Source organism: Lagenorhynchus albirostris, chromosome 18, assembly GCF_949774975.1.
Source record: "Lagenorhynchus albirostris chromosome 18, mLagAlb1.1, whole genome shotgun sequence".
In the NCBI taxonomy this organism is placed as follows: Eukaryota; Metazoa; Chordata; class Mammalia; order Artiodactyla; family Delphinidae; genus Lagenorhynchus; species Lagenorhynchus albirostris.
In genome coordinates, this window is record NC_083112.1 from 51,543,203 (window position 1) to 51,687,381 (window position 144,179).

Genomic DNA, 144,179 nt, shown 5'->3' on the forward strand with positions numbered 1-144,179 from the left:
TCTATGAGGCCACCATCACCCTGATACCAAAACCAAAGATACTACAAAAAAAGAAAATTACAGACTAATATCATTGATGAATATAGATGCGAAAATCCTCAACAAAATACTAGCAAACAGAATCCAACAACACATTAAAAGGATCATACACCATGATCAAGTGAGATTTATCCCAGGGATGCAAGGATTCTTCAATATATGCAAATCAATCAATGTGATACACCATATTAACAAATCGAAGAATAAAAACCATATGATCATCTCAATAGATGCAGAAAAAGCTTTTGACAAAATTCCACAACCATTTATGATAAAAACTCTCCAGAAAGTGGACATAGAAGGAAAGTACGTCAACATAATAAAGGCCATATACGACAAACCCACAGCAAACATCATTCCCAATGATGAAAAACTGAAAGCATTTCCTCTAAGATCAGGAACAAGACAAGGATGTCCACTCTCACCACTATTATTCAACATAGTTTTGGAAGTCTTAGCCAAGGCAATCAGAGAAGAAAAAGAAGTAAAAGGAATACAAATTGGAAAAGAAGTAAAACTGTCACTGTTTGCAGATGACATGATACTATACATAGAGAATCCTAAAAATGTCACCAGAAAACCACTAGAGCTAATCAATGAATTTGGTAAAGTTGCAGGATACAAATTAATGCACAGAAATCTCTTGCATTCCTATACACTAACGATGAAAAATCTGAAAGAGAAATTAAGGAAACACTCCCATTTACCACTGCAACAAAAAGAATAAAATACCTAGGAATAAACCTACCTAGGGAGACAAAAGACCTGTATGCAGAAAACTATAAGACACTGATGAAAGAAATTAAAGATGATACTAACAGATAGAGAGATATACCATGTTCTTGGATTGGAAGAATCAATATTGTGAAAATGACTATACTACGCAAAGCAATCTACAGATTCAGTGCAATCCCTATCAAATTACCAATGGCATTTTTCATGGAACTAGAACAAAAAATATGAAAATTTGTATGGAGACACAAAAGACCCCAAATAGCCAAAGCAGTCTTGAGGGAAAAAAACGGAGTGGGAGGAATCAGACTCCCTGACTTCAGACTATACTACAAAGCTACAGTAATAAAGACAATGTGGTACTAGCACAAAAACAGAAACATAGATCAATGGAACAAGATTGAAAGCCCAGAGATAAACCCACACACCTATGGTCAACTAATCTATGACAAAGGAGTGAAGGGTATACAATGGAGAAAAGACATCTCTTCAATAAGTGGCACTGGGAAAACTGGACAGCTACATGTAAAAGAATAAAATTAGAATACTCCCTAACACCATCGACAAAAATAAACTCAAAATGGATTAGAGACCTAAATGTAAGACTGGGCACTATAAAACTCTTAGAGAAAACATAGGAAGAGCACTCTTTGACATAAATCACAGCAAGATCTTTTTTGATCCACCTCCTAGAGTAATGGAAATAAAAACAAAAATCAACAAATGGGACCTAATGAAACTTACAAGCTTTTGCACAGCAAAGGAAACCATAAACAAGACGAAAAGACAATCCTTAGAATGGGAGAAAATATTTGCAAACGAATCAACGGACAAAGGATTAATATCCAAAATATATAAACATTTCATGCAGCTCAACATTAAAGAAACAAACAACCCAATCAAATATGGGGAAAAGACCTAAATACACATTTCTCCAAAGAAGACATACAGATGGCCAAGAAGCACATGAAAAGCTGCTCAACATCACTAATTATTAGAGAAATGCAAATCAAAACTACAATGAGGTATCACCTCACACCAGTTAGAATGGGCATCATCAGAAAATCTACAAACAACAAATGCTGGAGATGGTGTGGAGAAAAGGGAACCCTCTTGCACTGTTGGGGGAAATGTAAATTGATACAGCCACTATGGAGAACAGTACGGAGGTTCCTTAAAAAACTAAACATAGAATTACCATATAACCCAGCAATACCACTACTGGGCATATGCCCAGAGAAGACCATAATTCAAAAAGACACATGCATCCCAATGTTCATTGCTGCGCTATTTACAATAGCCAGGTTATGGAAGCAACCTAAATGCCCATCGACAGACGAATGGATAAAGAAGATGTGGTACATATATACAATGGAATATTACTCAGCCATAAAGAGGAATGAAATTGGGTCATTTGTAGAGACATGGATGGATCTAGAGACTGTCACACAGAGTGAAGTAAGTCAGAAAGAGAAAAACAAATATCGTATATTAATGCATATATGTGGAACCTAGAAAAATGGTACAGATGAACTGGTTTGCAGGGCAGAAATTGAGACACAGATGTAGAGAACAAATGTATGGACACCAAGGGGGGAAAGCAGTTGGGAGTGGGGGTGGTGGTGTGATGAATTGGGAAATTGGGATTGACATGTATACACTGTTGTGTATAAAATGGATAACTAATAAGAACTGCTGTATCAAAAAATAAATAAAATTCAAAAAAAAAGAAATGCCACATTCTAAAAATTTTTAAGTTCTTGAAATCATCAAAAATTGACTTTGAACTAAAGTACCAATTTTTTGGTTACAAAAAGTCTTGACATCAATTATCACAAGCTTTTAATTAATGTCTCAAACAAAGAATAACCATCAGCATATTAATTGACATTTTAAAAATATTAGTATAGTATCAATTTTAACATTTATTTTAATTGAAGCCACTGACTTCCATTGTATTAATTACCATCTGTCATAAAATAATGTTTTACCGAATGATTTTCACACATTTGTGTTTTTCAAAGTATTATCACTGTCAATATTTTCAACACAGCTATATTTGTATATAATATACAATTTGTGTGTATAATGTATGTGTGTGTATATATATGTATATATATGTAAATAAGTACTTTATGCAATAAAGTATCATTTAGTTAATAAAGCATTGGTCATCACAATATAAAGTTACAACAAAAATAAAGAAAAGAAGAGTTCTTAAGACAAAAGGAAAACAATACCACAAGGATCTGTAGATCTACACAAAGGAGTGAAGAGCAATGGAAATGGGAACTACATAGTTAAACATACATCCAGTCTTTCTTATTATTTAAATCTCTTTAAAAGATAATTGACAGATTAGACAAGATAATGACAATGTTGTATGGGCTTTACATCATACGTGAAAAGCACAGAGGTCAGTAAGGAAAAAACTGACAATACTATTGCATGTTTCTTATATGTTCAGTGGCATAATATTACTTACAGATAAACTGGAGACTAAAAAATGTATAGTCTAAAGAAACACTAAAACAACAAAAATCAAGAGAAGATAAAATCAAATCATTTAAAATGTTTAATCTAAAAGAAGGTAGAAAAAGAGAAAAGAGAACAAAGAACAGATTGGGACAAATAGAAAACACTTAGCAGGAAGAAAGATTTGAACCTAATCATACTGATAGTCACTAAGTAAATGCAGAGATACATCATGATCATGAGTCCGTAACTGAATATGGTTAATGTTAATTCTCCCTAAACTGATCTCTACATTTAATACAATCCAAATAGAATTCCTAACAGGCTATTTTATAGAAATTGACAAAATTATTTAAAAATTAATATGGAAATGCAAAGAATCTAGAAGAGCCTAGATAATTTTGAAAAAGAAGGACTAACACTACCTGATTTCAAGAGTTATAAATCTACTCAAATCAGGACAGCATTGTATCAAGATAGAAAAACAGACCAATAGAACATGATATAGAATCCAGAAACAGACCCACACATATATGGGAAATGGATTCTGATGAAGGTGCCAAGGCAACTCAGGGGAGAAAGAACAATCCCTTTAACAAGTGGCGTTATAACAGTTGGACATTCATGTGCAAATAAGAAAGAAAAGCAGAAAGGAAGGGAGGGAGGGACAGAGGGAGGAATGAAGGAAGGAAGGAGGGAAGAAAAGAAAGAACTTTAATCCATATCTCACACCATATACAAAACTTAACTAAAAATGAGTCATGAACTAAACATAAAGCATAAAACTATACAGATGATAGGTAAACACATGTAAAGCTCAACTTTAATCATTAAATAAATGCAACTTAAAACCACAATGACATACCACTACACAATCTAGAAGAATGACTAAAATCTAAAGAGATTGACCATACCAAGTATTTGCAAGGATGTGGAGGAACTGGAACGCAACTATATTGGAAAACATTTTGGCAGCCTCTTAAAATGGTAAACAGTTAGATATTGAAATCATTAAGAATGATGACAATTGTATAGGATAGAGTGACAGACATCTGCTTAAAGCACACACAAACACACACACACACACACACACACACACACACACACACGAAACTTTTAAGGACTAACATGAAGAGCCCTGGGATTTGTAGATATGTTTAACAAAAGCACAGTGACTAATCTAATATGATGACAAGAGCTTCAAAAACGAGGCTTTTTCAGGAAGTAAGGAAGGGCAAGCATCTGGAAGTGCCAATGAGGAGCAAGACATGCACTTAATCATCTCCAGATCCAAAGACAAGAAGACTGTGGAGAAAAAAGCTCTGCTGGAGAGGGCTTCCAGGGAAGAGTATCTTTGGAGACAGCCAGGGCTCCCTCAGAGCTGGAAGGTCAAGGGAAACATAGGGAAGAGAGACAGAACATATAGAGAATTTTGATGGTGACAGACTGTGAGTTCCAAGAAACGCTGACAGAATTGTTTATGAAGAGACGTTGTTTATCTGAGGACTATGAATAGATTTTATTTTGTAAACTGTGTATGAAGGCAGACATTTATGTGTAGACTGTGCCTGTGGTTACGTTCCCATTCAATGAAGACATTTTCTAGAACACTTACCTAAAACATTAAAAGACTGCTTTGGCTATTCGGGGTCTTTTGTGTCTCCATACAAATTTTAAGATTTTTTGTTCTAGTTCTGTAAAAAATGCCATTGGTAATTTGACAGGGATTGCATGGAATCTGTAGATTGCTTTGGGTAGTCTAGTCATTTCCACAATATTGATTCTTCCAAAACTTTTTATTTTTTATTTTATTAAAGTATAGTTGATTTACAATGCTGTGTCACGTTCTGGTGTACAGCAAGATGATTCAAATATATATGTATATATGAATATATTTCTTTTTCAGATTCTTACAGACATAGAAAACAAACTTACGGTTACCAAACAAAGGGGCATTGGGATAAACTAGGAGTTTAGGATTAGCAGATACACATTGCTGAAAAAGAAATAATAATCATCATCGTGGTAGGAGGGAGACGCTCAGGACAGAAAACCCAATGGGAGAGGAGAGGGGCTCAGGCCAAGAGAGCTGAAAGAGGAGATGCTCTCAACACAGTGCCCAGCAAAATGAAAGGAGAATGTGCCAAGAGACCAGGATGAGGAGGCACTAATGCAGATGGCATTACTACCCGGCTGGGAGGCAGGGTACAGCAGAAGACAAGACTTCCTAAGGTCAGTCTAGGGGGAGAAGCAGGACTCAGGCCAGTCTGCCTGGGGTGGAAAACGGTGGCAGCGAAGTGCGGTTCTTACCTGTGTGGCAGCTCAGGAGGATCCGGCCTGGTGTGGGGTCGGGGCTGTGAAGAGCAGCGCCTGGCCGGGATGCTGGCCTCCAGACAGAAGCCTGAGAATGGTGTCTGCTGCTGGGCCGAGACTCTGGAGTAAATGGCAGCAAAAGTTCAGACCGCTGAGTCCTGGAAGCACTAGGAAGCAGATGGCACGTTGGAGCATTCTGGGTCTGGGCAGCCTCTTCCTGGTGGGGCTACTTCTTAGCACGTTTCCCCCCTGAACCACGGTCTGAGTTCGTCCGCTGACCGGGCCAGTGCATCTTGTGAGTCCCGTGGCGGCCTTGCTCCCGGGTGCACGGCATCGATTTTGGCCCTTCTGGGCCACCATCCTCTGAGGTCTGAGCGGGAACCCCGGCTGCCTACGAGGTCAGAGCCTCTTCACCTGCACACCGTTTACAGAGGGCAGGTCAGTGTCCCCAGGGATGATGAAAATGGAGGCTGCAGTGGAGGAAGCTTTCATGCTGCCGAGAAGCTCAGTGGTGCCGGGTCACTGGAGACGGGCGGAATCTGGGCAACAGGACCAGGGGTGCCAGTCCTGCCGGTATCCATAGCAGCAGGGGTAACCTCGTTCTTAGGCCCACCGGCCGCCTCACTCTGCAAGAATTCAGACTGCTGCTGCTTCTCTCCTCCTCCCAGCCTGACTAGGTGGCCATGACGCCAGGTTCTCAGAAACAAGACACTTCGCTGCTAACTTCGGCTCAGGTGGAGCCCGTGTTAGCGGAGCGAGGAAGCTGGGCGGACTCTGGTCGAATCTTCGCTTCTGATTGGTGAGCCGGATGTCGCAAGACTCTTCTGTCTTCCTAGAGCGGTCCAACCCAGATCCTTCTGGCCGCAAACGGGGGAGTGTGCACCACCGCTTTAGAATCTGCCCGGGACTGGTCGGTAATATGAATATCCTCAATCTTTAAACATAGCCCCAAAAGTGTGTGACTGTGTGTAGGAGGGTTGAGCTCTTTCGAGTGACCCCAAATCAGCATGTCAGCATCATTCTGGTGGCTCCAACTCAAGAAATCACTTAAAAGAAATACCGCACTGGTCAGAAAAAGATAATCCCCTAGCTAGGTCGTCCTCATGGAATCCGGTCAGAACACCGGGTCTACGGATGACCCCACAGGAGACAGCCCTGGGACTCCTCCTGGCATCTGGATCACCCCCTGCCGAAGTGGTATCAGTTTAAGAGTTGAAGCTTGGCCTTCTGAAAGGTGAGAAATGGGATGAGGGCCACGCTGTTATTGAAATGTTCGGCACTGCCGCCTCTGTAGTTCCCAGGCACAAGTGGGAGTTTTAAAAATTTAGCTCAAGATGTTGAATATGGTTCTCCGTGCTACACAGTAGGACTTTTTTGTATGTGTGTGTGTGTGTGTGTGTGTGTGTGTGTGTGTGTGTGTGTACATGGAAGAGTGTACCTGGGGTTTTGGAAGTTTGGAAGACTGCTTCGGCCCACCTGGCCCACTGAGGCACAGGCAAGGATTGCCTGGGATTAAGAGTGGTACTGCCCTTAAATATACAACATTTGTATAGATTACATAGTAATCTAGTAATGAGTGTATGCTAATTTATTTGACCTTGTTTCATTCTTGGCCACAGATGTCTAGTTTCTGTTAATATAAATATGTTCTGATGCACAGACTTTAAGTTTAATATTTAGACATTTATTTTAGTTATTATTACAAAAAGGTTGCATGTTTAGTACCCAAAACAGAAAAGCAAATGTAAGAAAACTTGCACCTGAATTTCCACACACCCGTAGGTAACTACTGGAAATGTTTAAATATATGTTGGCAGAATGGCCATTCACATAAAAAACAAAAAAAACCCAGATACACACACACACACACACACACACACACACACACACATGTATATATAAACAAAAAAGGCCTACTATGTAGCATGGGCAACCATATTCAACATCTTGAGCTAAATTTTTAAAGCTGGGTTTGCCATGTAGAAAAGGCAGAGTGAGGAGAGGGTATTCCAAAAGAAGGGAGTGCTATGTCCCAAATTAGTACAGAGTGATGAGGTACAATAATTGTAGTTCAGTATGGCTGGAATATGTAAATAATAGGGGGGAGCAATGGACATGAGGCTCAAAAAGAAGATAGCAATCAATCATGAGGGGCTCTGCCTGCTGTGAGATTTGCTCATCTCTTGGGGACGGATGAACTTTGAAGGATTTTTTTTAAGCAGGGAAGGGGCAAGACTAGATTCATATTTTCGAAGATCATTTTGGCAATCATCATCATGGAGTTACTGACTGCTTGCTTTAAATACATTATTATGGTTAATCCTGAAAATCACAGTGTGAATGAAATATTATTATTTTCCACATTTCACAAATAAATGATTAGGGAACTTGTCTAAGGTTACTCATCTATTAAGTGAAAAAGCAGGGATTCAAACCAGGGCAGTTTGAACTAAGCTCCCTCACTTCTAACCACTACATTTCATTGCTTCAGAGTAAATTCTAGTGAAGTGTGGGTGATCAGGGATGGTCAAAGAGATTATTGAAATAAAATAGGTAAGAACGTGGTTGATAAGAAACAAATCAATTCAAGAATTATTTAAGAGTAGAGTTTCGTAGTACCTGATTTTGAATTGGGTCCGCCAGCATTTGAAATGTGTGGGAAGTATGTTGAGAAATATTTTATATTTTTAAGTAAAAAGTATTATTATTGTGTTATGATATAACTTTTATGCAAATCTTCTTGCTCATTCTCTGGGGCTACATTGTGATAACTCAGCTTCTTTGCTGTGTGGTTAGCTTAAGTATTACTGTACAATCAGTGCAGATCACTATGGCCAACTGTGTTATTTTGAATTTATATGAGCTTCTCTAATATGAGGCAATGTATAGACACACTATATCATTAAAATTTTTCTTTTCATAAATATTCATGGTTTTGTTCAGCTTTTATCTTTCTCATAAAATGTGTGTTCCTTTTGGGAAAGAAATATTTGGTGGCTTTAATAGGCTGGCTACCCTAAATCAAGTAGTTTGTTCAGCACTTCTTGTGATCATTAGCAACACCTGCAATAGTTTGTTGTTTTGAAAGTTACATTTGCATTGTAGAAGTACTTTTTCTAGTTTTTTATAGTCAGTAGATGTAATTTTAAGTTTATGTATGAAACACTAAATACCAAGAGTGTTTAAATATCTGGTGATCTGGTTTCCTTCTGATAATTCACTACAGCATGCCTTAAATAATTACATCTAGCTCTGGATAGCTTCCCCTCTAACTCAGTGAAAAAGGCAATGTCACATGACCAACCTAGACATTCCAGCCTACCTGTTACCCATTGTCTGACCAGTCTTAGCTTCTACCTCGTACCCTTACTCCTTTCTCTTGGTTACAATGACTGCCTTGCTTTTCCTCAAACAAGCCAAAAACGCCGGGCCTTTGCAATTGCTATTCTCACTATCTGGGATGCTCTATCCTACAGTATGCATGTGGCTGGCTCCCTTACTCCCTTCAAGCCTTTGCTTAAAATCTCTCCTGATGAGAAAGGCCTCCCACACCACCCTACATTTAGTACTTCTTTCAAAATTCTCCTTCTTACCCTGTTTCATTTAGGTTCATTGCACTTATCCTCACCAGATATATTGTATTGATACATATGCAAATGATACACAGTGCAAATCCAGATGCCAGACTCGTGGGTGGTATAGTCTCTGCCCTGATTTCTAGGCCCTGCTTACTTGCTCTTGTTTCTCTAGTGATACAGTTTTATACAAACTCTAACCATCATCGGTTCACATAGATGGTGAGCACCCCTGTTCTGAGCTTCAGCTCACGGCAGGGAGAACTCACTGAAGCTCCAAGTTTTAGGCTGTGCGTTCTGACATAGTCTCATCTTGTATGTGGCACTTTTAATTTTTATTACCAGAGCCAAAACTGTCAGCAGTCTTTACGTGTTTCCAGTTTTGGAACCAGCAAATTCCACCTACTGCTTTGTATTTCTTTTCCATTTATGATCAGGAAATTGTACATCTTGTCTTTGAGAGTAGTTTTAACTTTCCAGTTTCTTTTACTTTGTTTCAATTAAAATTCATATGGGAAATGGGTATGAATTTGTGAACTTAATTAACACTGCTCATTTTTTGATAAGTTGGAAATGGCAGAGATATTTAATTAAACTTTTTTATTCTGAATATCACAGCTGCTCTTATTTAGGCAAGTGGTTCTGTGGCACTTGGATAGGCAATGAAATAGAGTTTAGTATAATTCCTCCACAAAATAAAAATAGGACAGCCTAGTTACTTTTTGAAATACATAGTGTATTGTATATACCCTGTTCAATGCAAATATTTGTCTACTGAGGTTAATGGCATTCTATTTCATTTTATTTATTGGAGACCTGGGCTGAATATTTCATTCCCTCCCAAAGACTAGATGTTCTCAATGTAACATTCAGGGAGCAGGACCAAATATGCTTTGAGTATGCTTTGGAACCTTGTTATAAAAGATTAATGATCTTTCATTCAACAGGTTTTTTTTTGGTTTTCCTTCAAATGTTCACGTGACCGATAGCTTATCCATGTGCATTGTACGTTACAAATGAACTTGTCAGAAAAGGAATTATAGATGTCCGGGAACCAGAGATAACTTAACCTCAGGACCCATTTCCCATGCCCCACCCCTGGATAATGTGCAGAGTGTTCTTTCGTTAGGAAGAAAAGGTTTTCATTATTGTCAGACAATGATTATTGTCGTAACTTAGTCCCAGGATTATAGAGATTTTTACATATTTTAAGGTTTACTCTGCTTTTTTGCTGGGAGTAATACCATTGCAATAAATGCAATGTGAGTGGTTGTCCTTAAGCTCCTAATGTGAGAATAGCATGTTTGAGGACATGTTTGTAATGGAAAACTAAAGATCATGGATTGGATTGCTCTCCAAAGGGGGATGAAAAGTAGAATGGTTGCAAACACCCTCCACCCAGAGCAACTTTATTTTAGAACATTTCCTGTTTCTCTGAAGTTGACGGTTACCATTTTACATAGCATGTAAGCCATCTTTAAACAAAAATTCAAATTGTTAAACAGCTCTCATTATTGTACAGAATTTTTAGCAACAAAACCATGGGAAAAAAGTATTTCATGGGTATAAAATAGAGGCAAGATTGACCAAAATTGAGATTGAGTTAAATTAGGAGATTTTCTCTTATTCAATAAGCCCAATTTAGATGCTCATAAAAGAAGACGATGAGGACAGTCCAAACATGCTCATAGCTCCCCACATACACTGGTAATCAGGGGAGAGTTGTCAGACCGGGAGACAGAGGAGTCAGGAAAAGGGAACCTGGGATTCCAGACCTCCTAAACACAGTGGCTGCTCCACAGTTTCTGAAAAGAAGGGCTTAAAGCTGTTTTTGTATAACACTTTTTTCATTCAATATAGAAAAGCATCAGTTATCCATATCAAAGATTGTGGGGAGGGAGGCTGTTGGAGATTACAGGTCCCTCACTTTCTTCCCCCATCTAATGCCACCAAGTGCTACTAGCTGTAAACACAACCGAGCCTGAAAAAAAAGAGTCTGTATACTTTGTGTCCCATAAGCTGTCCTTCAGTCTCACTCACTGAGTGATAAGAAAATGCAAAAAGCCTGTATTGACAAGTTAAACGTTTCAGCCAGTCTATGAAACAAGACAAGAGAAAGATGTCCGAACTTGGGGCATCTGAAATATGATCTTGGGAAGATTAAAATAGTAGGTCAGGGGCTTCCCTGGTGGCGTAGTTGTTGAGAGTCTGCCTGCCGATGCAGGGGACACGGGTTCGTGCCCCGGTCCGGGAAGATCCCACATGCCACGGAGCGGCTGGGCCCGTGAGCCATGGCCACTGAGCCTGCGCGTCCGGAGCCTCTGCTCCGCAATGGGAGAGGCCACAACAGTGAGAGGCCCGCGTACTGCAAAAAAAACAACAAAAAAAACAGTAGATCAAGCCACAGGCTGTGTGGGTCACCACCAGTGCAAATGAGCAGATGTAGGGTGTCCTAGTCCTAAATTGCTATAATAGGTAAGGTTGACGTAAAAATCAATAAGCCAGTTTTATAAGTATTCAGATGCACCAAACACAACCAAAAATGTGAGAGAAATATCTAATAGACTTTCTTTGGAGGTGAGAATGGGATTATATTGTTTAAATTGGGACCAGATGAAAATCAAAGTGTTCTCCTGCCTAAATGGGAAAGGTTTCAAAATAAATTTGGTAACTCAAAAATAAAGATTTTTACATTAGACATGAGATAACTCTGAGATAACCAATGAACTAACTTTCTAATAAATATAGATTTAAAAAAATTATCAGTATTCTTGACTGCTTGCATGAAATTTTTGTTTGTCTTAAATAATTTTGAAATGGTTCTTTATTCGTAAACTTGATGCAAGTTTACAAAATTTACTGTAGATGGCCAAATAAATCTGCAATGAAAAATAAGGTCCCCCAAAAAACTCAGAAAACAAAGCATGGGGGGGCTTGGGGTGGGGGTGTGATGAATTGGGAGATTGGGATTGACATGTATACACTAATATGTATAAAATAGATAACTAATAAGAACCTGCTGTACAAAAAATAAAATAAAGTAAAATTCAAAACATAAAAATTAGAATTACCATCTGATCCAGCAAAATTCCGCTTCTGGTTATATACCCAAAACAGTTGAAAGCAAGGTCTAAAAGAGATACATGTTCCCTCATATCCATAGTGAAATGGGAGGGAAGGGGGCAGGGCACAACCTAAAAAAAAAACAAAACCAAAAAAACCCAAAGCATGCCAAATGTGCAGCTACAAAAAGTATCCACAAAAAGCTCACAGTTGCCTGTCATTCATAAATAATTTTGAAAATAAATACTTTTTTTAAAAAAGTCTTTTATTAAAAAAGTTATTTATTTATTTGGTTGTACCAGGTCTTAGTTGCAGCACATGGGCTCCTTAGTTGCAGCAGGTAGGCTCCTTAGTTGTGGCTCCAGGACTTCTTAGTTGTGGCATGTGGGCTCCTTAGTTGTGGCATGCGAACTCTTAGTTGCGGCATGCATGTGGGATCTAGTTCCCTGACCAGAGTTTGAACCAGGGCCCCCTGCATTGGGAGCGTGGAGTCTCATCCACTGCACCACAGGGAAGTCCCAAGAATATATATAAAATAACTAGTAGATTTAGACTCTGTTAATTGGAAATTTGATGGGCTTATTTTAATGGCCAAGGATGCTGGATTTGTCAAAGAACAGTACTGAAATCTTTTAAATAAGTATCTTTCACTAAATATAATTGTCCGTGTTTAATTATCACTCTTTTCTCCTTTTTGAGAGTCTGCTATGATCAAGGCACTGTATGTATATAAGGGAGCATAGGCTCTGTAGACAGACCTGTTGTGTGACCTTCAGCAAGTTATTTAACCTCTCCGTGCTTCATTTTCTTATATATAAAATGAAGATAATAGTACTTATTTCAAGGACTGGTAAATATTAAAAGTTTTAATATGCTTAAAATATACATAAGGTGCCTGGCACATATATATAAGTGTTAAATAAATAAGAGCTACAAAGATAATTGCATTTTGGGCTTCCCTGGTGGCGCAGTGGTTGAGGGTCCGCCTGCTGATGCAGGGGACGCGGGTTCGTGCCCCGGTCCGGGAAGATCCCACATGCTGCGGAGCAGCTGGGCCCGTGAGCCGTGGCCGCTGGGCCTGCGTGTCCGGAGCCTGTGCTCCGCAGCGGGAGAGGCCACAGCAGTGAGAGGCCTGCGTACCGCAAAAAAAAAAAAAAAAAAGATAATTGCATTTTACCTTCACATTTTTTTTAAGTTTTTTTATGAATATTTTCGTGTATACTATTAATTACAATATTCCTGTAAAATGACCATTGTTAACCTTATTTTTTGAATATGAGACAACAAAAGAGGTTGTTCAAAACCAATGAGCCAATAAGAACCAAATATAGAAGCAGAGTTCAGGCCCCCTGGTTCCTGCTCCAGGATGCAACTCCCTGTCCCTTGAAAACTGAGTTTTAATTAAGTCTAAGTCACACACACACACACACACAAAATGTGAGAGGGAACTTTGGATAAGCAAGGAAAATAATCTCACTAAGAATGAACTTCAAAGAAGATAAGTCGTTATTTAAACACGGCCAAAGAAGTGGACAGAGCACAAGGAGGAAGCAGTTAATCCAAAGGAGTCCACCAGCTTGTTTCATTTTATTTCTTAGTATATTGAGCACAATGTCTATCTGTGGCTAAGGAAGAGACCCAAGCCCTGAGTCTGTGCTAAGGGGATCCTGAGTCTGTGCTAAGGGAATCTTGAAAGTCTTCCCCAGGGTGGTCAGTACTTCGCTGCGAGGCAAATGGAGCCACAGACCCCGATACCCGCTGGGTGAAGGCAAGGCAGTGACTGTTCATAATTAAATCATTTGTAACCCTTTATCTTGTTTTGGTTCTTAGAAACAAATCAAGGACACCACAAACAGAATGTAAATTGGCCTTTGTAGTCTTGCCCTCTGGTATAATTAGCAGATGTCTGGTCATAAGGCAGACCAGTGCAGGAAAAATCTATTTACGTAATGAAATATGCTATTTCCACATTCTCTAGAAAGTGCTTCTTCAAGTTCCTGTGTTCCTCTTGTTAAGATGACTTGGAAAGGGGGTGTTTTACCATGTTGATTCCAGCATAGAATCCCCGGACCTGGAGTCTTCAAATTATAAAGGAACATTTAAAAAATATCAACAAATGAAATGGAAATGTAATATGTGTTGTGAGCTTTCCTAAAGGAGTCTTTCCTTAGCTCTACAATCATGAAAACACTGACAGCATGGATAAAAAAATGCAACTTTGATATTCAATAAGTATAGCATCTTTTGTTAGAACAAATGTTTGAAACTTGAGGTATATGGGGAAGAGAGAGAGAGAGACTTTCAGTTGAAAATGTTGGGAATCTTTCCCTAGTAGACAACAAAGGCAGGCCATTTTCAGATGGAAGAGAAAAAGAGATGAAGGTATGAAGGTTCAGAGACTCATAAAGGAGAGAAACATCGGGAGTATAAACTCTGTAGCACTGTCACAAAGACTTATCAAGGTCTGGAAAGCAACGTTTCAGTGCAACTTGGAATTAGAAGAGAGAGATGCTAAATTTTGTTTGGCTACCCAAGTCTTCTCTCATTTCATATGCCAAAGTACACTTCATTGAAAAAGGTGGAAAAGATTTCTAGAAGGTATTTTATAGGATCTCTTTACAATAAAAAAGGTTCAGAAGTAGGATGCATAGCCACCTGTAAGCTGGCAATCTGCCAATTAATGTAAAGTTTACAATCAAATTTAGCTAGACATAAAGTAGTAACATTTAAAGGGCAATATTTTAAAGCTAAGAATATAAAACCAATAATTAAAAAAAATAGCATTTATGCTGAGATTATCACAGCCCTGGTGGTACTGCTGAAATATTAAGAGTAAGACTTGTGTCCATGATCAGTGTTGTTTAGAGTATGATTAAATAAAAAACTCCAGGCAGATTTCTTTTAAAGCTTAGATAAGATGGATAATTTTATAAAAAAATACTTCCGACTCAAATTGACCCCAGTAGCGAGAAAACCTAAAAAGACCAGTTGCCACAGAATAAAAGGGAAAGTAGTTAAAAAGCAAGTGACCTTGATGGCTTCATGCAAGACTTGCTTCATCCTCAAAAGTACACTTTAAAAATCATATAATCTCAATGTGCCTTAATTATTTGATTGCAGGGAAAAAGAGGTAAAACTTTTAAGTTTATCTAAAAATTAGTAAAAGATTTTTTTCCCAAAACTTGACAGATTTCACCAAAAGGAGAAAACTGCAGACCAAGCCCACCTATTACTATCTGAGTAAAAATCTTAGATCAATTACTAGCAAATAAAATTCAACAATGCATTAAAAACGTAAACATTCTTACCAAGTAAGATTTATTCTAAGAATTGAAGAGTGGTTAAATATTAGAAAATCCATTAATAAAATCTAACACATTAACAGAGTTATGATTTTTAAAAAATCTTATGGGCATTTCTGTTCTTCATAGATGCAAGAAAGGCATTGGACAAAATTCAACACCTATCATGTTTAAAAACAAAAGCACTCAATAAAGTTAGAATTGATGAATAAATCCTTAATATGGCCATGTATATTATAAGCCTCTGTTGAGCTGGACTGAGTTATATATGCTTCTCAGTACTACATAAACATTTTAAAAATTGAGGGAAAGTATTACATGGATTTAAAAAATGAAAAATAGTATTAAAGAAAAAAATTTGTTTCAATATTAAAAAATAGAGCAACAAATCCATAAGATCTTTTAAAGCAGAAGTACACTGGGGACTAGGTAGAACCTGGGAAGGGAGACAAACCCCAAGAGAATCTGAAGTGACATCAGTAGGGCCTGGGGGCCTTCACCAGAGCTCCTCCTAAAAAGTGAGTCCATATGAGTGAAAGGGAGCAAGGGGTGCCCTGTGCCACTTGAACTTCCAACAACAGTGTTTCTTTTGTTTTTTTTATTCGCCTCCAGTTTTCGATAGTTTGGATGTCTCTAGAGTGATATTGATAATTTTTGATATACCGTTTTTCACAAGAATCAGTTTAAGGAGTGTAATGTAAAGAGAAATCCATACATTATTAATCTTAATACCCTGTCAGTAAGATCCAGGTTTGCTTCCTTCTACCTCACTTAAATATTTTTTTCCCTATTCCTTTGCTGTGATTTACACATTACTCCGAAACTTTTGTCTTCCTGGAATTCTTTTAAAAATTATCACATCTTGTCAATAATTTGTAAATATGACAATTCAATTTACTTTGTAATGAGAAACTGTAAAAGTATTTTGAGAATTTGAAAGTGATATATAAGGAAAATGTTTTATAAGTATATTTCAGTTTCACATATAACAGAAGGTTAAGGATAGCAAAGATGTTGGTAATTTTGCATCAGAATGTATGCTGTTTGTCATGATTGTGTAAACACCTCTAATCCATTACTTCATTTTTCTAGCCTCTTTTGGACAGACATACAGAGAAAGGAGGATTAACATTCCTCTGAATACAAAAACTTGGGATATTCTTTCCCTTTACTTGAGGGAAAAATGCAAACTGCATAGGAAAAGAATCAGTGGTCTGTAACACAGACATCTCATCAGGTTGACAGTTTGAGTCAACCACAGGGGCAACGCCACTGGATGGTGCATTTCCTGAGAGTGGGTACCATGTCTGTTTTAGGCACTGCCGTGTCCCTAAGGCCTAGCAGTGTGGCTGGCACATGTTGGATTAGTGATGTTGGATGAATGAATGAATGATTGTTAATGATTTGGCTAAGTTGACAACCTTTTCCTCTTAAATATTCTCCCCATGCCACACTGAAAGTCACATGATATAACCTTCTTTGCAGAGGAATGGCTTTCCTCAGTCAATGCTAAATAAGTAATAGGGACTGACTATAAAATAACTCCTATTCAAGTTAGAATGAATGTCACCAAGGTTATTTGACTTAGCCATATCAAAGTTAGGAGTCAGACAAGAGTTTTCCATTTTGAGGAGGCAAATCAATGAGGAGTTAAAGTGTCTAGTTAACAAACTCAAAATTTGTAATCGAAAACTGAGCATCACCTGAAAATTGTAAGCTTTTTAAACAAACGCAGGACATGGAGGTAAATGTTTCTAATTAGATTCACTTATCTAAAATCTTTCGCTTTCCTTAGTAGCTTGACGCTCACAGCATAAGGTCAATGTGAGATTAGTGATAAAATACACAGGACTGTAGAGTTCATAACACAGCCTGCTTGGGAGGATGTTATGTGCATGGCCCACAGGCAGGACTGTTTATTTCAGCCCGTGACAAACATGACAAATGACATGCCACTCTGACATCATTGCTACTGGTCACTAGAAATGCTGGCTGACCATCAGCCCAGAACCCAATTCCCACAGGTCCACTGCCAAACAATTTGAATAAATCCAGGCAAGTTTACAATTTTTGCTTTGGCTGAAAAGTATTTCTTTCCCTTGGCTGTCTAAATAACTTCAGAGTATTTGAGGGTGGACTGTTACCTCCCATGCCTACAAAGTACTGTTAGTCTTTTTAAAGACATCTGTATTGAAATATAATTCACGTATCATACAGTCCACCCATGGCTTTTAATATTTTCAGAGGTGTGCAACCATGACCACAATCAACTTGAGAATATTTGCATCACCCTAAGAAAAAATCCCACACTCCTGATTGATCACCTCCCCATCTTCCTACCCCAGCTCTCAGCAAGCACTAATGATTCCCCTCCCCGGCTCTGAGGCTTGTTTTTGTTGTTATTTGCTTGTTTATTTGTTTAGTGACACGCTAAACTGTTTTAGTGAAGTTTGTCTCTCCTGAAGTGTGAAACCCTGGGTGTCTGAGAGGGCACAGCCACACAGTTATCTGAGATGACAGCGTTTTTAGCAGGGTTCTGTTTGAGCGTCTCCTTTCCTGATCATTCGGCCTCATGTGGTATCACACCCCCCTGTTAGGCACCACTAATTACCAGCTGATTACTCGGATAGTTTTTGACAATGCCCTCAGGCATAAATAGCTCTGTAGTCTGATCCGATTAAATTCAGACAAGAGTATATTTTTGAGAATAGTCTTTATCTTTTGTACTCAGTAGGGTACTTCTTAGTTATCTCTGTTTCTCTCTGGTGAACTAGCTGGCCTGTAGTTAAGCTTTTTACTCCTAATTAAGAGGAGCTATTGTTTTCAAGAACACCCTTAGGCTTGAACCTCACCAAACTCTATTTCTAATAATGACTTTATCATTTCCTTTGGATAAAGCTTCAGAGGTCTCTTATAAACTGCTTCTCAACCTGGGCAAAATCTCTCACTGCTATTCCAGGGCAAGCTGCAGCAGTTAGCCTCTCGTCCTCTGGTCCTTTGACCTGACTCTCCTGGTGTGGAACTTCTGCTCTATGATTATGTTGATGTCAGGGTGATTAGGACCCCAGTATTCTTGCCAGCCATGGCTGGAGAAGACCTTCCAGGTTCTAAGTGAGGGCTGGGTGAACCTCTCAGTAACTCTCAGCCAACCTCCAGTAATACCTGGAATTTATCCTCTTCAACTTGGAGTTGGAGGAAATGAGAAATTCTGGTGATGAAACCAAAGGGGGCCCTGTGGGGTGCCCAGGCACAGAGGCCTTTTTTTTTCTAAGCTCATCAACACAAACAGAGCTTTATTTAATTACAAGTGATGTAACCTATGTACACGTTAGTTTCCCTTCCAAGTTTAACTGCTAAAATTACCCTTACAGAGATTAAATTGTAAATTGTATTTCATTAGTAATTTGCCTGTCAATTGACACATTCTCTATGGAGCTTTAAAATGATGTTTTGAGAGTTTATTTACAATCATTGAAAGCAACAGTTCTGTCAAACAGGTAATTACAGCTCTTTAAACTCACAACATACATATATTTAAACATTTAAATAGAAGTCCATTTTCTTCAAAAGTAATTTTCTACTGCTTTTTATAAAAATATGAAAAGACAACATCTGTACTTTAAAAACCTATATTTAACCGAAATCAAGATTTTTCTATAAATGATACCTCTTTCCAAAAAGCTTAAAAGATATCACAAAATAATGTGATGTTAAACCAGATAATTTCGCCATGGCCTACTACTTTAAAGAAATACTGTGCAGTATTTCTTTTTAAACTTTCATGCTGGATTTCAACTGTGTATGTGCTATGTAAACATACCAGATTAATCCAATTCACTCATATTTATGCAGTAGACTGTCATATACGACCAGTTACCATATAAACTATCATACCACAATTGCAAAATGGTAAAAGGCAATCTTTATGAAAACTTAAGACTACTTTAGTAAAAGGCAACCAACGTCACTCTAATTTTCTATAAAAATTACCTCTCTTCCTCCTACCTTTTTTTCCCCTTTGAATGGTACCTTTTATAGCATATCAACACACAATGGTATTTATATCACTTTTACTTGAGTTAGCTTTTTAAATGACTTTTCTCATACACTGAATTTATCAAAAGGCACCAAGATTAGAGTCCTATGTAGTTTCATAATTTTGTTCCTTTTTAAGTTCCTCTAGAATAATTTTTGTCATAAAAGGGTAACTTTAAGAACCAGAAGAAAATGAATGATACAACACAGTAACTTGAAACTTGTACCATCCAAAAGGTATACATTTATAAATAGATTCCTTGAACTTTTCATTTAGGACAAGAAGTCAGAACAACTTTCTGAATATAAACATAAAAATAGAGCACATTTATTAACAGTAGGAAAGCTCTGTTTATAGAGGTATTTAATCTTACATGATAACATACAGCAAAAGCATTAGAAATTCACTGACAGATAGATATTCTGAGGCACTCTCCTGAAAACATGTCTGGTACATAGCACACACACAACAAAGTATGGCATTTATTTCCCAGGGAGAAGAGATAGGTTTCATCACAGAAAGATTTACTAGATTTCAGCTTTGATTAATTTTAGAGATATATTTTAAAGATGAAAAACAAGATTCACCCCTAAAATAAAAGTCTTTATATATATAATCCATTATTAATACTCTTTATGCTCTTACAATGTAAAACATTTAGAAGCTTTTGAACTCTAAAAATTTTGATCAGTTAACCTATTTGGTCTTAACACACTCTAACTTCCCTTCTGAGAATGACATTGATGTTTTTAGTCCATCAGTCCAATATGGATGGAACAATTCTATTTCTTTTTCCTCTTCTTTGGTGGTTTGGTTCATCCTCAGAGCTACTCTCTGTGCTGCTGCTGCTATTACTAGAAGAGCTGGAATCTCTTCTGCATCAGAGGACGAGGGAGAGCTTGTGGAGGAGGCTAAAGATGATGAACTGGAGGAGCTTTCATCAGAGTCACTGTCCTCTGAGGAGGATGAGGTAGACGGCTCTTCACTCCCTGATGAAGAATCACTGGCTGAACTGTCACTGCTATTGCTACTGGAACTGGTTACACTCTTAGACCTTTTTTTCTTGATCTTTCTTTCTACAGTAGTTTCTCCAACGCTTTCTTGTAATAATAATCTGTTTCCTTTTTCTTTTAAAGCTTTCTTTAGTTCTGCTCTTCTTGAAGGCCTATGTAGGTACTTTCTTTTTCCTGTACATTCATAAGTCCAATGCCCAAATTCCAGGCATTTCTGACATCTTACATGTTTTACAGATGGAGAAAAACCATTATTAAAAGATTTTTTGTGGATAGATAATGAAATTAAGGAGAAAATTAGTATAAATAACAATTCTTAGTGTATTAACTCTAAAACCTTTTGGTACATTTAAAGCTATTTTAAATATTCCAAGCTGTATCACTCCCTGTGTAAGAAGATAACCTTTTATTTCTGTAGCTTTAGTATCAAAGTTGGAAGAAAACTATGGCTATCTATTGTTCTCATCTCCTTCATAGTCCAAAGTATAAAATTGTGGAAGGGGTTAGAATATTATTAGGATCTTAAAGAGACTTTAAAATATAACTTTCACTAGCTTTTCATGTAGAATAATGATATTAACTAATTTCACCTCTCAGTGTTGTAAAGATTAAGTTAAATACAAGTTCATACATGAAAGGTCAAAAAATCTGGTACCTTGTCTACAGCAGACATTCAATAAATGTTAACTTTCCGTTGCTTTCTTTTTTTTTTCTTTTTTTTTTTTTTGTGCGGTACACCGGCCTCTCACTGTTGTGGCCTTTCCCGTTGCGGAGCGCAGGCTCAGTGGCCATGGCTCACGGGCCCAGCCGCTCCGCGGCATGTGGGATCTTCCCGGACTGGGGCACGAACCCGTGTCCCCTGCATCGGCAGGCGGACTCTCAACCACTGCGCCACCAGGGAAGCCCTCCATTGCTTTCTTTAGAGCCTCAGAAATGTGAACCGAGATTCATTATTTCTCTCATTCTGAGATTATTCTAAAGCCAGGTAATTGAGGTCATGACTGAAGGCAACCTCTCTACCATTTTACAGTGAATTAAGCTGAAGTTTGTGTTGCTCTGATGATGACAGGAGAAGATTTATGTCTGTTCCTTTCTCTCAATTCCCAGCACTTCATTTTCTCTTCGATCCAAATGCAAAATTTCACAATAATTCTGTTTTAAATTCCAAGTTGCCTGATGGTCCCACCCATCACATATAGATGTAAATTTACAGTGGCAGATCGGTTATATAAATATTCTTAAAAGCCCTTGTTGTTAGGAGACTCACATATTCATTCATCCATTCAGTTGTTTATTCAACAACTCAAATTATGTGTTAGGTGATGAATCTAATATCTCTAAGACACAGAGCCTACCCTATAAAACTCATAGTCTGTTAGGGGAGCTAGGCATTATGGCATGTGCTATGTAAGGGATTTTTACTAGGCAATTTGGGAGGAAGAGGAGGCGTGAGTTACGTAAGAAGTAAAGAAATGATCCTCCCTGCCTTATTTTAAGGATCAGTCCTTAAATATTCAATATATATTTAAGAAAAACATAAAATATATTAGTGGGAATGGAATTGGAAGATATGTGTATATGTGAGACTTTTTTTTTTTTTTTTTTTTTGCAGTACACGGGCCTCTCACTGTTGCAACCTCTCCTGTTGCGGAGCACAGGCTCCAGACGCGCAGCCTCAGCGGCCGTGGCTCACGGGCCCAGCCACTCCGTGGCATGTGGGATCCTCCCAGACCGGGGCACGAACCCGTGTCCCCTGCATCAGCAGGCGGACTCTCAACCACTGCGCCACCAGGGAAGACCTATGTGAAACTTTTTGAAGCATCTGGACAGATCATATGTTTAAACCTGTAGAAGCCAGGTTACTGTTCAGTTAAGTCAATAATCTTGAATTTGGAGACTCAGCCTTTCATATGTAAAAGTGAAACTATACCTGAAATTTAAGGAGAAAAAGTCAGTGACAGGTTGAGGGCCGTGAAAAACTGAATTGAGAGAGCCTTTTTCTTAGAGTGGAAAAGGGACATCATCTACTTCAAAGTTATTTCCACATAGTTATACTCATTCTCTTTCCTCATTTATTTCCAGATGAGAGGTAGAGGAATAAAGCATATCATGAGAACTATCCAGGGTGGGACAAAACAATATGGCCAACATCTTGACCATGTGGATCTCAGGAAAAACTCTTGTCACCCATCAGCACCCTGCTTGGGAACACGCATAAGTTAGGACTGCCTTGAGGAAGACTGTTAAACCCTACAATGAGTATCAGGCCCACAGAACTGAGATAGTCTAGAAGCTTTAGTCAGATTTTTGCCTAGAGCAATACTATTGACTTTGAAATTAATCTTTATAATCTTCGCCTGTTACATATGAGGAAATTAAGACTGGGAAAGCTGAAGCGTCTTGTCCAAGATCATACCATTACATGAGAGAGAGGTAAGAACTACAACCCTGCTTTTAAAGTTAGACATCATATCCCCAATACCAGGCTGTCTCACAACTGGGAAATGCAGTCTTCACTTCTACAGAATTTTCTAGTGTTATCATATATCAGATCCCTCCCCCCCTTAATTTTACCCAATTGATTTGACACTACAAGTCCCTATACTCACAATTTTGCATACCAGGAAAATTAAAACTATTGTCTGCACTTGAACTGGTGGGAGCCAAAGAAGGAGAGAAAAAGTAGCCTCTCTTCTAAGTCTTGCATGGTCATAACATTGGAGTCACTTTAGTGGACAAATAGTGATAGAAATCCAATTCAGCATACATTGACCGAATGTTCATTAGGTTCATGTCTACACACTGTAGATACTGAAGGAGAGAAAAAATACAATATGGGAATTTCAACATGTTGTCACCCACCTGGTCTTGGTTCACTATCAAATTCGTGGAAATGGAACTCTGTGGACAGAGATGGAAGGTAGACCCTTTCAAGAAGAGATTTTTCTAAATATAATTCACCTGTATTTTGTTTATTAATATTTTCCCAGTTCCTAGCACAGTGGCTAAATGAAACAGCTCTTAATAATATTTGATGGATAAATGAGTAAATAATGCAAAATCTTTGTTTCACATTTTGCATCATATTGTATTGGTATCCTGTAATGTGTTCCCAAAAGCGTCATCCCAATCAACCTCAAGATTGACTACCAGAATTCAAACTTTACAAAGATTTGCTTGACTTGCTGGTTTCATTTAATCATTCATTCAACATACTCCAAATGCTAGGAGCACAAAGATGACTTGGACATAGGCAAAAATATGGAGGCAATTAAGACATAATAGTTAAATACCTTCCCTGGTGGCGCAGTGGTTGACAGTCTGCCTGCCGATGCAGGGGACACGGGTTCGTGCCCCGGTCCGGGAAGATCCCACGTGCCGCGGAGCAGCTGGGCCTGTGAGCCATGGCCGCTGAGCCTGCGCGTGCGGAGCCTGTGCTCTGCAACGGGAGAGGCCACAACAGTGAGAGGCCCGCGTACCGCAAAAAAAAAAAAAAAAAAAAAGATATATTATTAGAAATATATATCAAAATTGGTAGCATAGAGATTGAACCTAATGAATTTGCCTAATTGAGATCGGAAGGGAGGCTCCTTGGTCACATCTTTACTGAGGTGATAATGGAATAATAAACTGGAGTTTGCAGGGCAGGGGGCAATGGGCAAGAGAGACTAATACTACACTCAGGGAGAAAATGGTGCTATTCACTTATGAACATTTATAGAGAAAGAAAATTATCCAATCGCTAGTGACCACAGAGCTAATTCATGGTAAAAGAGGAATATATTAATAACGATTACTGTTGATGACTTTTAACTTTACGAACATTGGCAACTTCTGGTTTTTAATGACTACATGGTAGTGTTTTTTAAATTTCCTTTGAAGGCAAACATTTTAAATGAGAAGAACCTCCTGAGGGCTGAGAATATGCCTGGTTCTAGAGTTAATATCCAGAGACAAGTTTATAGTTTGTTTCTACTCTTAAGCTTTCGATGATTTCCTAGATATTTATTTTATTTTTAAATGATTTAAAAATGAACAACAACAAAAATCCTGTGAGAGACTGAATATACAAACAGAAAATGGCCAGGCCACACGGAAAATAGAGCTCTGATCTACAACCTTTACAGCAACCCGCCCAGGAAACCTAACCACAACTTCTGTAGCATTTGGTCCCAAACAGCCAGGACTTGCTCAATAAAGGCCAGCTTCCTTAATTTTTGTCACTTCTTCCATCTCAAGGTCAACCAGAAAAAGCCAAATATGCTCCCCAAACTAATCGCATAGGATGCCCCACTTCTAGTTAGCCCACCTCCAGCTTCCCCATTTCAAAAACTTGCAGAGTAGGGGCTTCCCTGGTGGCGCAGTGGTTGAGAGTCCGCCTGCCGATGCAGGGGACACGGGTTCGTGCCCCGGTCCGGTAAGATCCCACGTGCCGCGGAGCGGCTGGGCCAGTGAGCCATGGTCCTTGAGCCTGCGCCGTTGAGCCTGCGCGTCCGGAGCCTGCGCTCCGCAGCGGGAGAGACCACAACAGTGAGAGGCCCGCGTACCGCAAAAAAAAAAACCAAAAAACTTTCAGAGTACACCTGAAGCCTTCCTTGTTTTATCAAAAACCTTTCCCTCTCCCCTGCCTGCCTCCCTCTGAATCTCTGCCAAGCGCTAGGGACGGCGGCTGACTCTGTCCCTACAGCAACCTCCAAATGAACAGCCTCAGCATATTCTGTTTGGGTGGTCTTTATTTCCACATCTGAATGATGCAACAGTCTTATTGCGTCTACCTGTTCCACCTACATTCGTCCTGTTTAAGTTATAACAAAATGTGTAGTTTCGGTAAAAAGAGGGAGGGTCTTATTTGAAACAATATGTTGTGTTTAGAATCTGGCTGGACTGGCAGAGGTCAGAGGGGCTGGTGCCCTGAATGTCTGGCCACTTCCTAGGAGATTTGGGAGGCCCAGAGTCCCTTGTGTAAATTTCCTCTGCCCTAAGCTTCTCTCTAATGAACTAAAGGGAACACCCATCCTCAGATAAGGCAAGTAAATAGTCCATTGTTTGCTGTAAATTTAAGAGTATCTTTAGAGATTTTATAGGTTACTCTTATCTCCTTAATATTTCTGAGATGGATCCTAGGCTTCAAGGCTGGGAAAAATAAACACTAGGCATTGTGCTTCTAAAAGGGTAGAGGAGGAAAAGTTAGGAGCAGGGCAAGCTTTACTGGGAGGTAAGATGTCTCCAGGCTTAAGTATAGGCCAGAATGCTTTTAATGACAGTGGGAATTTCCCCATACTTCCAGCCTTACTTAGTACTACTTAATACAGCTGTCGCTTGGTATGGGGTGGGGGACATTAGTTCCAGTATCCCCACACACACCCTCCCCCAGAACCAAAATCCGTGGATGCTCAAATCCCTTATATGAAATGGTGTTGTATTTGCATATAACCTATATACATCTTCCCACATACTTTAATTTTTACTTAAATTTAATTTTTTTTATAAGGGCAGAAAACAGAAAAGGAATGCTCCTTTTCATTAAAACAACAACAACAAAACTAAAAATCAACCCCCAAAGCAAATGTTCTAAGAGCTTTCTAGGTGGCAGGCATTATGAAATTTCTCCCATACGCTTTAAATCACCTCTAGATTACTTATAATAACTAATACAATGTAAATGCTATGTAAATAGTTATAAATGCAATGGAAATGCTATGTAAATAGTTGTCAGTGTGTGGAAGATTCAAATTTTGCTTTTGGAACTTTCTGGAATTTTTTTTGAATTTTTTATATCTTCAGTTGGTTCAATCCATGTATGCAGAACCAGTGTACTGCTTTTGGTGTAAGTAAACTGAAAGGGAGGAATCAATTCTAAGTGGAAGCTACTGTATAATTACTAAAGGAATCCAAGGTATAAAGGTTCTAACAGATAGCAAGCTTCAATGTAAATGCAACCGGATATTGATTATATTAGGAACATTTGAAACTTTTACAATGCCTTCCAACTTCTTATAGGGCCAGATAACATTAGGGCAGTTCATATTGGAAGTGTTTCCTCAGGAAACCAGGGCAGATAGAGTGTGAAGAGGCAGCCTAAGAGGCTGGTGGCACCTGAGGGGTCCTTGTACACATATTCCCTTTACTCACTAACTGGGTGTAAACTTTGTAATGCTTTTTTTAATTTTCAGGGAGCGTTTCTTATTAAACTCTGTAATTACTCTATTTTTTGTTGTTGCTGTTGTTTTATTGGGCGCCTTTGTCTTCAAATTTAGCCCTAGTAAAGACTTTCTTTGTCACTACCAAGTATGACAAAATTTGAATATATTTATTAAAAAAAATAATACTTTAACATTGGACCAAAGTCTTTTAGAATGTTAATACAGCCTCAGAGCTTTAGTTCTTAATTATACTGTCAATTAAATTCAAAACAAGCTCCGCTAGGGCCTACTGTGGATGCCATGCTCTATGAGATGAGGGGCTATGTCAACCAATATGTACACAAATAATTACAAAGTTGTGCAGAGTGATAAATGACATCAGAGATGTAGGAACCAACTGTTGTGGCAATCCAAAGGATGACAATATTACTGTAATAGGGAAGAACAAGTCTGACTCCATACTGGATCTGCCTCTTTTACTTTAAGCTTTGTATTGTACTGCCTTTGCTACAAGTTAATCACTAAAGGGATGTTGCCTATAGCTTAATGTAGACATAATGGCCCATCTCCGGAACCCTGCTGCCCATGCCTGAGTGTTAAGCTAAAATACTTTTGTTTAGCTCATGGGAAAAATCCTGACCGGGTCCACCTGTAAATGTCTATAGGAAAGAAGAAATTAACACATCCCCTCTGGAGTCTGGGCAGAAACAGGAAATATTTGCAACAACTAACTACCTTTTTTACTTTACCTCCTCACCTCCCCCTCTTTGTTCTATAAAAGAAACGAGCATCCAAACCCAGCCAAGATGGTTCTTTGGGACACTAGTCCACCATCTTCTCGGTCTGCTGGCTTTCTGAATAAAGTCGCTATTCCTTGCCCCAACAATTCATCCTTCGATTTATTGGCCTGTCGTGCAGTGAGCGGTACAAGCTTGGACTCAGTAACATCACTTCTGGTTGGGACACACTGGGAGCAAGCGTTTCCAAAGAGGTGATACTTAAATTGAACCTGAAGGCATTGGTAGGTTTTGAAAGACACTGATGGTAAGGATATTGATAGCTGGGAGTATAGCCATGGGAAAGGAAATTAGAAATCAGAAGGAAGAGTTTGAGCCAAAGCAGAGAGCTTGAACGGGCCAGAGCAAGTTTGGAAAAGAAACAGTTGTCAGCTGTCCAGGACACATGGACTGTAGGAAAAGGAATATAAAGCCAGGGTGGTAGATATGGTTCTGATTATAGCTGGAAAAATCATGTGAAGATTTAGTATAATACTATAGGCATGGAGGAAAGTCACTAAAGATTTTTATGCAGAGAATTAACACGATCAAATTTGCATCTTAGAAATACCGTTTCGTGTTTTAGGAAGATGTGCTACATTCAGATTAGACTTATGATAGATATGCATGATAGATTTTGATAAATATGCAGTGATTTATGAGTAGTGATATGCAGTCATGAGAAAATGTGGTAAATCAGCATAAATGCAAAGAACATTTAGGCCTGGGAGGTACACTAATTTTATATATTTATTAGGACATATCACAAGATTATTTATAGTGCTTCATAACTTGTGCTTTTAAAAAAACAGAGGGATTTGAAATTAATCTTCTCTGGATCACTGCGTAAGTGGTTTTAAGAAAGAACAACTTGAGGAGCAGCAGCTTCTTGCTTTTATAAGTTGTTAATTTTTCTGAAGTATTTATGAATCTAGACCAGTGAAGATGGGCTTTTGGCACTCAGATTTGCCATTGCTCAGGCCTTTCCACATGCCCTGGAAAACTGAGTGAGAAATGGGGAGAATTTTTCTCTTATGCAGGTAAAATAGAGAGAAAAATTAGACTACTAATCAACTCTAGTTGAGTAATTTTTACATCAAGGATAAGAAAATGCTAGGCGTTGGAATTTTGGTCATGTGAAAGAAAAAAGTAATAAAATGTAAACATTTTACTCATATAAACGCCAACTGTGCCAGTCACCAAAACACTGTGTTTCTCTGATTTCCCACAGCAGGTTGTGATGACCCCACTTCCACTGAGTTTCCTCTTTGGTCAGATCTGATACTGTTGAAGAAAGAAGGGAGCTCTGGATCACGCGAGTCTTACTGAGTCTTACTGAGCAACACTGAGTGGATCTACTCTGAAGTTCAAGGTCCTAAAGAGATTAGAAGTAAAGGCTTCAGGTACTTTATTCAGGATTCTAGGAAGCCCTCTATTTGCAAGGTGGTTGGAGTGTCAGAATAGACCAAAACTTCAGAATGATTCATAAAACCTTTACCTAAAATATCCCTGGCTGGAAAGATCTGGAGATCTTATGATTCTGGTGTTGGGTTCTCACAGCCCCTGAAGGCCTTCCTTTGCTCCTCTTTTATTTATTTATTTATTTTGCAGTACGCTGGCCTCTCACTGTTGTGGCCTCTCCCGTTGCGGAGCACAGGCTCCGGACGTGCAGGCTCAGCGGCCATGGCTCACGGGCCCAGCCGCTCGGTGTCATGTGGGATCTTCCCGGACCGGGGCATGAACCCGTGTCCCCTGCGTCGGCAGGCGGACTCTCAACCACTGCGCCACCACGGAAGCCCTGCTCCTCTTCATTTAGCCTGGCTACCCTTTATCTCACCCTTCCTCCCAGTAAATCAGCCACTTGCCCAAGGCCTAGGCTGACCGCTGGATGTATTCCAGCTGCTAAATGGGGTTAACCTGCTCAGCCGTGCAAGTGGATGAGGAGGCCTCCAACTGGAGCATTTGGGTCAATTATATCTACTTTTACTCCTTTCCTTGCCATTGAATAAATTTACTAATTGTAGTTCACTTAGAAAGGCAGCCTTGCTTTTACATTTTTGATAGTCCAGTCTCAGATGGTGTAAAAAACTATTAATGGGAAATCTCTGTGCCTGCCACTCAATTTTGCTGTGAACCTAAAACTGCTTCAAAAAATAAAGTCTAGGGCTTCCCTGGTGGCTCAGTGGTTGAGAGTCCGCCTGCCAATGCAGGGGACACGGGTTCGTGCCCCGGTCCGGGAGGATCCCACATGCCGCGGAGCGGCTGGGCCCGTGAGCCATGGCCGCTTGGCCTGCGCGTCCGGACCCTGTGCTCCGCAACGGGAGAGGCCGCAACGGGAGAGGCCATAGTGGTGAGAGGCCTGCTTGCCACACACACACACAAAAAAAGTCTATTAAAAATTATTAACACACCATGATAGCATTTTTAATCATCTGTGATAGTTTTCTTTTTATGACTTTGATGAAAATCATCCAGTAAGTAACTATTGCTCATGGATGTATATATAACCATATTGCCATCTGTCAGGGGCTGTCCTGGGAACCAGATTTTATGATGAGCATTTGTCCTAAAAGACAAATGGGTGCTCTTCACAGATCAACTATACCATTTGGCAATGCATGGAATTTAGTTTTCTTTTGCTGTTAATGTATAGAACAGCAAACCAAGAAAGTCAGTGTATTTTTTCCTTCAAAATCTGAATGAAGAATTTCTTAAACTTCTTGGAAAATACTAACAAAATTAAACTGTTGGCAGGAAAATTCCTCCAGATCAGTCAAATTCTGTTGTTTGTAATTATATCATTGTAATTGACAGTGATAAATATCTTTGAAGATCTGAAGTGCTTGGTATAATTAAATCCTGATAATGATAAAACAGCATATTATTCATACACTGTCTCTAGTGGAACAAGTGGGACTGATGTACTGAAACAAAAGATATCAGATGATTCACTGATTTTAGATTTGATTTTAAACTGGCTGAAAGGTTTTGATGAAAGATAAGTATGACTTAGAAGAGGAGGAGCCTATGTGCTGTTCTCTTTTTACTGCCTCCACAAGAAAAACTCAGATAATTATAAAATGAATAGACCTCATCAATTTCCATTCTACCTTTTAATCAAAGGACTATAGCAGATATTGAAGGATATTCATCTGTTTTCTAACTTAAATGCGTGGTTTAATCAGAAGCTACATTGTGGTTCAAAATGGAAATAAAGAATTAGATGATATATTCATTTCTTCATATAAAGGACTATTATGTTATGAATAGATTCCATACTGTAAGATAGCATAGAGGTTAAAAACTGGCAGGACACATTAGGTCATTTGGTCGATCTCCATACTGAGGACAGCATTGTTTGGTACAATATACTTTTCAGTGTTTTGTAATGTCAAAATATTCTAAAAGACTAAGTCCAAGCAAAAATATCTTGTAACCCTGGAGTTGTGAAGTAACTCAAAGTGATGGGAGATTAGATTACTTCTCAAAGCACCATCTGTGCCCAAAAGTCTACTAATGCATAAAGAAGTCATTGAGCAAAGCAATCGTTAGAAGAATAAGAAATATAAAACACTGCCACAGCAGAATATGGAGCTGGAGAAGGCAATGTTTAAACAAGCTGGAGTCAAGAGAAACTCAGACATGCACTCAAGATGTAGAAGATATCCCCTAGGGATAGACACCGTAGTTCCTTTAGACCTGATTGAAATGATTAGAAATCACACTGAAATGTGAAATGACTTCTATAGCTATTGTGTGTGGGAGAAACAGGAGAAGCAAAGACTTCAAAAGGTTGAGAGGGAACAGCAGGGCCAGGCCATGTCCTTCCTGCCATGTAAACAGCTTCTGACAAGCCATATCCTCAATGAAGCCCTACTATGGGGATTAGAGAACTATTAACTTCTCCGTCCAATGATATCTAGACATGGATATGCAGACCTACTCTCCCCAGTGCATCTCCTACCCCTTTATTTCCTATTCCTAGTGAGGAGCAGAAAATAAAACACCTATCAGGGATTCATGTATGTCTTATAATCCACCTTCACAGTAACCCTACTGAAGTAGATGGGTTCCATTTAGCACATGGTAAAATGAGAGTTTCAAGGTATTGAGGAACTTGACCAAGGTTAGGCAGTCACTGGTCTCTCTGATTCCAAAACTATGCTCCCTTCACCAAGTGCATCTATGTGCCCTCTAACATACTTTGATCATGAGTTTTAAAGGAATGTATGTCAATGTCCATATAGGAATTAGTTAATTATTATTTGCCCCTCTTGTCTGGAGGCTCATGAATGTGGGCCCATATTTTAGATTACCTGCTTTATGTATTGAGATACTCCTAGACTCTGGCCTCACACTCGTAGTTTAACTTCTGATTTACTGAAGACACATTCTCAGGCTCTTTTATAGCATGCCTTCCTTTCTCTAACTTCTAAACTCTAGAGTTCCTCAAAGGTAAGTCCTAGGCCTTCTTCTGATTTCTCTCTAAATTCTCTTCCTAGATTTTATCTATTTCCATAGCATAATATTTCATCTGTAAAATATAAATCCAGGATGAACCCCATATTTATATTTCTAGCCCAAAACTTTCCCCTAAGTTTGACTCATATATCCAGCTGCCTGCTTGATAAGTCCATTTAGATATCTCACAAGCATTTCACATGAGCCCATCTAAGATAAACTCCTGATCTTTCACTGTCCCCAACTCCCACACTTTCTTCCTGGAATCTTCCCCATATCAATAAAAGTCACCATCATTCCACCCAGCTGCTCAAGCAAAACATCTGTGTTGAGATGAATACCCAGCCTTGTCCCATTTGCAGCCTTCATTCTGACTTTCCCTACCCTCCTGAGGATGGAGTTTAATTCAAGGATTCCTTAATAGTAAACTTCACAGACTTTTTCTGGAAGTTCTGGACACAGATTTTTCTTTCTCACCTTTCAGTACCATGGCAAGGGGGCTGCCAAGAATGGAGTCAGCGCTAATGAAGCAAAGCTGTGAAATGGAGAGAGAGAAGCTATTTGTAGCTAAGAAACTATTTCCTAATCACATCACACGAGGCACTAGACCAGGTCTGGAATGAATCTAACCCTACTTCTGGACTTTTTCAGTGACTTTTCAATTTAACAGACTTTTCAATACTTAACCTCTAATTGTTTATCCATTTCTATTGAGTTGTCCACTCCTTGCAACCCAAAGCATATTAACACAGTTGTCTATGTGAGTCTCAAGAAAGTGGAGGAGGGGGAACTCGATGGTAATTACATCAATGGACAAATTAAAATCTGAAAATGGATCCATGTGTATGTAGAAATCTAGTACACAGGCAAGGTGAAAGTTTGAAAATCTGGGTAGAAAGGGTGAACAATCCAATAAAACAGTTTTGAGACAATTGACTTTGACTTTGGAAAATTATTTGTAGACTTTTACTCCTCATTATTAGTAAAAATGCATTGAAAATGGCTTAAATATCTGACTATAAATACTAGATATATTAATAAATGAATAAACTGACAAATCCAAGAAGCAAACGCAGAAACATGTACATATTAACTGGGGTAGGGATGGCTTAGAACAAAAAAACTATAAACAAAGTTACAATGGAAGCACCATAAATGAAAAAGACAAATTTGATTCTTTAAATCAGAATTTCAAGATTTTATGTGACAAAAGACATGCTAAGACTGTTAAAAGAAAAATAAACCAGGAGAAAATATTAGCAGAATATATAATAGACATAGAATTAATATTTAAAACATATAACTTTCACAAATATATAAGAAAAAGACAACAAGATAGAAAAAATGGTTAAAGAATTAAACAGATAACTGACAAATATGGAATTACAAATGATCAATAAGAATGTGGAAAGCTAGTCAAGTTTTCTAGGAATAAGGGAAACTATCGATATTTGGACCAAAACTGAGCTAGCCCTTTTCACTTGCTAGAATGGCAATAACTAACTAAATCAGTCAGTCAATCAATCAGTCAGTCAGTCAAAGTCTTGGCCAATGCATAGGTAAGTACTCTGCTGGTAAAACTATAAATTAGTTATACTTTGTGATCAATTTGTTTCTATCCAATTAAAGTGCACATAGCATATGACTAGCAATTTCACTTTTGGCAATTATTCTAGAGTAAGACACATGATGTTTTCATGTGAACAGGTAATCATAGATGAGGGTGTTTTTTGCAGCCTGAGTCTTAACAGAAATACAAAAGAGAAATTTTATATAAATGGAAAGAGCTGAACAATTTATGGTATATTCGTATTGTAGGATGTATTGCAGAAGTTAAAAGGAATAAGACATAGATTTATTCCTAGAACTTTCTACCAGATGTATTGTTAGAAGCACGATGCAATTTGCAGCATGACACAGAGTAGTACTTTTAAAATGTATATATACAAAAGAAAGAGAACTCACGAAATTGTGCCGTATATGTAAATATAAAGAAAAAGAAACACTAAATTATACCTATGGCATGATACATACCCGAAAAACATAGGCATAGATAAAGCCCAGAGGAGCCGAGTGCAGAATTTCCAGGGATGATACTCATGTAAGAAAATCATTTAGAGTCGTCTTCTGGTAGGCACAGGGGCAGAGCGTGGCCAGGATTATAAGACCAGCCTTTGGAAGGTATTTAACACCTTCCTTGGATAAACAGCTGAGACCCAAGAATCGAAAGGTCCTGGGACAGCATCATTGGAGAAAAGAGACAAGTGTTTGATGACAGCTGAGTTCACTGACAAAGAAATCTTTCCTTGCTTCAACTTACTCACTGTCAGCTCTAACTTCAAGATCAACACAAAGTGTGCACGGCATTTTCACGTTTTGTTTAACAAATCCCTATCCCTCTGTTTCCACCGCGGACCCCAGGAATCCATTCTCCACCCAGCGCCCAAAACGATGATTTAGGAACGCTACTCACTCAGGTCACTCCCATGGCTTCTCATCATACGTGGAACGAAACTCAAATCCTTCCCTGAGTCTCCAGGCACCACGTGATTCACGCTAGCCCCGCCCTCCAATCTTCTGCCCACACCTCCCACACTCTACCTCCGCTACCAGGACTTCTCGCTTTTCCTTAGACATGGATGCATTTCTGCTACTTCCTATTCCTGGAAATCCGAAATTATTCTTCCCCTAGACGTTCCTATCTTCACTTCATTCACGTCTGTTTACTTCCCTTTCAAATGCTACCTCCTGGGAGACTAGACTGCTTACATTGCTGTACTTTTCATCATGGCACTTACCATACCTGATGTTGTATTTCTTAGATGTCTTTCTTGTCTTTGTAATTGTAAGGTCCAAAGGAGTAGGAAATTTGTCTCTTTACTTCTCTCCTGTACAACTCAGTCTAGAATAGCGACTGGGCATTGTAAATTGGGTTTTTAGTGAATGAATGAATTAGTAAACAAAGAATTGGAACTAAGAGACTAACCCAAGGTCGCAATCCTGCCAGAGCTAGAAGTAGAATTTGAATTCCAATTTTTTTAAACTCAAACCCAGTGTTCTTCCTATTATATCAAAAATGTCACAATTATTTGTTTAAATGATTTTTTCAGTTATTAGGCTATTTAACAGAGGATTATAATGTGAGTAATTTTTTCTTGGAAAAATAATATATGAATAGACTAGGATTAAATACCTGCTTCTGACAGCCACCTATGCCTGATGAAAACCTTCTTTAGGGAAAGGAAAGGGGGTGGTTGCCTGGGGCATGGGAGAAACCCATAATCGGTGGGAGTGTCAAGATTTGAAATACAAAGCTGACAGGTTTCCAGGTTAACTGTGTTCCATCTGCAGTACTTGAACCATGAATGTCCATTAAATAATGAGGTTGAAGAGATTTACGGCACATGAATATTTGCATTCAGATGATTCTAGGATGTGTCATTTCAGAACTAAAGCAATGGGAATAATATCTTCCAATGTTGAGGTAACCTAAGACTGTAGTAAGAAAGGAGCACTTCTAGAAGTTTCCACCTGTCACCTGGTGGCTAATTGTTTTCAGACTTAGTGCACAGGAAGGGATTATATCCTAAATGTAGGAGACTTTCACTGGTATTGGAAGAAGTTATCAACTTCTGGATTTATAATTTATCTGCAAAATAATTCAAACAGTTCCCTAAAATCTGGATGTTTACCATGAAAACATACCACTGGTCTCAACCAACAACACTTAGCCCAAAGAACTTGGGTCCTGGAAACAGTTGCTTAACACTCTTGGTGTGCAGAGTCCTGGCCCAACTGTACCTTTTCTGGCTATCTCAAGACATTAAGTACATCATTGACTAATGCACTGTGTATAAATCCACCCATGCTTGTTGCAAGAGTAATCTCTTTCCCTCCCTGGCTAATTTTCCTATGGTAGATTTATTCCGTTTTGGGGAAAATGCATTTACCCCCTTTCCAAATATTTAGGTCAGTGAACTCATTTCTGGAATTCAGAAGTCTGGAGTCTTTAAGATTTGGCAGATAAAAGATGATCCCTTTTGAGACTGTAGCTTAAATACAGTGAGTTGTGCACACGCTAATGGAATCAAAACGTAAGCTTACACATCCAGACTTATCTCAACATTCTGTGTTACCATTTAAAGAGAGCAGTTTGTGTCAGATCTAAGAGGCAGGGACCTTATATTACACTAGTTTATGACTAAGTCAAATGCATGTCTGCTTATTAAATAATATATCTTATTATATCATCACTTGAGAGGGTATGAAGACAGAAGAAAATATATCAAATGAGTTATTGGTATATTATAATAAAATGCACTTGCAATTAAATAATCTGTAAGGGAAAAGTTCCAGATCTCATATTGAGAAAATTCAATTACTAGTCTCCATATATACATATATATACACACACACACACACACACACACACACACATATGTATATGTGTGGATATATATTTCAAAATTAAATACATATTGTAATTATCACAAAAATCATTACATTTTATTTAAAACCTGCTAGTTGCCAGATACTCAAGAAATTGAGACTTAGAAATTTAAGTTATTTAGTTTGTAAGAGGGTTCCACTATTATCCAATATGACTCTAATGTGCAGAATAGCTAATATTTATTGAGTGTTTGCTAAAATGAAGTACTCTACCGAGCTCTTAATCCTCAAAACAACTCCATGTGGTAGGTACTATCATCCCAGCTTTACAATGAGTAGATCAAGACTTAAAATGAGTTAACTGTGCCAAAGGTTGACAGCTAGCCTGACAGGGAGATGGGACTCTATCCCAATGCTGTCAGCCAGAATTCCAGGGATTTTAGAACCTCTTGTGTAGGGACCATTCTATTTCCTTCAGTGGTCAGGATTGCTGCAAAGATTGAGATAGGCGCTTAGGGAAGGGGTGGTGGATTGCAGTCCAAGCGAGACTTCCAAGCAGGCCTACTGTCCCATAGGCTCCCTCTGCTGCATCTTCCTGGAATTACCTCTGATGTTGCTCAGGGAAGCCGCCTAAGCTGGAAGCTTTGAATGATGATGATTCCTGGGAATTATCATTTCCTTTTCCAAACACCTAGATCAAGCAGGGATGATTGACAAAAAGATTAATTACAGCAAATAGAAGGTATAGTTTACCCTTTTTGCGTTTATCTGAGTTGGCCACTGAAAACCTATTGACTCACTCTCATTTTGCTTTCTTTTCTGTCCATTGCTTACGAATTGTATTCTAAGGCTGTTGTCACCTAATTTACTTAGTCCATATTGTGGGAATGCCACTATCATATTCTATGAGAAAATTCTACTCTCTGATGCTGTCTTTGGGGGCTGTGTAATTTATTTATGCAAAGGTCATGCTTATGGGGTACAGCATTCTCTTCCTTTGCATTCAGGAATTGAGAATTGTATCTAGTTTTCTTTCCTCAATCTTCTAAATTATTTTTACTTTATGTGTTGCCATCAGAGTCATGAGAGGGTGCCAATTGTCAATCCAATACCCCTTCTCTCCTTTCTTACTAACGGAATGACAATCTTTAAGTGACCATAGGGCCACTTAAAATAATAATAATTCCCAGGTAGCTTGAGGCTGTTGTATCCATCCAGTTTAGATATGTAAGAGCAAATGTGTTATGAGAAACTTCCAAGAAGACTCTTTAAAGGGATCTTAGAGGCAGACTCATTTAGCTTTCTCTTATTTTTCTTTCTGCTGTCTGGAATGTGGGTGAGATGGTTGGAACTCCAGCATCCATTCTGAATCGTGAGGTCACCTTAAATCTGGAAGCAACACATCAAAAATGGTAGAGCAGAAAGATAGGAAAATCTGGGTATCTGGTGACTTCATGGAGCTGCCACACCAACCCTGGACTTTCTGGCCTTAGTCTTCTTCTACGTTAGAAAATACACATTTGAGAGTTCGTCACTGTTATTTTGGTGTTACTGTTATTCCTAAACTATATAAGACCCTTTGTAAGATAAAAATAATTATAATTTTTTGAGGGAGAGCCAAGTATAGTACACTATCCTAGACTTGTTGTAAATATTAAACTGTATAATTCCCACAATAACCTTATGGAAGAGCTAAGGTAATCTTCACTTCATAATTACAGACAGTAAGCCTCAGAAGGGCTTATTTGAATATTTACTCAGTTTATACAGTTAGGAAAAAACGCAGCCACAGTTTATTTTATTTTAAAAATATTTATTTATTTATTTATTTTGGATGTGCCATGCAGCATGTGGGATCTTAGTTCCCCAACCAGGGATCGAACCCCAGGCGCCCGCAGTGGTAGCAAGGAGTCCTAACCACTGGACTGCCAGGGAATTCCCAGGGCCACAATTTAAATTCAGATCTATATAGTAATTAGATTCTACACCTTACTCTTTTCTCCTTTAACAGTATTGGCTACCTGTGCAGTTTATTCATATCTCTACAAACTCTCTGCCTTGATTCAAATCCTGCCTCTGACTTCTTGACCTCAGGTCATTTAACTCTAAGCCTCAGGGTCCCTGTAAAACAAGGGACCTATAAAACAAGACTATTAAGAGTCCTTATTTCTTAGGATTGTTTGGAAATCAAGTACATTAATTCATAAAAAACACTTATCAAAGTAGTTCACACATATAATCTTGTCGATAAATATTTCCACTGTATAACTTCATTATTTCTACATTGTAGTAGCATTAATAATTTGTATGTCTGTCTTACTTAATAGATTCTAAGGTCACAGTGACAGGAAATATACTTTTGTCATCTCTGTGTCCCTTTTAGATTTTACACAAAGCTTTGCACTTGTTAAGTGCTCTATAAATGTTCGTTGAGTTTAACTTATTTGAAAAACAGTATTGTGGGACACACTTTGCTTGATGGCTTGTTTAAACTTTATTTTTATGATTATTTAGGTGTATTTTATGATCATTTTTGTGATCCAGATAAATAGTTAAGTCTGAAGAATGCAGTTTGCCTGAGTGAAACAGAGGTCAATTATCACTCATTTCTTTAATCTTGTGGTCATTAGTTAATGGGATTTAACCATAAAAGCATTAATTTACAAAACATTTTAAGAAGCCAAAACTGTTTCATTGCCCATATTAACCATTTTGAAATATTATACTTAGGCCAAATTCCATTTTAATTTGTATCATTGGCTTATAAGAAATAAAGAAAGAGTCTGTGTTATTTAAATTTAGCTATAAAATACAAGAAAATCTTTGTTTTGTCCATGTGAAAAAGTTCTAAAACTGACAAACTCATCTATTATTCTCAAAACTCAAGTTTTGATGCCAAAGAGCATCACAATAGTTCTTTCTTCAAAAGCCTATTCCATAAATGTATCTATCATAAAACATAAATAACTCAATAAAATTTGCATAAATATTTATTTTTCTCTTAGATATATTTCAATAGGACAATCTTGGATTCGATGTGAAATGCTATAAAAAGAAAACAACTTAGAAGTAAAATATAGTTCAGTGTCCCTAAGGATCTCACATCTTAGGGCATAATCTTCCAGAGTTATCTTCTTTATTCGTTAAAGAAACATGTGAACTTTGGATGAGGTGACATATTTTAGCAAAGGAAATTTCAGTGCTGAGAGCATGAACTTGAATTCAAACCAATTAAAACATAATTAAATTTATTTCTCAAGGAAAAAGTATTTTGGTAAGTAAACAAACAAAATGTTACTGAATCCCATTCTTTACCACTAGCAGAGGTTTTGATTGTAGCTGTTTGATAATCCACAACAGGATTTTTCCTGCTGATACATTTTATACACAGTCAGTAGAAAAACGAGAGAATTCTCTGCAGCACTCCATAGGAGGTGGTAGACGCGAACGTAAACTGTTTATAAAATGTTGTTCTGGTATACCCCTGTGTTGAAGAGTTGATTACGGAGGGTCTCTGTAATCCAATTATTACATGACTGGGACAATATTTTGAAAATAATAATTTGATGTTTTGCATTCTTCTCTCCCACAAATCATTTTCCTTGGAAGCCATTATGCCATTTTGCCTCGGGAAGCAGGGAGGGTAGATACTTCTAAGGGAAAGAGATGCCAAAACAATGATCAGTGAACAAGTAGAACGGAGACACCATCACCTCAGAGTTTCTTTAAGCAGCACAGATCCACAAAGACCCTTCAGTTCCTCTCCACCCCATGAGGCTCTAAGGGGCTTATGAGGCAAGTTTTATTTAGTTTCTTTGTTGGGGGCAAGGATCAGGGTAGTAGGATAAAAGGTAGAAAACCAAAAAGAAAATATGTCCCTACCACATACTCTGGCTCAGTTATTTTAAGGACATTTCATTTTATTATTTATTTATTAATTTTTTTGAAATGGGTTAAAGTTTTTTTTTTAACCTTTTTATTTTATATTGGAGCACAGTTGATTAACAATGTTGTGTTAGTTTCAGGTGTACAGCAAAGTGATTCAATTATACATATACCTGTATCTATTCTTTTTCAAATTCTTTTCCCATATAGGTTGTTACATAATATTGAGCAGAGTTCCCTGTGTTATACAGTAGGAGGATTTCACTTTAAATTGATTAAACTTCATATTTATAGCCAAGAAATTCTTAAAATAATTTCTATATGTTTTCTCCTTAGACATTGTATTTTTTCTCTTTGAAAATTCAATTTGGGTCTTTTTATATCTTCCACATTTCTCCTCAAAATGCTTATGTTTTCCTCTACCTTCTTGAACATATAAAATATAGTTATAACAACTCATAATAACTCTCATGATACTCTTGTCTACAAATTCTATCAGCTGTGTCGTTTCTGGATCTGTTTCAATTGATGGATTTTTCTCCTCATTCTGGGACATATATTCCTGCTTCTTTGTTTGCCTGTAATTTTTTACTGGATTCCAGACATTCTAGATTTCACCTCAGTGGGCACTGGATATTCATGTGTGTGTAATATAATATCAGTTCTTGAGCTTTGATCTGGGACACAGTTAAGTTGCTTGGAAAGAGTTTGATCCTTTCAAGGATTGCTTTCAAGTTTTGCCTGGCAGGTCCAGTGAAGTCTTTAATCTAGGGCTGATTTTTTTCCCCCATTCCTAAGGCAATATCTGTCTTCTATAATCTGTGAATTATGAAGTTTTCCCACTATGGCAGCTGGAAACAAACTATGCCTAGTCTGTGTGATTGTTCCGAGGGTTGTTATGCCTATTCCTTTCCAGTGGTTCTTTCCCCAGTGTCAGGCTGGGGGAAACTCTCCGTAAGTCTCTTTGCTACTCAGCCCTGAGGACTCTTGGCCTCCCAATTCCATCTTGTCAACTCAGGAAGACCACGGGGCTTCATCCACATTCCCTTTCCCTGCTCTAAATCCTGGTAATATTTCCAGGCAGTGACCTGGTACCGTCATAGGACTCACCTCATTTGTACGCCCTCCTTTAGGGATCACCATCCTCCACTGCTTATTGTTCAATGTTTGAAAACTATTATTTCATATATTTTTTTCCTTTATTTATTTTTTCGTTGTTTAAAAAGGTAGAAGAGTAAATCTGGTTCCCTGGACACCGTCTTGGTAAGAAATGGGTCCCTCTTTTCTTAATAGCTAAAAAACCGTCAATTTTATCTGGAAAATTTGGAAAGTCACTATACAAAGCTATGCTTTGTAATAAGATTGTTCATAGTCTTGAGTTTTTAACACTTACTGAAATATTAATTCATTTTGTCAACAAACATTTGTTAAATGCTTACTATATGGCTGGTATTATGCCAGGAACTGGATTTCACAGACTTAAGTTTCTAGTATTTTAGTCATTACTTCCCTAAGGTAAATTTTAGTTTATTTTTATAATCTTAGAGATTTTATCATCATTAGTATGAATTAATCTACATGACACAGTGTATCAGAATAAATTTTGCTCCTTTCCAAAGTTGTTTGGTTTTTCTTCAGTTATAATTGGCCCTGTGCATGCTAATGAAAATTTAAATTTCTATACATTTTCACATATAATTACTAATTTTAGTTGAAAACACAGGAGTAGGGAAACACTTAAAAATTCACAGAAAATCAACAAAAATGATTAAGAGATTGAGGGTGACAAGAATAAAACTTTAAAAAATTAATTTAAAAAAACTTGCACAGAAACCACATTGACTCTTGGCTCAATGTGTATGTTTCCTGGCTGAGCAACAGTTGAGAAGGGAAGAAGGACAGCACCTCTTAAGTGAAGTTTGGGCAGCCATAGTGGAATCCCAGGTATTGAATGTGCTTTTCTATCTAAATGAGGGTCTCTAAATACTCAGCATCTCCCAATTATTTTACCTCCCCCTACCCCCCCCCAAATACTCTTACTTTGTTTCCTGGTTGTATACATAGCATATCTTCATTTTCAAAAAGTCAAACAAAACTTAAAAGAGTATATATTTTAAAAAATAATCTTAAATCTTATACTCTGAAGTAATCATTAATTTTTGATGACTATCATGTTATATATCTTGTTATATAAATAGCAAGCATAATTTCATATAAAAAGAATTATACATTCTTTAAAATTATTTGTGGTCAATTTTTTAAAAATTAATTTATTTATTTTTGGCTGCGTTGGGTCTTTGTTGCTGCACACGGGCTTTCTCTAGTTGTGGCGAGAGGGGGCTACTCTTCATTGTGGTGCGCAGGCTTCTCATTACAGTGTCTTCTCTTGTTGCGGAGCAGGGCTCTAGGCGTGCGGGCCTCAGTTGTTGTGGCTCATGGGCTCCAGAGCGCAGGCTTAGTAGTTGTGGCGCACGGGCTTAGTTGCTCCGCGGCATGTGGGATCTTCCTGGACCAGGGCTCGAACCCGTGTCTCCTGCATTGGCAGGCGGATTCTTAACCACTGTGCCACCAGGGAAGCCCTATGGTCAATTTTTGTTTTCAAATTCCTTTCCCTCCCTCTCTCTCACATATATTCCTATTTTTAAATTAGTTAATTAATTAATTAAGGTTACTTTCACTGGAACCAGGGGTTAGGTTAGCCCTTCCAAAACCACATGGAATGAGAGTGGGGAAGGCTTCTTTTTCCAAAGAAAATTAGAGGTACCATTAGCAGAGCAAGGTGGATGGATGCTGGGCAATTAGAAACAGCAAATGCTCACCACATAAGGATTCTGGACATGGCGTAAAGAGACATATTAGCTTTGTGACCTTGAACAAGAGCCTTTAATTTCTCTGAGCTTTACCTTCTTCATCTGCACCATGGGCTTTTGGAAACTAAATGGAAAATGTACATGAAATGTAGAGTAGGCATTCTTTGATTGCTCACTACACTCCTACCTTTCTGCACTCATTCATGTTTTCAACAAGTATTTTGAATGCCTGTTATGTGCCAGACACTCTACTAGGTGCTAGAAATGTAATGTGGAGCAAAATCAGATGCATCCTGTCCTCAAGGAGCTTACAGATGTGGATACAACAGATACTAATCATAGAAGCACATTCATAAATGTTAAATTACATAATAAAGGGGCATGAAGGAAAGCTACCTGAGGAAGTAATCACTGTCCTTAGATCTAATGAAAGGTCAGTAGTTGACTAGGTAAGGAAGTGGGAGAGTTTTCTAGGCTGAGAAAAAGCATCTCAAGTCCCTGCAGTGGGAAGGGGCACTGTGTGTTTGAGGAACTGAAGGGAGGCCTGCACAGCTAGAGTGCCGTGAGTGAGGGGTTGTCCAGTGCAGACGAGGCTGGAGACAGAGTTGCCTTGAGGGACCATAAGAATTTTGTTTATTATCCTAAGGACAAAGGGCAGTCACTGATGTGTTTTAAGCCAGGCAGTGAATAATAATGTTTGCATTTTGAAAAGATCACTTTCAGTGCAGTATTAGAGAAGTGACAGCGGGAAAGGTGGCTGGTAAGAGTGGATTTGACTAGAACAGCTGGGGTGGTCCAGACCAGGGAATCTGACCACTTAGACCAGGTTAATGTTAGTGAACATTCGGAGAGGTAGATGGATGAAGGTAACATTGAGCAGACAAGAATGGCAGGACTTCATGATGGCCTTGACCTGGGAAGTAAGGGAGAAAGTGTAGGTGCCAGAAATGAGTCGGATATTTTTGTTTTGATGAGGGGATGAAAGTTTTTACCATTCATTGCTGTGGTCTGAAGGTATAGTGGGGAGGATGGCCAGAGAACTTGAATTTGCTTCTGAATGTTGCTGAGTTTTAGATGCTTTTGAAGAATCCAAATGGTGTGTAGTTAACAGGTAGAAGTATGCATCTGTATCCCAGAAGTGAGATCTGGGCTGAAGACCTAAAATGGTGTGCAACATCTCTGTGTGTAATAATTTAAACTACAGCTGAGGAAGTGATCACCTCAGGAGAACAGGAAAAGAAGTCCTTTCTTACCATTTATATTTGCATATATTAAAAATTAGCCCACAAGATGTTATGACAAAAGCTACGTTGTAAGTACTGCTGAAGTAATAAAAGTACTTATAAGTACTATATATAAGTACTCGATATACATATTCATATTTAATGTATGTTTATGTAAATATTATATGAAATCACTATATATATATAAGTATGTATAACTAATGCTTCATTTAAGTACTATATATATATATATATATTTTTTTTTTTTTTTTGCGGTATGTGAGCCTCTCACTGTTGTGGCCTCTCCCGTTGCGGAGCACAGGCTCCGGACGCGCAGGCTCAGCGGCCATGGCTCACGGGCCCAGCCGCTCCGCGGCACGTGGGACCCTCCCGGACCGGCGCACGAACCCGTGTCCCCTGCATCGGCAGGCGGACTTTCAACCACTGCGCCACCAGGGAAGCCCCTAAGTACTATATTTTTTATAACTATTACTTTGAACTAGTTTCCTTACTCCATATTAACAGTCATTGTTTGACCTGTTGAAGATTTAGCCTATAGGTCATTTTTTTTTCCATTACCTTCGACGTTAATGATGCCATTCTAGTTTTGTAAAACAATGCAATATATGACATGCTTTTTATGTCTAAAGAGTCTAGCTAATCCCTTGGTAATACGCTTTTGATAATTATTTTTGTGGAAGTTATATTCTTCAAGGATTTATGCACTGAGACTTGGCTGTAGATTTATTAATGATTTATTAATGTCCTCTCTTTGCATTACCCTGTGTTGGTGGTCTATCGTATACAATTTCTGCTGTGTTTTTCTTTTCCCTTCATGACAGGCCTGAGAGTGAAATTAATACAAAGATTTATAATTTCCTGTTTTTCCTTCCCTGTACTATCTTTTTGTAACCTTTAGCTCATATAAGGCCATTTCTTTAAATATATGAATTTGTAGGGATTTATACTGCATACAAAATTGACAGTGCACTGACCTTACTTCTTACTTATAGTACTGCAATTTGCAAAAATTTCATTGCAAACAATGGACTTTGATGGTTATGGAAAACATCCAGAAACACAATCTAGAACTTTTGGATTAAATAAGAAGCAAAATGAGCAAAGTAGATCATACAAAAGGGATTTTTTGAAGTGTCATTTTTAATCTTAACAATTCATGTGAAATTTGCCTTTTTGTCTAATGTAATCATATGAGTTTTAATATATATATATCACACTCAAATTATCAATATTTATTGATACAATTATGTAACTTTATCTCTCAAAATCTTAAAGTAAAATTAACTTGTCAGGAAGATATACTATATGTATCTTGTAGTGCTTACATATTCTGTGGCACAGAACCAATGGGGTGTAGGCCTCAGTGTTAGGGCACCATATACTGCTTTTGGTTAAATTGTCCTTAGGAGCATTTAACTTTGGTTAAAAGTTTTATCTACAACAGCAAAATGGGATAAAGATACTGCAAGTGTCTGTTTCATTCAGGCAAATGATTTGAACATAGACTCATAGTCAATTAAGTTTCATTTCTAGGAATTGAAGTTGTACTTCCAGATTATGTTGCCTAGTTTTTTTGTTTTTTGGTTTTTTTTCATTTTGTAGCATAAGTTCTTCAGTGATAAGGGTTGCTAGCTATTTGGTGTTTTAGCATCCAACACAGTATGTGGCACATAAGAGGTGATCAGAAAATAAATGTTACATAAAGGAATGAAGATGGATAAGTGAGTTACCTGTGTTCAGTATGCTCTAGCTGCAGTGCTTTCTGACCCACTTTTTAATTGACTACTAATATATGGAATCCATTTGGACAGTATTGAAAGTGTTCTTAAAAATAATGTTCAAAATTTCAAGTGTATTTTATAGATTCTCAGAACATGCTAACATAGCCTCATAGCATACAGTTATTGGACATTAGGGGGGAAATGGTATTTAGAAGATGGAGAATATCCAGTTAAATTTCTAAATTAATTTTTCTTATAGATGTAAAAGGTTGAAATACAGGCCTCAAGAATAAATGAGACTGTGGTTTTCTAATTAAATGAAATTCATTTCTAAATATCTGCTTCTTATTTTTTAATAAACTGTACTAAATGTTGACTTTACTTTGGAGGTTGTCTTCTACGGCTTTATTCTTAATTACTCTGCATTTTTTTCTTTTATCCTTTATTGTGTATTATCTTTAAAAGTTGTTGCAATTCTTGAATAGTTGCAAATTTTCAAAGATTGGACTCTAATCATTTAATTATCTCCTTAAGGTGGTTGTCTAAAAAAAGGTATCTTCTAATTTTAAATATAGTTTTAAATTAAGTCAGAGGAAGCAAGGTTTGAAGTAAAGTTATTTTCTTAAGTTAATTTTAATTTTGACAGCCTGCAGCTATTAGCTAATTATGGAGAGCTGCCTAAAAGAAAAACTCATTAGTATGTGAATAATAAGGCCATGTTCCTCATGTTCAGTTCAGTGTTCTTATGAAAAAAATCTTGCAAGTAAATATATCCACAGTGTTTTGAATTCACCAGTGTCTTGAATTTACTGGACTTTCAAATTTTACTACAAAAGACAGTTTTCTTCATAGTAAATTACCTATCCCACCAAAGCTCCATGTTAATGCAAACTAAAGTTGAAACAGATGGAGTAACAATAGGTCAGTCATGTAGCTGAGATTTTGTGAAGCTTTGGAAACGTGTAATATATCTTGATGTTAAAAAGGATTCATTTATATCATTTTTATATCTTTATTATGTCTTCATAGGGGTCAATCAGTGAAGTAGATGAAAATGATAATATATGAAGCCTTTACTGATTTTATGAGACATTAATCCATGTTTAAAAGGATGTCAAGGGCTTCCCTGGTGGTGCGGTGGTTGAGAGTCTGCCTGCCGATGCAGGGGACACGGGTTTGTGCCCCGGTCCGGGAAGATCCCACATGCCGCGGAGCGGCTGGGCCCGTGAGCCATGGTCGCTGAACCTGCGTGTCCAGAGCTTGTGCTCCGCAACGTGAGAGGCCACAACAGTGAGAGGCCCGCGTACCGCAAAAAAAAAAAAAAAAAAAAAAAAAAGGATGTCAAAACACTTCCACTTCCAGGAAGATGTAGTAAATACATTTTTCTTCTTCATTCCCCTAAGTACAATTTTAAAAAACTTGGACATTATACATAAAACGAACACAAGAAAACTGAAAAGTAGAAAGACCAGTTAGGGATTTGGGGACTGAAGGAATGATGCGTTGGTCAGTTCCCAGGCTTTTTTTTTGGCCTCATACATTCCAGACTTGGGGCTGGAGAAACCAGAAACCAGGGATACCAAAGAGCTCAGACAAAAAAAAAAAAAAAGAAAAGAAACAACAAAACAACCCAAAACCAAAAATTCAACAAAAGTCTGCTTTTTCTAGCCAAGGACCAGGAAAAGGACAACCTAGCTAGACAGAAAACCTTTACATAATAACCTTCTATTACAGGCAAATAACACAGATTAAACTGTGGCCTCACTCCTACCCCACCAGCAAAGGTTGAGTGAGGCCCCTAGATTTCCACTTTTGCCAGGCTGTAATAAGGTGCCTCCAAAACTTCATCCTCTAGAGAAAAACAAAACAAAACTCATGTTCGCACAAAAGCCTACACACAGATGTCCATAGGGGCTTTATATGTAATAGCTAAATCTGGAATCAGCCTCCATGTCCTTCAGTGGTTGAAAGATTACATAAGTTGTTGTATGTCTATACCATGGAATAGTACTCAGCAGTAAAAATGAATAAACTGTTGTTGATACATGTGACAACATGGGTGAATCTTCAGAGAATTATGCTGAATGAAAAAAGCCAATATCAAAGGCTACATTCTAATTAAAACATTCTTGAAATGACACCAGCGTAAAAATGGAGAAGAGATAATGGTTTCCAACGGCTAAAGAGGGTACAGGAAGGAGGGGAGGGAAGTAAGCGTAGCTGTAGAAGGGCCACATGAGGGATCTTGGTGGTGATGGAAATGTTCTCTGTTTGACTGTATCAGTGTTAATATCCCAGTAGTGATATTGGACTATAGTTTTGCAATTTATTGCTATTGGGAGAAGCTGTGTAAATGGTACGGGGTTCTCTCTGTGTTAGTTCTTACAACTCCATGTGAATCTATAATTATCTTAAAATTAAAAGTGAAATTAAAAAACCTCAGGTGAAAAGTAGACATTTTCCATGAATGAGATCAGATACTACAATTCCTCGCACAAAGAGGAAGATTTCCCACTTACAATGATTCTTTAACATGTTCCTCTCATGAGCTGTTTAAGCCTCTAATACCTGGTTTGGCTTGCCCTGGATTTGAAATGTAGCGGGGATAGGTGGAGATATGGCGTTCTTAAAAACTAGAGGGGCCATGTTGCCAAGATCTCTCCTTAAACTTCCTTAAAGATTCCTTGGTTGTCATTAGGCCAAACTTAAGTACCTTCAAATCCCAATTCTCGGTTATCCACTCCCTACTGTCTTAACCAGCTTCCTTCTTGAAATAGTTTGAGTCACTCTATGAAGAGTGCACACAGAGTCAGCCCATTAAAATAAAGATAAAAACCAAGAGTTGTGTAATGCAGGCAGGGAGAAATGGGAGAGAAGATATTGTATTAAAAAATCTAAGTCCCCCACCACTTTTTGGGTAAAAATGAAAAGAATTTAATCTTGGTTTTCTGGTATCTTTAGCAAAAGAGGCACCATGATGGTCTACATAACTTCCATCATGACATAAAAGTGAGTATATTAGTTTATCAAGAGAGAGAACCTTTTGCTAAGAATAAATTCTGAATGCAATTTATTGTGTGGCTGCATATTATAAACTGTGTGGCTGGTCAAAAAAAAATTAAAGAATAGAACCAAAGAGCATTGAACAAATGATAAGGCCATACATTGAATAAGGCCCAGGGATTTTTCCCATTGTAGATAGAGAAGGGAGGGTCTAGACTGAGTCACAGACTCAGGGCATTCTGGCTGTCTGGTTGTTACCCTGAACTCACATCTAATCATCATACACTGGCCTCTACAGTCAGCTTACTGTCCTCACCATCCCCTGCCTGGTAGCCTGACAGTCACTCCTATGTCCCTGCAGCACAATGTATCCCTTGAATAAGGGGTCCTCATTACAGTTCTCCTCTGCTTCTCTACATCCCTCTTTCCCCTGGCTTTCAAAACTGGGTCCTTCAGGAGTCATCACTGTCTACATAGATCCCCAGCTACCCAGGTTGCTTTCACTTCCATAACTCCTGTTAATGTAATTTCTAGAGCACAGTGCACAAGACGACTCTATATATGGCTTATTATTTTTCCATGCATGTTGATTATATATTCCCAATGAGACTGCAAATGTCTTGAGAGAAGGATATATCCAGCTATCTACTGAGCCACCTCTTTGCTTATAGGTGCAGTCTCCAGAGTGAGTCTAGCTGGATTCCTGGCTCTGCCACTTACTAACCATGTAACCATGAAAAAATTGCTTACTGTTTCTGGGTCTTTGTTGCCTGATCTGTATGGATGTGGGGATAGTTGAATTACATACCTCAAGGGTTTGTGAGAATTGAATTAAATTATACATGTATTGCCCATAGAACAGTATTTAGCACATTGTGAAACCTCAGTAAGGTTATCTATTGTCATCTCTTCTCTGTATTACTTAGCCCTGTGTGGGAGAATCGTTATCCAACCTTATATAATTAAAAAAGTATCCTAAAGACAGAGCCTGCAAGCTTCTCACCAGAACATAAGTCCTCCTTTTCATTCTGTGTCCTCAGCTGGACCTTCTTTCCCAACTCCTTTTGGGACTGAGGGTTGGCCAATAGAATGTAAGAAGGAGTGATGTGTATCATCTCAGACTTGATTCATTAAAAACTTCCCACATGTACTCCTCCATACTTCTGGCCAGTTAGAATGGAGGTGATTTGAGATGTGGGAGTCACGTGTTGAAGATGGCAGAGTCTTTGTCAGCCTGTCACACCAAACTGTTCACCTACCTGGTCAGTTGTGTCAGGCTGCAAGAAATAAACTACTCTTGAATAAGATCCATAATGCATTTCTTGGGTCTGTTTGTTATAGCAGGTTATACAACCCTGCTGTTTCTCACAATGAGGAGCTCTAACAACTGTGCATGTGAGAAACAGCTTGACATACGTCAATGCCTCTATCTTAGCGTATCTGCCCAGTTGTCTTCTAGAGTGGGCCTCCCATCAAACAGCTGCTTGTTTCCTGTCTACAACATGTCTACATGCATGGCTAATATCTCCCACTCAGCGATCTCATGGGATTGCATCTGTGTCTTAATTTTAGCTCTATTAAATAAGATTGCCTATCTTTTTTGAGCTTATCTCAGGATCCTCTGAAGCAAAAGTTGCCATTGACTGTGCAGCCCGTTTTAAGTAAGAGCATCCCAAACATTAAACACCACCCCCAAAATAGGTTTAGCATTTTTCAAATGACTTGATGACACAGACATGTATGTGTGTGAACGTGTGTATTGGTTTGTTTGTGACTTTCCTAGGTCATCTAGCACAGGGCTGGCTGGGCTCAATAACGTATAAATTCACTGATCAGTTGAACACAGCTTACTCCCTCTTCCCATAACTGCCAGAGCTGAGGTAAAGTGTTCTGGGTAACAGAGGAAGTTTATACGTTGGAAAAGGTGGGTAAGCTTGAGTAATCACTACTTTCTGTTCTTGGAAGCAGACTTTTTCTGCTTATTCATGTTTCTCAATTCTCTTTCACTGCTTTGCTCATTCAACGAACTTGGCTTTGTTTGAGGTGATGGGCAGACAAAGATGCGTCAGTGCACGTGACATTCTCAGGAGAGGTGCCGATGCATCTGCCCATCCTGTGACTTTACTGAAGAGCCTATTCAAGAGCCACTTTATGGGATATTTCTACATGGGCTTGGAATTTTAGGATAAGAAAACATGTAAGATAAGCCATCAAAATAATACTGACTGAGAAAAATTAAGTTCCAACATGGAAAAAAAAAAACAACCCTTTAGTCAGGGTCAGAAGTAGATGCTTTCCTTGAGATATAAAAGTTTGTTATCCCTTTTAGCACCTCCCTGGTTTGGGAACTAAACTCCCTGCCCCGGAAAGTGAAGTGCATGGGCTATTTCTTTCTGTGAGGCACCTGAATTATAATAAAGTGACTCTAGAATTACTACCAGCGTGACTCAGTCCAAGCTGGAATGAGGGGAACTGTGCGCCCTGTGACTGGGAATTCTCAGATTCCTGGAGTAGTGTCAGAATGACAGTATCTTGACCGATAGAGGCTTGTTTCTTTGCTGGTGCTTGACGGAGGGTGAACCAGTACTAGTAGCCAAAGAAAGTCAAGGTTGAGCAATAGTCACCCTCCTTTTCTCCTCCCACTTCCCTTCAGAACTGCCTTCTCCAAGTCCCAGCAGACGTTAGTGTTTGTGGGATGACATTGCAGATGGCTGTGTCAGGACAAATTTGTGAGTTCCTGAGCTCCTCTCTTCTCCCTTTCCTTCCCCTCCCTGCAGCTGACAGTGCTGGAGAAAAAGAGAAGTGTCCTGATGGTTGGGACAAAGCAAGGAACAAGTCATGAGTTTGCTATTTTTTGAGGGGCTACTGCAACATTGCACAGCGTCGCTCACTAGGCTCGTAGACTCAGTATGACACAGCATTTTTTTTTGACCCTTAAATGCAGTCTTAGAATTTTTAATACCCCTTTAAGTAACTCATCATAAGACTGAAAGCTTAATGTCTCCTGATCCAACAAAACATGTGAGTCAAGTACCAGCTGTGTAGTAATACTTTTAAAATTCAGGATCTTGATCCTGAGGCTTGAGATACAAAACAATTGAAATATACCCATTTGGAAATTTATTAAATGCTGTAACTACATATTCTCCTACAGTACTTTTTAGCTCCAAAAGTTAGTTCTTATAGAAATCATAGATAGTTATTCTAGAAGTGGGCCAAATCAGGTAGGCCCACTGACAATGGAGAAAGATAATCTATTTTCAACCTCAGTTTGAATGTGGATTCCTTCTCAAATAATCCTTTGAGCTTACTCATTGGACTTTGAAGGAAATAAGAGCAATACTATAAAATATGATGTATAAGCGTGTGTATCTAAACAATGTTTAGAATAGGACTCATCGAAATTAATCTAAGTACCCACCAGTGTGATACTGGTCAAAAGAATTATGTTAGATTCATAAAATGGAATGTGTTGGATTCATTTAAAATAATATTTTATAAATATAAATTTATTTAATATATTTTATTATTATTATTAAAAATTGAAATCAATTTTTAAAGTGTTTAACATAAGAAAAGGGTAACAAACAAAAACTATATATTAATGTGGTAAAATAATATTACACATGTATGATATTTTATTAAAAATATATATATTAAAAGTTCTCACTATATTATCATAGAAAAGTACTATCTCAGTGTTAATGATTATCACTTCATAGTAGAATTACAGATTTTTTTTCTTTCATTTTCATACATATAGAGGTGTGTGTGTGCGTGTGAGTGTGTGTATGTAAACATGTATTGCTTCTGCCACAAAGATAAATTAATATTAAAATATTATAGATTTCAGGCTGAAATGGAAGAATAAAGCTGGGGCTCAGAAGCTCTATCTATAGCAGGTAACAAAAATGAATCAAGCATAGTAATATATAAATAAAAATATAAAATATAAGCAACAATCAAACAAGTTCAAAATGTGATGTTTGAGACAAAACCCACAATTTCTCACATGGAGCCGAGTATAGTGGCTCCTAACGTTACCTCCACATTCAGGTAGTCATATTGTGTAGAAAGTCGAATCATCAAAATTCTCAGCATTCTCATTAAGATCTGTACCCACCACTACTAGTTTACAGAGCTGGAAGCAGGCTGAACTGGGAAGATGAGAAAGTTACTCCAAGAAGAGTTAAGGACAAATCCTGTAGAGAAATGGCCACATTAGCAGAGCCAATAGAAATGGATGCAAAAATCACTGGAGAGACTTGAGATTATCCAGGACTTCCTGATGAATTTTGGAAAAAGTTCAAAGCCCCAGTGCATTCCCTTTCAGGACTAAAACACTTTCCAAACTAGGTGAAATGATCCAGAACATTTAAGAAAATCCCAAAGGAGAGAGCAGAGCTGGTGACCTTCAATGAAGTATACACACAGACCCGGTTGAGTCCTCCCCACTCCCGTTTCCCTTCCTCAACATCACCAGTGCCTCTAGGCTACAGAAAAGCAGATGGAACACTGCTCAGCCTTCAAGATGGTAGAAGGGCAGACAAACAGGTTCTAAATCCAGCATGGTAGGGATCAAGAAAAATTTAAACGCTTAAAGGAAAACCACTCTCCTCATAACCCTTCTGATATCCAGTGTGTGGGTTTTCCACACCAAGCAGTTCTACGATTCTCTGTAGTCACCAAGTGGTGTCCTACAGTTTAATTCCATTGTGACCCTAACTATCTGAAGTTAGCACAGATCCCACAGGTTAATGGCTCCGTCCCACAAGACTACCCCCGGCTTCAGATGCTAATCACAAGTCCCCAGGTTACCTACACTTCTGTCCAGCTTGGCTACCAATCAGAGAGTCCCACAACCCCCTCCTCAGTTTCTATAATTTGCTATAAAGACTCACAGAACTCTGGGAAACACTTTACTTACATTTGTGGGTTTATTATAAAGGCTATTGTAAGAAATACACATGAGGAGGCAGATGAAGAGGAACACAGGGTAAGGTTTGGAAGGGTCCTGAGCTCTGGCGCTTCACTCCTCGTGTAGTTGGGGTGTGTGCGTTCACCAATCCAGAAGCTCCCAAAACCCCATTGTTTAGGGTTCTTATGGAGATTCCATTATGTAAGTATGATTAATTAACTCAATTTCCACTAGTGATAAACTCAATCTCCAGCCCCTCTCCCCTCCCTAGAGGTCAGGGGATGGTACAGAGCATTCCAACCCTCTAATCACAAGGCTAGTTCCTCTGGCAAACCCAGCCCTCACCCTGAAGCTCACCAGGGGTCACCAGTCATCTTGTTAACACACAAAAAGATACTCTTACCACTCTGGAGATTCTAAGGGTCTTAAAAGCTCACTCAAAAAATTACAAGGGTTTTAGGAGCTTTGTGCCATGAACTGGGGACTTAGACCAAATATATATTTCTTCTTTTTTTTTTATAGTATTTATTTGGCTGCGCCGGGTCTTAGTTGAGGCATGTGGGATCTTTAGTTGCAGCACGCGATCTCTTAGCTGCGGCATGTTGGATCCAGTTCCCTGACCAGGGATCGAACCTGGGCCCCCTGCATTGGGAGCGTGGAGTCCCAGCCACTGGACCACCAGGGAAGTCCCTATATTTTTTATTATATCAACATTACAATACTATATCCAAAATATAGGTCTGGGTAAATGTAGGAGAAATTCCTTTTAATTATGCTTGTCCATTTTGCCTTTCTCTGATATTTCATATTTAATTCATCAGCTAATTCTGTCAGCTCTACTTTCAAAATATATCTAGAATCCAACTACTTCTCACCATCTCAACTACTAACGCTCAGGTCCAAATCTCCGTCACCTCTTGGCTAAGTGGGGACTGGTCTCCCCACTTCTGCACCCGCATCCCCTAGAGTCTTGTCTCAGTGCAGGATGATAACTATAAAGATGTTGGTCAGTCTCCTTCTATTTCATTAAATGGTGTCCTATCTTACCCAGAATAAAATCCAGGGTCATTACTAGGGCCGCAATACCCTACATGGAGTTTGTGATTTCTTGCCCTCTTTCTGCCCTGCTTTACTTCCCTCCAGCCACACTGGCTGATTCACACTTGGAGCATATGCCAAGCACGCTCTTACCTGAGGCCTTTGCATTAACTATTCCACGACCCTGGAATGACCTTCCTCCACATGTCTGCATGGCATTTCATGACCACACTTCATTGACATCTCTGCTCCAATATCACTTAATCAGAAAGGCCTTTGTCAATCACTCAGAATATAAAAGCACCCACCTTTCTCTCTTTACCTCATTTTAATTTTTTCATAATATACACCATATCCAGCTATAATTAATATATATGTAGTATACATTTTTATATGTATATAAAATGCATTATGTAAATACTACATTTGCTATACATCAATATATGAAAATACCTATCAAGAGTATATAAATATGTATACATGTTGCCTTATCATCCGACACACACGCCCACACACACAAGAATGCAAACAAACTCCATGTGAACCGGGACTTTGTGTTGTCAGTGTTATAACTCCCGCGCTCAGCACAGTATCTGGCACATAGTGGGTGTCCTCACTAATTATTTGTTTAAAGAATACTCAACAATTAAGGAAAACCAAAGATATACAAAGAATCTTTAAATATCTAGTAAAACATATCCATGTAATAGTAAACTATTAGTAAACTATTAGTAAATAGTAAACTATTAGTAAACTAATAGTAAACTAATAAACTATTAGTAAATAGTAAACTATTAGTAAACTAATAGTAAACTATTTTTGATTGAAGGAATGGCAAGGAATTGAAGGAATGGCAAGAAACGTGCAGGTATCCTCATAGCTTTGCCCACGTGAAAGTGAGGTCCAGAGATACGGAATCATTTGCTCAAGGAGGTACTGAGGTATGAAGGAGACCCTGCTTGGGCTTTGGAGTCAGGCAGAACTGGAATCCACTGCTTCCTAGCCCTGTGACCTTAGGAAAGTTATTTACTCTCGTTGTCCCTTTACTTTCTCATGTGGAATATTTAGGCTTCACACCCTGCAGAACTGTCAAAATAATTAAAAGCAATACTGAATGCATGGAATTTTTCTGTTGCTATAGAATTAAGACAGGAATCCACAAATGAAAACAAAGAGGCATTAAAGACTCCCATTGTAAAGAGAGATGAAAGCAACTGGGTCCTCCTTCCCAGTCCCAGCGCTTACTATTGGGTTGGCCAAAAAGTTCATTCGGATTTTTTCCATACCATCTTATGGAAAAGCCCGGATGGACTTTTTGGCCAACACAATAAATGCAGCAGAGTTAAAACAGCCACCCCAAACAAAACCATTCTTTACTTCCAGAGTGGGAGAGGAATCAGAAGAGAGAAGGTCACTGGGGACGTGGGCCTTCAGGGGAGTTTAGTGTTAGTAATGAAAGATTTTACTTTCCCACCCATGAAGGAGGAGGAAGGGTTCTCCTACCCAAGTGATAGGAAGGCTCCCACAAAATCATAGACACTAAGGATGTCCATGGAGGGGGAAACTGGTGTCTACTCCCTGGCTGGATGCTTACTGAGCCATGGAATGTTCGGGCCCATCATCTTGCTTTGCTCAAGTGAAATAGAATATGGTGAAGGAATTCAGCATCACCTGGGATTTTAAATGTTGCATCCACAACACTGGTGACTGCCCCTCTTCCCAGGATCCCAGGATGTTCAAAGCTTATTGGTGCAGAATACGCTAGCATGGGTAGTGGATCTGGGGAAAGAAAAGCATATCCAGCCCTGTTCTCCACAACACTTGGAAGACCTCAGTGGTTCCTGTGGCTCCATATGAAGGAGAACAGAGTTCAAAAGAGGAAGCAGAAGATTCAAAGTTGACCAAGAGGCCATGACACAAAAAGATGGTGCTTACAAGGGAGGAATGGCCAAAGGAAGATGTGTATGCACTACACTTTGAGGGTGTTTTTAAAGATGGGCAGGACTCAGTGAGCTGCATGTCATCTCAGAAAAACCACAGACAGAATTTATATTGAGACAGCATATCAGCAGAGGCCACCAGCAGTGATGGAACCAGACCAAGTCAGAGAATATCAGAGGTGCCTCTACACCACTGATGCGGGTGGTTATGAGTGGAGATCCCTCCCTCCTCTTTCCCCTTCCTCACTCCTTCTTTTCTTTCCTCTCCTCATCTTCTCTTTAGTATAGATATATTAGCAAGAGAGAATGTCAAAGACTGATTTGTGGAAAGTTGAACGGAGGTTTGTGTGTGAATGGGTGTTGGGGACTATGTAACCAGGGTTGGCATGGAGGAATATGGTAGGAGGCAGGATAGATACTCCTGATGCCACAGCGATAGTCTCAGAGGGGAAACTGCCAGGCCAGGTCCGACTATTTTAGGCTTCAGCATATGAATAGGTGTTCTCACCTTGCTGAAGCTGTTTGCATCTAATGGAGGACGACTTAAACTTTCAGAAGACTCTAGTCTAAGGTACTCTTTTTTAAATAAATTTATTTTATTAAAAAAAATTTATAATTTTTTTAATAAATTTATTAAAATTTAAAATTTTTTTAATAAATTTATTTATTTTATTTATTTTTGGCTGCATTGGGTCTTCATTGCTGCGTGAGCTTTTCTCCCGTTGTGGGGAGCGGGGGCTACTCTTCGTTGCGGTGCGCAGGCTTCTCGTTGTGGTGGCTTCTCTTGTTGTGGAGCACGGGCTCTAGGCACACGGGCTTCAATAGTTGTGGCACATGGGCTCAGTAGTTGTGGTGCACGGGCTTAGTTGCTCTGCAGCATGTGGGATCTTCCTGGACCAGGGCTCAAACCCGTACCCCCTGCATTGGCAGGTGGATTCTTAACCACTGTGCCATAAGGTACTCTTTTTTTAAAAGCTGATGTGCCTGTCTTAAGACTTCATTCCTAGCAGAAAGTATTTAAAGTAATCCTTTTAAGGGAATTCCATGATGGTCCAGTGGTTAGCACTTGGTGCTTTCACTGCTGGGGCCTGAGTTCTATCCCTGGTCAGGGAACTAAGATCCTGTAAGCTGTGTGGTGTGGCCAAAAAAAAAAAAAAAATTACCAAAAAAAAGTAATCCTTTTAAAATATAGTAGAGAAGTTGTGGCAAATTCCAATTAAAAATGATAACTTCTGAGTAGACATGTTAGCAAGTAGAATTATTTTGATAATATTTTCACCAAATCTCTGTAAGGTAGAATATAGAGTTATTTAGTCAGTTGAGCTTTTTTGAAAATACAGTTTTAAATTCTGAATAATGGAGCATAACTTTTTGTAATTCTAGCATAAAGACATTTCCCTATATAGTTATGCAACAAATTAGACAATCCCATAGTCCACTGAGGACTTTAACTTTGTTTCACATGAAAACATGGACAGTATGTCAAGTTCTAGATTAGGTATATAGCTTGTGGCTATAGAGACCAAATGAGATAGGAGGTTTAGGAAAGTATTTGGTTAAAATTGACAAAAGAGTTAAGTAAGTGCTATGTCATATAAAAAAAAAAAGTTTGGTTTTCTGATCTGAATTATTTGAATTAATTGCACAAAATGACAAACAGAAAAAAAGTAAGATAGAAAAATGAAAAGAAAAGCACAATAGAATAATTCTTAATTTAGATGCAGATTTTATTAATATCTCCTTTCTCTACTCCAGTTTGATCTTTCTTCATATCACTCACACTTTCAAGTTTAACTAACAAGAAAAAGTGAAATGTACATACAATTCAGATACCTTTTCTTTTGAGCCAGAGAGACAAATCCCTTCCATTAAATTCCTGAATTAAGAGACAGGAAGTTCACCATGTAGGATAATGTGTTCACCTCTTTCTCACAGAGAATGGGCTTTGATGAATAATCAGCTGGACAGCAGTTGTGCAATCACTTAGAGGACATCAGAAGTCAGTGCTGGGAAAGGGGAAGGAAGTCTGAAGAATACAAGAGGGGAGGGCTCCACCTCCCCTCCTGAAATCAGGATTTACAGGTTCACATAAAGGTAAGGTATTTTGGTATTTCTGGCTCAGAAATATACAGGAGGTTGTGCAAAAAAAAGTGAGTGGGTCCACAGTCATTAATTTTATTTAGGAAAAACAAAACAAAACTAGAGAAAAATTTTAGGAGAATCTTTACACAACAAAGGTTTAAACAAAGAAAAGTGCCCTTTGCTACTCTATCGGATGCAATATTCAGAAGCATTACAAGATATTTCTGTCCCTCTGCAGGGGACCCTGATGATTTAGGGAAGTGATTCATTTAAATCTGTAACCTTTTTTCCATTCCCTTTTAGATTCTCATTTTAGCATCATAGTGGAGAAGCTTAAAAGTTCTTACAACTCCCCTTGCTGGCAGCAAATAAGAAGTGCAGCTTTAATATGGAAAACTTCAGCATATATACCCTGAATATAATGGCTAAATGTTAAGATCAACTTTTTATTTATTTTATTTTTTAAGTTTTTAATTATATTTTATTGTTATTTGATTTCATAGGCATACAAATTCAGTCAGGGCAAAATTAATATGTGCATTAGGTTTCATTTCTATATAGGAGAAAAAGATATTTGAATTCAGACTTTTTTTTTTAAACAATAAAAAACTCTCTCTCACAGTTCTGGAGGCTAGAAGTCTAAGATCAAGGTGTTAGCAGGTTTGGCTTCTCCTAAGGTTTCTCTCCTTGGCTTACAGGCGGCTGCCTCCTTGCTGTGTCCTTGCAAGTTCTTTCCTCTGTGTGTGTGCATCCCTGGTGTATCTTCCTCTTCTTATAAGGACATCAGTCCTATTGGATTAGAACCCCATCCCGAAGACTTTATTTAACCTTAATTAACACTTTAAAGGCCTTATCTCCAAATATGGCCACAGTCTAAGGTACTGGTGGTTAGGACTTCAGCAAGCCAATAATGATTGTCTAGTGTGTAGAAAGGTCCTGAGCCGGGCTGGAGACTGAATCTGGACTCCTGGATGACTCAGCTGTTAGTGGAATTTCCTTCTGAAACTTTAAAAAGCTTGATGACTATCTTAGACCTTTTTTCTTTTTTGCGGTACGCGGGCCTCTCACTTTTGTGGCCTCTCCCGTTGCGGAGCACAGGCTCTGGACACGCAGGCTCAGCGGTCATGGCTCACGGGCCCAGCCGCTCCACGGCATGTGGGATCCTCCCAGACTGGGGCATGAACCCATGTCCCCTGCAGCGGCAGGCAGACTCTCAACCACTGCGCCACCAGGGAAGCCCAGACTTCTTTTTTTAAATTAATGTTTATTGGAGTATAGTTGCTTTACAATGTTGTGTTAGTTTCTGCTGGACAGCAAAGTGAATCAGCCATATGTATACATATATCCCCTCTCTTTTGGATTTCTTTCCCATTTAGGTCACCTCAGAGCACCAAGTAGAGTTCCCTGTGCTATACAGTAGGTTCTCATTAGTTATCTATCTTATACATAGTAGTATATATATGTCAATGCCAATCTCTCAGTTCATCCCACCCCCCCTTCCCACCTTGGTATCCATACGTTTGTTCTCTACATCTGTGTCTCTATTTCTGCTTTGCAAATGAGACCATCTTTACCATTTTTCCACATATATATGTTAATATATGAAATTTGTTTTTCTCTTTCTGACTTACTTTACTCTGTATGACAGACTCTGGATTCATCCATGTCGCTACAAATGACCCAATTTCATCCGTTTTTATGGCTGAGTAATATTCCATTGTATGGACCACATCCTCTTTATACATTCATCTGTTGATGGACATTTAGGTTGCTTCCATGCCCTAGCTATTGTAAATAGTGCTGCAATGAACATTGGGGTGCATGTAGCTTTCTGAATTATGGTTTTCTCCTGTATATGCCCAGGAGTGGGATTGCTGGGTCATATGGTAGTTCTAGTTTTAGTTTTTTAAGGAACCGCCATACTGTTCTCCATAGTGGCGGTATCAATTTACATTCCCACCAACAGTGTAAGAGTGTTCCCTTTTCTCCACACCCTTTCCAGCATTTATTGTTTGTACATTTTTGTGATATGGCCATTCTGACCAGTGTGAGGTGATATCTCATTGTAGTTTCCATTTGCATTTCTCTAATAATTAGCGGTGTTGAGCATCTTTTCCTGTGTTTGCTGGCCATCTGTATGTCTTCTTTGGAGAAATGTCTATTTAGATATTCCACCCATTTTTTGATTGTTTGTTTGTTTTTTTGATATTGAGCTGCATGAGCTGTTTGTATATTTTGGAGATTAATCCTTTGTCCATTGATTCATTTGCAAATATTTTCTCCCATTCTGAGGGCTGTCTTTTTGTCTTGTTTATGTTTTCCTTTGTTGTGCAAAAGGTTTTAAGTTTAATTAGGTCCCATTCGTTTATTTTTGTTTTTATTGTCATTACTCTACGAGGTGGATCAAAAAAGATCTTGCTGCAATTTATGTCAAAGAGTGTTCTGCCTATGTTTTCCTCTAAGAGTTTTACAGTGTCTGGCCTTACATTTAGGCCTTTAGACCATTTTGAGTTTATTTTTGTGTATGGTGTTAGGGAGTGTTCTAATTTCATTCTTTTACATGTAGCTGTCCAGTTTTCCCAGCACCACTTATTGAAGAGACTGTCTTTTCTCCATTGTATATTCTTGCCTCTTTTGTCATAGATTAGGTGATCATAGGTGCGTAGGTTTATCTCTGAACTTTCTGTCCTGTTCCACTGATCTATATTTCTGTTTTTGTGCCAGTACCATACTGTCTTGATTACTATAGCTTTGTAGTATACTCAGAAGTCAGGGAGTCTGATTCCTCCAGCTCTGTTTTTCTTTCTCAAGATCACTTTGGCTATTCAGGGTCTTTAGTGTTTCTATACAAATTGTAAAATTTTTTGTTCTAATTCTGTGAAAAATGACATTAGTAATTTGATAGGGATTTATTGAATACATAGATTGCTTTGGGTAGTATAGTCATTTTCACAATATCAATTCTTCCAGTTCAAGAACATGGTATATCTCTCCATCTGTTTGTGTCATCTTTGATTTCTTTCATCAGTGTCTTACAGTTTTCCGCGTACTGGTCTTTTGCCTCCTTAGGTAGGTTTATTCCTAGATATTTTATTCTTTTTGTTGCAATGGTAAATGGGAGTGTTTCCTGAATTTCTTTTTCTGATCTTTCATTGTTAGTGTATAGGAATGCAAGAGATTTCTGTGTAGTTTTGTATCCTGCAAATTTACTAAGTTCATTGATTAGCTCTAGTAGTTTTCTGGTGGCATCTTTAGGATTTTCTATATATAGTATCATATCATCTACAAACACTGACAGTTTTACTTCTTCTTTTCCAGTTTGGATTCCTTTTCTTTCTTTTTCTTCTCTGATTGCCTTGGCTAGGACTTCCAAAGCTACGTTGAATAATAGTGGTGAGAGTGGACACCCTTGCCTTGTTCCTGAAGATCAACTTTTTGTTTTAAAAACAAGATCCCTTCCAGCTCCGATTTCTGAATAAGTTTGAAACATTATTTAAAAACATGAATAGTATCAATCAAATTTGTTGGAGATGCTAATTTCCAGATCAGACCAACAATAAATCTTACATTAAAGTATTTAATTCAGTAGCTTAGCTTCACAAATTTATATTTCTGAAATCTGATTCAGAATAACCTTATGATTTGGGGGGCTTTTAGGTTGTACCTCTGCTTTCTGTCATTTTCTCTCCATAGATCCATATTATCTGTGGCTGACACAGGAGGTCCACTAATCATTTAATGTCCTCCCACATACTTTCCAGCCCCTTGCTCTTCTTGCAGTTGGGCAGCCGTGAATGATGTGTGTCACTTATTGGTCCACAAGTAAAAGATCCAGCCCTCCACCCCAGCTGTCTCCTCCACTGCTGAGCTCACTGAACACATCTCAGGTAAAGTCCATTGGCCTAGGTACCTGAGTGTCTCTGTGGAGCAGAGTCCCCTGTATACCTCCTCCTCCCATTGACGTACAGTGGACTTTGTGTGAGTAAAACAAACCTGTTAGGAGTTAAGCAATGGAGATTTTGAGGTTCTTTTGTCCTGAAAATAACAAAGTATCTGAAGTTTATAGAACACTTGCAGCATATTAGGCTCAATCCTGAACACTGTATGTCTCACTTGATCCTTACAACAGCACTAGGAAGTATTTTAGATATTTTATTAGCCACATTTATCTATGACAAAACTGTGGCAAAGGTAGATTAAGTAACTGATCCCAGGTCACATGGCTAGGAAGCGATAGAACTAGGAATCAATTCAGTCTCCAAATTCTTTCAATTTTTATGTCTGTGCTACACTGTCTCATAAAATCCAGATTTCACACTGATTTAAGGTTAATTAAATTAAGTTAAATGTTATCATTCTATTTAAAAAGTTATAAAAGCAAGTAATCATACACTGACCCAGTTAACCAAAAATATTCATCAAGAGTCTAGTTTGTTGAAAACACAGTCCTAAGCATTGTGAGATATATAAAGAAGTATGAAAGGCATTCCTTTATCCTCATAGAGCTTATATTCAGGCTAGAGAGACCAATCAAGAAACTTGAAAAGCTCGGTAGCAATAGAAGAGACTTACAAATAGTCCATGACCAGTTGGCAAATTAGCCTTTCACATGGTAGAGTATCAGGAAATATTTGTCAGGGAGAAGAGAGAAGGATGATCAGGAAGGAAAGGTGGAGAAAAACTGGTGAAGAAGGTAAATGATGGATTACAGTGCTTATTCCCATCCCTCAGGGTGGGGGTGGTCAGGCTCCATGGAAGAAGCAGGGCTTGAGCATTATCTTTTTTTAAATTTTTGGCTGCGTTGGGTCTTCGTTGCTGTGCGTGGGCTTTCTCGGGCTTTCTCTAGTTGTGGCGAGCGGGGGCTACTCTTTGTTACGGTGCGCAGCCTTCTTATTGCGGTGGCTTCTCTTATTGCAGAGCACGGGCTCTAGGCACGCAGGCTTCAGTAGTTGTGGCACATGGGCTCAGTAGTTGCGGCTCGCGGGCTCAAAAGTTGTGGTGCACAGACTTAGTTGCTCCGCGGCATGTGGGATCTTCCTGGACCAGGGCTCAAACCTGTGTTCCCTGCATTGGCAGGCGGATTCTTAACCACTGTACCACCAGGGAAGTCCCGAAAGTAAGCTCTTTTACCTGTCTCCTTTAGTTTGTGGTGAAAATTACTTTCATAACTCTAAATGATATACATCTACCCCTATTTCTTTCTTTTTTTTTTTTTTGCGGTATGTGGGCCTCTCACTGTTGTGGCCTCTTCCGTTGCGGAGCACAGACTCCGGAAGCGCAGGCTCAACGGCCATGGCTCACGGGCCCAGCCGCTCCGCGGCATGTGGGATCTTCCCGGACCGGGGCACGAACCCGTGTCCCCTGCATCGGCAGGCGGACTCTCAACCACTGCGCCACCAGGGAAGCCCTACCCATTGTTTAATTTCAAAATTCATTTCCATCCTTTCTGGCTTTCAGACAATTTTTGAAATTTTTTTCATTGATAACAGCTTTTCCCAGTCATCTTGTTCTCTCAGATGCTATGGGTATATTCTTTTTGTATTTTATCTTACCCCACCTCAGCCTGCTGCCATTGGAGGTTGAAACAGATGAAAGGCAAACAGGGATGCCAATCATAATGTCTTCTGTTTCTCACAGACATCACATGTTTTAGAATCTCAAATTAAAGAATCTCTTAGTTCCAAGAGGAAAATCAATATGAAGGGTAAGAACTAGAGGCTGCTACTTGAGGAGCCAAGTGGTAGGAAGGCTTTGAACACACAGTGGTGATGTGCTAGTGATCATATTTCTCAGCCTTGTGAAGGGGAGCTGGCCAGGCTGATTTTTGATCAAGGAAATACACTTGTGGTATTTTTCTGATCCTGTATTCCTGTCCTTTCAACTGCATCTGTTTCAGTGTTTGCTCTATCAGTGCACATTAGGTTTCCTGACTCAATGTCTTGAAGAGGAATATTTTCTTTCACATCTCTCTTCATGATGTCTCCACGAAAGAATTTATCCAGAGTTTTTGTTTTATCACCATCAACATCATTGTTATTATTACTTAAAGGGTTGGATGTTACTGATTCCTATTTCTAACTCCTTAAAATCCCTTTGGATTTTTAATCTGCAATTCCCAGTGTTTGCCAGTTCAGTACCAGCTGCAAATTAATGTGCAGTTTAGCCTTTCTTTGAAATCAGTAATTAAGATGTAAAGTAAGACTGAGCCCAGTACTAATTCCCTGGGCTTCCCACTGGGACCCCTCCTGAGCTCAATAACTCTTTTACCACCACCTCTGGTTTATCATCTTCCAGCCAAGGCTCAAGCCATTTCACTAGGTATATAATTAAGTTGATTTATGAGGGTCGGTAGATTAATTTTATTTTGTAAATGTTGTCTGATGCATATATTTATTTTTCTGAGCTTCATATTTACTTATGTTGAAATATTATAGTCAAAGAAGGAAGCATATTTTCAGCCAGGCTAAGCCTGATATTTTCTGATAGACAATCACTTAGTCTGGAGATATACATAGATGGTCTCTTAATGTTATTAGTTCTATCATCTATCTGCAGACAAAGTTCAGCCTATAGAAAAAAATTACAATTCAATGATCTGTTTTTCTTCTATCTTAATTATTTTTTATATCTTTTCAGTTTTCTAGTATCTTTCCACTTCTTTAGGATAAAGACAATGAAAAAAAGTATCTCTAGTTTGGTAAATTTATTCACTGATTCCCTGATCAACCATAGAAGAATCTTTTGTTTTCGGGTCTTAGGCATCTTCTATTAGCTGCCAATTATCTATGTCTCAGACTGACATTCAAATAATTAAATATTCAGGTGCACTGATCTTGCCACCAAGGGTTTTATGAGCGTTTGAGAAATTTGTTTAAGTTTAATTGGGAAATTAAGCCATGGGGCAACGTTACTGCAAAGCTATACTGCTGTGTTCTGAGTAACTAGACTAATCTAGGTCAGAAAAGCACAATAGGACACACAAACACCCAAAGAACTCAAAATCGTGCTTTTGATGACTGACAAATTTTGAGATACTTTAATTTTTCCATTCTGGGACTCTTTCTTCTTTGGGCGTGCAGACTGGGCTCTGGTTTATAACCTAAATCTTCTTAATGATTTGTAGCCCTTGCCTCTTTCCTCTGGCTCTTCGTTCTCCCTTCAGAACTTACTCAAGGATTTTATTACTTGTGTGTTTGTGAAACATATTGCTTTTCTGTCTGTAGTATCAGATAACACTCCTAGCACTCTGAGTTAGATGTTGTTTCTCTGTTTCTGGGAAACGCATCCAGACAGTAAATATTTTTATTTCACTATAAATCCTTGAGAGTTTATCATGTATACAAGACTGTGGAATGATGGATTATTTTTTTTCCCAGCTGATTCTTGACCACCTCTTGGCAGAGAAGACGAAATGAATGGCCCTTTCTCACTTCATGTTTTCCTTAAGACCTGCTTAACATAAGTGAAAATTATCAAAAAGTAAAGGAAAAAATGGAAAAGAAGAGAAGGGAAGGGAAGGGAAGGGTGGGGAAGGGAAGGGAAGGGAAGGGAAGGAAGAGAAAGCATGAGAGTATGTAAACTTATTTCTAATCTTGAACACAAACTTTCCCAGCTGTTTTCTACCATCTCTACAGTCACTAGGCTTTTAAAAAAAATTAAAACCTCCTGAATTCTCCATCTTAGTAAGTACAGTGATTAATTGAAGACATTAAATTGCTTTAAGAGACAATTTTACACATTTAAGATTTCTGAAATCATGAACCTCGTGAGATGGATCCAGAAGTATTAAATTCATGTTTTAATGGAAGCCTCTAAATTAGGAGCTTGAGTAAAATTGAAGAGAATTTTGTCAGTGTTGTTCCAAGCTCTGCTATTCTTTGTGCATTAGGTAGCTACCTGTCTCCGTCTGATTTAATGAGCTTCTGTAATCCTGATTTTAGTCTGTTATTATTGTATTCTTGTTTTTAACTATATACTATTTTATTCTTCTCCCCGCTATTTTACATTGATAGTGACTTAGAGCAAAGCTCTACTACACCTAAAATATACTATGTCAGAATAATACACATGCTTCTTTGTTTCTCCATGCATATTATATAAACACAGCATACACATACATAGAGAAAATATATTATCTTGAATATTATTTTAATCATAATAGGCTCATGTTTATTCTGTGTACATTCTCTTACTTCGTGGTTAAAGAAATCATCTTGCAATCGCTTATTTTTCAGATAATATGATAAACCAGATTAGCAACATGGGGATAAGAGTGTTCTTAATAAGTAGCTAGAATTTATTTACCTGATGAATAATCATTATTTTCTACCTCTAGCTGTATCAAATGGCTTCAGGCACAGAGCTATGACTGTAAAGACTTTTTGCCCATGATGTCGAATTACATTATGATCCTACACGTATCCTAGATGGATATGACATGAAAATGACATTCTTTTAAAGCTATGGGGCAACTTAGAAATGAACTACCCTTTCAACTAGGAGGTAAGATAAGTGAAGTTCAGGAAGTAAATTCCTCAGCCGAGGTAATACAGAGTGCTTGAAGCAGCTACAGAACTGGAAGAAACTAGAACTAGAGCTGGTCAGATTGCTTTTCCGTTCTCCCTCCATAAAGATGACTACTTCCTATGAGTATGATAGAACCACTGAAGGAAATACATGCTTGTCTTTTAAGAGGAAATACCTATGGGTCTTGCCAGCCCCAAAGTAAAATCTCAGGAAATGTACACAAATGAAGAAATAAATCCATATGCTACTTGTGAATTATCAAATAATAGGGAGGTTGATAATTATTGAAAGTCTTTGGCTATAGCTCAGAGAGAAATGATCAGAGTACAAGCTACAGAAGTAAATATCCTGGATTAATCTGTTTGATATTAAAATCAGCTCTAAAGAATCCACTATTTTAATATGCAAACAACTTAAAACATGAAAACTGGTTTTAAATGTGTTCATTCTTTTCATTATATAAAACATTTTTTCTAAAAATTCTTCAAATCTGGGAATTGTGTTTTAATTAATAACTTGTTCTCCTATTCAATATGTGCAATTGGGACTTCCCTGGTGGCACAGCGGTTAAGAATCCACCTGTCAAGGCAGGGGACATGGGTTCAAGCCCTGGTCTAGGAAGATCCCACAAGCTGCGGAGCAACTAAGCCCATGCGCCACAACTACTGAGCCTGTGCTCTAGAGCCCATGAGCCACAGCTACGGAGCCCGCGTGCCACAACTACCGAAGCCAGCGTGCCTAGAGCCCGTGCTCCACAACAAGAGAAGTCACTGCAATGAGAAGCCCGCACACCACAAGGAAGAGTAGCCCCTGCTCACCACAGCTAGAGAAAGCCCGCAATCAACAATGAGGACCCAACGTAGCCAAATTTAAAAAAATAATTAATTAAAAAATATGTACAATTAATTATGGAAGAAGTCCAGCATCGTGGACACCATTAGATGGCAGTATGACACAAAACTATTATTTCCATTGAAAGTTTACAGCACAGTTCACATATTCATCTGCACTGCATTGACAGTAAGTTTTTAAGTTTAAAAAAAATGAAATGCAGATTGGAGATTCTGATGCAAGAGAATGAGACAACTCAGAGGGAAAGTAAAAAGACTGAGAAAGAGCAATAGGAACATGAAAGCTGATGACAGGGAAAATATATATTCCAGGAAGGCAAACAGGACCTCTGTCTACCATGCTGCCTCCATGACCATGTGATGCAAATATTGCAAAGTTTGGTAAATTTTTTTGGACAAAATTTTTATATTGAAAAATAAAGGAAAGGAAAGTCATTTAATTCCTCTGAGACATTCTAACTTCAAAATAAAAAGCAACTCATATTCCATCTATCATTAAGTGTGTCGGGATCAAAAATTTTGAGTTCCTAAGAGTTGGGTATTTACCTGAGTATAATTTTGTATACTAATAATTTAGCATATAAGAGAGAAATTTTTTAAAGAAAAAACTTAAGTTTAATAAATCTGTTTTAAAAATAATCCAATTCTTTTTTGGAGACAGGTGCTAGCCTATACAAAATTGGACTGTAGTATATGGTATGTGACTTACTCTAAAAGTTTGACATCCCTTGTAGATGGCCTGCATTATGTGTTAACAGGAAGAAAAAAATTGAGGGAGTGACAGAAACATTTTTACATCCCAAAATTATTCTGTATAATGTGCAATAAACACCATGTCTAGAGAGTATTCTTTGCTGATATAGAAATACTGTATTTCTAGGTAAGGATGTAGCAGGAAGCAAGGCTGGAAGGCTCTACTCCTGTTTTACTCGGGCAATGGTGGATATCCGTTTTGAAAGGCACAACATGACTACTCCATTTTAACACTTTTCACTCCTCTGCTCCTTCCTTTGTATGGCCAGCTCCTGACATAATGAGAGAAAAGTAGCCTATTGGGACCAGCTCGATTCCGTGACATGTTTTAACAAGGCAAGCTCCTCATTAATACCAGGGGCTTTTTGGAATCCCAGTGGTACCCTCTTATAAACATAGTTTGTCCAGTACCCAGATCTGCAATAGTATATACTTTACTGCCACGGTCTTCCTTCTTCAGTTCATTCCTCATAGTACTGGCTAGTCTGATTAGTATTTTAGCCCACAGTCATAGACTCTGTTAAATTGAGAGTGCTATCGTTGCTGTACATAGAGATGTTTGAAGCTAAAAATTTTCCCCACCCTTTCAGAAAAAAACACAGTAAGGAGCTGCCTTATATTCAGGGTGCGCGATTCTTTCATGCTTCAGGGCATATTGTTATCACCAGCTGTGGTCAGGGAAAAAAAAAAATCCCCATCTCTGTGACGTAATACAGTACAATTAGGCACATAATGTAGATTTTATGCTTTTCCCCGAAACATCTGGCATGTACTACTTTCTAACACCAAACCTCGGAGAGCCAGGCCTCCTGTAGCATTTTAATATCAATGTGGCTTTTCACACATTAGTTATCTAATGTTTGTGCCGGTTTGTGAAAAACATGCCACATCCTCAATATCATCTCTTGAATGAGTGTAAATTTAAAATGCCTGCCAGGGGGTTACGTGTTTGGGGGAGAAACTAATATCTGCCCTCATCTAAATACCAAATGAATTTTAGACTGTCATTCTAGCCCAGCATTAGCATCGGCCCTTGGGAAAATCATTGTTTATGTATTCCTTTCAGATACTAAGAATTAAGAATCAATCTATTTAAACCTTGTTGCTAATATTACCTTTGTATAACTGACACATTAGGGAAATGTGTATGGAGTTATTACTTTTGTCCAGAGAGAAAAAGTTGGCCATGAAAAGTTTTAAACAAATTATCTCCAAGTTCTCAGGAAAAAAGAATTGAGTCACTTGGGGAAAAGATAAAATGTTATACTGAAATCCTTGTGAACAGAAAACTTTCTCACTGAGATTCAGGAACTCTTCAAGTCAGGGCAGTGGGTGTGAAAGTAACTGCCTTAGCAAGGTAGCAAAGTGTACTTTACCTGTTACGCCATCTTCATAGGATTCCATCTTCCTGTAAAATCCACCTCAGAACCAACCAAAAATAAAAAGAAACACAGATTACGCAAAAGTAAAACCAAGAATAAAATGAGAGAAGAAAAGTTTATGTGATCCATATTGTCTGAGGATTTAATAATATAGTAAAATGTTGATAAAACATTTACAAATGTACCTGCAAAATGGCTTGTATTGGTTTATAAAGAATGTTAGTTGGCATTTAGTCGTTTCCATGAATCACGTTGAAATTTTAAAAAGAAAATGATGAAATTGTTTGAACCAAGTACAACGTAAACGAACTCTAGAACGTTAGAAAATTAAAACAAAAATGTTATGCATTGCATAGACAACTATCCACATGCCCAGATAATAGCTTTAAGATTTATTGCTAATAAATTTAATGGAGAGATTAATAAGTTTAATTAAAGAGATACTTATTTTAACATTAGAATGTTGCCATTAGAATGTTGCTATTTTGATAGAGGTATTGCAAAGAATTTAGGAAATTGTTCTTGAACTCTCAGGGCCTTGGTTTTCTCATTTATAAAAGTTGGTTACAGTGAGATGGTTTTTAAGATACTTTCCAGCTCTAAAAAAATTGAGTTCATGGATTTTAATGTAATTCCGTATGATTGTGTGGTGAACGACTTGCTTTAGAAGAATATTGAGTTCATTATTTATACATTTTGGTACTCTCACACCCTAGTGGTTCTTAATAAAGGTCAAAAAGCATTGGTCACAACACCATAATATAAAACATGTTAGAAACAGATGGCAGCACTGGATATGTCTAAGTAGAAAGACAGATGGAGCAGGACTTAGATTCTGACCCTGGAAGCTTGGAAGGGGTTGAATGACATGACTTATTTTTTTTCCTCTAATTTAAGAAGTAATTTGGTGTAAGTACAAAGAGACCACTTCAACTATATGAAACAACATATAGACAGGGAAAGAATTGAGTTCCAGCAATGTGGTAGACTGACCTAATATGAACTACTTCCCCTTAACGAAAACTCACTTAATGCTGCATAAAATATACCAGTATTGTTTTAGTAAAAATACAAAAATGGGTTAGAAAGAAAGACAAGAAAAGTCCTAGCTGCAGAGTTAAGGAGAGTAACCATAGGCAAGTGTAAGCTTATAAATGAAGGCTCTGGTCCTTGGGACACTGACAAGCAAATATAGATCCGTGAAATCAAATATAGAAGCATGGAAGGTAAAACCAGCAGCCTGGGAGGGCTGCCTCTTTCTTAAAGAAGAGCCTGGGAAGAGTCAAGAATGCTTATCTCTGAAAGAAGGTATAGATGTCCCATGAGAAATAAAACTCTCAAGTACAGAGTCCAAACTTATACATCCATGTTGTGTACAATTCCCAAGTAGAGAAGTTAGTGGAAGATCTAGTCCTAGACTAACAAAATCTCTGGGGCATTCTGTGTGAACAAACACAGGGATTCTTCCATAACGCAGAGTGTACAAGACCTCCAAAGGAAAAACAAACAAACTACGAAAAAACTACGGCGGCAGTAATAAAATACTAACTGAAGATGAGCTCACAATAAAAATTATAAACTACATAAGGAAATGGTAACCATAAGGGAAAGTCAGCAGAAACACAAAACAAGAAGCACCTCAACAAAACACAATCAAAAGTTTAATACAAAATACGTGTACGTCAACAATATTTAGATCAGGTGTTTGGCTTCTTGGATGGATGGATGCGGTCTTGGATGTCACCTCTTCCAAATTAGAGCCTTCAGGGGCCTCTCTTACCCCCAGGGTTATAAATAAACTGGTATTTATTTTATAACAAGAAAAAGATCGTGAAGTTTTCTATTTTGCAGCATTCACCATACTGATTCTTGGGGAAATCTTTCAAGTTGCTCTCAGGTTAGTGGTAACACAAATGTAAAAAATTCCTGATGAATCTATGTTTATTTGAAATGCTGTGAACACTTCTAATATTTTGGTTTTTCCTGAAATTCTATTTTTATTCTTGAATAAGCCTTCCATCGCTTGCTTTTTTTTTTTCCTCTCCCTCCCATCCTTCCTATCCCCCCCTCCCCCTTTCATTGCTTGCTTTTTTAATCAATATTCTGGAAATACTTTTGTAATCATGGAAATCATTATTTTCCCAGCTTGATAGTATATCCCAAAGATCTCTATACCTGGTCTCTAATGGCAATATAGAGGGTATGGCAGGCTCAATTATGAAATGATATTTTTATTAGTACATTGTCTTAATTTGATGATTAAAATATGACACTTCATTAATATCAGGGTTTTCAGACATTAGCACGTTAGAAAGCAAAGAGTGTGGTGTTAGAGGTAGCCATAGATCTTCCCTGTATGTCTGTAGAAAAACAAATAACCTTTCTTTTTCTTCAAAAATATCTGCGTGGAGCCCAGAGGGGGGCACACTCAGCTCTCGGTGAAAGGAGGGGGCAGGGCTAACCAGGGGCTGCCTTCAAAGATGGTTGAAACGCAGGAGGATTTTCATCACAGGTTTTTGGCATTGGAAGGTCTTTGAAGATTTGGGGATTTTCGCTTAACAGGTGGTCTCCGAGCCTGCTGCAGTCTGCTGATCTGAAGCCACACGGCTCTGCAGGACTCCTACTTGCTTGGTTTTCTGGAGGTAAGGCCCCAGGAACCTCTCCCTGCTTTTATCCAATGATTATTTTCTTATGGGAGGGTTACGGTTTCCCTTCCCCACCTACTACCAACTGCCCCTCAATCGGACAGGGAAAGCCCCGAAGGAAAAGCGGTAGCATGGGAAGTGCCCACTAGATGGCAGAATTGATTAAGCAGATAACGTGTTAAGGCTGTGATCTCAGAACAAAAACAGGATGGGAAAGGAGTCCCAGTATGGCTTCTAACCCGCCCACGGGTGCTGAGCTAATCATGGCCGGACTGCTTTTACCTTCCAAAAAGGAAGTGGCACTTTAGAGAGGGACATCGTCGTGGCTGCCAGTTAGCGGTGTTAAACGCTGTGGTGCTGCCCATGAGGGTAAGAGAGGCCCCTGAAGGCTCAGATTTGGAAGAGGTGACGTCCAAGACCGCATCCATCCATCCAAGAAGCCAAACACCTGTTGTTGAAGTTCCCAAGGAAGATACTGAGAACATCTCTTATTTTGAGAGAATGTATTGTCTACAAACTCGAAATTCTGTTTCAAAGTGTCCCAACCGAAGCAACAGAAAGGAGACATTATCTCTTCAGGTAACAGCTCGGATTTACACTGGCACTTCTTGCAGTGCTCTGTCAGCATCCATTAGCTTGACAGAGTACCTCAAGACCGAAACAAACATTATGGAAAACTATGTAAGAATTCAGCATTGGGAATGCAGGCTGAATTTTGTGCAGCTCTAATTTGGCCTCATCTCACATCCACCCACTTCTATTGGCTTGCTACCTGTAGCCAGTTTCATTTAACAGCAGTTTTATGCTACTTAGAAGGCACACAGAGTGCTTTAGGGCCTGAAGTTTAGACCCATTCCCATCTACGACTCTCTGTGTTCACCAATAGCTTCTGCGTCAACAGCCCTGGGATTCCTAGTGATGAAGAAACTCTTATAAAATGTTACTGAATGCTTACTATCAGGAATGGGCCTCCATCACCTCATTTAATCTTTTCAGCAAACCTAGAACCCAGATGTTTTTATTACCAGCTCTGATTTGGGGGATTTTTGGATGAAGGAACTGAAGCATAGAGCAGTTGAGAAACTCAGATCATATAAAAGGGATTTCCTTCTGCAATGTGTAAATTTTATTCCTTTCTTAGTTGAATTTGAACACGATAGACATTATACCTCTATTTAATGGTTGTGTATAGGATCAATTTTAATTTTCCCTTATCTGTAAATAAACAGTCACCGAACCTTATGCTTGTTCTGAATAATGGCTGCTGTACGCTGTGGGGTCTCAATTATTTTAATTAATTGGGATCTAGAACATAGAGCTTATGTTTTCTGGACAAGTGTGGAATGATGTGTTAGACTCTATACATACAAAGCTGAGGGAAGAAAATGAAACTTGGACATGAGTGGTTATGTGAACCCAGCCTAACAATAGTCAGTTGTCTTTCACTTTGGCAATTATGGAAATTAGTGGTATTATAATTTCTGTGTCTGTTGATGGGCTATGTTATTGAGTGATAATCTTATTTTAGATTTTATATTTCTTCTATAACAATGGGCCAACAGCTGAAGAGGAATCAAGAACTACCATTCTTGCGATCTCTCTCATCTCTCTTTTTGTTACTTTTTTATGTTGGAATAATTTTAGATTTAGAGAGATGTTGCAGAGACAGCACAGAGTTCCTGTCAACGCTTCATCTAGTTTTATTTCATGTTAACACATCACTTAACATGATATATTTCTCAAAACTTAGACACTAACTTTGGGAAAATACTATTAACTAAGCTACAAACATTATTCGGATTTCACTAGTTTTTCCACTAATACTCTTTGTTCCAGGATCTAATCTAGGACACCATGGTTCATTTTGTATCCTTCTCTTTTTATCCAGTTACTGCTGAAATGTGAGGTAGCATCATGCACTCCATCTTCTGCTGCCCATTTGCTTTGGTGTGAACCATCTAAGCCCAGATATTTAATGCAAGTCTCCTGGGTATTGGGTCAAATGGGAACCCTTCTCGATCAGAATTAGGCCTGGGATACTCAGATTGTATCAGTGCTTTTAAGCTCATTCCTAACTTCTCTGCTTCCCTGTCTCACTGAGCTACTTAAAAAGACATTTTCATCTCTTCTGTTGAGACAAAAAAAAAAAAAAAAACCTCCAGGTAGTACTTTGCCATTGAGAAGAAGTAAATGAATTTTTATTTATTTATTTTTGGCCGTGCGCAGGTTTTCTCTAGTTGCGGCGAGCGGGGGCAACTCTTCGTTGCGGGGCGCAGGCTTTTCATTGCGGTGGCTTCCCTTGTTGCGGAGTTCGGGCTGTAGGCCTAGCTTCAGTAGTTGTGGCATGTGGGCTTAGTAGTTGTAGGTCGCGGGCTCTAGAGCGCAGGCTCAGTAGTTGTGGCACACGGGCTTAGTCGCTCCGCGGCATGGGGGATCTTTCCCGACCAGGGCTCGAACCCGTGTGCCTTGCATTGGCAGGCAGATTCTTAACCACTGCGCCACCAGGGAAGTCCAGCAAATGGATTTTTAAAGCATCCTTTGACCCTGTTCTTTTTCGTTTGTGTTTGGTTTATGCAATGAGTGAAGCACTGCTTCTTTAGGAAAAATAGCAAAGAAGTCTCCTTATCATCAAGAGATTTTGATATATAAAATCCAGTTATCCTTACTTTGCTTGTCTTACTTTGTTTCCTTGTTACTTTTCCAGTATCACGAGTCATTCAGTATCTACACCGCCAAAGGTGCTGCAATTCTCCGTTGGTCATGCAAAATAATTGTTAGCTGGAAAAAGAATAATACAGAATGGAGAAGAATAATACAGAATTAATGTAAATTTCTAAAAAAGGATCTCAGGACAAAATAACTTTTAATTTCATATGCAACAGGAGAGAGCTTCATACACTGACAACCACTTAGAAACAATACACTCAAGAGTCACTTGGGTGATATGAAAAGGTTACATTTTTTATTAGTAGTAGTAATTTATTTTTTTGGTATAATGAATGAGGCTGCCTATATGTGATTGAAAAAATAACTTTCTGGTTTCTCAGCTGCCGTCTCTGTGCCGTGTTATGCCCGTGACAGTCACACAGATAGGAAGCTTATATTAAAACCAGAATCAAAGGCAACAGGAGTGGGAATCTGCCTTCATTAATGAACCATTGAAGCTTCTCTCCAGCATGGGTGAACACTAAATCACTGGTTAGATCTCTGGTGATTTCCCATTTGAGAGATGTGAAGGAAATGGTACATTCAGACTAACAGCACAGCCTTAGAAACTTGTCAAAATACTTTCAAACATGCAGGCTTTAAAATTATTTTTCAAATTATCTTTATAGAGCTACTGGAAATATTCCCACCAAGGATTTGATTTGGCAGTGACCCTGGAAGGAGCAAGTCATTGCATATGGAAGCATTGAGATTCAACTGATAAGTCTTCTCTTGCATTATCAACACTTTGGTCACAATAAACAAGGGTTCTTTTTTCAAAATTCATTTTATTGAAGTATAGTTGATTTACAATGTTGTGTTAATTTCTGCTGTACAGCAAAGTGATTCAGCTATACATATGTATACATTATTTTTCAGATTCTTTTCTATTATGGTTTATCACAGGATATTGAATATAGTTCCCAGTGCTATCCAGTAGGACCTTGTTGTTAATCCATTCTATGTATAATAATTTGCATCTGCTAATCCCAAACTCCCAATCCATCCCTCCCTTTGCCCCCTCTCCCTGGCAACCACAGGTCTTGAATAAGGGTTCTTTTAATGGCTCAAAACAGAGCTGAGAGCTAAGTGACATAAAATTATGAGTCTTTCTCCAATGGAGTAGATCATTATGTTGATTATTCTCTTTTACTTGTGAATACCTGCACTATAGTTGTACCATCAGTAATATCATTTTTTAAATACAGAGTGCTCCACGTTGGGCTAATTTCTGGTGCACATTAAGAGACTGGTAGCAGATCTTGATGCCGATTGCTGCATCTTGCAATTAAGATTTACATTATAAAGATAAAATTCACTTTTGGGGGGGCTTCCCTGGTGGCGCAGTGGTTGAGAGTCCGCCTGCCGATGCAGGGGACGCAGGTTCGTGCCCCGGTCCAGGAAGATCCCACATGCCGCGGAGCGGCTGGGCCCGTGAGCCACGGCCGCTGAGCCTGCGCATTCGGAGCTTGTGCTCCGCAACGGGAGAGGCCACAACAGTGAGAGGCCCGCATACCGCAAAAAAAAAAATTCACTTTCTGGTTCTTTGTAAAGAAGTTGTACCTTATTTTAAATTAAGTCAAAAATATATATTGAGCATCTGTTCTGTATCTGTTTAGCTACACGCATGGTTTTTTGCAATTTAATTATCATGCATTTGTGGTACACATTCTGTGTACTATGCAATTTGGGGGTTTGAGAGTAGTGAAACTCATAGTCCTTAAATTTTTTAGTATACAGCTGGGGAGAGAAGGAAGGAAAGTAAATAAAATAGGGCAAGATGAAAAACAATATATCAATTATTATTTTGCTAAGATGTAATCTTAGTTGTGGAGTGGAAGAGTTTGGTTTTAGAAAGTCTGGAAGAAGAATCAAAGTAATTCCAAGTGGACATAATATGGCGAGAATAAAATTTCAGAGTTACACAATTATCAGATGTGCCTTGGAAATTATAGTAGACCTATTTTATATGGGCACATAAGGAAATAAAATTACAAAAGTGAGGGCAGATCTTTAGTGCCATGTTAAGGAGTTTAGGCTAGGTCTTGAAAGCATTGAGAAGTCACAGGTTTTTAACAGGATGACATGATTAAAGTAGTATTTTAGAAGGTTAATTTAGAAATAAACGTGATAATGTTGATACGGAAATTACTTAGAAGTGGGGTAACAAATTGGAAGGTTTTCGCAATAGTCCAGCTATGTAGCCAAAGGGCCTGTACCACAGGGGAATTGGAAACATAAGGAAAGAAAAGGATGTGAGAGGCATTTCGAAGCTAAAATTGTCAGGATGAGATTTTGCACTTAATAGGATTTGAGAAATGAGGTAGGGAGGAGAGTTGAAAATAGTATGAAAGCTCTGAGTCTCCAAGACTGAGACAATGATGATAAAATGAATTCAAACTAAGGACAAGAATACCCGGATTACAGGGCTGTCATGAGAAGAAGTCTAAATAACAATCAATAGGGTGAGGAGGTGATTAATTCATTATGAGGAATCTTGAGTTTATTGTTACCCCAGTGGAGATGGTCAGAAGTACCATTCTCAATTATCTCCATGGGTATAAACGTGAAAATCTACTACTAGGAATGAAAGGATAGAGACCAGCATAGAATCAGCTGTGAACATTACCAGAAACATGATCCAAATGTTCAAGTCCATTTGGTGTTGGGTTGAATGAATAAGGAAGGCAACAAGGCATCACACAAGGAGAAATAAAGGAAGAGTATTTATTGAGTGTGTACGCAACATACCAAGTGCTTTCACACACACATTTCATTTAACATAATCATTATGCTAAGTGGCAGGATCCTTACTTTAGAGGTGAGAAATGTGGCAATCAGAGATTTTAAGTGAATTAACCAAGACTTCTCAATTAATAAGCATCAAAGCTGGTTTTCTGATTCCAAGGCTATTGTCTTTAACTAGACTGTCTGTACCTTCATCTTAACATTGTTGGGCAACTCAACATGGGCAATGTAACCCCTCTGAACTTTAGTTCCTACATCTATAAGGTGGGAATGATAACTTTTCATTTACGTGATTGTTGTAAGATTAAACTAATGTGAAAGAGTTGTGTAAATTGTTGTATGGTGGGGAAAATTAGTTATTATTAGTGTGTGATGAGCGACACACTGCTTTAAATATGCATTTGTACCATTCTTCTTGGAAGAGGTAGCTATGAGATGACTGAGGTATGGGTGACATTCTCTAATAATCTGACTTAAAATTTCCAAAATTATTTTTTATTAGACAAATACCTCTCAAATATTTCTTCTACTTGATATATTTATGTAAAATGGAGCAACAGAATTGTTGTCTATTCTGCTGAGACAAAAAGTTTTAAGAATCATTTCAAATTAACTACGAAATTCCTTGATCTCAAAACTTAAAAATCTTTGAATATATTATTCTAACCTGGCTCTTTCACAAAGACCACACTCCCCTACTGAACTGATAGCAATGCTTATTTTAAAGCCTTTTGAATACTTAAGAACATGCCCAGAGTTTCAAAATCATGGTTGCCATTTTGTTCCACAATATTGTTTGTCTTCTGTGAAATCCTGCCACATTCAATAGCCATATGTATGTTAATGAAAGAATAATCATGACAACTAATAGAAGACAAGAGCCATGTCAGTGTAGGACCATCAGAGCAAATCAAAAGAAAACTGCATAAAGACAATATGAATCAAGATCTGAAGCTTCGCGGTTTTTAACTAGTTTTATGTTAATGAAACAATTATTAGAACACACAAAACCCTTCCTTTTTAATTTGATAAATTGAGTGGTGATGTGAGTTAATTGAACCATTGGTGAGATAATAAGATGCAATTGGTATGATTTATCAGAGGATGACATGGTTACAGGCATTGCTTCCACAGAAAATAATGGCTGTTATTACCACTTCCTGAGGTGAGCAGGTAAGTCATAAACCTAGTTATTGCTACAGAGGTCAGAAAGATGAGGGGTCCATTCTGACTTTCATCTAAGTGACTATTTTAAGGCTGTCTTTTTAGAGGCACACATACCAATTTTGTACTTATTTTGCATTTCTCATAAACAATATCAATGCTCTTTGTTTAGGCTATTTCATAATCTTAATCTATTTAGCTAAGTATTGAAGTGAAAAACCCCCAAGTCTCCAAGAGCTTTGAGTTCTAATGTTGGTAATTAAGGGATCATCTTGGGTCTTCCTTTCTAAGTCACATTATCTTGTGGAGATATTTTCACAAGCTGTTATTCTAGCAGAATAATCCTCTAGGGTTCTGTAGCTTAAGAAGCAAGGCCTGTGCTTTCTCATACGTGATTCAGAGAGAATATTACAGGCTACCCACCTTCTAGTGGGGGAGAAAGAAAGAAATGATCACAAAGCCCATTGGATCGTACAAAAAATGGCATTCACATTGCTATATTTTTTGATATAGCATTAAGATGCTATATCTTAAATGACTTCAAAATAAATAAAAAATAAAATCAATGTCATTAGATACCTGACATATATTTATATGGACATGGGATGTATTTCTGCCACACAGAGATACTGGTAAAAACACTCAGTATGTAAGTTCATACTATGATAAATAAGTCCAGGTTCAGGGGATAAGCTTGTGCGTATGCTAAGGAGGAGATATCTTAAAATACCAATTAAATCTCCATTCTCCAGTAATCTGATATTCATTTGTTGGATTTCTTGTTTTTAAAATTCCATTTATATACATCTAGGCAATTTTTTGTGCACAAACACACACACACATTCGTTGAATTCTTACAACCACTTCTGATGTTGGCATGATTGATCCAAGTTTTAAAGATGAAATAAAATATAAGGTGATCAAAAAATGAATATAAATAATGAGAAACTGTTGAGAGGGAGAGACAGGACAATCAAGGACAACAAGTATGAACCAGGACTGCCCTGGGACCAGAAAATAGTCATTCTAGGTAAGAGGCTCATCAAAATTAAGAAATTTTACCAAGGTAATATATCTGGAAAGTGGCAGAGCCAGAATTTGGTTCCATGCCTTTAGGACTTAACCTCTCTTACTACTCTTTCCCAGTAGATTTGGTGATTTTCTTGTTTACTAATCATGACATGATTAGAGGGAAACAGGTCAAGAGAGCCTCCCTGCAATATATCAGTGCTAAAGTAGATGCCATGTCTTGTTTATCTCTGCATATCTAACTTGAAACACATCAGGTCTTCAATAAACATTTGTGGATCTGAGCCAAATCGTATTGCTTGACACTTCATCACTTTGGATGCATCCCCATTCCTTCAGATGGTAAGGATTTTTCTGTCTTTGAGAGTCAGTGAATGATTAGAACAAGGCACACATACATAGGGAGATACATACTCAGACCAGCCATTCCTTCATTGTCTGTTCATCTTGTTTACAATATCCTGGACAGAAATTTTCTCCAAAATGATGATGACTGTCAGATAATTTCTAGGCTTAGAAGGATACAGAACACTGTCTAGGAAGGTAGCAAAAGATTAACTTTGGTCTTTCACTATTTCTTCAAATGGCCAGTCCTTATGCCAGTTTTTACCTTGTTCATTTTAACACCTTCACTGGCTGCACAGACAATGCAATTTGGAACATTTTCCTTTTATAAGACCTTCTGGTCTAGGTAAAAATTTTAATTTAGTTAACCGTATTTAACAATTAGAAATTAGAAGCTACGACGAGGCCACTCTTAGTACTACATTAGGCCACTGCCTAATGAGATGTGGAAAATATTAAGGAAAAAGAATCAGACATTGTAATCATGACACATTGAATAAAACCCAGGACTATATCAGTAACTTCATTTTCTGGACCTCAGATTTCCCACCTGTAATAAAGTCAATTAGCTAAGATCATATAACATTTTAAAATAGTTCTAATACTCCATTGTTTTGTAAACCAGATGCAGTTGGTTGTGCAATATAATCCTTACCGTTAACACACGAGGACACTTACCTTGCCTCTGTCCCTTAGCACAAGTCACCTGGACACTGAATGTTGTTCTCTCTCTAAAAGAAAGAAGAGTTTCAAACATTAATTTTCCATATTGCTATCATACTAAGAGCTATAAATAAAAATTAAATTTAAGAGTTACAACATGGAAAAATCTCCACTTTCCTACATATTTAAATATTAGGAAATATTTCTGGAAGTAATTTCTGGAGGTGTTTTGCTACGTTATCAGGTTGTCAAGATGACACATTCCCATTTAATATTTAATTCTATTATTTCTCAATTGTTCCCTCACCCCCTTCCTCATTCTGCAATGATTTACTTTGAACTCTAACTTGCCACACTACTTAGCGGTGGTGGGATGTTAGGTATATTTCTTGCCTTTTCTAAACTTGTTTATGCATCTACAAAATGGGGTTGGTGACATCTCCACCTGATCTCAGAAGAAAGGGCTAAGCTTTCATTTTAACTTTGCATGTAAATAAAGCTTTTTGACCATCATTTAAAAATTAGAGAGCCACTACACTATCGCCCATGATTTATGAATCAGATCTTAGCTACTTATTCCCAGGCCAGTTCTTCCTAAGAGTTCTTGGACACTTCCAGGCATCAGTAGGAACTTGAGATGTGTAGTTCTGAAATGTTGAAGGATTTTTTACCCACATTTTAAAGACGGCATATTTACAAGTTACAACAATTATCTGTTGTTAATCATATTATCTTCTGTTCACAACAGGACAGGGACCGCAGAAACATAGGTTAAGATTCCAATGTCTTTATTTCATGTTTAGCTTGGGCCATATCTGTTGTCCTAGAAAATGACTTATTTCTAGATAGCTTCTTACATTTGGATTCAATGAGTAATTTTTGACATCCCACCTAACATCATTTCCAACACTATTAGCAGTCAACACTTAAGAGAAGTACATCTTTCTGGATTGTGATGATGCAAAGTTAGCTATGTTGCTGTGGTTGAATCATATCCTTATTATGTAGCACAAGGAGTAGGGAGCAAGAATGAATTCTTCACATTATGATGAAGACATTAGATTGCAAACTTCCAAAGGAGAAAGAGGATTATCTCTTACTCATTTTCTGCCTCCTACAAATACATAAGTCACGGTCTTATAGATATTCATCCCTCAGGCACTTACGGAATTTGATGTTTCAAATAAGCAAGTTCAGAGGTCATAAAACTGAATTTAGTTTTGTGGCGAATTATAATGCTTTGACTTTAGAGTGAGTGCTGAACATAGATAAACTTTTCTAAACCTTAGAAGCTTTGAAGTCAGAAAACGTTCAAGACACTGAAGACGATTTAGTAAGCTCTCAACATAAGCAACTGGAAGGCAAACGTGTTTAACACCAAGTTTATAATCTGCAAATCTTATTGGCAAGTCAAAGATGTTTAAACAAACATGAAAAAAATACAGACACCCATAGTTTTAAGGTTTCTTTGTCAGTATTCAATCAATATTCATGAGTAAAGGCGGGCCTGGCATATGACAGGAGATAAATAAATGGTGACTTCCATTATTATTATTAGGCATCTTTCCAAAGGTTTATTTTAAGAAAACAACCATAATTGCCATTGATAGAAAAAAATGGTGAACAATGTTCTATTTGAGCACCTCAATACTTCCCTACTGCATGAAAATTCTATCTGTAAGTTCTTTGTATCAAATACTTTCTGTTGAAATCAAACTAATAATGTGATACTAGGTATCAGTGAAGTAAACTGATGTGATTTGAGCAGTATGTCATCAAATGAACAGTGCCAGGAACAGCCTCCAAGTATCTACATTAAATCATTAAATTGACGAAAGCATTTATTTTCTCTGTCATCATGAGCCCACACTCAGGAAGTTGATAGGGCTGCTTCCGCCTAGAGGTATGTATTCATGAGCCAGGCTGGGCTTGCTGGGAATGTGAGAGGTACAGCTAGTTGTGTTATGTTGTGTTGACGGTATTTTGTGTGATTTGTTCTGTATCTCCAGTGGCCTGTGGAGAGATTATGTTTCCAGTCTTCTCGTACCCGTAAGATGACATGAAATATACTGATGACTCTATTGCACTGTCAGTGCACGGCTACAGACCCACGATCTAACTTCAGAAGGTGGAAGTTATGCCTCAGCTTGCTCTAGAGAAACCCGATACATGCCTAAAGATCTCTAAAGGTGATATAGGGCTTAAAACTCCAAAAGAATGTTTCTATGTTGCAATGTGATCTATAATGATAGATGTGCCAGACTAAAACCTAGCAAATGAGATCTGGGTGGTAATCTAAACTTCACAAAAAGCTGAAGACAAAGGGACAACTAATGGCCATACTTGTTAATTTGAAATGTAAGCCATATTCCCAGCATCAGTTGACATCTCTGCTTTTAATTGAAAGAAGTATTGATATGATATAAAATGCAATTAAGATGCACAATAGACAAATGGACAGAATAGAACAGAATAGAAAGCATAGAAATAAACTCAGATATACATGGGAATTTAGGTTACAGTAAAGATGGCAACTCAGATCAATGGAATAAAAATGAATTATTTTTTTAAAATGGGCTATTTTAATAAATGCCTTTGGAGCAAATGGATAACTATTTGTGAAAAAGACCAAGTTGGGTTCTTTGTATTATACATCAAGATACATAAATAAAAGATGTAAATGTGAAAAGGGAAACCGTAGAAGTCCTAGAAGAAAGCATGGGTTCATTTTTTTTTATAACCTTGGACTGGAAAAAAGTTTTTCTGACTACAACCCAAAATTCAGAAGCCATAAAAGAAAGGATTGAAAACTTTTGCTACATAAAAATAAAAAATATCTTGTCAAGACAAAAACAAAACAAAAACAAAAAACTCTCCATAAGCAGTCAAAAGACAAATGTCAAATCAGGGAAAAGTATTACAACTTATACCAGATAAAAGGATTAATCTTTGTAATATATAAAGAGCTACTAGAAATTGAGATGAAATAGTCCAATAACCTTATAGAAAAAATGAGCAAGCCTCATGCAGACAGTTCATAGAAAAAAGAACCACAACTGGTATTAAAAATACGAAAAGAAGATAAACCTTATTCATAACGAGAGATATAAAATGAAACTAGATATCTTTTCTCACTTTTTGGATTGGCAAAAACCCCCAAAATTGTTAACATGTTCTGTTGACAAGGCCATGGAGAAGTAGGTACTGTTATACATTTCCGGAAAAACGTCAAATGGTACAAACTTTATGGAGGTAAATTCGGCAGTAGTTATCAAATTTACAGATGCATTTACTCTTGAACCCAGAAATCCTGTTTCTGGGAATCTAGCCTAAGATACACTGCTGGCTCAAATAAAACAATTATATTACACTCTGATGTCACTTATAATAACAAAATATTGGAAACAAGGCAATATCAACTATGATATAGTCACAAATTGGAATATCATGCAGCTATAAAGAAGAGGTTCGATATTTCTGTATATAGTATGGCAGAGATACTACAGAATACATTTTTGGATGAAAAAGCAAGGTCCAGAACAGGTAGCATGCTATTTTTGGTATATGAAAACAAGGAAGGGTAAGACTATATTATATTAACATATGCATAAAAATATTCTGGAACATAAAAAATCCTAGGAAGATGAGAGAGACTAGGAAGAATAGTGGTAAGAGCATGAGGTGTAGCACTTGTCAATAAAAAAATTAAAAGAAAACCTGAAAACCATAAGATTTAAGAATTTTAGAGATGCACAGAGACATGGCTTTATTTAAGGTGAAAATTTCTTGAAGATAATCTAATAAAATGTGCTAATGCTTTGAGTACTGTGTGGTGCAAAAAAAAAGTAATTAATAGATCATTTAGTAGCCTGTTGAATTAGAATTGAGAATTTTACACAACTTCATGGTAATCTTATTTTATATGACTCTATCTTAGGCATGTTTCAAAAATACTCCATAAGGAATACTTAACTACCGACCCTTTACTCTTAACCATAGGAGGATGAAGATTTGGCCTCCTTCTGAAGCTCAACAAGAATTTGAGAACCTCTGATGATTGAGTCATCCTTAGGATTAAAGATACCGTTCAGTGTATCTATTCAAGACGTATTGAGATCTTACTAAAAGACAGCCAATGCTATAAGTGCCAAGAAAGTATAAATAAACACTGGACCTTAAAGGATTCCATAGTATACTAGGTATCCAGATATATTAATAGCTAACTAAGTATAATGGGACACATACTTGGAGACATAAATGAGAGGTGACAAGGTAACTTGCAGCATATCCAGAAAGCAAATATCTGTTTTAAAATCAACATTTTCTTTTACTTTATAATTGAATTTATTTATTTATATTATTGGGATATACTTGTTTTACAATGTTGTGTTAGTTTCTACTATACAGCAAAGTGAAGTAGAGTTCCCTGTGTTATACAGCAGTTTCTTATTAGTTGTCTATTTTATACATATTAGTATATATATGTCAATCCCAATCTCCCAATTCATCCCACCCACACCCTGATTTCCCCCTTGGTGTCCATACATTTGTTCTCTACATTTGTGTCTCTATTTCTGCCTTGCAAACCGGTTCATCTGTACCATTTTTCTAGATTCTGCATATATGCATTAATATACGATATTTGTTTTTCTCTTTCTGACTTACTTCACTCTGTATGACAGTCTCTAGGTCCATCCACCTCACTACAAATGACTCAATTTCATTTATTTTTATGGCTGAGTAATATTCCATTGTATATATGTGCCACATCATCTTTATCCATTCATCTGTTGATGGACATTTAGGTTGCTTCCATGTCCTGGCTATTGTAAATAGTGCTGCAATGAACATTGGGTGCATGTAGCTTTTTGAATTATGGTTTTCTCAGGGTATATGCCCAGTAATGGGATTGCTGGGTTGTATGGTAGTTCTAGTTTTAGTTTTTTAAGGCACCTCCATACTGTTCTCCACAGTGGCCATACCAATTTACATTCCCACCAACAGGGCAAGAGGGCTCCCTTTTCTCCACACTCTCTCCAGCATTTATTGTTTGTAGATGTTTTGATGATGGCCATTCTGACTGGTGTGAAGTGATACCTCATTGTAGTTTTGATTTGCATTTCTCTAATGATTAGTGGTGTTAAGCATCTTTTCATGTGTTTGTTGGAAATCTGTATCTCTTCTCTGGAAAAACGTCTATTTAGGTCTTCAACCCATTTTTGGGTTGTTGTGTTGTTTTTTGAATTTTAGAATTTTATTGTTTTTTTATACAGGAGGTACTTATTAGTGATCCATATTATACATATTAGTGTATATATCCCAATCCCAATCTCCCAATTCTTCCCACCCCCACTTTCCCACTTTCCCCCCTTGGTGTCCATAAGTTTGTTCTCTACATCTGTGTTTCCATTTCTGCCTTGCAAACCGGTTCACCTGTACCATTTTTCTAGGTTCCACATATGTGTGTTAATATACAATATTTGTTTTTCTCTTTCTGACTTGCTTCACTCTGTATGACAGTCTCTAGATCCATACACATCTCTACAAATGACCCAATTTCGTTCCTTTTTCTGGCTGAGTAATATTCCATTGTATATATGTACCACAGCTTTTTTATCCATTTGTCTGTCAATGGGCATTTAGTTTGCTTCTATGACCTGGCTATTGTAAATAGTGCTGCAATGAACATAGGGGTGCATGTGTCTTTTTGAATTATGGTGTTCTCTGGGTATATGCCCAGTAGTGGGATTGCTGGATCATATGGTAATTCTATTTTTAGTTTTTTAAGGAACCTCCATACTGTTCTCCACAGTGGCTGTACCAATATACATTACCACCAACAGGGCAAGAGGGTTCCCTTTTCTCCACACCCTCTCCAGCATTTATTGTTTGTAGATGATTTGATGATGGCCATTCTGACTGGTGTGAGGTGACACCTCATTGTAGTTTTGATTTGCATTTCTCTAATGATTAGTGATGTTGAGCATCTTTCATTGTGCTTCTTGGCCATCTGTATGTCTCCTTTGGAGAAATGTCTATTTAGGTCTTCTGCCCATTTTTGGATTGGGTTGTTTGTTTTTTTGTTATTGAGCTGCATGAGCTGCTTATAAATTTTGGAGATTAATCCTTTGTCAGTTGCTTCATTTGCAAATATTTTCTCCCATTCTGAGGGTTGTCTTTTGGTCTTGTTTATGGTTTCCTTTGCTGTGCAAACGCTTTGAAGTTTCATTAGGTCCCATTTGTTGATTTTTGGTTTTATTTCCATTTCTCTAGGAGGTGGGCCAAAAAGGATCTTGCTGTGATTTATGTCATAGAGTGTTCTGCCTATGTTTTCCTCTAAGAGTTTGATAGTTTCTGGCCTTACATTTAGGTCTTTAATCCATTTTGAGCTTATTTTTGTGTATGGTGTTAGGGAGTGTTCTAAATTCATTCTTTTACATGTACCTGTCCAGTTTTCCCAGCACCACTTATCAAGAGACTGTCTTTTCTCCATTGTATAGCCTTGCCTCCTTTGTCATAGATTAGTTGACCATAGGTGTGTGGGTTTATCTCTGAGATTTCTATCCTATTCCATTGATCTATATTTCTTTTTTTGTGCCATACCATATTGTCTTGATTACTGTAGCTTTGTGGCATAGTCTGACGTCAGGGATCCGATTCCTCCAGCTCTGTCTTTTTTTTTTCCTCAAGATTTCTTTGGCTATATGGCATCTTTTGTGTCTCCATTCAAATTTTAAGATTTTTTGCTCTAGCTCTGTAAATAAAATCAGCATATTAAAGAGGTCCTTCATATCTTGTTTTGTCTGCTCTGATCCTCAGAAGTCTTGATGCTAAGAGTGAGATAGTGGACATACAATATCTGGAGGCTACATGCATAGTGTTTCCTGCTGGACAAGTTGTGCTCACTGCACAAGTTTAAATTCAGATTCCACCACTTAACAGCTGGGTGAGGCTGACCATTGCAGCCTCATTGGAATGATAGAGAACAGTGCACTGAATCAATTAGTGAAAGAATGTTTACTTTAATGAAAAAAAAAATGTGCTTCACATTGACAGCAAAAGAGAAAAACTTGAAAGCAGTGACACTTTTTTTTTTTTTTTTTTGGCCGTGCTGAGTTGCTTATGGGATCTTAGTTCCCCCACCAGGGATGGAACCCATGCCCCCTGCAGTGGAAGCGCAAAGTCTTCACCACTGGACAGCCAGGGAAGTCCCAGCAATGACACTTTTACCCTAGCAGTGGGGACTAAAGGTAGAGGAAACAGTACAGTTACCTTAGACATAATCCACATGCACAGGCATTTTTGTACACATGGAAACAACCTTGTCAGCCCAGGCATATCTGGCTGAAAAAGATACCCCATGAGAGAAGTAGGAGAAAAGCTGATCTGCCTAGATTCTAAAAGTATTAGCTCTTTTTTCCTTTGCCTCTAGTGAAACCATAAACATCTGTTCTGTAAATCCATGTGAACTTATAAACATGCAGAGAATTAAAGAGATAGTAGGGCTTCCCTGGTGGCGCAGTGGTTGAGAGTCCGCCTGCCGATGCAGGGGACACGGGTTCGTGCCCCGGTCCGGGAAGATCCCACATGCCGCGGAGTGGCTGGGCCCGTGAGCCATGACCACTGGGCCTTTGCGTCCGGAGCCTGTGCTCCGCAATGGGAGAGGACACAACAGTGAGAGGCCCGTGTACTGCAAAAAAAAAAAAAAAAAAAAAAAAAAGAGATAGTAGAACATCAAAATGATTAGGAAAATTAAAGGGACTAGATGAGTTTCAACTAGGAATTCTAAAAATACACACTAAGTTCCCTGAATTGGACTGCTAAGGATATTGAGGATGTAAAAATGGGTATATAAAGTAGCTGGAGGGGCAGACAATATAAAATAATGTTGTGAATGAATCTTGAAGTTGTCATCATTATTGTAAGATTTTACGAAAAATAGCTTATCCAAAGTTTGAATTTAATTAAATACAAGTCAAGGAGTACTTATCAAATACCTACCATGTGCCATGTATCAATATAATCTTAGGTGCTACAAAAGAAGGGGACCAAATGACAGGATGTGGTCCCTCCTGTCAGTGCACATGAACAAGATGGGGGACAAACATGGGACAATTAATAAGGCAACATGGTAGGAGTGTTAGAGTTACAGATAGAAGCAAAGTGCTGTGAAAACAGGAAGAAGCAATTACGTCATTACAAAACCAAGCAAGACTTCACAGAGAATTTGGCAAATGAACTTGGTCTTGAGGAGTAATTGGAATTCTAGAGGCAGAAATGCTGGAAGAGGACCCTTTAGGGTAAAGAAGGAAATGTGTAAGTATAGAAAAATATTGCATGTTTAAGGGCTGGGAATACTCTAGAGTGGCAGAAACCTGGGATGTAAGAAATAAAATAGGAAATTAGTATGGAAATAAATTAAGACCAGATGATAAAGTGCCATATGTATATCCTGAGGGGTTTGTAAATAATTCCAAGAGCTTTTGAACTGTATTGAGACGAGGCATGATAAGCTTTATATTTCTGGCATTAGTATGAAGGCCAACTAATTGATCAGCATGGAGGCCAGGCCAGAAGTCCATGAAAGACTCAAAGTCTGAATAAGAACAGCGAAAATGGAAATTGAAAGGAAGAATAAAATACTCAATGAAATAACAACTCTTCCTTCAATTTTAATCTCTATAATAGAACTTTCACTTTTTAAGAAAAAGTTCTATCAACTGAATTTTAAGTTCTGCAATTCAGGCAAAAATAGAAATTTCACTTTTTTTTTTTTTTTTTTTTTTTTGCAGTACGCGGGCCTCTCACTGTTGTGGCCTCTCCCATTGCGGAGCACAGGCTCTGGATGCGCAGGCTCAGTGGCCATGGCTCACAGGCCCAGCCGCTCCACGGCACGTGGGATCTTCCCGGACCGGGGCATGAACCCGCATCCCCTGCATCGGCAGGCGGACTCTCAACCACTGCGCCACCAGGGAAGCCCTAGAAATTTCACTTTTATATACTTGGCACATAGTAGATGCTTAATAAATGTTTACTATAAAGTTTGATTGATTGTATTACTGATGGCATTTCCTTTGTTTGTGTTTGTTTAAATTTTGGGTATCTTTAAAAACATACTAAATTTTATAGAAAGATCAAGAGTTTTAATGAGTGTGATATTTAGCCTTAGACCAGAGGTCAACAACCTTTTGCAAAGGGACAGATAATAAACATCTGAGGATTTATGGACCATATGTTGTCTGTCACAAATACTCAGCTTTGCCATTGGAATGTTAAAGCATCCATAAATAAAGTTTGGCTATGTCCCAATAAAACTTTATTTATAAAAATAAGTGGTGGGCCAGATTTGGCCTATGGGCTGAAGTTTGCCAGTCCCTACCCTAGACCAGTCAGAGGTTAACTATCTCATCTACAGTTAAAGGATTAAAACATTTATATATTCAGTTTTTGAAAGGTCATAATTCTTGATAAGTTCTTATGTTAATTCCATGTTATTGCAATTTCAAGTTTATAGAAATTTAATTTACATATAATAAAATTTACCCTTTTTTAGTGTAAAATTCCATGAGTTTTGACAAATGCATACATTTGTATAATACTACTACAATTATGATATAGAAAAGTTCTTCCTTCATGCTCCTTAGTAGTTAACTGCCCCCAGCTCCCAGCTCTTGCCAAGCACTGATCTGTTTTCTGTTCCCTTTTTGCTTTGCCTTTTTAAGAATGTCATATAAATGAAATCATATACTATGTAGCCTTTCGAGTCTGGCTCCTTTCATTTAGCATATGCATTTGAGATTTATGTAAGATATTGTGTGTATCAGTAGTTTATAACTCTTTATTACTTTATTTCATTGCGTGAATATTTCTAAGTTTCTTTATTCATTCACCAGTAAAAGGCTATTTGGATTGTCTCTATTTTTTTGCCATTATGAACAAAGCCGTTATAAACATTTGTGAACAGGTTTATGTTTAAATATAAGATTGCATTTCTCCTGGGTGAGTACCTAGGAATCGGATTGCTGGTTGTATGTTGTTTGTTTAATGTTATAAGAAACTGCCAAACTGTTTACAAAAAGTTGTACCATTGAATTCCTGCCAACAGTATGTGAGAGTTCCAATTGCTCCATATCCTCTCCAGTGCTTGACATTGTCAGTTCTTTTTATTTTAGTCTTTCTTTCCAGTAGGTGGGTAATAGTATCTCACTGAGGTTTTAATTTTTTTTCCCAGATAACTAGCAGTGTTGAATGTATTTTCATGTGTTTACTTGCTATCTACATATCTTCTTTGTCAAGTATCAGTCCAGATCTTTTGCTCAATTTTAAATTGAATTTTGTTTATTTATTGTTGAATTTTCAGAGTTCTTTGTGTATTTTGGATGTAAGTCCCTTATCAGATACATGTTTGGCAAATATTTCCTCCTGGTCTGTGGCTTTTCTTTTCATTTTCTTAACAATATCTCAAATTATTACATTTTGAAATGTTATCACTACTATTATTATGATTAGTTTCACATGTTTTACATTTTTCTGAAAGAAAATTCAACGAATGAGAATATTAGAATCTTTTCTTTGATGGACAATTTAAACAATTATATCCATGAATATTATAAAACCAAATAGAAATTTTTATCATGCCACAGCTTTATCTTCAATCTGAACCTTAGTCATGACAATAAAGTCTAGATTCACAGATACTCTTTATCATATATTTAATTTTGAAGAACTTTAAATCTTTGAGAAGTGACAAAGGAAACCGACACATCTACAAAATAGGACATCAATCTGCCTGCCTTGGCTTTCGAAGCAAAGTAAAAGGGAACATTTTCAAATAGTGAGCTGTCTCTTTTATTTATTGATCTTCAGCTAGAAATAAAGCTATAGTACAATGCTCTCTCCATATCTTTCTTGCTGTATAAAAACAAGGTTACAGATCAATTGATTTACCATCACCATTGTTTAGGTACCTTCCCTACTATCTCTATTGTGACACAAGACATGCAATCATATAGATCTTTCATTAGGAAAGTCATTGAAAAGCTAAGGCTCACTGCATGCTTAAATGGTTTGTAGCCCACTCATTAAGCCATTAACTAACCATTAATATTGCTTACCCTCAAACCTTACAGATAAAATAAGTTATTGCCATTTTATCTTCCCGTGCACCTTTGCAAAGTGAACAAGTACATTATTTTGTTACAATCTGACTTAAATATTTAGAGACATGCCAAGGAATTCAGGTATCTAGACTATTAACACTAATAAGATTTATTGTGTGTATTCCTTTAGATGCATACCCTGGAGCATAAAGAGTGGGAGAGCAACACAGAGGCATTACTTAAAATTGCTTTTTTCCCACCAATTTAATCTGTTTTTAATATTTTCTACATGTTATTACTACTATCAATAACATTCATTTCAATAAGAAATTTTCTTTGTGATGTTCTTAACCATACAGGAAAAATAAAGAAAAAAATAACTCTGTAAGGAGAAGTTAAGAATTTTAAGACTGTTTAACATCTTTGTACTCAAGCTTTAAGTACAGGTGAGTAAATGATCATGTAAAACATCTAACCATCCTCTACTGGTATGTTTCCCTTGAAATGCGAATAGGTCCTAGTTATTTCAATAATAAGACAAAATATGTTGTATGCCTTGTACAGAGTAAAACATAATTGAGGATATCCACTCTAATCTTTCCATCGGGTGAACTATAATGAATGTACAACTCATTGCACATAATTTTTTTAAAGATTTCTTTTACGTCCAGAAGGAAAAATGTAAATACTTGAACAAGAACTCCATATATTTAACGGCATATGTGCAAGAAGGAATATGAACAGAGTTGAATGTGCAATCAGGGAAAACTATAAATAGAGTTTCCAGTTCATATAAAAGAGAATCACAAAACCATAGGGGCTGCTGTACAGTACGTAAAATGTGAATGACCTTTACAGACCCATCTACAAAGAGGAACAAATTGATATATATCTAGCAACTGTACTGAAATATTGCCATTCGATGTCACTCAAATGTCTACTTTGGTCAAATCAGGGGTGAAATTTATTTTTCAGTTTCTAACTATTTAAAACTTTTAGCATTTAGCATTTCTTGGGCCATAGACATTAAGTACCGGGTCATGTGACATCTCATTAAAAAATGACACTTGGGTCCGTGTAATATCATTACTTCTATAAAATTCATGTATGCAGTTTACAGAATAACTTATAAACTGATAATCAACTTAAAGGGCCAACCATAGAAGACCTAAAATGTCTGGTTGTAGTTTGCATTTATTAAAGTCATTTATAACAGCTCAGCCTTCCTCCATGGCTGGTCAGAGGAGCCTGGGCTGGTTTCTTACAGGCAGGTGAATGTGAGAAGCAGGGAGCTAGTGCCTTGGGCCATACCTTTCTGAGGCATTTTAATTATTTTCAATATGCAGAGAGGACAATGACACATGTCCAAAGAATCGTGAGAATATCCCTTTGCTGCAAATATGTCCTATACCTCGAGGCATTGGAGAGTGTGGAAATGAACTTTGTAAGAATTAGGAGTCAGTGCACCATAGCATTGAAAGGAGAGGGATGCAGGGACACAGGGCTTTTTAAGTGTGGCTAACCTGCCTGTTCTTTCTCCATGTGTCTATTAAATCTTCTTGCTCCTATACAGAAGTATGTGTGCCTGGGATTCTGTTTTTGAGAAGGAGGGACAGGATGAGGAAAGGTAAGATGATCACCTTATTTCTTTGTTAAATAAAGCTGACATATAGGACTAGATTACCCAGAAAGCAAGAAGATGCGTTATCTGTAGACAAGTCCACATTTTCTTTGTGTTTTCTCAAGATTGATCCAAAAGAATGATGACTCACAGTAGATACAGGGATTTCTTTCTAGACTAATGCCAGAGAAAATACAACACATGGGAGGACCAATAGTCCTAGGGTTGCCTCCTGGATCTCCCCAGAGCATTTACGTTGCTCAGAAAATTTCACATGCTACTAAGTTCCGCTCCAGCATTCTCTACAGCTATCCTAAACTAAGAACAGAGCCTCTGTGGTATTTTCTTGAGATAATGACAGAGACTCACAGCGATCTGGGAGAGAACAGAGGCTTGGTATATGGTGAGTGTCCTGTGGAGGAAATCTCAGAGCATGGTAACACTCTCTTCACAGAAGCTTTCTCTGGAATGTAAGACACTGGTCAAAGTTTGGCTAAAGGACAGTGTTCCGCATGGGGGCCATAGGCAGTGAAGTGCCGGCCCTGACTTTCCCTCCTTGACATCAGTATGGTTACATTCTATACCCAAGTGAGGAACTCTGGGCTTCCCGGGGGCTTTAGGGGCTAACCTTGGTCATCTGGCAGTTCTAGGGTATGCACAGTTAAGGAATGCCTGTAGAAAACTGATTTGACTTTACAATTAAGAGACATGAATAGGTATTTCCAGAATAGTCTGGTATGACCATGCAGGGGAAGGTTGATCAAAGTAACTTTATAGTTCCCCCAAGGCTATCTCTGGATGTTAATGGGATATTGACGCAGAGCTGACTGGGTCTCCTTTGTTGCTAGCATTAGAATGTCTCTTTCATCATCCAGCAGCTCAATGCTATTGTGCATTGGCTTAGCATTTTGGGGTGAGAAATCAGCCCATGGACTTTATCATGGAACTTCCCCCAACCAAATAAGTCCTCTGGCCACTAGATTCCCTCACATACTGGCAGTATCCTAAAATCAAAATAAGAAAATGAAAGAAAATTATCTACCATCTATCTATCTATCTATCTCTCTATTTATCTACCCATCCTCTTTCACACCTGTCCCTCTTGTCATCCCCTGCATAAATAACGTAATGGCCTCTTAAGGACCTAAGGTAGCAATTTAATTTAAGTAGTTCTTATAGATACAAATAACCCAGAAAATATTAGCAGAACTCCCTCTCCCTTTTTGTTATGTACAAGAATTTTAAATTAGATACTCAAATATTTGTTCTTTTAGATATTTATACTAAGAGAAAGAGAAGCTAAATAAGAGGGATTTTTGTCTATTCCAAAAATTTTTGTTACCTAATTTATCATTTTCCTTAACTTCATATTTTCTAAACAATATCTGCGGTTGGGAAGACTGCATAATTTGCTATGCGCTAAAATATTTTCAGTTTTCCGAAAATATTATTTTCATGAGAAAGCAGTTATTGTAAAGTCAAGTGATATAAAACAGGATCTCTTCATGCTAAAATTGTATTAATAATTAATTGGAGGGAAGGTATTTCACCATGATAAATGAGAGACTGTATAGAAGGAAAAATACCATTCTGTGGCAGAAATAATACAGTAACACGCTGTTAAATACAAGCCATCATATTAAATTTTACAAAGATATCAAAATTTATTAAAATGTGAATTGATTATGCTTCCTAAAATTCCTGTTCTGGAGTTAGTAATTAGAGTTTGGTCAATATAATTATTAAAACGAGGGGAAGCAGGAAAAATGTTTAGTGGAAACGTAAAAACAATTTGCTAGAGAGAAAACTGGTTGCTAGTAAAGTAAAGCAATATTAAATGAGAGGGAAGTCTCATGCTGTAGGCTTAATGTAATAAGGTTATGATTTTAATCAAAATCAGGTCCATGGTCAACAAGGACACAGTTCTAATGGCAAGGTAGCTCTGATGCTAAGTTGTATAGGAATAATTGCGCTAAATTAAAACATGATGGCTAAATTAACAATAGTTATTAACCTTTATAACAGAGATGTCTGTGAGAGTATAAAATATTTACTGAAGATTGTCAGAAAAGGCCCAGTTCCACAAATTTACAAGAGCAGACACTCCATTTGTGTGTTCTTTTACTAAACATGGTTTTTAAAGAACTCTTTGTTATTAAATACTATTTTTATAAATTGAATATTGAGAAGTTGCAAAAGAACACTGACAAAATATATGTACAATATAAAGATTCAAGAATAATGGTATAATATACACCCATATCCCCAGCACCGTGTCTAAGGAAAATAACGCAACTGCTTTGCTTTTTTCTTTATCCCACCCCATTCCATCCCTCCTCAGTATTAGTCACTGTTCTAAACTTTGTGTTTATCTTTATGGTTTTTCTGTATATATTTCTATTGCTGAACCATATTTTGTTTGGAATATTGATCACTTTATAAAATAGATGCTTTTGCTTAGGTTTTAGGTGTAAATGTGCCTTCCTGAGATTCATCCATATTGTTGAAAACAGCTGGAATTTATTAATTTTCAGTGCAGTATAATATTCAGTTGTAAGGCTATACTATAATTTATTTATATTTTTAAAGTTGATGGATTAGTGTGGCAATTGTATATGTGTTTGTTCATTTCTTTTCAAATTTAATTACATTAAGTTTCTACAATATTCGAGCATCCCAGAACTAGGAAGAAGGTAACACTCTATGGACCAAACCAAACCTAATAGGCATTGGAAGTCAACGGATAAATGCTTCTCCCTTTTGTTCCTTAGGTGGCTGTTTCTATCACAAAACTGCTGCCTTCAGGAACAGCCTATTTAATAATGTTCCTTTGTATTAGCTTTTCCAATTCTCTGTTTATGCTCCTTTTGTTCAGTACTATTTCCTGGAAACAGGCTATCAGATAAGCTACCTTATAAAACTTTGTGCCAGTGTCTGCTTTGGTAGGGGTGAGGCACCCAGGCTAAGACCAGTATATTCACGTGCACATATTCTTTAGAAGTCTATATGAGGGTGCACAGATATGGGTAGCAAATGAAATCAATGTCAAATGTTAATGAAAAGAGGTAAATGTAGCAACGTATCTCTGAGACTTGGTATAATGATATCCATATATTCAGAACATTATGACAGAAACAAAAGGTTCTGTAGAAAAAAAACATACTCTATTTCATGGAGATTTAACTTCATGGAATTTTACAATTTGCAGCTAAAAGCGATGTGAAGATAAAAGAAGAAATGGAAGTGATGTCACTGTGAGTGGGAAGTATATGTCCCCATTTAGATGGAGCAAGTGGGTGATGCAGTCCACAAAATGATCACAGATCTTGAACCTTATGAAAAAATGTCTGACTTCTTCTTAAAGTTTAATGTGGGTAAGGACAGTAATAGTCTACATAATTCTACATAATATTAATAGTAATGGGGACCTGGGCTGTCCAGACATCAGGTGACACACTCACTAATTTAAAACAGAGAATCATATAAATTAATTTACTTTTCTCAATGAAAATTTACAAAAGGTAGTGGAATTAAGGAGAAGAACTTTTGGTTGGAACAGATTTTGACCACTGAAGAAATATGTGGAATAGTAAATATGGGGGCAATAAAGCAAAAATGTCATCTTAAGTTTATTGAACATGAGGGATCAGTACACCATAAGTTATTTTGAAAAGATTTAGAGAACACATATATGTTCTAAAATTCTTTTTTTAAATTAATTTTTATTGGAGTATAGTTGCTTTACAATGTATATTCTAAAATTCTTAATGGGAAGATCTTTACAAGGAAAAGGACACTCTCTAAAACAAAATTCAATCAGTAAACTCAAGGATTATCTCTTACAGGAATATGTACAAAATGTGAAAAACTGGACATTTAATCAAGGATTATGTCTTAGTCTATTTGAGCTGCTATTTAAAAAATACCATAAACTGAATGACTTATAAACAACAAACATTTATTTCTCACAGTTCTGGAGGCTGGAAAATTCAAGATCAATTTGTCTGAAGATATGGTGTCTAGTTAGAGCCCTGCTCTCATTCATAGATGCCATCTTCTCCCTGTGTCCTCACATGGCAGAAGGGAAAGGGAAGTTCCCTGGGGTCTCTTTCATAAGGGAACTAATTCCATTCATGAGGCATCTTCCCTCATGACCTGATAACCTCCCAAAGGCTCACCTTCAAATACCATCACATTGGGGATTAGATTTCAACATATGAATTTTCAGGGGACACAAATAGTCTATATCAGGTGGCTACAAGAGTGTTTCTTAAAACCATAAAAATAACATAATAAACTTTTAAAGTGGCTAGGGCTTTCTTTCAGAAAGATCCAAAGGAGCTAATTTTAATTTGTTAAAAGCAGGAAGGTTAAGAAAGGAATAGGTCCATTGCCTGGAAGATCTACCTGAAACAGATGGAGCCCTTTGTTCCAGGCACTTTGTCAGGCACTAGGATTCCAGCACAAAATTTGGTGTAAGAAAGAGATAATTAACTACAAGTAGTCCTCACCTTGCATGATACAGTGGGAGTGTGCAAGCTGGAAATGCGCAAAGCAATCCTCCTAATCAACAGGAAAAATTAAGATTGTCATTTTTGTCAAAATATTAAAAACTTTCTGTTTGTTGTAAATGTATAGGGAAATGAACAAACAGTAAAACTAATATTTTTAGTACACTATAATTTAAAATATTAAAACACTAAGAATTAAAGCATTTTATTTCTTTATAAAAAGTTAAGAATAATGTGATATATAAATTATGATGTGGAACAGGCACCTTCTTGATACGTTGGTAAATTGTCAGGGTCCTTTCTAAGTTTGGATCAGTTTTCAGTATTTTATCTTTTGTACTTTCAATGTCCTGAAATATCTCTGGAAATTCCTTCAATGTGAAGTTTTTGCTGGGACATCACATATCCTCTTCATAATAACCACTTTCCTCATGTATGTTGACAAATTCACCCGCACTAAGTTCCTCTGGCATCATATCTAGAGTTTCTTAAACAGCAGCAGTATTGATATTCTCATGGTCAGCTATCTTTTCTAAAACTCCATTTACATACAATTTGTATTTCATTTCTTTTTTTTTTTTTTTTTTTGCGGTACACGGTCCTCTCACTGTTGTGGCCTCTCCCGTTGCAGAGCACAGGCTCTGGATGCGCAGGCTCTGCGGCCATGGCTCACGGGCCCAGCCGCTCCATGGCATGTGGGATCTTCCCGAACCGGGGCACGAACCCGTGTCCCCTGCATCGGCAGGCGGACTCTCAACCACTGCGCCACCAGGGAAGCCCTGTATTTCATTTCTAACATGGCCACTTTTTGTTTCATTGCTGCACTTTCATTTTTGTTAATTTCCTCTTTCTATCATCCATTTTTGTAAAATGTAATGTGGGTTAATTACAGGGAGACTAGGAGCTAACAGAACTAAATGCTTTGTCATCTATATGTGAACTGAATGACAGATGCAGAGTGACCAATCATGGACGGACTTTGAAAGAAGTGCTGTGATTGGTAACTGATCCTGATGTACACCTGTTATCTATGTAGCAACTTGTGGATTGGAGAGCTAGCAGCGAAGTTTTTACATTATGCAGTTACAAATCGTTAATATAATCCGATAACTTAAATTTGAACCATGTTGTTGGGGGACTGAGGTTAGTTAACTAAATCAAGGTAACCAAAATTTGTGCATACAGGAGCCATGCAATGTGAGGGCTGCTTACATATAATTAAAACAAAATATGATAATTACCATGCTATGAAGAATTGTCCACTGTTTTAGATGTAAGAGAAAATGACAATCCTAGATTTGGAGAGGGTTTTAAAAAATAGCCTCCCTGAAGAATTAATATGAACATTGGGATCCATAATCAACCAAATGAGGAAATAAAGAAAAAATATTATAAACAGAAGAAAATTCTTATTCTAGTTCACACAGTGAAGAAAGAGCAGGGTAGAATTAAGTTTGACATTGGACTTCCCTGGTGTTCCAGTGGTAAAGAATCTGCCTTCCAATGCAGGGGACGTGGGTTCCATCCCTGGTCAGGGAACTGAGACCCCACGTGTCGCCCACGCGCCCTGGAGCCCAAGAGCCACAACTAGAGAGAGAAGAACCTGCACACCACAATTAGAAGCCCAAGCCACAACAAAAGATCCTGAACACCTAAATGAAGACCCCGCGTGCCGCAACCAAGACCACACGCAGCCAAAAAAATAAGAAGAATGAAGTTTGACGTGGCTGGAGCGCAAATGGGGAGGGCTAAAAATCATGAAGGAAAAGTATGATATGTTTAGGATTTTGTATTTTATTCTAAACAGGATAGGAAGTCATTGAAGAATTTTAATGGGGACATGATTAGCATGATCCAATTTGAATTTTGAGGATATCAATATAAAGAATAGGTTAGAAGGGGCAAGACCAAAGCTCTAAGGAGCAAACTTAGGAAGTGGTTACAGTTATATGCCATAGGAGAGTCCTGATCCAAATATGTTTGCTGATATTAGAAAATGGAAAAGAAAATTTAGTGATTTCTTTAGGAGATAGAAATGTTAGCCTTGGCAATGATTAAATATGTGTTGGGTCTGTTAATCCCGAACTCCCAGTTCTTCTCTTTCCCACCTTCCTCCCCCTTGGCAACCGCAAGTCCGTTCTCTATATCTGTAAGTCTGTTTTTGTTTATAGATATGTTCGTTTGTGTCATATTTTAGACACAGTAGTTTGGGATTAACAGATGCAAACTATTATGTATAGGATGGGTAAACAACAAGGTCCTACTGTATAGCACAGGAAACTATATTCAATATCCTGTGATAAACCTTAATGGAAAAGAAAGAATATATATATGTATAACTGAGTCAATTTGCTGTACAGCAGAAATTAAACACACATTTGTAAATCAACTGTACTTCAATAAAATTTTAAAAAATGTGTTGAGGAGCAGAAAGTATGAATAGGGGAATAAGTGTAGGATGATGCCAAGAGTCATTTAGTGTATGATGGTGTGATTCACTGAAAGGTCATCGAAGGAGGTAGTTCTTGAGACCAAGGTAGGGGTGGAAGATGGAGGATGATGAGATTAACTTTGAAACAATTGCATTTGCATCACCTATGGGACAGTGAGATGGAGACTTCCTGAAGGCTTGAAACTCAGGACCAAGAGCTATAAGGTTTGAAATTCATCAGCAGGTAGATATTAATTAGAAGTGGGAGAGTGGATTAGATCTCCTCAGGAATGTGAGGAGAGTAATGGTGGAATAGAACCAGGGGAAAATGCTGTGTAACTTAGGAACACCATGATTCAAGGTATTGGGTGAGGAAAAAAAAGAATCTACATAAGAGGATATTTTGTCTTCCCAAATTATTGTGGCTTAATGCCAATTTTTAACAAACAGTAATATCACCAGTTATACCTTAGGAGGAATACTTTCATTTGTATTCCTTCTACTTTTTAAACAGATAATTAAAAAACTCAAATCCTTAATTTTCTCTTCAATTCTTCCATCACTTTAAATTCCTCATCATGTGGACGATGTGCTAGAGATGGTGTGCATCCATCCCTCCACTGTTACACTTAAGGCTCTGCTTTATTGGCAGAAACTAATTTTAGTTATTAGCAAAAATATGTGATAAAAATTGTGTATTTTTCAAGACATAAAACTCCTGGGACAATTAGTGACTCAGATCATTCTCATTTTATAAGATCTTCTTTTTTTTATAAATCCCTAACCATCTCTTTGTTAGGGGAACATATAATGGTTACAGTTCAGAAATCAAGAGCCAAAAAGGAAATAATCAATTTCAATGACTAAAATCAGCTTTTAGCCCTTTGTCTAAACTTTTACTTTCCAAAAAATGTGCTTTTGGTAAAGATTTATCAGTTTTTAAAAACGTGTTTGTTCAAATGTCTGTATTAAAATGTTACCATTTACATATATTTGTCCATGGTAATGAATTAGATAAATTCTCAAATTTGTTTTAAACCTAAACCTAATGAACATTCTTTTTCTAGAGCGTTAATGGAATAGTAAGTTTATAGATGTGTTTAATAATTTTTTGTGATACAGATGATAAGCAATATAATAAACATAATTTAAAATAGTTATAATACTGATAGAAGCTGAGTCAGACACCCATTATAAGGAAAGTAAATTAATAGTGAGTGGTGAGCTTATGTATATTAAAGTTTTGAATTATATTATGCTATCTAACTTCATAATCCATGGGGTGATATCTACCATTCAAGTTTAGTTTTCCTGGGAGATCTGCTCTTGGCTTTTGCTGTTCGTAGACATGGTTCAGTGGATAAATATTGATTATACATGTTAGATGCATATCAGGGTACAACTCAAAGTGTCTAAAAGTGCCTCTGTTTGAAGAGTGAAAATATGGCATTGTTAAAGTTAATTCAAGCCAATCCCACCCCTCTGCCCATCTCTGGGCAAAATCGAACTGAAAAGATATAAGTGAACTCTCTTGTCAAGCTTTTGTGACTGTAGCATTTTTAGAGAAAAAGAACTTGGAACATCTCAAGACTTCAGGTAAAAGCAAACTAATATCTTATTCAGAACTCAGAGCTGTAGCTAACTGCCTGACTTCAAGCTAAATCTTAAAACATGATATGTGAAATTATAGTACGGTACTTAAGGTTTCCCATAAAAATGAGGACCCAGCATCAACCACAGTTGCTGAAAGTCAGTCTAAGCAATCAGATCCTACTCAGCTCTTTTCTTCTCTGCTGTACACTTTTTAAATGTCACATTATGCTGTATCACTTTGATAACAGTCTCCTCTGCTTTTTAAATCTTTATTAGCTGACTTTTGTCCCTCCTTTGCAATTCCTACACATTGCTTTTCTAACCTAATCCCATAGTTTATTTGTTACTGTAAATAACATTTAATTCTTCTAGAATGGCCACCCTGAAGCATTCCATCTTCTTTCTTTTCAACCACCTTAGTGGGTATCTAAATTTCCTTTATAAAAATATTATTTATTAAGTTTATTCTTTATATATTATCTGTTTATTATTTATAAATTTATTTCTGTAGCTTCCTCCTCCATGACCACCACCTATGAATTAGACTTATGTTTTAACAAAACAAAACAAACAAAATCCTAAATCTTCAAAACGAACTTTGGTAGATAATTCATGGACTCATCCATTTCTAGTTCTTCTGAGAACATGGGAAGTTACTCTTCATATCCCCTCACAGTCAGGTGACACCATGTATCTGATTCTATCCAGTAAATTGTGAGCAGACAAGCCAAAGAATTTAATTACCAGTGACAGAATCTTCCCAATTCTTCTCCCCTGCCAAAGGTCCCCATGGGTCTTCTCATAAAGAGGTTGTGTGTTCCAGCTGAATAAAATGAAGATGGCGGAGCTCCCAGAAACCAGGGTCCCTGAGAGACTATTTGGAACAGACCCTTGAACACATAGCATGAGTGAGAAATAAACCTTGGTTTTGATAAGCCATTGAGATTCCCAGGTTACTTTGTTACTGCAGCATAATCTTGTCTATTCTGACTAATACTCAAATAAAGCAAATTAAAAAATAAGCACATAGCATTTGATGGATACAATGTATCTATAATGCTGGCACAGGTAGATGCGTTGTTCACAAGATGCCAGTGTCTAAGGTGCTTTAAGGTAATGAGGTGTTAACTGTGCAATGGACTCCTAGAGAACAATGTTTGGCGTTATCTATTTATGAAGCTGAGAAAGTTATATAAAAGAAAATGTTGGACCCTTTTTTTTTTTTTAAAATAAGGCAACTTAAATAACCCAAAAAGTTTATATTCAAAAGTTCAGACATCCTTTCTATATTTTCTTAAGTAGTTATTTACTTCTATTCAATCCTTTTGTTTGTAAAATAACGTCTGAGGGAGAAAGAATGGGAACTTGCATTTGATTCTTTTTGATCCAATTGAATCTGAATTACTTCAATTTAATCCAGATACTTTCAACAAAAGATGTAACACTTGAAATTTTAAATATCAGTGGATACACATACCTTTTCTTGTATGCCTTCCAATAATAGATGTCTTTAATCTTTTAAAATTTCTATAAACATGTATAGGCTCATTTTTCTGTTGGCTTTTCTTTTCTCTTTTCTCTTCTTTTCTTTTATTCTGGTTAACGACCAGCAAAAATCCGTTTGAGTCAATTAATGTATCTCTAATTCATGTTTACTGACTTTGTAATAATCCTTGAAATATGGGCCATACATTTTCACTTAGTTTCCCTATTGATGGACACTCACTTTATATCCAATTTGTGAAGAAACTAATATTCTTTGTATATTATGAATACTAATACTGTCATCTGAATTGCAAATATTTTGTTCAGATTTTTAAAAATTTAGTTCATTCATATGGAACTTAGTTTTGAATATAGTGTTTAAGATAATGGTACAATTTTATATTATTTCAAATCAGTAGGCAATTACATTAAGAGAATTTAAATTTTCTCAAAAACTTAAACTACTTTGTCTTATACTAAATTTTCTTCTGTATGTAGGTTTATTTCTGGAATACTAGACTCTTCTTCAGATGTTTGTCTATTTTTATACCAATACCATATTTATTTAATTTAAGTGGATTTATAATATGTTTTGCTATGATGGCTTGCAACAATTTTCCTCTCTAGTCTGAACGTGTTATTCACCTAGTGTTACTGATGAGATGCCCAGTGTCTGTTGGTTTCTTTTTCCATTGTGAGTAACTTGCTCTGCTTGAAAGTGTTAAGATTGTCTCTTTGTCCTTAGAATTCAGAAACTTTAAATTTTCTGTCCTAATGCATAAATTTTCTTTTCAATCTACCCTGAAACTAGGGGAATTCCTTCTTCAACTTACAGAAATTTTCACCTATCATTTCTTTAATTATTCCTCTCTTCTCTCAGTACTTTCTTTCCTTGGGGAATTTCTAGTATTTCCACGATAGGTCTCCTGGACCTGTCCTTGAAGTATTATCTTTTCTTTCATAATTTTCATTTTTTAATGTTCTCACTTTATATCTTTGGAAATATGTATCACCCTTGATCTTCCAGGCCACCCCTGCATATCTCCTTTACCTCATGTATTAAATTGCTTAGATGGGAAATCATTTTATTATTTCCACAAAGTATCATAAGTGATGTCCTTGAATTTTCTGCAGTGTTCTTATTAATTCTTTACTCAAGTTGTCAAGTGTTTGGTCACACTGCTCTTTTGGCTGTGCATGGATTCTGTTTATTCTCCCTGATCTTCCTTGGGTAGATATTATTTTTCTCTCCCAGTGCACTAAGGGCTCAGGTCTGCCTATAAGAGTTCCTAAGAGATGACAATCATTGAAGTGAGGAAGTCATCAGTGACTCACAGCGCTTCCCTTCTGCCAGACTGAGAGTGTATAACCAGAATTGCTGTCCATCTCCTATCAAAGCTCCCCAAGGAAGCTTCCGTGATGCCTCTGGTTCTTGATCCTCCAGCCTCAGAGGCCATTCAAGCAGCTCCTTCTTGGCCTCCGAGGGCAAGAACAATAAAAACACCCATGAGTGTATCCGTGCTTGCACTCTCATTGCTGGCTGCTTGTGTTTGTAGCTGTCCTTAACTCTTGTCATCCAGAGATTGAATTATTACATGTTGAGGAGCAGGGAAAGTTGATGGGGTTTGATAATTTGATGAGATCAAAACTGGCACGTCCTGACTCCATTTTGGTCTCTCCCTTGCCACCCCATTTTTTAAACCTTCCTACCTATTGATAGTGTAAACTTTAGTGCAGCTGCTGTGGTTTCTGAATATGTTTCAATGCTTGTGTGTTAATGGAGACTTATTAGAAAGAAAGGTCTTTAAGTACTAAGTACATTCACATTGTTGTGTGATCATCACACCATCCCTCTCCAGAACTCTTTTCATCTTGCAAAACTAAAACTCTGTACCCGTTAAACAATAATTTCCCATTTTCACCCCACCCTTGCTCAGCCCATGGCAACTACCATTCTACTTTCTGTCTTAAAGAATTTGACTACTCTAGCTGCCTCATATAAGTGCAATCATATAGTACTTGTCTTTTTATACCTGGTTTATTTCACTTAGCATAATGTCCTCAAGTTTTTTCCTATTTTACTAATAATTTTTATATTCTTAAACTTTGCACTTGTCTTAAACTTTGCTACAAGAGCTGTGTTTACTTAACAATGTAAGTTTATGTCTACTAACAGTTTTTCATCCCATTTGTATGTCATTGTTAACATTTGTTGACTTGCCATGTTTTTACTGTTACTATTATTTCTCTAGTTTACAAATGAATAGCTTGAAAATGGTTTTTTAAAAGTGAATGTAGTGATAAGATCTTAATGTTAAAGCTTCAGATCAACATTGTAATGTAAACAGAGAAGAAAATTCCAGTAAAAATGCACCATATAAACCTATTTATATTGGGATGGAAGCCCTTGGAGTGTAACAGAGCTGCACAAGAGTCTGAAAAAGAAAAGTGCACATGAGTGGATAAGTTTATTTCATCCAACCAGCAGGTTGCTCCAAAATGACAGTGTACAATCTTTTGTAGCACTCTGTCAAAGAGGGGCACAAAGCTGTTGCAGTTTTAAAAACTAACTTTAAATAAAGGAACTCTTCTGATAAAGAGGAGTTTCCCAGTGCTTTGCAGTTTGATGGATTTTAACATTAAAATTTGGATTTAAAAGAATTGTGATTGCACACAAATGCAAGGGTCATCCTAGAAGCTTTATTGCTGTGTGATGCTTTCCTAGGTCGACATTCATTTACTGTGACAGCGCTCCTTTGGCCTTCTTTTATTATTTTTCATTTATTTATTTATTTATTTATTTAATTTTTGGCTTCATCGGGTCTTAGTTGTGGTACATGGCATCTTCGTTGAGGCATGCAGGATCTTTCGTTGTGGCGTGTGGGCTTCTCTCTAGTTGTGACGTGGGGCTTTTTTTCTTTTCTCTAATTGTGGCGCACAGGCTCCAGGGCATGTGGGCTCTGTAGTTTGCAGCATGAGGGCTCTAGTTGAGACGCGTGAGCTCAGTAGTTGTGGTGCGTGGGTTTAGTTGCCCTGTGGCATGTGGGATCTTAGTTCCCTGACCAGGGATTGAACCTGCGTCCCCTGCATTGTAAGGTGGGTTCTTTATCACTGGACCACCTGGGAAGTCCCTCCTTTGGCCTTCTTAATGCTACTTCTGTAGAGCTTCTTCCATTGCACAACAAGATTTTTATTTCACACATCATGAGAATAGATTGCTTGGCTTGCTTCCTTTTTTTTTTTTTTTTCTCTTCTGTTTTTGGCACTCATTCTTAGTCAGGATTTCCTATAACACATGGTCAAGGACCAAATCTCAAAAACTGCCTTTTTAAGGTTGTATTCATCATTTACATTTCTGATATGAACTACTGCTCTGGACTTCATATTTATTTTCCATTTAAAAAATGGCATATGTGCACTATCAACCTCTTGCCATTTTTAAAAATTCTTTGAAAATAGTAAGAACAGTTAAAATACTTTCATAAATTTCTCATCAGATGAAATAAAACATTTTAATAAAATGATAAAAACTTGACAGACAGTTTTTATTATCCAGAGAGCAGTGTTCTAGAACTCTACTGAATTATTTTAAATGGGACAAAATAGTACTACTACTGTAACAGAAAGCCTATATGTATAAAGACATTGGAGAGATGCTTCTCATTTGTGGATATCAAGTCATTTTTCTTTTCCAGCATTATTATCCTCCATTTGGAGAGTATAAAGGGAAATACCATAAGGTTAAGAGACCTCCTTATGGCAAACAATTAATCTGTTGCAGGGGTCACAAGGAAACTTCCCAAGCAACAGTCTGGCCTTGCTAATCAGTAGACATGATTCCTTCGTGTAGGGCAGCTTGGTCTGAAAACACTACAGGGGGGAACTAAATAAATAAAACGTGAGCTCTCTGTGGCCAAGTGGCTTCTTTGTTTGCTGGAAGACAACCTGAGACAAAAGAGGCTCTATGTTCTGCAGGAAGTAAGGAGGCAAATTTGCTCAACTGTCTTGAGAACACATGTGCTTATTGCTACCTGCATTCGGTTGACATATACGCCTTCCATTCAAATGTACTCCAGCTCAGACTACAACCACATGCAGCTCGCTGGCTCTGTGAACTCTTCAATTTTAGATGTGTGACTCTCCGGAACTGTGAAATAAACAACTCTATTCAACATCAAACAGAATTCAAGGAAGTCTGTAGTCTTAATAATTGTGTGCTCAGTCCTGGAAGGAACGGACTCAAATGGGCAAGAACCCCGATGGGTAGAGATCTCTCCCTCCTGCCCACCGCATAGGATAGTGTAGGAGAAGCCAGGGGTAGGACTTTAAGTAAACAGCATTAGCAATGAGGGAGGATGAAGAAGTTTTCTTGGAGAAGACAAAAAAAATAGAGTTTAAAAAGAAGCAGTTTCAGAATCTCAAATGCTGAAGCTGGAAAGAACTGTTGGTTTACTTAAAAAATACCAGTGAAAGAGGCCACCCCTTTGAGATCACAGAACTGGAGTGGACTATTTAAAAAATTTTAGGAAAAAATTAAGCAAACACAAAGCAGAACAGGAAACAAAAACAACCTCGTCATACTCAGAAGTCTTCTACTGAGTTAGAAAAGAACAGGAAAGGGCTTCCCTGGTAGCGCAGTGGTTGGGAGTCCGCCTACCAATGCAGGGGACACGGGTTCGTGCCCCAGTCCCGGAGGATCCCGCGTGCCGCGGGGCGGCTGGGCCCGTGAGCCATGGCCGCTGAGCCTCCACGTCCGGAGCCTGTGCTCCGCAACGGGAGAGGCCACAACAGTGAGAGGCCACAGCAGTGAGAGGCCCGTGTACTGCAAAAAAAAAAAAAAAAAAGAACAGGAAAGAGAACAGCTAATGTTCTCATAGAGAGAGACCACTGAATATGGTATCAAATGGGCCAACATTTCATCAAAATCTGGCAGTTGAATACCATACCCAGTATTCATTGCTTGTTATTGATGCTAGTTGCTACAGACAGTCCTTGGGACTAGTCATAATCCTCCTGTCTGTGTTGGACAGCAAGGGTCATGGTGGGGTCTCCTCTGCAGGCTCACCCTGGACCAGCCTTGTCCTCAGGCTCCCACAGCACCCTGGGCAAACCTGTCTCACACATTTACCATGTTATCAGATCATTATCAGTGGGACAGTTCTATGTCCTGCATTAGAGGGTGAGCTCCCTATGGACAAAGACCCTGTCTTTGTTCATCTTTGTTCCCTCAGTGCCTAGCACAGCACATAGCAAACATTAAATACTCAAAAATATTTAGCCCAAAGGAGGAATCAGCTTATCCCACCCCAAGTAAAAGGTGAATTTTACCCTAAATGTGATTCCTCTTTGAGTCATATATATATATATATATATATATATATATATGTATATATATGATTATAGCTTGAGCTATAATCAGCAACATTCATTTGGCTTATAAACAGCAACCTTGATTCCTTTGTTCAGCAGTTTTCTAAATTCTCAAAGCCTGGGTCAGAAATCTGCCCCTGCAGCCTTCTTCATTCCAAAGTACTTCCTTCATATCAAAGGAGAGCACATATTCCTGAATGTTACTCCCTCTCAGGTGAATTCTTTACCTTCCTGCCCAGAGTATATAGATTCCCCTTTACTTCAAGCAACAGTCTGAATTCTAGGGTCCAGATACTTAACCAATACCTTCAAAATATCCTTTGCATTTTCTCATAGGTGATCCTCTCTCCCTCAAATTGTATCCTAATGGCTGTCCAGTTTATTCTAGAGGCCCTTGTATGACACATGTACACCGGAGTATGAGAGAGAAATGTCATGAAGATTCAGGGTCCTGCTACATTGGTGAAGTTTCAAGTGCATCAGTGGTCTAGGGCATACCAGACAATCCCCTGTAAGACAAATGATAGATTATTACACCTCATACCTCTTACTACTAAGAAAAAACACAAAAGTTGATTTTAAAAACCCTGAAATGGGGCTTCCCTGGTGGCGCAGTTGTTGAGAATCTGCCTGCCGATGCAGGGGACGCGGGTTCGTGCCCCGGTCCGGGAGGATCCCACATGCCGCGGAGCGGCTGGGCCCGTGAGCCATGGCCGCTGAGCCTGCGCGTCCGGAGCCTGTGCTCCACCACGGGAGAGGCCACAACAGTGAGAGGCCCGCATACTGCAAAAAACAACAACAACAAAAAACCCTGAAATGATTACTACAAGATAATTAAGTCAGAATCAAAGGTGGCATTCCTGATTGAGTAAAGAGGGTAAGCCAAGGTCTAAAGGTATGAAACAGCATGTTTTCTGTGAAGCAAATCAATCTGATATCGTTAGAGCATAAACTGCAAGGCAAGGCATGTTGGGAGAGGTGACTGGAAAGGTAAAGTTGAAACAATGACTTTAACCACTGAAGAGACTTAAGCAGGAGAGATGTCTTTATTTCCCCCAGAAAGCAGAGCCTGAGGCAAAGATTTTGTGTTACTAATTTATTAGAAAATATCACAGGAACACAGGAGTGAGAGAAAAAGCAAGTGATACAGGACAGAAGCTAGACTGAACTGAGATGCTATTGAGCTATCTACTGCAATTGATCACTCAGTCTCACAGAACAGTCTTCTGAGAAACCACAAGAACAACTGCATCTAAAGACAATTTGTTCAGGAAGAGAAGGAAGAAGAATATACCTGCCAGCTTTCCATTTCCATTGGTCAAAAGTTCACCCCGTTGTTAAGTCCTTCAATTTGTTTGGTGTCCCAGAATCAGGTACTCAGTAGTATATCAAGAACTGTTTTCAAGTAGCAAGAATTTCTCTGACTCAGAAATCATGGCCTTGTCCTTGTCACAAATGGCAAGCTTTCATTATTTTTTATGGCTGAGTAGTATTTCACTATACAATGAATATATACCACACCTTCTTTATCCATTCATCTATTGATGGGCTTTTAGGTTGCTTCCATATCTTGGCTATTGTAAATAATGTTGCAATCTTTTAATATTAGTGTTTTTGTTTTCCTGGCTACCCAGGAGTGGAAATGCTGGACCATGTGGTAGTTGTATTTTTAATGTTTTGAGGAACCTCCACAACATTTTCTGTAGTGGCTGCACCAATTTACATTCCCACCAACAGTATATGAGGGCACCCTTTTCTCCACACCCTCATCAACACTTGTTATTTCTTGTCTTTTGGATGATAGTCATTCTAATACGTGTGAAGTTATATCTCATGGTGATTTTGATTTGCATTTTCCTGTTGATTAGTGATATTGAACATCTTTTCGTGTGCCTTTGGCCATCTGTATGCCTTGTTTGAAAAAAATGTCTATTTGGGTCCTTTGCCCATTTTTCAATTGAATTTTTTTAACTTATGAATTGTTTACTTCTGGAATTTTTTTTTTTTTTTTTTTTTTTTGCTGTACGCGGGCCTCTCATTGTTGTGGCCTCTCCCGTTGCAGAGCAACAGGCTCCGGACGTGCAGGCTCAGCAGCCATGGCTCACGGGCCCAGCCACTCCACGGCATGTGGGATCTTCCCGGACTGGGGCACGAACCCGTGTCCCCTGCATCGGCAGGCGGACTCTCAACCACTGCGCCACCAGGGAAGCCCTTACTTCTGGAATTTTTCATTTAATACTTCAGACTGCTATTGACCATGGATAACTGAAACCATGGGATGTGAAACCACAGGTAAGATTTATCTTATAACTGGAAGTTTATACCTTTTGATCACCTTCATCCATTTCCCCCACCCTGCACCTCTGGCAACCACCAATCTGTTCTGTTTCTATGAATTCGGTTCTTTTAACTTCTACATATACATGAGACCATACAGTATTTGTGTTTCTCTGTTTGAGTTATTTCTCTTAACAATAAAGCCCTTGAAGTCCATCTATGCTGTTGCAAATGGCAGGATTTCTTTCTTTCTCATGACTGAATAATATTCCATTATATATACATATATATGTAATTGTATATATATGTGTGTGTATATATATGTATATATATATACATATATATATACCACATCTTTAGCCATTCATCTCTTGAGGGACACTTCTGTTGATTCTATATCTTGGCTATTGTGGCTAATGCTGCAATGGACATGGGTTATTTGTTTTCCTAATGTTGAGTTGTATGAGTTCTTTGTATATTTTTGGATATTAACCCCTTATCAGAAATATCATTTGAAAACAAAAGAAATATCATTTGAAAATATCTTCTCCCATTTAGTAGGCAGCCTTTTTGTTTTGTTGATAGTTTCCTTCCCTGTGCAAAACCTTTCTAGTTTGATATAGTCTTATTTGTCCTATTTGTTTATTTTTGCTTTTGTTTCCCTTGACTAAGGAGACATACCACCCAAAATATTGCTAAGACCGATATCAAAGAACATATTGCCTATGTATTCCTCTAGGAGTTTTATGGTTTCAAGTCTTACATTTGAGTGTTTAAGCCATTTTATGTTCATTTTTGTATATAGTATGAGAAAATAGTCAGCTTGATTCTTTTACATGTAGCCGTCTAGTTTTCCTAGCACCATTTATTGAAGAAGCTGTCTTTTCCACATTGTATATTCTTGCCTCATTTGTCATAGATTAATTGCCTATACAAGTGTGGATTCACATCTGGGCTCTCTAGTTTTAATAACAGTTATGGTAAAGAGTATTATTCATATTATCTACTTCCCCTCAAAACACTTCGGAAATGTCCTCAAGGGTTCCCTTGATAACTAGGTCTTTATTAAAAGTTAGTTTAAAGATTATTAACTGAAAAAAGTAGGTGTTAGAATTGCTTAAAATTGAAATATATAGATTCCTCAGAGTTAAAGGAAAGGCATTTCTTGGGCTGTGCCATAAGTAAAGCATAAGCAGCTAACTCGAGTTATAGCACCAATTACAATAAAATACTTGGTGTCATGTTTACATATTAGGGCACTGTAATAGTTTCTCTCAAAATATGGTGTTTTCAATTATATCAAAACTTTGTTTTCTTCAAGAGTATTTTGTTGATGGCTTTGATTGCAAAGATCTGTTAAGACTGCTATTTATCAGTGGCCCACAGTCATATCCGTGACACCTAGGGAGTGCATAGGAACTATTTGTTCTACTCCCAAATTACAGCTGACACTGGAAATAAAGTAAGCCAGGTAAATGCTTATGTTATGTGAGATTATAGATGCTTAAATTCATTGCAAATTTTACTGGATAGCTAAAAAATACAACAATAGCCTAGAAAATGTAGGCATTTAGAATTGATACATGTTGCAAAGAGACATGTAAGAATGTCCAATTTCCTGAGAAATGTTCTAATTTAACAAATTTTGTAGTATGTAGAGTTACAAAGTTCAGAAATGCGAAAACTGAGTAGTCTGACTGTGACTAAGTGCCTCAAAATGTAATCAGACTTCTGGAATCTTCTCTCTGCCTGCACTGCTGGGTGTTTTTCTGGGGTATAGAAGTAAAAGGTCCTGGTATTTTCTTTTTAATTGCTCTACTTCCACAGTTCTAGGAATTTGGGGATCAATTTGGGCCTAAGAATCATGCCAGGAAGATAAATTACATTCATATGTCAGATATTGCCTCACAATGCCATCTAGCTCAGCAGGCTATAATGAGCCCCCATTCACCAGGCCAAGCTCCAGCCAAAAAAATAAATATATATATAAATAAAAGAACACCTACTGTTTCTCCATCAAGGGCAACTCTCTCAGAGGGCAAACAAAAGCAACAGAGGGAGGCCAACCAGATCCATGCAGCTCTACGGGTTGCTATGCAACCTTCTGTGCATGTTGGGCAGCAACAGATGGACATTTTGAATAGAATTAATGCCCCTCTGACCCATGTTTTAAATGGTGCCCAAACCTACTGCCTGATAAATTCTATTAACTACAGGCATACTTATACATATAACATATAGCATCGTAAGTGACATTGTTATTACCCTCCTTACTAACATAAAGTCATAAATCTATTGGAAAAATTTGAGACCGATAATATTCAATGAGATATTTCTGTTTTTTTCTCCTTTTCTTGATAAATGAATCACTGATGTCTCATAACCTTGGGCTACATATTTCCTTACAGCGTTGCTCTGATTTCATATGCAAACCTGGCAATGCCTACTCTGAGTCTCTGCTTCATTTCTACATGGAGCCCTGCTTCTTCCTCAGCCATTGTCACCTGTGGGTGTGTAAGAGACCTCTTTTTATTGTAACTGTAAGAAAGAACATGACACGGAATAAATATTTTATATATCTTTGTGAGGACAATGTTGTAATCATGTTCCCGATTGAACAATCAATCTAAAGTCTATACCCGAAACTGCAAAAGTTCTTTGTCCAACTGCCTTCTGTCCAGGCCAAGTTTAAGACACTTTTCATTACTTCTGGTGAGTAGATTTTAAAGGAATCAGTATGCCACCAAGGATTATCAGGCTAAGATCTTCTCTTTAGGTCTTTTAAATTTTATAGGCTATGTGACTTACATTGTAGGAATCTAAAAAGGACATCAGTTCCAAAAATAAGCTGGCAGTACAGCATAACATATTGACAGTAAGCAGTTTTAAAATTTTAATGAAGCTTATCTATGATAAGATATCTTAATAAAGTGGTAGCATTGAGCTAGAGAAAGGAGCCTAGAGACGGTCCTGGACCTAGCTCTGTACCTAAGTAGCCATATAATCTGAAAAAAAGAAAAGCTTCTCTACCCTTCTTGATGCCAATATCCTCACCTGTAACCTGAAGAGGTTTGGGCTACATAGTTCCTTTAATGTTTCCCTTAATATTTCCATTCTCTGAACAAAAATGATGTAGTTAAAAATCAGATGAGTGGTAATTCCATTTCTAGCTGAGAGTGGAGACGATAATTTTCAAAGCCCAATATCCACATGTAATTGTAAAATTCTTCTTTTTAGGAAGAAACTGAAAAGCCCTTAGACTCCAGACCTAGAATATTTTGTGGCCTCTTTCTTAGTTCCATGCTTCCATTCCTCACAGGTGTCACATATAGGGGAAAAGAGGTGCCCACCTATTGTTTATGTTACTTTTGCTAAGGTTTATATTTTTCACTGAAATCTCTTGCCAGAACCTTCCCTCTGTGGAGGGGAGCCATTATAACACGCATGCCTCTGGTTTCCAAAGTAGTGCTGCTTCTCTGTCGGGCCTCCTGCTGCCACCCAGTGTGTCTTTGTTTTGGAAATAGGAGCTCAGTTTTCCACCACTGCTGCTTGGGCTTGTAGTCCCGTTGCTGAGAGCATCACTTATCTACACTTATACATACATGCTTACCCAGGTCCCAAAGAGAAATATTTGCCTGGTTTTGTTTGCTCCTTCTTCCACCTCCCTTAAAGACCCTGGGTGTGGGAAATGTGGCATCTTGAATTATGTTGCCATTTCTGGTAAGATTTAGTGTTAAGGACTTGATGTGCTCTTACGACTTCAGCATCACCTGAAGTAATCACTTGACAGCAATTCAGTTCAGTAACAAACTGGTCCCCATCCTGTGGTTCCACATACTTTCTGATGAAATGGGGATTTGGATTTGATTTAGTTCTACAATTATTTTGGAATTTATCATACTGTATTTCATTGAATTTTCAAATGATATATCTTTAAAAAACTACATCTCCCTATTTATTGTTTCATTACATAGTGTTTTTACTTTTGTTATATTTTATGTTCTAAACTTCTTATATATTATATTTTAAAAGATAAAATATAAAAATATTTTTATATTTTATATCTATAGATTTCCAAAAATGATCTTATTTATTTTAGAGAGACACTACTACATATTCGATAGTGGTGGATATGGAAAATCAAGACTATTAGGAACAAAGGAGTACAAATAGATTAAATATATTTGAAAGCTGTACTCCATATGTTTTTATTTAAATTCACAGTGAGAAGGACCCCGTCTGCCGCAACTCAGTCTTCTGCTTTGTAGAAGCTGAAATTCCGGGAATGATGTCCAGAAATAAATAGTGAAAGGGGCAGATGAAAACACAATTTTATGCATTGCTCATGTAACAATGTTGAGACTATGTCTTTAAAGACCATAGACTCCAAATCCTGAAATGACCTACCTTTTTGGAGGAGAAAGCTCCTTCTCATTTAAATTTTCTTTTGATTAAAAAAAATGGAATAATTACTCCTTTCTAACTTCTTCGAGATATAAGGGCCTTTAACATTCTTCTAAGCCAATTATTTCTTTTTTACAACTGAGAAAACTGAACCTGTAGCATGTAGATTTAGGTTAGAACAAATCTGTAGTAGGTATTTTAGCCTCGGGTTTTGCTCTGACTCAAATATTGTCCTAAATTCTCCCCAGAGTAGCTGATTTCCTTTTTTTCCCCATTCCGGGAAAATTTTATTTTAAAAACATATTTAAAAAACTAACTTTGCTCTAAAAACATGTTTTAAGTTTAAATTTCTGTTATGCTAAATTTCTTTAAATTCCCCCTAGCTATTCTTTTAAAATATATAAATTTGTGGATAAAGTACCAGTTCAGGAAAAGAATTCATAAGTAAAATCATCAGTGAAGAACTAAATTTCCCTTTGGACCAACCTATTTCAATTGTATTGAATCCTTAACATTTAAAAACTGATTTGAAATGTTTATCGACTCCACTGAACTGCTAAATTTTCCTATCTCCTATAATTTCTATATTCACTTGATTTTTAGGGAGTTCTACTTGCTAGAGCCTCTGGATAAACACAGTGAATTTTCAGGTTGGTTCTTATGTCGAGAGATTTGCTGTCAGAACATCATATGAGACACAAATCAACATTTATAAACCTTCATGGCTGGTAATGGAACTTTGTTGGTAATTTGGTAGAATGGTGACATGTCTATGAGACCAGCCATCTTACTTCTGATGTGAGAAGAAAAAGAAATTAAGTCTAAATGCCAACAGTAGTACTCTTTAGACTTCCTTTAGGACATCTATGCTCCATAAGGCATATTTAAAACACCCAGATCCTCTCGAGATTGATGATACTGTTTTTGGTCAACCTAACTGTTACATGATATAATTTAGTTTCTCATTCTGGAGACTTACTATTCCTTAGGAACTTTCTTTGCCTTACACTGTATCTGTGAGAAGTGTTTCAATATGTAGGTTGATCAAAGCAGTGATCAACTGCTTATCCTGTATGATGAGGCTTATTATTCTTTAAACAGATACAAGGTGAGGGAACATACTTCCAAATAAACCTAACTTCCCAGTAAAATTTACACCTTAGGTATGAGAATGTTTATTTAAAATAATTTAAAGTACATTTAAACATCAGGACCTTAAAACACTTTAATTTAAAACAATTCTTTTCCCTAACGACTTCTTGTTATGGAAAAGTTTGGTGTTTTTTTCTAATTGAAGCATAGTTGATTTACAATGTTGTATTAGTTTCAGGTGTACAGAACAGTGATTCAGTTATACATATATATATATGTACACACATACACACACAAACACACACACACACACACACACACACATATATATAATATATATTCTTTTTCAGATTCTTTTCCCTTAAACTTATTACAAGATACTGAGTATAGTTCTCTGTGCTATATAGTAGGTCCTTGTTGTTTATCTATTTTATGTATAGTAGTGTGTATCTGTTAATCCCAAACTCTTACTTGAGGACTTTTAAAACTAGGTATCCATTCTAGTTGTTTCATCTCCAATCTTGTCCGGGGAGGCAAATTGGACTTAATGGAAATTTTAGATTTTTCTATAACCCTTTGGTTCCATCTGGCTTAAACTCAGGTCCGACTCATTGTTGGAGCAAATCTGAGCTAGTGAAGGACAGCAGCTCATTTCCTCACCAGTCATTGCTGTGCCTGTGTCACATACCAGTTTATGAGTGTTGTTGACAACCAAGTTCCCAATTCAATTCAGATCCTTCCTGTACTTTAATCAGCAGCAGAGAAGTACAATTTAATTTGGAAAGGATCTAAAATTGTCTATTGGTTTAAAAGGAGGTAGGAGCTATAATAGAAGAGTAAAAGTTCCATCGTATGTTTAAAATTTTTTACACGCCCATGCCTGTAATTTATGAAATTCAGTTTCCTTAGTTTTAAGCAGATGTTAGTAATTGTCTCACTGAGCATATATCAGTTGAACCCATTGACCAGCTACAGTTAGTGATAGTATTCATTTCCATCTTCTATTTCAGAAGCCCCTTTCTTACTAGTCCTTAAAAAACATTTGCCCATCCTTAAAACCTATGTGTTTCAGGGTATTTTCTATCCAGCTCTTGTAGAGTACTAGTTCTAGGACATGCTCTTCGATATAAGTGGGGGACTTCCAAGGTCAGAAAAGTTTGGGAAACACTGCATACTCTATTTTACCTCTTGTAGATGTGTACATTAGCATATTAAAAGCTTTGAGGAGTCCTACAGTGACAACACCTATATTTATTTTTTTGCATGTAAGTTTTTTTATTAGTCTCTTATTTCAGCTTTTAAAGTTCTTTCTTTTGTATTCAGTATCCCATGTTTTACATATGAGCTGTATAGGCTTGTGAGATGTATAGACCAAAAATTATTATTGCCAATGACTTTTTTTTAATTAATTTTTTTATTGGAGTATAGTTGTTTTACAATATTGTTTTAGTTTCCTGCTGTACAGCAAAGGGAATCAGTCATACGTATACATAAATCCACTCTTTTTTAGCCTTCCTTCCCATTTAGGTCACCACAGAGCATTGAGTAGTGTTCTCTGTGCTATACAGTAGGTTCTCATTAGCTATCTATTTTATACATAGTAGTGTATACATGTCAGTCCCAATTTCCCAATTCATCCCACACCCCCTTCCCTCCTTGGTAACCATAAGTTTGTTCTCTACATCTATGACTCTTTCTCTGCTTTGCAAATAAGTTCATCTCTACCATTTTTCTGGATTCCACATATAAGCGATATTATACGATATTTGTTTTTCTCTTTCTGAGTTACTTCACACTGTATGACAATCTCTAGGTCCATCCGTGTCTCTGCAGACGGCACTATTTTGTTCCTTTTTATGGCTGAGTAATATTCCATTGTATATATGTACCCATCTTCTTCATCCATTCCTCTGTCAATGGACATTTAGGTTGCTTCCATGTCCTGGCTATTGTAAATAGTGCTGCAATGAACATTGGGGAGCATGCATCCTTTTGAATTATGATTTTCTCCAGATATATGCCTAGGAGTGGGATTGTATGGGGCCTGGGCCAGTAATACCTGGGAACTTACGGGCTAATTTTCAGGCCCCACCCCACATACACTGAATCAGAAACTCTGTAAGCAGAGCCCTGGCTATCTGTGTTTAAGATAATCTCCCGATGTCTCTGATGCATGCTAATTAGCACTGCTGGTCTAATTTCATGAACATCAGATTTTTCTGATCAGGAAGAATGAGTAGGAGACATGGAAAAGTAAATTTTAATTTTTTCGTTTTTTTGAAAAGTAAATTTTAAAACAATGGCTGTACTAATCAGTACATAAGAATGCCTTGATTGTCAAGTGTCATAGCCACAGATAAAATTAAGTTGGGCAAAACATGGAATATATTAGCTCTTATATTCAAACTGCCAGAACTCAGTGGTGAAACATCAAGGCTGGAATCAGAGACTGGGATGCCAGCAATCCCTTCTGTACCTCTCCATTCTCCTTTACCCTCAGAGCAACTTCAAGCTCTCCTACAACCAATCAGCTCTCTCCATGACGGGGCAGGATGAACGTTCTATGATTGGTCCAGCTTGGACAGGTGCTCACTCGAGACCGGTCACTGTGCTGGCCTCGTGGTGGTTGGAATCAGGGAATGAAGAGGGGCTATTCTGCCAGAGAAGGAGGAAGAACAGAGATGTGGCCACTGAGGAAATAATAGTTTGTATTTTTTGAAATTACTTTTTGCTTTGGGTTTATCGTCCCTTCTAGAAGACTCACTTCTCTTAGGCTATTAGAGAAATGTTTGGACGCTAATTTCTACACTATTTACACTATTTATTCATACAGGTATACCTCATTTTATTGTGTTTTGCTTTATTGTGTTTTTCAGATACTGCATATTTTACACATTGGTTTGTGGCAGTCCTGCATTATCAGATGATGGTTAGCATTTTTTAGCAATAAAGTATTATTAAGGTATGTACATTGTTTTTAGGACATAATGCTATTGCACACTTATCTCTGAGGTATGTCTGTACACTAATATTTAACACTAATATTTGGACTCAAATTTTGTTTCATGGATTTTTGTCTTCAACTGAAAGAGAAAAGTAATGCCAAAGAAGCAAAGGCCAGGATGGACTCAATATTGCCAGTGCCTCTGTCAACCCCTGGCTTTGCTATTTACATATCATAAAATATGGATAATGCTACCCACCTTGCATGACTTGTTAGGATGCAAACAGTTGGCATATATTAGGTGTTCAGTAAATGGTCTGACTTCTCACTGCAGTGATAAGAGACAGATAAGATGCAAGAGGACTGACAGTTGAGATATCATCGATTCTTATGACTAACTCAAGATGTTTATGTCAAAAGCCAAACACAGGCTAGTACTTCCTGTTGTTTTTGTTCCAAATAGTAAAACACTGCCAATGTTTAGTGACCTTGGTAGTTTCACACTATTTTGGCTAATTTAAATGATTTTTTCTTCTTGCCATATATTAATTTTTTCAAATGATTCAGAGCTAGTTTCTACATCAGGCTTTGTTTGTCATTTATAATTCAGACAACATGAGTTTTGACTCAGGCGATTTTGTTTATGATGCCAAATAATAAGCTACATTGATAGAATTCTATTATGGTCAAATTATTCTATTTTCATTAAATTGTACAAATATATTTTTCCCTAAGAGATATAATCAGGTGTACTTTTCTTATTTGCATTGATTTGATCAGCACATTGACATCTTTTGCCTGAAAAGTCTCCTTTGGGAATATTTGATGACTGTTCATTGGAATTGTCTTCAATAGTTGTTGAACACTAGACTCAGCAAATTTCCTTCCCCTACTTTAGGTTAACAAAGGCAAAGAACATGTCATTATTTGGGGTTTTAATTATTTTTATCCATAGCAGAAAATATGATAGGAGTTTGGATTGTCTTAGTAACTTTGTTAGGTAAGTGAATAAATTATAGGCATCAAACATATATTAATCTTATTTTCATTTGTGACAGTCCCTCAGTGGCCCCCTTTGTGCTCTTAATGATGAGATTATCCTCTTCTACTATCACCTAGGACCACACATCTGGAAATTAGGTAAGTTTTGTATTCTTTTGGTCTCTTTATTATACATAAATCTCTCATATCTATGTATCTTCCCATAGGATCAACTACAGAATGCTGTATAGAGTGGACACATGCTCAATACTTGTTCAATAAATGTATGGAAATTAAATTGAATGAGCATTGACTGCCCTCAACTACCCTTGCCTGCTAGGCAGCAGCTTTGGACCAATTAGCTACAGCTTTTCAGTGCAATTGTGTAATAGATACAACTAATATTGGGGGTGTTCAGTTGATCACACAATCATGTACTCATTTACACATCCATTCATTTAATTAATATTTACTGTGTTCTTACCACATGTAAGGTGCTGGAAATAAATGGACAAATTAGATTGACTCCCTGGTCATAAGGAACATATAGTAGTAGTAATTCCAAATATTAATAGAATGATGACTAATAGGTTTGGTCAAGTTTTAATTTCCAAGTCATTAAGGAATATTTGATATTTAAATATGTAGAAACAATATGTTGAGCCTTACTCATACTAAGGAAATAATGTCATTATAAGTGCCAATAGGAACTATGAAATGCCTCACGCAAGTATTTTCTTTCCTAAAATTCATCTAAATTAAAACATTTTAACTCATTCATTCATTCATCCATCCATTTGTTCAGCAGGAAAAGCAATTATCCAGCAGCTTATTATGTTCTGGGTAATATTCTAAGTGCTGGGTATATGAAGATAGAAAGGAAAAAAACCAATAAGAAACAAAGGGAAAAGGAAAGGTATTTGAAATGGTTAAGCTTAAGAGATACAGCCTTATCCCCATGCAATCAAATAACTATGAAATCTCACAGAAATGCCTTTCTGTGATCTGTGAGATGGATATATTGCTTTATTTCTGTTTCCTTAAGACAAATAAAGAAGTGAAATATTAGAATTAAAATTTAAGTTTTTTTTTCCCACATCCTACAGGTATATAGTACATCCTACATTACTTGTGAACACAAAGTAGGATAATGTTTCAGAATACATCTATGATAACATCAAGGGTAGACCAAAATTCTCATTAAAAATCCCTTGTCTATGTCTATTCAAAGAGAAATCTCAACTTTTTTTGACTGAAACAAACAATAATTTTAGTAAATTCAATGAAATTACCAAATAAGTTGCCTGGCTGGATTTGTTAGTTTATTTGAATGATCAACTAAGCATAAATATTTACAACTATTTATATTTATTATATAGAGACTAAAATTGCTCATGTTTTCATTTATTAACAGAATTAAATTAAAAATGTCATTAGACCAGAAGTATGATATGCAAAACAAATTTTTTTTAAACCTTACTTTTCTTTTTTTTTTCTTCCCATCAAAGAGGACATAGAAATTGTCAGTGTACAATACCTAATTTTTGACTTTTGGAATTCTGAAGATTGTTGTTATGTTACCATTTCATTTACATTATAATTTTCTTTTCATTATGTTTACAAAATAAAATGAATTACTTCTCTTATTAGTATTTCTAACAATTTCTTTGTAATGACCTGATGTGCATCTCATCTCTGTTGTTGAACCACAGCATATAATAACCACCAAGACTGAATTTGTTTTGCATCATAGGGTTGAACCCTCCTAATTTGTCAAATCTGTTATTTGAACAATTTGAATTACAGCTTTTATCTCAATTTCTTGACTGCTGTTTAAGAGGATTAGAGGCCTTGCTCAGCTTCACCAGGGTGGCTAACAGTAACAGGCACCATTGCAGCTCAGATCCAAAAATCAATGAACTGAGTCTGATTGACTGAGTCTCAATTACTCTTTAGAAAAAGTCTAATGCTGGTCTTTTCTACTTATGCAAACCAAGTCAGACAGAAACCAGCAGCGACCTCTTCCTTTTAAATCCAAATAGCAGGGAGGGAATAGGAAGAGCGAGAGAACAACAAAATATAAAGAAATGAGAATGTGAAGAGATGACTTTGTGTCCAAAGAAGTAAGGAAATTTCATCATTTTACTAAGAATTCAAGTTCTCTGATGAGATCATTTTTTAATTTTGAAAAGCACTCAAAACTCCCAATAATTATCATCTCATTTTTTCCCTTCTGGTTTTAGTAAGCAAATTTACCAATACAGACCACCAAAAGTAAGCTTTTCGCTTGAAATATTTTATTTCCTTCTAGGGAAGTCATAAAGGAAAACTGAGTATATGGCCTTTCTCATTTTTCACTCTAAAAACCCTTCTGTGAAGCAAATGCACTTATTCTGATGTAATAAGATGTTCTTTCCTCTGTTTACATTGTAATGGTGCAAAATATATTAATGATCCTTATTGTAATATATGTTAGAGGTAAGGGAGAAGAATGATCTGATTTCATTTTGAGGGTGTTTTACAGAAAAGAGACAGTCATCTATTTCATTTAAAGGGGGATTTTTTTTCCCCTAAGAAAGCTTATTATTTAAAGAAATGGGTCCAAGGAACTAGATCAGGTGTTAAAATAATTCTATTAGAAGTTATACAACTTAAGGTACTGTAATCACTCAAAAAACCAAGGAGCCCATTGGCAAAAGCAATTCCTTTAACTCTCAACAATTGAGAGTTAACTCAACATTTTCTGGGAAGAAGAGAGTCCTCAGAGAACAACAGCATTTTATATCATAGAATCAGAGTGTTTTAGAAATTTTCAAACCATGTTTGCAACCATCTAATTACAAAGATCATAAAACAGAAATCCACAAAGTTAAGGGACTTGATCCAGGTCACAAACCAATTGAAATTCTTAAAATTAAGAGTGAAAATCTTCATGTGGAGGATTTTAAGAGGCTTTGAAAGAGTAGAAAGGTTAAACTGGAGACACTATTATCTGATTTGGAATGTCATTAAGATCATCAGGTCAACAATTTTAATTCAGAGGTTGTAATTCATTTTAATCCATGACTTTAAAAAATTGAGCACATTTTTGTGAAACATCCTAAAGTTTTAAGTGGATGGCAATTGAGATAGAAAATAGATTGAATAAAATATCACTAGGACATAATTTCTAGAGATGGTAATTTGTTTTATCTTTCTGTCTAGAAATTTGCTTTTAATGAATGGGGTCTTTTCATGTGGTGTGTGAGTAGATGCCCCTATTTCCAAAAGAAAAGGCTGAATGAAACTGAAGAGGATGGTCCTTATGATAAAACAAGAAATAACATTATCCTGAATTACAGTTTATAAAAATGAAATTTTTTAATTATTTAAATTTAATTATTTAAACTTAATTATTTGCCTTTTCTCACTGTGAAGCCACTTTGCAGTAGAACAACTCAGTAACAAGTGAAATTCAGAATAAGTCAACATTCTCATTAAAGCAAAGTCATCCAGTATTACTGAGAACCATAAAACAGTTATTGAAACCTGAAGCTTCAGAGAAGGAAATCTTTATTGTAATAAAGGAATCAGCAACATTGTTTATAAGCATCATTTCCATGGGGAAAGATTAGTTCATTCAATAAGAATCTTGTAACATGGTGCCAGCACGGGTGTGATAAACTTTATGGAATGGCTCATAAGATTAGACTAATTAAAGATAATCTAATGTGGACAATTCTATCTTCTGGAAAAGAAATGTGATGTCATCCTCTGGGAAGAGAAAATGTTCAGTCTCTGGGGATGTGCTAAAAAAAACCCACAAAAATCCTCACAAGATATGTGCAATAATAAGAATTAGGGTTGATCCAAAGACAGGCTTAGATCTACCCATTGCCTCTCAAAAGATCCACCACATAGACTGTTAAGCCCCATAATTATCTCCCCTATTTGTGACAAGCGTGAACTAATCAGTCTCTGAGGGAGTTTTCCAGCAGATTCTGAGGGAGTGTGTGTGCTTCACAGTGCTCATCAAGCTATTTTGTACTCAGAACCGCGAAGAGCTGACCAAAGTTCATTATCCTCATCTAGACCAGAATTAATTCAAATTAAGAAAAATAGACATTTAAAAAATGTCGGGTGCTTATGATTTAGAACAAAGAGTCTTCACTATTTTTATAACAGCACCATAGGTTCTAGCTGCCTATAATCCCATATTAAAAGATTAGAAAAAACATCTGAAGAAATCAGAGAGTGTCTAATTGAGGTTCTTGCCTTTAATCCTGCAAGCTGACTCCCTCTTGGATATCAAGATCTGTCAGTGGTGAGCCAGGGGAATTCTGTAAGGAAAAAGCAACCACGAGGAATATAATGTATTCTTTCCTACTTAAGAAATAAAAAGGGGAAAACACAGTTGGTGTTATCAAAACATAAGCCAACACAAAATTAGAGGAAACCCCCAAAATGGATTTGTAAATAGAAGCTAGTAAAAAGCGAAGAAAGAAGCTTGATGTTGTTCTTTTATAATGCTTAAAACCATTGCGCAGTAGAGGGTACACAAATAAATGAAGAAACTTCTCATGAAACAGTAAACAATAAAGAGTAACAATAAAAAAATGATTCCAGATTCTCACTAGTAAACAATTCAGAAACTTTTAATTTAATGAATATATTTTACTTGGGTATTGATTCTTAGACTGTTCATTATCTGATTGTCTTTACATAAGTTATTCATTCATCTTGCCAGAGAATTATATGTTAATGAAAACTTTCTTATCAACCCTAGGAATGTTACTGTGAGACAAAGTTTTTCTGTATAGCTATTATATAATTGTGCACAATACCGCTTAGAAGCCTCACTTGTTGACAATTAATATTTCATGCTTATTTACTAAAGGACAGAAAAAATTAGGTTACAGTGCATAAGCAGTAAGTTAAATGAGTATAAGAAGGAATGAAGGTGTTTATTTTGTTTTAAGAAATACAGAATCTTTTATAACATAATAAAGAAAACAGGAATCAAGAAGAAGGGAGATGAGACCTTCAAGATAGCAGAGGAGTAAGACGTGGAGATCACCTTCCTCCCCACAAATACATCAGAAATACATCTACATGTGGAACAGTTCCTACAGAACACCTACTGAATGCTGGCAGAACACCTCAGACTTCCAAAGGCAAGAAACTCCTCTACGTACTTGGGTAGGACAAAAGAAAAAAGACAAAAGAATAGGGACGGGACCTGCACATCAGGGAGGGACCTGTGAAGGAGGAAAAGTTTCCACACAATAAGAAGCCCCTTCACTGGTGGAGACAGGGGTTGGGCAGGGGCGAAAGCTTCAGAGCCACGGAGGAGAGCACAGCAGGAGGGGTGCAGAAGGCAAAGCAGAGAGATTCCCACTCAGGGGATCGGTGCTGAGCGGCACTCACCAGCCCAAGAGGCTTGTCTGCTCACCTGCTCGGGCAGGTGGGGGCTGGGAGCTGAGGCTCGGGCTTCAGTAGGATCCCAGGGAGAGGACAGGGATTGGCTGCGTGAACACAGCCTGAAGGGGGCTAGTGCGCCACAGCTAGCTGGGAGGGAGTCCAGGAAAACGTCTGGACCTGCCGAAGATGCAAGAGACCATTGTTCCAGGGTGCACAAGGAGAAGGGATTCAGAGGACTGCCTAAACAAGCTCCAGAGATGGGCGTGAGCCGCGACTATCAGCGTGGACACCACAGACGGGCATGAAACGCTAAGGCTGCTGCTGCAGCCACCAAGAAACCTGTGTGCAAGCACAGGTCACTGTCCACACCTCCCCTCTCGGGAGTCTGTGCATCCCGCCACTGCCAGGGTCCTGTGATCCAGGGACAATTCCCCCAGGAGAACGCACGGCGTGCCTCAGGCTGGTGCAACGTCATGCCAGCCTCTGCTCCGCATGCTTGTCCCACGTTCTGTACCCCTCCCTGCCCCTGGCCTGAGTGAGCCAGAGCCCCGTAATCAGCTGTTACTTTAATGCTGTCCTGTCTGAGTGAAGAAGAGACGCCCTCAGGTGACCTATACACAAAGACAGGGCCAAATCCAAAGCTGAACCCCAGGAGCTGTGCAAACAAAGACGAGAAAGGGAAATCTCTCCCAGCAGCCTCAGGAGCAGTGGATTAAATCTCCACAATCAACTTGATGTACCCTGCATCTGTGGAATACCTGAATAGACAATGAATCATCCCAAAATTGAGGCAGTGGACTTTGGGAGCAACTCTAGATATGGAGTTTGCTATCTGCATCTAATTTGTTTCTGGTTTTATGTTCATCTTAGTTTAGTAGTTAGAGTTTATTATCATTGGTAGATTTGTTTATTGATTTGGTTGCTCTCTTCCTCCTTTTTTTTTTTATTATATATGTATTTCCTTTTCCTCTTTTTATGAGTGTGTATGTCTATGCTTCTTTGTGTGATTTTGTCTGTATAGCTTTTCTTTTACCATTTGTCCTAGGGTTCTGTCTGTCTGTTTTTTGTTTTGTTTTTCTTAGTATAGTTTTTAGCACTTCTTATCATTGATGGATTTGTTTGTTGGTTTGGTTGCTCTCTACTTTCTTTTCTTTAATTACTTTTTAATATTATTTTAAATAATTATTTTTATTTTTTATTTCAATAACTTTGTTTTATTTTACTTTACTTTATTTTTTTCTTTCTTTCTCCCTTTTCTTCTGAGCTGTGTGGCTGACAGGGTCTTGGTGCCCCAGCTGGGTGTCAGGCCTGTGCCTCTGAGGTGGGAGAGCTGAGTTCAGGACGTTGGTCCACCAGAGACCTCCTGGCCCCATGTAACATCAAATGGCGAAAGCACTCCCAGGGATCTCCATCTCAGCACTAAGACCCAGCTCCACTCAATGACAAGCAAGCTAAAGTGCTAGACAACCTCCCTATGCCACACAACTAGCAGCATAGGAACACAACCCCACCCATTAGCAGAGAGGCTGCCTAAAATCATAATAAGTTCAAAGACACCCCAAAACACACCAACGGACACAGTCCTGCCAAACAGAAAGAAAAGATCCAGCCTCATCCAACAGAACACAGGTACTAGTCCCCTCCACCAGGAAGCCTACACAACCCACTGAACCAAACTTAGCCACTGGGTGCAGACACCAAAAACAACGGGAACTACAAACCTGCAAGCTGCAAAAAGGAGACCCCAAACACAGTAAGTTAACCCAAAGGAGAAGGCAGAGAAACACACAGCAGGCGAAGGAGCAAGGTAAAAACCCACCAGACCAAACGAATGATGAGGCAGTCTACCTGAAAAAGAATACAGAGTAATGATAGTAAAGTTGATCCAAAATATTGGAAGTAAAATGGAGAAAATAAAAGAAATGTTTAACAAGGACCTAGAAGAGCTAAAGAGCAAACAAACAATGAGGAACAACACAATAAGTGAAAATAAAAATTCTCTAGAAGGAATCAAAAGCAGAATAACTGAGGCAGAAGAATGGATAAACGACCAGGAAGATAAAAGAGTGGAAATAATTACTGCAGAGCAGAATAAAGAAAAAAGAATGAAAAGAATTGAGAACAGTCTTAGAGACCTCTGGGACAACATTAAATGAACCAATATTTGAATTATAGGGGTCCCAGACAAAGACGAGGAAAAGAAAGGGACTGAGAAAATATTTCAAGAGATTATAGTTGAAAACTTCCCTAATATGGGAAAGGAAATAGTCAATCAAGTCCAGGAAGTGCAGAGTCCAATACAGGATAAATCCAAGGAGAACATGCCAAGACATATATTAATCAAACTATCAAAAATTACATACAAAGAAAAAATATTAAAAACAGCAATGGAAAAGCAACAAATAACATACAAGGGAATACCCATAAAGTTAACAGCTGATCTCTCAGCAGAAACTCTGCAAGCCAGAAGGGAGTGGCAGGGCATATTTAAAGTGATGAAGGAGAAAAACCTACAACCAAGATTACCCTACCCAGCAAGGATCTCATTCAGATTTGATAGAGAAATTAAAACCTTTACAGACAAGCAAAAGCTAAGAGAATACAGCACCACCAAACCAGCTTTACAACAAATGCTAAAGGAACTTCTCTAAGAAGGAAACACAAGAGAAGGAAAAGACCTACAATAACATACCCAAAACAATTAAGAAAATGGTAATAGGAACATACATATCGATAATTACCTTAAATGTAAATGGATTAAATGCTCTAACCAAAAGACATAGACTGGCTGAATGGATACCTAAACAAGACCCATATATATGCTGTCTACAAGAGACCCACTTCAGACCAAGCGACACATACAGACTGAAAGTGAGGGGATGGAAAAAGATATTCCATGCAAATGGAAATCAAAAGAAAGCTGGAGTAGCAATTCTCATATCAGACAAAATAGACTTAAAATAAGGACTATTACAAGAGACAAGGAAGGACACTATATAATGATCAAGGGATCAATCTAACAAGAAGATATAACAATTATAAATATTTATGCACCCAACATAGGAGCACCTCAATACATAAGGTAAATGCTAACACCCATAAAAGGGGAAATTGACAGTAACACAATCATAGTAGGGGACTTTAACACCTCACTTTCACCAATGGACAGATCATACAAGATGAAAATAAATAAGGAAACACAAGCTTTAAATGATACATTAAACAAAATGGACTTAATTGATATTTTTAGGACATTCCATCCAAAAACAATAGAATACACTTTCTTCTCAAGTGCTCATGGAACATTCTCCAGGATAGATCATATCATGGGTTACAAAATCAAGCCTTGATAAATTTAAGAAAATTGAAATTGTATCAAGTATCTTTTCCAACCACAGCACTATGAGACTAGATATCAATTACAGGAAAAAAATCTGTAAAAAATACAAACACATGGAGGCTAACAATACACTACTGGATAACCAAGAGATCACTGAAGATATCAAAGAGGAAATTAAAAAATACCTGTAAACAAATGACAATGAAAACATGATGACCCAAAACTTATAGGGTGCAGCAAAATCAGTTCTAAGAGGGAAGTATATAGCAATACAATCCTACCTCAAGAAACAAGAAACATATCAAATATACAACCTAACCTTACACCTAAAGCAATTAGAGAAAGAACAACAACAACAAAAAAAAAACACCTAAAGCTAGCAGAAGGAAAGAAATCATAAAGATCAGATCAGAACTAAATGAAGAAGAAATGAAGGAAACAATAGCAAAGATCATAAAACTAAAAGCTGGTTCTTTGAGAAGATAAACAAAATTGATAGATCATTAGTCAGGCTAATCAAGAAAGAATGGGAGAAGACTCAAATAAATAGAATTAGAAATAAAAAAGGAGAAGTAACAACTGACACTGCAGAAATACAAAGGATCATGAGAGATTACCACAAGCAATTATAAGCCAATAAAATGGACAACCTGGAAGAAATGGCCAAATTCTTAGAAAAGCACAACCTTCCGAGACTGAACCAGGAAGAAATAGAAAATATAAACTGATGAATCACAGCACTGAAATTGAGACTGTGCTTAAAAATCTTCCAACAAACAAAAGCCCAGGACCAGATGGCTTCACAGGCGAATTCTATCAAACATTTAGAGAAGAGCTAACACCTATCCTCAAAAATCTTCCAAAATGTAGCAGAGGGAGGAACACACCTAAACCCATTCTACAAGGCCCCCATCACCCTGATACCAAAACCAAAGACGTCACAAAGAAAGAAAACTACAGGCTAATATCCCTGATGAATATAGATGCAAAAATTCTCAACAAAATACTAGCAAACAGAATCCAACAGCACATTAAAAGGATCATATACCATGATCAAGTGGGGTTTATCCCAAGATGCAAGGATTCTTCAGTATATGCAAATCAATCAATGTGATAAACCATAGTAAAAAATTGTAGGAGAAAAACCACATGATCATCACATTAGATACAGAAAAAGCTTTTGACAAAATTCAACACCGATTTATGATAAAAAAAAAACTCTCTAAAAAGTACCCATATAGGGAACTAACCTCAACATAATAAAGGCCATATATGACAAACCCACAGGCAACGTCGTTTTCAATAGTGAAAAACTGAAAGCATTTCCACTAATATCTGGAACAAGACAAGGCTGTCCACTTTCACCACTATTTTTCAACATAGTTCTGGAAGTTTTAGCCACAGCAATCAGAGAAGGAAAAGAAATAAAAGAATCCAAATTGGAAAATAAGAAGTAAAGTTGTAACTGTTTGCAGATGACATGATAATATACAGAGAATCCTAAAGTTGCTACCAGAAAACTGCTAGAGCTAATCAATGAATTTGGTAAGGTTGCAGTATACAACATTAATGCACAGAAATCTCTTGTATTCCTATACACTAATGATGAAAAATCTGAAAGAGAAATTGAGGAAACACTCCCATTTACCATGGCAACAAAAAGAATAAAATACCTAGGAATAAACCTACCTAAGGAGACAAAAACCTGTATGCAGAAAACTATAAGACACTGATGAAATATATTAAAGATGAGACAAACAGATGGAGAGATATACCATGTTCTTGCATTGGAAGAATCAACATTGTGAAACAATTTTCACAAATCAACATTTGGGAAAAACCCAAAGCAATCTACAGTTTCAATGCAATCTCTATCAAACTACCAATGGCATTTTTCACAGAACTAGAACAAAAAATTGCACAATTAGTATGGGAACACAAAAGACCCCGAATAGCAAAAGCAACCTTGAGAAAGAAAAACGGAGCTGGAGGAATCAGGCTCCCAGACTTCAGACTATACTACAAAGCTACAGTAACCAAGACAGTACAGTACTGGCACAGAAACAGGAATATAGATCAATGGAACAACATAGAAAGCCCAGAGATAAACCCATGCACATATGGTCACCTTATTTTTGATAAAAGAGGCAAGAATATGCAATGGAGAAAAGACAACCTCTTCAATAAGTGGTGCTGGGAAAACTGGACAACTACATATAAAAGAATGAAATTAGAACACTCCCTAACACTGTACACAAAAATAAGCTCAAAATGGATTAAAGACCTAAATGTAAGGCCAGACACTATAAAACTTTTAGAGGAAAACATAGACAGAACAGTCTATGACATAAATCACAGCAAGATCCTTTTTGACCCATCTCCTAGAGAAATGGAAATAAAAACAAAAATAAACAAATGGGACCTAATGAAACTTAAAAGCTTTTGCATAGCACAGGAAACCATAAACAAGACGAAAAGGCAACCCTCAGAATGGGAGAAAATATTTGCAAATGAAGCAACTGACAAAGGATTAATCTCCAAAATTCACAAGCAGCTCATGCAGCTCAATATCAAATAAACAAACAACCCAATCCAAAAACAGGCAGAAGACCTAAATAGACATTTCTCCAAAGAAGACATACACATGGCCAAGAAGCACATGAAAAGATGCTCAACATCACTAATCATTAGAGAAATGCAAATCAAAACTACAATGATGTGTCACCTCACACCAGTCAGAATGGCCATCATCAAAACATTTACAAACAATAAATGCTGGAGAGGGTGTGGAGAAAAGGGAACCCTCATGCACAGTTGGTGGGAATGTATATTGATGCAGCCACTATGGAGAACAGTATGGAGGTTCCTTAAAAATCTAAAAATAGAACTGCCATACGACCCAGCAATCCCACTACTGGGCATATACCCTGAGAAAACCATAATTCAAAAAGAGTCATGTACCACAATGTTCATTACCTCTCTGTTTACAATAGCCAGGACATGGAAGCAACCTAAGTGTCCATCGACAGATGAATGGATAAAGAAGATATGGCACATATATACAGTGGAATATTTCTCAGCCATAAAAAGAAACGAAATTGAGTTATTTGTAGTAAGGTGGATGGACCTAGGGTCTGTCATACAGAGTGAAGTTAAGTCAGAAGGAGAAAAACAAATACCATATGCTAACACATATATATGGAATCTAATAAAAAAAAAGGTTCTGAAGAGCCTAGGGGCAGGACAAGAATAAAGACGGAGATGTAGGGAATGGACTTGAGGACGTGGGGAGGGGGAAGGGTAAGTTGGGATGAAGTGAGAGAGGGGCATGGACTTATATATACTACCAAATACAAAATAGATAGCTAGTGGGAAGCAGCCACAAAGCACAGGGAGATCAGCTCGGTGCTTTGTGACCACCTAGAGGGCTTGGGTTCGGAGGGTGGGAGGGAGGGAGATGCAAGAGGGAAGAGATATGGGGATATATGTATATGTATAACTGATTCACTTTGTTATAAAGCAGAAACTAACACACCATTGTAAAGCAGTTATACTCCAATAAAGACATTTTAAAAAAAACAAGAAAAAGGGAAAGAAAATAGTGTACTAAAATCAAGATATTACTTTAAAATAATATCATGTTTTAATCACAAAGTAAGAATTTTGCTTCCCTCACTAATTCCTTAAAAACTGATTTAAAATGTAAATTATGCAAAGACTATACCTAATAAAATATATATATTTATAGGTATATGTGCATGGTAAACATATTTCTCTTCAGCCTATTATGCATTAATAATTTAAAAGGGTTAATTTACTGCATATTAAGAACGTTTTCTTTTATTTCCTTCATAAACTCACATATAGAAGAATCATTTAAAATATTTTAATAGGCAATTTAATATTTTTTTTACCAATCTTTTAGTAAAAGATGCCTATTTGTAGTAAACTGGATTTTGAGGGACAAAAAAGGTCATTAGGAATCATTCCACAGTACAGAGAAATTTGGAACTGAGCATATATATGGGAGAATTAAATGACTCTAATACTTTTTTCTTTTCAACTGAAAATGAAAACAGTTTATAGAATAATACCTTTTCATCTGTATATACTATCTTACAAGAGATCCCATACCTCATCAGAAAACACCACACTGAAATACTCATACATTTGTGACATTTGAGCAATGTTTGCACGGATTTGCATGAATGCTCCAAATAATAAATTTCAAAACACAGAATTCTCTGTAATAATTGATTTTGTTAAATATTATAGCCAATTACCATCTTGGCTATGATACTTGATAAAGGTGTACAATCATTTTCAAAATCCAAATTTTGTTCTAATATTGAAAGGTATGATTGATTCTATTGAGTACCAGAGATTATGAAATTAGCATAAATTAATGACAACATATATACTATATGACTCATATAGAGTCAACCTGAAAGGGAAGATGAAATTCACAGACAATGACTGAATTCTTTATGAATAGTTTACGTTAAAAAGGGCAGAGGGCAAAAATAAGTGGGGAGAGGTATCAAGCCCAAATCTAAATTCTCTAAATTCCCCATTAAATTTGAAGTTGTCCTTTTATGACTTTATGGAATTGGCCACTGCTTGAAGGAGCCGGTATATCTGAAACTCACTTAATCACTAAATGTCAAATGGGAGATGAAATTCTCCCAGTTACTTGATTTAAACTTAAAATAACATGCTCTTTCAGGAATGTAATTTTAGCCTGACTTTTTAGTTTGATCTAAGAAAGGAAAAATTATTTTATTTACATTTTTACAAAATACCAAATCATTCCTTATGCTTTTGTGTTGAAAAATGGGACCTAAATCTTTAACTTTGTAATTTAATCATTAAACTAGTTTAATGATTATTATAATTTAAATTCAGTACTATGAATCATAAGGAAAAATATGCACAATAATAAACCACTGGAAATTCACAAGTAATGTTTCAAAAAAGAGAGAGAGAGAGTACATATCAACTTAGGACATCATAGGCATTACCCAGAGGGTGGTGTGGGCTCTGTCCCATTGTAACTGACCCCTATGGGGTCTTCCCAAGACAGACTGCCCCCTCCATGTCCTCCACCTGCCTCTTGTTTGTAGAAAAACTTTCGCCTCCTAGGCCTTCCCCAAGTTCCAAAGAATGCATTTAATCCAAAGGTGAGAAAATGCAAAAACAAAGAAAAACAGTCAAGCAGGACAAAATAATAATATTTTAGCCATTAAACAAAGTCAAGGATATTTAGTTCCTCCTCAAGGGATATAGATAATATTCTGAGCCATATCCTTTGAGCTGTTTTGCAAATACTGAAACCCCCACCAGGTGGAAGATGTTAATGTATGCTGACCACAAGCACATAGACCCCAGACCAGTTAGAACCAGAAGGTTGATGATGATGACTCCTGATTACCTCACCACCAACCAATCAGAAGAATGTCCACGTGCTGATCACACAAGCTGCAATCCTCTCCTGTACCCTGCCTTTAAAAATCTTTCCCTGAAATCCATAAGGAGTTTGGGTCTTTTGAACATTAGCTGCCTGGACTCCTTGCTTGGTGCCCTGAAATAAATGCTTCACTTTCCTTCACCACAACCTGTTGTCAGTAGATTGGCTTTGTTATGTGCGGGCAAGTGGACACAAGTTTTGTCTGGTAACACCATTTGAGTAGGCATCACCACACTGTGTGGTAGAAGTCCAAAACCTCCATCAGACTGGCATAGAGGAAGGAGGGTCTATCCCATGCACACCCAACCTTGTCTGCATATTACAGCTACATGGGAAGGTTTTTAAAATCCTGACACCTAAACAGAAACACACCCCTGCCTCTAAAAATAAAGACAATAAATAAAATAAATTTTAAAAAGCATCCTGGCATCAATATTCATTTAAAAACTGTCCAGGTGATTCTACTGCGTAGCCAAGGTTAAGCTCTATTGATCTATACCAACCTTCCTCTCTACGTTGCTCCCTAGAAGACAGTCTTAAATGATGTCATGGAATTGGAGGTTCCTAACAAATTAGAAGCTCCTGGGGTAATTCAGTGCTTTTCATACTTTTGGCCCTCAGGTCTCTTTTTCACAATGAAAGATTATTGAGGACGCTGAAGAGCTTTTGTTATATCTCTTGTTTTAATTTATTGGAAATTAAAACAGAAAATTTAAAGTATTAATTAATTTTAAAGTATTAATTAATTTCAAAATGAAAGCAATGAACCTATTACATGTTAATAAACAACTTTTATAAAAATTAAAAAATTATTTTATAAAACAAAAAAAAATCAGTGAAGGATGAAATAATGTTTTGAATTTTTGCAAATCTCTTTAATGTGTAGCTTAATAGAAGGCAGCTCAGTTTTCCTATTGCTTCTGCATTTTTGCAATAACACACGTGGAAAACTTCACTACACACTTGTCAGAGAGGGAGGGTGAAAAATGTGAATAGCATTTTAGTTTTATTCTGAAAATAGCTTCAACCTCATGCACCTCCACAAAGGGTTTTGAGGAGCCCCAAGAGGTCTTTGGACCACAGCTTGGGAACTGCTAGCCTAATGAAAGTAACCTCCAAGGTGCAGATGAGCCCCAAAATAGCAAACCCTTACCCTGTTGTACCCCAAAAGGCTAAAACTAAACAACTACTTGGATGTACAAAAGAAATACTGTCTGTTACCATTTGCTAGGTGACTGCTTAGACTATAACAGTTCAGTTGCTATGTCAAAGAGTGACATAACTGAACTAGAAAATTCCACTATTTCAAGCCAATAACTATTTGAAAAATAGAATTCCTACAGTCAATGGTTTTTGCATGCTTAAAAGATTGAATTTTTGCACCTGAAAACTGTGCAATCTAGTTGGTGAGACAAGGCATATGTGAATAAAAAGTTACAGGGAAGTGTTTGGTGAAGTCAAAATTTTACATAACAATAACTCAGATGAGTAGAAGCATATGTATGACTTCTTTAAATTTGTGTGACTGCTCCCATTTTGCTATTTTTTTCACTTAAGTTGTTACCATCTTAGGTAGATAGTTGACCTTTTAAAATGATAGGACATGAGGAAAAGACATTGGTATGGTAAGTGGTTATTTTGGCTTATCAATACGGCTACAGACAGGTTCTTATATAAACAGTCCACATTTGTTCCTAAGAACTGTCAGTTGTTGTTATTGCTGCTCTCGTAGTTGTTATTTGCCCCTTTTTATAAAAAAGCAGATGACTTTCAAAATGAAATTAACATTCTATTTGATTTATTTCCTCACACCTTAAAAAAAGAAAGTGTTTCTGGTTGGTTTGTATTTTCTTTGTTTTTTGTTATCTTACCTGAACATATCATATCCTACATTACATATAAACCAGGAATGCATACACATTCAATTTTGTTCTTTCCATTTTTGACCACTGTTCACACATATTATGGTCATTTTTAATTCTAATTCTATTCACCAAGATATTGGCTATTTCTTTTACTTGATGTCATCAGCAGACTTAACAAGCATACCTGATATTCCATCATCCTGGTCATTGGAAAAATGTTAAGTAGCACTGAACTGGGAACTGACCCCTGCACAACACTTCTTGTTATATTTTCCCCTTAACTCATCCCCCAAATGATACTTATAATCTGCGTCTTTAGATGTGTTCCAGGTAAGGTTGGCCAGTAGTCCTTTGGTATGTAATATTTTCTAATAATTAAGAAACATTCTAATTGGAAATCTGTATAGATAGCAGTAGAACTCTTAGGGAACTGAATGTTCCTCATAAAAGAGAGAATTATACATGCGCATCAGTGGGCTAAAATTGGCCCTTATAAGTGTAATATGAAGCAAGGGAAAACACATACTGCACTGAAATGTCCATTGCTTGCTTCAACCTTGACTAAAATATCCATATGACCCATGGGAAATTAGAAAGAAAAATAGCATTTTATAAATCATTAAGTTTCCGCTGTAGCTATCCTATTGGTGAATTATGTCTAAGTAACTATCTTTACTTCTATTTGTAATTCGAACATCATAGTTAGAGAAGCCTACGTTGTTTCTTTCCTGTGCTTACCTCTAACATCACCCCATCCAAATGGACATGGTATACAATGCACACACACACACACACACACACACACACACTTTATTAAAAAGTAATACAGAAGTATTTCTGATTGTGTTGGTTCTTATTTTCATATCACTAAAAATATTTTTTTAGTTATTACCTTGATGAATCAAACATTACTAGGATTCCATAGTATTCCCATATTAATGCTGCTTCCCAGACAGGACATGGTAAAAGATGATGGAGCAAATTGGAGGTTTCTCAATACTTCACTAGGAAGGTCAAGTCTAGGATGGTTTGATGCTGTCGCTGAATAGTACAAACAACTAATAAAGATTTATTAAATGCCTAATATGTTAAATATTAGGCACAGATAAATATTACAAAATAAGATAGCTAACCTCAAATAGCTCATCAGGGGCTGATAGCTTAGTTATGAAGATAAGACTAAAATAGATCATGCTGACAAAACAGCACAAGACATTTTACTGCTCAACTGTACTGTGAAGAATATATATCATAGGATTTTAAAGATGATTAGGTAGTTCTGGATTGATAGTTAAAAAAAAAAGCTTTTATGTAAGAGGCATCACTTGAAGGAGGATTTGAAGGATGAGTAATAAGTAGAGAAAAAGGTTGAAAAGAATGTTTAAAAGCAGGGAAGCAGTAATGTAATGTAAACAGACCCTGACACATTTTCTGTTGGTGTGTCTCTTACAAATGTTGGCGAATCTGTGTTAGATTACAGTATTCTGAACATGGTAGTTTTAGAGACAAGTGCTCAGAACATAAACCAGAACTAAGAAAGCACCTCAGTTCTCTCTTCTGCACAACAAATCACCCCCAAACATAGCAGCTTAAAACAGCAAAGAGTTATTATTACCTCACAGTTTCAGGGGCATCCAGGAGCAGTTTATTTTTATTTTTTATTTTTTTTCGGTACGCGGGCCTCTCACTGCTGTGGCCTCTCCCATTGCGGATCACAGGCTCCGGACGCGCAGGCTCAGCGGCCATGGCTTCTGGGCCCAGCCGCTCTGAGGCATGTGGGATCTTCCCAGACCAGGGCACGAACCCTTGTCCCCTGCATCGGCAGGCAGACTCTCAACCACTGTGCCACGAGGGAAGCCCTCAGGAGCAGTTTAGAGAATAAGTGGTTTTGGCTCAGGGTTCTCAGAAGACCATAGTGAATTTATTGCTGGCGCTGCAGTCGTTTCTAAGGATCAACTGAAGAAGGATCTGCTTCCACTCTCAGTTGTCAGCGAGCCTTGGAAGATCTCTTTCCAAACTCACTCATATGGGTCTCTCCACGGGACTCCCTCTGGAAAGGCAGCTGGCTTCCCTTAGAGCAAGTGAAGCAAGACCTAGTGAGAGCTTCCAAGATGGAGCCGGGACCTTTTATACCCTAATCTCAGAAGCAAACATCCAGGAGGCAGAATACATTGCAGGCCACCTTGGAGGCTGCTTAACACAGAAGGCAAGGTTTATATTAGGTGGGAGAGAGAAGAAATCTACTCTCTCTCTTGACCTCATGCTCTTGTGAGTAGAAGCCAGAGAATTGTGAGGCCTCTGAGAATCCTTCCTTATTTTCAGATACTACCTACATCACAGTGAGGAATCTGGGAATTAGGAAAGGATAAAATATAGGATACTAAGGCTTATCAAATGTAATTTAATCCCCCTTTCTTCATGCGATTTTATTTCCCTTTTGTAATTGTTTAGTCTAAGGATATGAAAGAGATGCTGTTCCCTTCATCATGTGTCCTGAGGCAATGGTGGTCACTGTTATTCAGTCGTGATTCTCTTTCACTGAGCCCAGATGTGACCTCAGAATCTTTCCTGGTACTGTGTCCCGGATGTTTACAATCAACTGATCAGAGATGAAATGTGACTTATCATTCCACTCCTAGCCTTTAGAGGAGAAATGTTTCAGCTTTCGTTAATATACAGACATTTGACTTATAAAAATTATTTTTCTCTCCAGAGCAATGAGGAAAATGTCACCTTTTTAATAAATGGTCTTGGGTCTGTTGGATATTCATATAGGAAAAATTCATTTACCTCACACCATATACAATTCTAGGTAAATGATAGATCTCAATATGAAAGGCAAGCCCATAAAGAAAAATATTTATAAAATAGACTATATTAAATTGACAAATTCTTATGTATCATGAAAAGGCAAGCCATGGGTGAAAATATATGCAACACATATAAATGATAAAGAAGTTATATCCAAAATAGATTAAACACACCTACAGATCAGTAGAAAAATGAGAGACAACCCAGCAGAGATAGGAGCAAAAAACTTGAAAAGGAATCTCACAAAAGACTCTATCTCAGTGGATAGCAAACCCACTGAAGATGGTTCTATAACTCTACACCCACTGGAATAGCTAAAATGAAAGACTGATATTGTCTTGAGATGTAGATAATGTCAGTTCTCCATATAATAGGAATGTTAGGACAATAATTTTGAAAATTGTATATATCTAATTAGCTAACCACATACTATATAGCTAGGAATTTCATTCCTACACACAAACAGTAGATTAGATAAGTGGTGATATGGTTATAAAATACTATACAACAATGAAAATGGAAGAGAAAAACCAAAGTTGCATGCAATGATGTGGATTAATGTCACAAAGGTAAAGCTGAGCCAAAGAAGCCAGATGTGAAAGGCTATCTATTTATATGTATTTATGTGCATATATATACAGTGATTCCATTTATATAAATTAACATACGCAAAAATAATCCATGGTGTTGTAGGTCAGGAGGTCAGGAGAGTGGTTAAATTGGAAGAAGAAAGAGGTAATAGATGTTGGTACAAGGAGTATGAGGGACCTAAACAGGAATTCTGGGATACTGGTTTCTTTATCTGCATGGTAATCACCTGGGTGTGTTCATTTTATGATAATTTATTGACTATGACTTTTGTACTTCTCTGTACATAACTTACACACCACTAAAAAAGGTAAATAACAGATAAAGCTTTATCCCAGTGGGATCAGAGGACATTAAGGAAAAGATTCTATGCTAGTTTAGAAAATCAGCCATGAAAGAAATCCATCAGCCATGAGGCCAGTATGACTCTGAATTGCAGAGTAACAAGGAAGCTAAGAGAATAGAGTACAGAGTTTAAGGGATAACAGTTCCTTGAAACAAATACATGAGATGTGTTTAAAGTTGCAGCCATCTCCCTGTAGTTTATTTGATTCAAGTGAAGAATATTCTTATAATGTGTCCCAACTGTAATTTTAATAAAACTTTCAAGTTAGTTAGATTCAAGTTATATTTTACATGCATTAATATGTATCTTTCCTGACTTCTTGATGCATGAGTTTGGACCTCACAAAGTTTGGTCTAGATTTGAGACTAGGCTGGAATGTTAACTCGGAAGGGATTAAGATAACATTTCTTATTATTTATTATCAAATTAACGAACAAGCCATGCCAAGGGCGTATTCATGATTAAGGATGCGTGGAGTTGTGAGGGGACTCGGGTCCTCAGGGCATTTGTTGCTTGTGGATGTAGACCTGAAGTTAGTGGTCATAGCAGCCACACAGAAGAGGGAATCATCAGGTCTGAGAATTATGTATGAACTCACTGCCTTTTTATATCGTCTTAAACTGGGAAAGGAATGGAGAGGGGAATGTCAGCTCTCAGGGGTCCACTTTTTTACCATAAACAAAACATCTTGCTCTGGCATGCTTACTTGTTTCCATTCTAGGATATCAGGGATGGGGACAGTTTATGGCTTACTCTGTCTTTGAGCCTGCTCTAAATTTCAGTTGCCTGCCATAATGGGTTAATTTCATTTCCTCATTTCCTCATTCCATTGTTTCTTTATTCTTAAAATACATCCGTAAAGCCCAGTTATGTATCAGGAACTACAATAACCCCAGCAATTCAAAGTTAAGTGGTGCTTAGTCCCTGCACTCTAGAAATCTTTAAAACATACTGTCATATTCCAAAATATTTACTGAAAGAATCCTAAAGTGTAAAGTGAGTATTCATCTTTTAGCTAATTTCACGTGGCTGTGAATTTTTCCTTCAAATTTGTAAGGAAAGTAACCTGAAAAAAAAAATAGCAGATCTCATAAACATGTTAAATTGCTCTCAGCAAAGATATGAGGAATTTTTAGAAGTGATGTCCTTTCTACCAGATAAATAATTTTCTAACTTCCTTCTTAGTTTCAGAGACCAATGCCCTGCTAACTTTAATGACATATGATTTAAGATAGTTACCCTTCTACTCCCTAAAGGAACTAACACACTTAGTTACTTTTTCCATTTCAATTCATTCTGTCTAGTAAGCAGATTTTATGCGTGAAGGAAGCAGCATTAAAACCCTAAAATTATGAATCTACATGTAGAAAGAATACTAAGAGATAATCTTCCATTATGACCCCAGAGCCATTTGATACCAATGAAGAGCTAGGTTCAAACAACAAAGTAACACAGGCTTGACATTTATATCCAGGCTAGAACAGCATGCATCTCTATAAAATCAATTTTAAATTATAATTTTTATTGTAATTATCAAAATTTTCCTTCATGAGCTTAATAAAATTTTTTCCATAGATAAATGTACTTTTTACATTTCTTGAAGCAAGGTCCTTAGGCATCAGTTACAATCAAAACTAGTGTGAGGTGGGCATCTCCTTTGTTGCTTCATTGGTACAGAGTGATGGTCTCTCATTCTATGAGAATCAGGCTTCTGGATCCTGAGGTCCACATATAGAAACAGGCATTTTAGTATCTGTTTTGGCATCTGGTCAGTTTTGAATTTTATTTAACCAGCATTTTTGAGAATTTACTATGTACCGGGCACTCTGCTGGATGCTGGCAATTAGAAGGAGAACACGTTTCTAACTTCATGGAGAAGCCACTTAGGAAATTAATGCAAGAGTCCAGGTGAAAAATGATGGGCCCTGAACCAAGGCAGTCAGTATGGATGGACAATTTTAAGAGGAAGTGAGGGAGAGGAGTTTGGAGAGGTATATCTGAAGTAAAAGCGACAGAATGCTATAAACATCTATTTAGAAAGAAAATAAGAGGATAGGTTAAAACTGCTCTCTTGGGAAAATCTAGAATGCTTTGCCCCTTCAAATAAAGACACTTCTTTAGTTTCTCCCAAATTTACTTTGGGGATATGCATTGTTTGGCTCAAAAAAAATTTCTGTAGTGAGAAAGCTAATAGCAATTATTCTTGTATTGCTTAGGGAGTAGTAAAATAGTTGGTTAAAATCCCTTAAAGGCTGAGACGGTTCATATGGCATGATAAGAAGGTAGATGCAACTGTAGGTAGGAAGTCAGTGGGCTGTGGGCTCTGTTGGAACATGCTGAGTCAGAGTGTACGTTCCTATCAGTGGCCACCATACCCTATAGTCCAACACCCAGCTCACTCATGCACTTATCTGCCGGGCAATGGACTCATTTTCATCAGTTTTCATCCATGTGGTTAAAATTCTGGCATCAACTATCTGCGTGTCCTCAGGCAAGCAGAACAGTACTGCCTTCTTCTCAAAATGAAGGGGTTGGTAATCTTCCTAGAGTCTTCCATTTCTCACCTAAGAGTGGATGGCCTGCACAGTGTAGCAGTTCATTTCTTCTACACTTTATGAAAATCAGATATCAGATTTCAGAATTAGCTTAAGGATGTAGGCATAATTTTATCACAGAAGTCACAATTTTAAACCATCACATGCTTTCATGAACAGTGACTTTGAACTTGAAATCTAAAGGCCTGGATTGTTTTGTCTACACCGATTGTTTCACTTTGTCACTTTT

The 144,179-nt window shown here is 37.4% G+C and overlaps 1 pseudogene; it reads right to left on the reverse strand.

Annotated features, from left to right (window-relative positions):
• Window positions 1-20,292: 20,292 nt before the first annotated feature.
• Window positions 20,293-73,480, reverse strand: LOC132508725 (zinc finger CCHC domain-containing protein 10-like; annotated as a pseudogene).
• Window positions 73,481-144,179: the final 70,699 nt, after the last annotated feature.